Source organism: Canis lupus, chromosome 29 (genome assembly GCF_011100685.1).
Source record: "Canis lupus familiaris isolate Mischka breed German Shepherd chromosome 29, alternate assembly UU_Cfam_GSD_1.0, whole genome shotgun sequence".
Taxonomy (NCBI): domain Eukaryota; kingdom Metazoa; phylum Chordata; class Mammalia; order Carnivora; family Canidae; genus Canis; species Canis lupus.
The window spans coordinates 41,578,541-41,721,987 of record NC_049250.1 but is presented as its reverse complement, the minus strand read 5'-3'; the positions used below and the strand labels follow the sequence as shown (position 1 = coordinate 41,721,987).

Below are 143,447 nucleotides of genomic sequence, written 5' to 3'. Positions count from 1 at the left end.
AAGGTTTAGCGGCAAAGAAAGAGGGACCGAGGCAGGCACCCCTGGGTGTGCGAGAGCGGCCTTCAAACGGGAGCAGCGGATGGGTGACCGCAGTGTCATCCGACCTGAGACGGCCAGAGCGTGGCAGGGGCGCTCCCAATAATGGGGCCAGGACGTCGGGGGCCTGTGCTCCTCGGGGCCCTCAAGGACTTGCCCAGAGCAGACAGGGAAGGCGAGTTCAAGTCCCCGGTTCCGAGATTCAGAACCTCCAAGGTCACATTGTCTCCTTCCAAACACTGACTTGCCTGCAAGCTGTCGTTTATAATTGCCTTTCTCCTGCTTTCCCAAAGAAAAAATCCCGTCGCATACCCCACACCTCTCCAGAACGCATTGCCCTGACGGAGAGATGACCCCGAAGCCAAGCTGAGGGACATTTCGACATTTCCTTTGTGACTCCCACGTATCCCGCGAAGATTCATTTCCGAGATCTTACACTTATGTTCAATAATTATGTATTGAATGCGTAATATATTTATATTTTAGTAAATTAGGTACTCTCGGGATTTAAAATAATTCAATTTGGAGAAAAAAATGATCACACAGGAAATATTTATTTTTTATTTTTTTTATTTTTAATGTTTCTACTCGCATTCCCGCCACCAGCAGGTCAGAGGGCTCCCCTCTCTCCGCGTCCTCGCCAACACCTGTTGATTCTAGCCGTCCTGACAAGCGTGGGGTGGTATCTCGTGGTGGTTTTGATTTGTGTTTCCCGGGAGATCCCTGATGTTGAGCATCTTTTCATGTGTCTGTTGGCCACCTGGACGTCTTCTCTGGAAAAACGTCTGTTCATGGCTTCCGTCCATTTTTAAATTGGATTGTTTGGTTTTGGGGTGTTGAGTTTTATAAGCTCTCTCTCTATATTGGATACTAACCCTTTATCTGATTAGACATTTGCAAATACCTTCTCCCACCTGTAGGTTGCCTTTAGGCCTGTTGACTGTTTCCTTTGCTGTGCAGAAGCTTTTTATCTTATATTGGGATGAAATCCCAATAGTTTATTCTTGCTTTTGTTTCTCCCACCTCAGGAGACAAAGCTAGTAAGAAGTTGCTAAGGCCAGTGTCCAAGGGATTACCGCCTGTGCCCTCCTCAAGGATTTTAATGGTTTCCTGTCTCACATTTAGGTCTTTAATCCATTTTGAGTTTATCTTTGTATGTGGTGTCAGAAAGTGGTCCAGTTTGGCTCTTTTGCATGTTGCTGCCCAGTTTTCCCAACACCATTTGTTGAAGACGTTGTCTTTTTCCCATTGCCTATTCTTTCCTACTTTGTTGAAGATTAATTGATCCTATACTTGTGGGTTCGTGTCTGGGTTTCCCATTCCATTCCACTGATCTGTGTCTATTGTTGTGCCAGTACCATACTGTTTTGAACACTACAGCTTTGTAATATAAGTTGAGGTCCAGGCTGTGACCCCTCCAGCTTTGCTTTGCTTTTTCAAAGCTGCTTTGGCTATTTTGGGTCTTTTGTGGCTCCATACAAATTTTAGGATTGTTTGTTCTAGCTCTATAACAAGCGGAAATTTTTTAAAGTTAAACTTACATGTGTATTTTTTTTTTATTGTGGAGAAAAAGTATGATAGGGCAATCAACAGAACACTTGGAAGCATAAAAACCAGGGGGATAAAATTCTGGATGAGGGTCATTAGGATGGAAAACAACTTTATGAAAGGAAAGGAACAATCCAAAATTTTTGACTATTAAAAAAGAATTTTTCAAGAATTTTTTTTTAACAGGTGATGGTTAGTGCCCAGCCATTATAGAACTTAAATTCCACTGGATATATTTAGAAGAGTGTTATGGGCGCCTGGGTGGCTCAGTCAGTTGGGCGTCCCACTCTTGATTTGTGTCAGGTCATGATCTCGGGGTCATGAGATGGAGCCCACATGGGGCTCTGCACTGCGCAATGAACCTGCTTAAGATTCTCTCTCTCCCTCCCCGTCTGCCCCTTCAACACCCGCCCCCCCAGCCCAAACCATTCATGCTTTCTCTGTATCCCTCGCCTTCCTCTTTGGAAAACAAAAACAGAAGAGTGATATGACAGTTTTATTTTGAAACATCAATATTTATAACATGCTGGAAACTTCTGTCCAACTATTGACCCTACAATGAAAATTATAGAGCCAAATGATTGGTTTTTTTTTTTTTTTTAATGTGCCTAGGAGAATTTTAGCAAATATAGATCATGGGTTTACATGACCTAGAAGTTAAAGTCTACCTCTGCCATTTATTAGCTGTAGCCATGGGCTAGCCATTTAACCTAAGCATTAATTTCCTTACCTATAAAATGAGAACTAATAAGACCCTACGTTGCAAATTAGATTGAATAAACTTTGCAAAAATCCCTAGCAAACCTGACACTCAAGCTTGGTACTCAGTAAATGTTACTTGGTGGTATTCGGTGTTAATAATAGCTAATATTGGGGATCCCTGCATGGCTCAGCAGTTTGGCGCCTGCTTTTGGCCCAGGGTGCGATCCTGGAGTCCCGGGATCGAGTCCCGCGTCGGGCTCCCTGCATGGAGCTGCTTCTCCCTCCTCCTGTGTCTCTGCCTCTCTCTCTCTCCATGTCTATCATAAATAAATAAATAAATCTTAAGAAAATAATAGTAGCTAATATTTCTTGATAACTTACTCTATGATAAGCGCTGTGCTAATGCGGTTTAATTCTCACATGATTCTATGAGGTGTGTTTCTATGAATCATAGACAAGTAATCGAAGATAAGTAAATGGAGACGTGGCTTCATTTTTCACCTACTTTCTGCAACAACTGGTTAGTGGCAGAGCCATCATTCAAAATCGAGTAGTTTGACTCTAGAGCCTTCCCTTGAGACCACGATACCTCCCTCTTCTTCCCTAGCGGCCCCTCTTGCACATCCCAGTAACCTGAGTTTTATTACCAGGACTGAGGAGTAACTCTCCACGTATAAGTGGAACTGTTCCCGTGCCAGGGTCCCTTCTTACCATTCTTTCTCACTCCTGACAGTCATGGCCAGCCAGCCCTTTGCATTATCACTGCACACAAAGAAAATGTTATCTTGAAGGCATCCTGGGGTGTTGGATTTCCTTGCAGGAGGTGGGCAGCTCAAGTAGTTCCTGTTTCCCCAGCCTGGTTTGAGCACCTCGAGGGCTCAGTGGGGTCTGTGCCTACACGTTGCTGCCCTCCATGCCTGCTACTCGGTGTGCCAAGGCACACAGGTTGGGAAGCTCCAGTACGGATGCTACTGACGTCTATACCCTCTTTTTCCTGTGACATGAGCTTGCAGGAATCGCTGATGGGTCTTTATTTTGCCTGCTACCCTGATTAGCTTGGCATTATAGAAAAAAGTTTCTTTGTCAAAGGAGACATCACCAGAATATCACAGTGAAGGAGAGAGTCAGAGGCAGATGCTGTCCTTGAACTAAAGTCAACATTACCTTTGTTAATAAGAAAAGCACAGGCCCAAGAGTCACTCAGCACTAGGCTGTCTCCAAACCAGGCCTTCATAACTGACCTAACGGCACTTTCAACCTCCCCTAGACATGTAGTCTTGACCAGTCAGTAAGGAATTTTCTGGTCAGCACCCATGAGGTCCTCCTTATCTCATCCCTCAAAAGGAAGATGAATTAATCTGCATGGTAAGACTCCCTGCCCTTAAGGAAAGATGGCCAAGCTTGAAATAATCCATCCCTTTTTTTTTTTGCTTAAAAAAAAAAAAATCCATCCTTTTTTTTTTTTTTTTTTTTTTTTTGCTACCCACTCTCCTATAAAAAAATCTTCCATTTGTACAACTCCTCAGGAGCTTCTCTCTACTTGCTAGATGGTCCCACCTGATTCATGGATCACTTAATAAAGCCAATTGGATCTTCACATTTCCTCAGTTGGGTTCTGTTTTTTAGCACCCTGATCCTTCAAAGAATGCAATAGGAAGCATTGCTTATTCTCATCGCTCATTCCTAACTATCCTCCCAGGTATGTGAAAAAAGAAGTCCACCTGAATGAGAATGGCTGAACCTTACCCTGAAACTCGTACCTTGTCTACTAAGTTTGAATCCAACGGGGGAAAACACACACACATCATAATAATTAAAAGCAATATAAGATCAATGGATTTTTATAATATGTCCTTATCCATATGCGACAGTTTTAAGATCACATTAAATAGTATAGTATGGGATCCCTGGGTGGTGCAGCGGTTTGGCACCTGCCTTTGGCCCAGGGCACGATCCTGGAGACCCAGGATTGAATCCCACGTCAGGCTCCCGGTGCATGGAGCCTGCTTCTCCCTCTGCCTGTGTCTCTGCCTCTATCTCTCTGTGTGTGTGACTATCATAAATAAATAAAAATTTAAAAAATAAATAGTATAGTACAGTTAAGGAGAGTGTTATAGTCACTCGCATACACTGTCATTGTCATCCAGCCCACCCTCTCCCTAGACCTGCCCCCAGCTGTCAGCAGCAACAAGGTGCTGGGCTGCTGGCTGGCTCAGTCAGTAGAGCATGTAACTCTTGATTTGGGGTTATGAGTTTGAACCCCACTTTGGGGGCAGAGTTTACTTCTTTAAAAAAAATATTATATAGGTATAAAGATTCTGAAAGTAAGTGAATGCTAAATACCTGTGCATAACTCAATGAATTTTATTTGTGAACACACCTGTAAAATCAGCATACAGATCAAGAAACAATATTACCAATATCACCAAAAGCTCTTCATCCCCTTCCAGCCACCCACCCCATAAGGATATCCCTTAGACTGACTTCTAACACCATAAATTAGATTTAATCATTTTTGCATTTTATATAAATGGAATCATACAGTTCCTGTTATTTTGTGCCTGGCTTCTTTCACTTAAAAATATGTTCAATGGCATAAAGATAGATGTATCGACCAATAAAACATAACAGAGAGCCCAAAAGTAAGCCTTCACATAAATGGCCAAATGATTTTTGACAGAAGGGTCCCAAGACCACTCAGTGAGGAAGGACAGTGGCTTTAATGAAAGATGATGGGAAAGCATCCACAGGCAAAAGAATAAAATTGGACTCTTACCCTATATCACATGCAAAAATTAACTCAAATGAATTGAGAGCCTAAATGTAAGACCTAAAACTATAAAACTCATAGAAGAAAATATAGGGGGAACATTTCACGGCATTAGGTTTGGCAATGATTTCTTGGATCTGCCACCAAAAGCATACAGAACAAAAGCAAAAATAGATAAATTGGACTTCATCAAAATCAAATACTTCTCTACCGCAACAGACATAATCAACAGAGTAAAACTTTCCTCCTATAGAATTGGAGAAAAATATTTGCAAATCATATATCGGGTAAGGGGCTAATATTCAGAATATATAAAGAACTACAACTCAACAACAACAACAACAACAAAAAAAAAAAACTGGATTTAAAAATGGGCAAAAGGCCTGAATAGACATTTTTCCAAAGACAATAAATAAATGGCCAATAAGCATATGCGAAGATGCTCACATGACTAATTATTAGAGAAATACAAATCAAAATCACGATGAGGGATCCCTGGGTGGCGCAGCGGTTTGGCGCCTGCCTTTGGCCCAGGGCGCGATCCTGGAGACCCGGGATCGAATCCCACGTCGGGCTCCCGGTGCATGGAGCCTGCTTCTCCCTCTGCCTGTGTCTCTGCCTCTCTCTCTTTCTCTCTCTATCATAAATAAATAAATAAATAAATAAATAAATAAATAAATAAATAAATAAATAAATAAAATCACGATGAGATACCGCGGCACACCCATTAGGATGGCTACCCTTAAAAAACAAAACAAAACAAAACAAAAAAAACAGGAAGTAAAGAAGCTTGACAAGGATATGAAAAAATTGGAACTTTTGTGTACTGCTGGTGGGAATGAAAAACGTGCAGCCACTCTAGAAACAGTATGGTGGTTCCTCAAAAAAAAAAAAAAAAAAAAATAGGAGCCAGATTTCCCACTTCCGGGTATAGGTCCAAAAGAACTGAGCTGAGAGTCTTGAGAAGGTCATTTGCACACCCGTGTTCACTGAGGCATTATTCACAAAAGCCAAGAGGTGGGAGCAACTCCAGTGTCCCCTCAGTGGAAGAACAAGTAAACAGAATGTAGTGCCTCCTTACCAGGGATATTATTCCGCCTGGAAAAGGAAGAAAATCCTTCCCGTGCTCCACCGTGGATGAACCTTGAGGCCCTGGTGCTAAGCGAGAGGAGTCAGTCACAAAACACAAGTACTGTAGGAGTCCACCATATGCAACACCGAAAGCCGTCAAACTCACGGAAACAGAAAGTAAAACGGTGGTTGCCTGGGGGCCTGGGGAGTTGTGTTGAATGGGTACAGGTTTCCAGTTTTGCAGGATGAAAAGCGTCCGGGGATCTGTTGCCTAACAACGTGAACGTACTTAACACTGATGAACAGTACTTACAGAGCTACACTTAACAAACTTCATGTTGCGTGCTTTTACTACAACTGAACGTCCAAAAATGTTTAAATGTTTGAGATTCATTCATACTAGTGTGCGTAACTCTGATTCACCCATTCTCGTTGCCGTCTATGTTCCACTGTATATTCCACGTCACGTTTGTCCGTTCTACCATCGGTGAGCATTTGGGAAGTGTGTGGTTTGTGGCTATTATACTTGGCGCCCCACATAGCATTTTAAAACCAGGAGAGGTGCCTGGGCGGCTCAGGACGTTAAGTGTCTGCCTTTGGCTCAGTTCATGATCCCAGGGTCTTGGGGTTGAGCCCCCAAGTTGGGAATCCCTGCTCAGCGGGGAGCCTGCTTCTCCCTCTCCTCCGCTCATGCTCTCTGTTGCTATCTCTGTCTCTGTCTCAAATAAATAAATAAAATCTTCAATAAAATAAAATAAAATAAAATGAGGGAAATAAAAATCTGCCCGATTTCTAGAGCTTAGAAGGCACGCACTCATAATGATTTTATTTTATTTTATTTTATTTTATTTTATTTTATTTTATTTTATTATAAAGAGCACTCATAATTTTATTTTATTATAAAGAGCACTCATAATGATTTTATTTTATTTTATTTTATTTTATTTTATTTTTTCACTCATAATGATTTTAAACGTGTTAAGATCTTCTCCACCCTTGCTCTCAGTTTGTAAGGCCGATTGCTAACTTGAGTTCTCCCCTCGGATAGCTGACATTTCACACGTATCATGTCCAGAGCTGCCTCACCTGCAACCTTCTTCACGTCTCTTGGCAATATCTTGACTCCTTTCTCTCACACTCACATCTAAAGCATCAGCCACTAATGATGGCTCTACCTTCAGAATAAATCCAGAATCTGACCGCTTTATAGTCTCTCCCCTGTTATCCTATCACAATGCTATCATCTCTCGCTTGGACTATTGCAAGGCCGTCTCAGTCTATGTTTGACACTTGCCCCTTTCCACCCCCTCCACCCAATCTATTCTCATCACAGCAGCTCATTACAGCAAGGGAATGAGGCAGTTTACATTTTCCAGTGAGAGCCAGAGGAATACCTCCCACCCCAGGTACTCCTCTGCAGTGTGACTTTGCCATCTCCCAGCTACAAGAAGAGTCTAGAACACCTCTTAAAAACCCAGGCTAACCTCGGAGACTTGTTTGAACAAAGGAATGAGGCAAAAGTAACGTTCCTGGACCTCCATGACTGGTTCATAAGGAGCCTCCGTTGGGCGTCTTGGAATGCTTGCCTTCGCAATGCTCCCCCTAGAAACCCCGTCTCCACGTTTGAGAAGCCCAAGCTTTATGAGGGTGCTCCAGTCACTGCCCGAGCCGAGGACCCAATCAATACCCAGCCTCACCTGCCATCTGACCAGAGACCTCAAGCAAGAGCTAACTGAGCCCAGGCAATTCACAGAACCATGAGAAATACTGATAAGTTGTTTTAAGTCACTGAGATTCGAGGTGGTTGTTACACAGCAACAGGTAAGGGGGATGGAACTCTTACAGTGAAAGTCAGACAGTGTAATTCCTCTACTCAAAACCCCCCAGTGGCTCCCCTCTGTGCCCAGAGTAAGAGCCAAAGTGCTTACGATGGCCTGCACGATACTGCATGATGCAGCCTCCATCTCGGCCTCTCTTCTCCGCGGCTGCCCTGATCTAGGTCACTGCTTGCTTTCTTGCTACTGCCTAACACTCCTGCGCGGGGGGCTGTGCCCCGGCTGCTCCTCTTCCCCGGACACCTGGTTGACCAACTCTCCTCACTCGCGTTCTTCAAGTTTTTGCTCAGATCTCATCTTCTCCATGAGGCCAACCCTGACCACCCATTTACTACTACAGCCAGCCCTCCCCACCCCAGAGAGCCCAACTACCCTTATCCTGCTCTACTGATTGTTTTTTTTCCCCCATAGCACTTATTTGCTAACCCCAAACAAGTACTTGTTTATTATGTCGTCGTATACTGTCTGAAAGCTCCTCAAGGACAGGGATTTTTCCTTTACTCCTTTACCTACTATATTCCCAACACCTAGAACAGGATCTGACACATAGTAAGACTTAACAAATATTTGTATTGGATGTCCTAATAATAGCTGAGACTGAGCTGAGCAAGAAAGCCATGAGGGTAGGGTAGAGGTGACTAGCAGAGCCACGTAAGAAGAGAGAAGTAAAAATAAGTACAGCGGAATGGGTAAATAGGTTCCAGAAGCCCATTCCCCGACCTGTAGCGGAGAATAGCACTAGGGTGGAGGCTGTGTTTGGAGGAAAGCACTCAGCTCGTGTAAGAAACCCAAGACGGAACATGAGAGACTCCTAACTCTGGGAAACGAACTAGGGGTGGTAGAAAGGGAGGTGGGTGGGGGGTGGGGGTGACTGGGTGGTGGGCACTGAGGGGGGCACTTGACGGGATGAGCACTGGGTGTTATTCTATATGTTGGCAAATTAAACACCAATAAAAAATAAGTTAAAAAAAAAGAACTATTTACCCCAAGGGAAAAAAAAAAGGAAACCCAAGACGGTAACATGTCATGTAAGTCAAAGCCAGTGTATGACTTGAGCTAAAATCCATTATAATACTGCTCCTAATTACGGTGAATTGCAGCCAAATTACACTCCCCAAAACTAAATAAATACGCAATATACCAGGTGGTGGCCCTGTTTTCCAACACAGAATTTCAAAGGAACTGCTCGGTATTTGTTTTGAATGTACTGTTCTACTATTATCTGATTAACAATTCAGTTTTCCCAGAATTACAGGACCAAATCCAATTTTTTTTTCCTTTGTCTTATTGGTCATAAGATAGTACTATACCTTTAAAATATAGTTATATTTTTGGATCCTCTGAAATATTAGCTCCCCTCCCCCTCCCCCCAAAAAGTAAGCTTGACTCTTCAGGTCAATGGAGTATTAATTTCAAATTGTCTGTAAACATGTAAATTAGAACAATAAAAGTCATGACAGAAGGAAAGATATATTTGACTGCTTTAAAAAAAATTGTACAGCTTCCATATTTGAAAAAAGCACCATGAAATACAAATGACTAATAAACAGCAAAATATTCAACCTCACTGGTGATCAGAAAATGCAAAGTTAATTATGATAAATCTTTTCACGCAAGGTGGCAAATATATTTCTCATGCCAACAATGATGAAATGGGCTTTCTCATACGCTGCAGATGAGACTATGCATGCACAGTACATTTCTAGATACCAGTTTAAAAATAAGTACAAAAAAAAAAAAGAAAATACAAAACTCACAGCAGATGGGAATAGAACTATAGAAAGACCAAGAGAAGCTCCATATACAATTCCTAAAAGACTAAAAAGGTGAAGAACTCTAAGACGTCATTGGGTAAAACAGTTACATACAAACGCATATATAAAAGATTGGAAGGAAAATATAAATAAATAAATAAATAAATAAATAAATAAATAAATAAATAAATAAATAAATAAAATCACCCGATATACAAAGATATTTTAAAATGTATATATATATTTTTTATCAACACTAGCTGCTGAAACACTGACCCAAAATTGTAGTATAACGGCTCAAACAAAATAGAAGTAAATTTCTCATTTGTATGATGTTCCTGAATTATTTCAGGCCTCCTGTGTGTGTGTATGTGAGAGAGAGAGAGAGAGAGAGAGAGATGGAGGAAGAGGGAGACCGAGAGGCTCTACACGGTTCCGCAGTCATTCAGGAATCTGGAAAATAATGGGTCCTTAGGCAGATTCCATGCGACGTCCAGCGGCCACTCTGCAGAAGCAAAGCGAGCACAGAGGGGCGTGCGTGTGGTGCTTTACGGGGACACCTGCGAGGAACGCACACGCCCCTGGACAGAACCCAACGATGTGGGCACGTTTCACCGCAGGGGCGCTGGGAAATGTGGTCCAGCTGCGCGCCCAGGAAGAGGGGACGACGGGTCTGCGGAAAAGCTGGCCGTCGTGGTCACACTCTTTTACCTGGCGATGTGCTTCAAGAGTCTATTCTAAGGACGCCAGAAATACAGCACATTAATTTAGTACAACAGAACACCAACAACGCATCACACGCCTAATAATACCAAATGGCTCATAAGTTTCAGCACATCCGCTTAGGGAATCTGCAGCAATCTAAAATTAGGCTTACAAATGATTTTTCGTAACATGGAAAATATCCGCATGTAATTTTAAATTAAAAGCCTTCATAGAGGCCATATTTATAGCATTTTAATTATACGTGTGTGTATATACATGTATATCAGTCATATGTGATCATAGTTTGACCACAGCACGTGTAGTAGGCAAAGCACGTCGTATCCTCCCCTAAACAAGGATACGATTACGTAGGCAATACATTAATTGCTCCGTAATATTCCTCTTAATATCATATCTACAAGGATCACAATTGGGGAAAATGCTTCTTTTATACTATTAAAGTCTAAAGCAGGAAAACTGCGTTATGTGATCAAAACCATGTAAAAAATAATCATGAGGGATCCCTGGGTGGCGCAGAGTTTGGCGCCTGCCTTTGGCCCAGGGCGTGATCCTGGAGACCCGGGATCGAATCCCATGTCGGGCTCCCGGTGCATGGAGCCTGCTTCTCCCTCTGCCTGTGTCTCTGCCTCTCTCTCTCTCTCTCTGTGACTATCATAAATAAATAAAAATTAAAAAAAAAATAATCATGAGAAACGTGGGATAAAACGTACCGAAACGCAACAGTGGTTGTCTTTGTGCGATGAGATGAATGTGTTTATTCCTTCTTTTTCTGTGTATGAAATTTCCGTCTTTTTCTAGAAACGGCTTTTATTACTTTTACCTTGAAAGATTTACCTTCTCAAACAGACTACTACGTGAGAGTAAATCCTTCGATAAGGTCGAGTCTCTGCTGGAAAGGTGGTGGTGACAGTCCTAGGAATGGAACTCCCAGGGGGTGTTCCTCGTGTCCTCTGCCCCTTAGGAGAGAGGGGACCAAGGGGACAGTCGCTAGCCGTCGCCCCTGCCTCCCTGAGGGGTGGGCCGATACCCGGACTTGGAACGTGGTTTGGGGAAGCCCCCGAGGCGGGTCCCATGGCGGGCGAGCGGGTGTCGGTGTAAGTACCCCCCAGCTCCTGATTCGAGACCCGTCGGTCCTGCGCTTGTGACGAGGGGTGGTGGTGACCGCGAAGCAGAGGGCCCGAGCCCCAGGCTCTGCCCCGACGTGAGCGAGGACTCCAGCCACCGCATCTGGCTTCGCAGAGACACCTGTTGCAGTAGAGCGACACGGACACGGGCTCAGGGGACCTGCGCACCCGGCGGCCGCGTGGCCGTGGCCCCAACCGGTGTCAGGTGCTCGAGCACCCACCCGCCGCGCTGTGGGCCTCCGGGCTGCCGGACAGAAGGACAGGCCGCGTGGGCCTCCTCCCAGGGTTTCCTTCCTTGCAGGTTGTCCTCCTCAGGCAGCACTTCCTTCCCTATTACTTGTAGCGCGAAAAGAGCGTGTGGCGCGCTGGAGGAACAGGGGAGACATCGTGAGCACGCGGGAACCGGGCGCTCGTGTTCAGGCAGGAGACAGTGGCCGCGAGCGACTAACGGACAATCATCGCTCGGTGTGGGAGGCGGGCCAGGGCGGCAGCGCGGACCCAGGCCTGGGTCGCCTACCGGGGGAGCGGAGGAGCGGACGGCCCTTCTACCATTACGGGAAAACCTGAAAGCAAGTAAAATTCTCAGCTCGGGCAGGTCTGCTGTGCAGAGATTAGGACTGTGGGGTGGCCTGCGCTGCACTTTGTATGGGCATAAAGGGCCGTAACCCAAAGCCGACGCAGGACGCAGCCGATACGTACCAGCAGGAATGTCAGAAGATACGGACTGTCCCTAAAGATGCAGGATCAAGAGGGTGGAATGCAGAGATGAATGAGGGAGAGCCTGTCGGATGGTGGCACTCTCCACGGACACAGGATTTAACGCCCCGCAGTGACCCCAGGAGATGATGCTAATACGCAGCCAAGTCAGCCTTTAAGGAATCAGAGGAAAAGGCGAGTCTCTACACTAAAGGGAATGCGAGGAGCAAAGCTGCGAAGGCAGATGGGGAGGGAATGGAGCGAAAGTCCAGAGAGGTTGCCCAATAGATGCCAGGGGTCACCAGACGGACACGCCAGATAAATTACCAAAGGTGAGGAAGCCACAGCCCACGGAGCAACCATGTGCCGCAGCAATGTGGACGCTGATGGAGGGGCACCCTTTCTGTGGGCAGGTGGGAGGTGCTGCTAAGGAACGGAGCTCCTAAAAGGGGTGATAGAGACCCAGGGTAACAGCCGCCAGGCCGCAGCAGTTAACTGTCCGAAGGCGGTGGGTGCAGGCCTCATGATGGAAGGAATCGTGGCACGATGCTCAGAACAAACCACACGGGACACCGTCCTAGAGAATGATCAGAGCTGGTTGGGCAGAGGAGGAAACAGGACATTGTAGGACGAGGGAACAAGTACACAAAGACGTGCAGATGTGAATCAGCCTGACCGCGTGGAGACTCCGCGCAGTGGGCACGTAGAGAAGGGGGTGGCCGTGGACACTCAGGTAAGGCTCGGACCCAAGGCCGTTTAGAGGTCAGCGGGAGGGCGGCCTCTATCATGAAGGCCCCCGGGTGCCATCAAAGATTCATGTAAGCAAAATAACGGTCCCTCTAACCCCGATTCCCGGACCAAGCCATCCTGTTCCCGTGGTGGCTGCAGAGGTGAACTAAGGGATCACCTCGACCAGCTAGCGGTGTCGGACAGACACCTCCGCGTCCCAGCACGATGTTCATCTATTCCTGCTCCAGGTGTGCAGGTGGGCCGGGCCCGCCAAGCTGCAAGCCTGACTCTGCTCCTTCCCGAGGGCGGGCTCCGACCTCCGAGGCCCAGGTTCAAGGGGACGCACAGCTGAAGGGGGCCTCTTGTCACCCTCTGTGCTGCAGGGGACTATCCAGGGCGTCCCCTTCCCACGACGATGGCCGAAGCCCCGAGCCCGGGCAGACAGGTGACGTCTCTCACGACCGGGGCTCCGAACAGGCCCCCAGGGACACCCGCTCACATGCCTTCGGCCAAGGCAGGTCAGAGAGCTGAGTCCACGGCCAAGAGACAGGGAAGTACTTCATGCCTCTGATGACAGGGACTGTAGACTCACTTTTAAAGGACGCAGATACAGGGAGAGGTAAAAAGTGAATTCAGTCGACCACAGAGGCCATTTTTACTCAATACGTGGGAGCTGCGTGGTGCAATAAAGAGTACGCATCACAGTTATCACTCCTGGAGCCAGACGGAGCTCCACGGCTTCCCATGAGTTGTTTAAAATTCTTCAGACATCAGTTTTCTCATCTACAGAATCTAGCTTGCTACCCGCCACCTTATAGGTGACTATGAACGTTGCACGTGACAGTGTCCACAGGTGTGCGCTTCGGGCACCGGCGCTGATCGGCACCTGTCTGGTAGTTATACCTGGAGCACCATGGCTCTATTGGTAACAACCATGGGAAGGGAGACCCACAGTGGGCCTTAGGTGCTGCAAAGTCACCATACTGGAGAGAGGGAAAAAAAAAAAAACAAACCAGCAGAGCCCAGAATGCATGGCCCAAGACGCCGATTAACAGCCCCTCCACTAACAGCTCCAGCCATTTGTCTTCGGGGAAAGATGTATCTCCCAGAGGAGCAGCCAGCCTTTGCTAACACGTGTTCGGTCTGATAGTCCTTTATCACGTATCCACTTCATTCTGGGGCAGCTTGAATTTTTGGTTCATGAATAAGAGGAGTATTTATCCCAGAAGGGTCTAGGACAAAGCTGGGCAGGAAGGACGCAAATGGAAAAAGCACCTCCTGGCCTTGCGTTAGAGCTGTCCTCCCCGGGTCTGCAGCTGCCGTCCTGTCCAGATGGCCTCCCTTGGCCGAAGGATGGTGCCAAACACAATACCCAAAGTGCTCTTATTTATCTTATCAGATTGAGACCAACTGGCCCAACATCACACAGCTCTTTGAACCCAAGCCTCTGGAGTCCCACCGCGATGCTCTTTCTCCGGTTGGTAGAAATTAGGCAAAAGGCTAAGCTGCCATGTCAAAGACGCCACAAAATATAGTGGTTCCAATAATACTGACATTAATTTCTCTTTCATACAATCCAGAGAGGGGCAGGCGGTCTGGAATGGCTTGGAGGCCGTGGTCCATGTGGGCTTCCAAGAATCCTGGTTCCTTTTGGTGTTTTGCTCAACATCCTCAAGCAGCCCTGCCCAATGGCGTTTTTTCACCAAATAATTAAGTTTTAATGTAAGCACCCATTGTGTTAGTGAATTAGCTTTTCTCCTATGTGTCTAGAATAGTATAGCTTTGTACCATCCTTGGAATAACGGAGGCAGGAGTTACTCAAGTCATTGCCGGTAGGGCTTGGTTCTCTCACAGGAGCCCGGTTGAGAGGTGCTGCTGGAGTATGGCTCTTATCCTGCGGTTGAGGCTGGACCCCAGCACCTTACATGCACATTCCAGTAATAGGAAAGGAGACAAAAGAAGTGGGAAAAGGGAGATTCTTTAAAACACACCCCCCGGGAGTTGCCTATACATTTCTGCTCACACCTGATGGCCCAAAATATAATTTCATGGCCAAATCTAGCCACAGGGGGGCTGGGGAAATTAGTTTCTAGTTTGGCAGCTACATGCACAGTTAAAAATTGGGGGTTTCTATTACTAATAGGAAGGAGGATGGAATAGACAGAGATAATTATCAGCCTCTGCCACATTCGACTATTATTCTCTAGACAATAAGCTTCGTGAGAGCGGGAACTGTGTCTCATTCCCTAAGGACAAATAAGTACGTATATTTTTTTAGTATAGTATCTCGTACGCAAAGACCCTTAATGATTTGGATTGAAGTCCATTTACTCGGCACAATAAGGTAATCCAGAGGAGTATCTTAAGGTACAATTTTCAAAAGACTCAGAGACTAAATACTTCAATAAATACTTATTTAACATTTTCTTCTTCTTCTTCTTCTTCTTCTTCTTCTTCTTCTTCTTCTTCTTCTTCTTCTTCTTTCTTCTTTCTTCTTCTTTCTTCTTCTTCTTCTTCTTCTTCTTCTTCTTCTTCTTCTTCTTCTTCTTCTTCTTCTTCTTTTTGTTGTGAGGCATGAGGGTAATCTTGATCTGTTGAGTGAAGTTTCTCTTTGTTAATTTTTTTTTTATTATTTTGACTTTCCAATCTTCAGGATCAACTTGTGGACTTTCATAAGCCTGAAGAGGAAAACCTCTCCTCAACCGGGACACAAAGGGTACTGTTAGGATATGGCAATTATGTGGGGCAAAGGAGCTGACGTTTGTAAAAAGCGCATTAGAATGGTGCCTGGCCAAAAAACAAACAGACAAATAAAAATGGTGCCTGGCACATAATGAGTGCTATATAAGTGTCATAGATGATAGAAGATAGAGGGATACATGGATGGATGGATGGATGGATGGATGGATGGATGGAAGAAGGAGGGAAGGAAGGAAGGAGGGAAGGAAAGAAGGATGGAAGGAAGGAGGGAGGGAAGGAGGGAAGGAAGGAAGGAAGGAAGGAAGGAAGGAAGGAAGGAAGGAAGGAAGGAAGAGAGGAAAGAAATGCACTGAGAAAGAAGCCCACATTTCCTCCATATTTTGGAGTAGATCATAACATTTTCCACTAAAAGCAGAAATAGTCACTAGGCCTCTATGGCAGGAGACATGTCACCAGAGACCTGAAGCTTTATTTCTTTGCCCGGCTGACCGTGACCATGAGTGTCCTTTGCCTACTGCACGTGCTATGGTCAAACTAACTGCTTACCAATCCCTTAGGGGAACACTAAAATCACGAGCCAAAGTGAGCCAGAGTGGACACTGGGTTAACGGGGCCTGGCTCGAGGACGCTGTGCCACAACAAGAAATTCTAGGGTATCTCATAGAGTCCTCAGACCAGGGCACCTGGGTGGCTCAGTCAGTTAGGCGTCCGACTTTTGATCTCAGCTCACGTCATGATCTCAGGGTCGTGAGCTCAAGCTCTACTCTGGGCTTGGCACTGGGCATAGAGCCTACTTGAAGAACAAAAAAAAAGGAGTCCTCAGACCTGTCTTCTAGGGGCATTCCCGTACATATTAGGGATAATCTAGAACTCAGAATGTTCTAGGACGGCAGCTGTCTTGGGCGTGTGAGCTATGTCCACCCCCTGGTTTTGGTATAAGTGTCTGTAATGGATGCATGGCTTTGCCCACCATGCATCCATTCTCCCGTTTTCTCATGATAGTGCATTGCTGCCCTTCTAGGGGTCCTTTCCACAGGATTCCAATACAGTTGTGCCCAGCCCCCACCAGAACCAGGAGAGCCCCATCTTCCTGACCAACTGATTGCTTTGTGAATGGATATATGACTCCAACTACTCTAGAGTTGTCCTGTAAATGTCGTACAGACAACGCAAGAGAGAAAGGAGATTCTTCTGGAGAAGTGAAGGTCAGCGGAAGTTGTCCTATTAGAAAACATTTCTCTGAGCCCTAAAATGGCCATATGTGGTGAAAAAAAATCTAACCAAACCCGAGAGGGAGGCAGAGTTGAGCACACACCAGATGGGAAATAGTGATACCATTTGAACCCCCAGATCCAGTTGTGCCCGTAGTTAGATTTGCCCCTTTTCTGCTACATTCACCAATACATTCCCATTTTTTACATAGATTTTTTTTTTTTTTTTATGATAGTCACAGAGAGAGAGAGAGGCGCAGAGACACAGGCAGAGGGAGAAGCAGGCTCCATGCACCGGGAGCCTGATGTGGGATTCGATCCCGGGTCTCCAGGATCACGCCCTGGGCCAAAGGCAGGCGCCAAACCGCTGCGCCACCCAGGGATCCCACATTCCCATTTTTTAAAATTTAATTTTATTTGAGTTAGAATATCTGTCATGTGCTTCCAAGGGAGTTCTGATTTACAAAGTTCCTGACTTGCTTCAGGTACCCTCACAGGCCCTACAGTTCTAGGATGACTGGAGTCCTGAGGACCTGAAAACAGTTTTGTGCCAGTGCTTCAGAAGATTGTTCCACGTTCTGCTTTGTACTTTCTACCAGAAACCCCCTTATTCTGGTTCCTCGTGTCTATTCCTATCCTGTGTCTGATACGTGGGGCTCTTCGGATCGTTACTCTGTGGTGCATCAAGATGGACCTTCCATTTCAGTCTCACCCTGAATGTAGTTCCCCCTAAGATCCTGGCCTGCCTCCTTCATGTCCCATGGGCCAGTGTTTCCAACCCCTCCATCCAGCCCGGGACCCCTGAGCCAGACATCTCTCCCAGAGCAGGAGCCACTGAGTCATTTTCTTTCCTTCAGTGGGTCTGGTAGCGGTCATGTCCCCTTAGCACATGTTCACTTTCTTTTGATGTTGCTGCCCTTGCCTTTAGTTTGCTATTCAGGAAACCCAAAGATCAGACCCTCCTCTCTAGCCCACCTAAATATTCATGATTTCCCTCTTATTTGTTAATAAGGAATGTTGAGGGGGAAACGATAAGAAAGAATAAACTTTTTGTGAAGAGGTTAGTCATTCAAATAAGGAAGCCCTAAAAATCTACATTGCATAAGACACTCTGACCACACAAAGAAGAATGTAAGACTTTCAGCCTTATGGGACTATGTCCCTATAATAGGCTCAATTGTGTCCCCTCAAAAATTTATGTGTTGAAAGTCCTAACCCCGAGTGCCTCAGAGTGTGACTATATTTGGAGACAAAAATCTTTAAAGAGGTAATTAAGTTAAAATGAGCTCACTAGGGTGGGCCCAAATCCAGTCTGACTGGTGTTCTTATTGGAAGAAGAAAGTAGGACACAGATACACAGAGGGAAGATGACATGAAGACACAAGGAGACGATAGCCACACCTACAGGCCTAAAGAAAGGGGTCTCCAATGAAACCAGCCCTGGGGACACCTTGATCTTGAACTCCTAGCTTCTAGAACTATAAGAAAATAAATTTTTGTTGTTTAAGCTGCTCAGTCTGTGTGCTTCGTTATGGTATCCCTAGCAAACTAATACATGCCCCTACTAGTTTTTAGTAACCTGGCATCTTTCCTCATCAAATCCTTTGGGAAAGAACAAAAGGAATCTCTCCCTGGCCCTTTCTCTCTCAAAAAAAAAATACCCACAGAAAAGAAATCCATGGTCTTTGTGGAAATAACCACTAAACACTTAGGATTTATCAAGTAACTAAGGATTAGATCTGGAGCCTCGGTCACTGGCGAGAGAGGAAGCTAGTGGTAAACTGCCGCCATGCTTTCCCTCCAGAGTCAATTATGCTCCCTCTTCCTCTACTTCTTTCCCTTGCTCTCTTCTTCTTGAGGAATTTGTGCAAAAGCTACTATTAGATGGAGCTGAGCAAGCCATGTGTGTATGTTGGGGCTTAGGGGACTGATAAGCTGTGGCTCAGAGCAGGGTGCTCTGGTGCCTGAGTGGAAGGAGGAGGGTATCCATATAAGACTAAGCCTAGCACAGGCCACCCTGACCGAGAAGAGTGAGAGGAGCATTTATAGGGATGGGCTGCCTGGGCTGAAGAGTTGACACTGGGCTGGGTAAGGTGAGTCTCCACGTGGGAGGGTGGGAGGCATTGTGGCCAAAGCAAGGTAAGGGGGGCGTCCCTTCCCCACAGGGATGTCACCGGTGTAAACAATGAAGTCTGAGCTGAGTGAGGAAGGCATCCATATGGCAGGGTGGCTCAGCGCGGTGTCAGGGGATGAGAAGCATGACGAAGGCATCTACATGAGGTAGGAAGGGGGCACTGGCCTTGTATGCGGGAGCACCGACGGGGTGAGGAGGATGCCCACAAAGAGGAGTAGGGTGGTGGGAGGTGGCAGGGCTCACGCTGAGTAAATGGGGCATCCGTGTGGTAGGTCAGCCCACTGGGGGGTATTGGAGCCCAACTGAGGTAAGGAAGGCAGAAGGAAGGAGGATGGTTACACAGCAGTGGGCTGATTCAATAAATAAATATATGAAGAGCAACGAGAGCTAGGGGTCTCATTGTTGGAGAAGATCACAGATATGGAAAGGGGGAAACGAGAACCCTGTGACATTGGATTAAAATTGGAGATGATGATGCAACACACTAGTTTCAAGATGAGAAATAGATGATAGATGATAGATAGATGATAGATAGATAGATAGATAGATAGATAGATGATAGATAGATAAACAGATGAAAGATAGAGATAGGTAGATAGATGATAGAGATAGATGATAGGTATATATAGACAGATATAGATAAAGATGATACAGATAGATATAGATAGATGATATATATATAGATGCTAAATAGATATAGATAGATAATAGATATAGATGATAGATATGGATAGATAAGGATGATGATAGATACAGATAGATGATAGATAGATTATTTTTTATTTAAGTGTCTACCCACACATCTGCACGTTCCCCCACTTGTGCATGGAGAGGATCTGGGAGCAGTGACACCCCAGTAGTGATAAGCACACTGGGTGTGTAGATTTTGGTTTCTAAACACTATTCTCCACTCACAGGTCTAAGGGATTCTTGGATAAATAGCTGCCAGATAAGCCTGACACCTTTTTTTTTTTTTTTTTTTTGTAACAAAAGCTTTTTTTTTTTTTTTTTTTTTTTTTTTTTGTACCAAAAGCTACAAAAGTGATCAAAGAATAGGGAGACAGGTCACATCCAAAGGACACTTGAAGGGCCTTGAAGCCGCTTGAAGGGCCTCCCACTAGCCACACATGGAACGGTACAGCGTGAAAATAAAGATTGTAGCTCATTATTACCCATTGAATAAAATAGGAACCTATGAGTCCACACCGTTATGAATAAATAGCAAACAATAGCAGGTGTGATGGGGCATCAATCACGTCAGCAGCTTACTCACATACTTCAGAAAGGAAAATCAAATTATGTGCACTGCCAATGTGGAATCTTTTCCAAAGTAAAAGGAAACAATAAAGTTTCTTTATTAAAGTCTTATTTATTTAAAGAATAAATAAAGTTCAAGAATGCAGGACAACTGGCCCGATCTCTTCAACAAATTTGTGTCATGTTAAAAGGGATAGATTAAAAGAGGCTTCTGGGACATAACGAGCAGATGCAAACATGGTCCTGGATGCGATTCAAGTTTGGATAAACATTGATAAAGCACATTTTGGAGACAATCAGGCAACGGGAATACGGTTTATTATTAGATGAGATGAAGTGTGTTGAAATGGAGACGTGGAGATCATTGATCAGAAACGGGGAGGGGGGAATGCGGGCGATAAAATAGGACACTAGTATGTATCACGTGATCTCAGTTTATGGAAAAAAAGAGAAATACAAATAGAGTTCTGGAAAGATAAATACTCGACCGAGCACCGGTACGCACTGAGGGGTGGGAATGCTTTTTTATTTCATGATTTTCCCTTCTCTTTACTCCTAATATATGACAACGTACGTGCCTGGTAGTGATAGAAGATAATTTTTTTTAGAAGATAATTTTTAAAAGTAAAATTTAAGTAACAGAATTAGAGGGAAAGAGTCAATGGGGTCGGCGTTGACAACCTTGAATAACTCACAGTTGTATGAGCTGCAACACGTCGATGTCACGGAAGACATCTGGGCAAAGCCCTGAAGTACTTTCTCTGGAGCATCAGGTCCTGAGCTCTGCTCTGTGCCTAAGGGCTGCGAACGGGGTGCGTACGGCTCTATCCATCCATTTTAATGCCATATAATCCTAATGCCTCCATTACCCCACCTGTAAAATGGGTACTACTATCCTGCCTCAGAGGATCATCAGGAGTGGTACACGAGTCAGTGTACTCGTGAAGTGTTGACTCCATCGTTACCTGATGCCAACAGCACTTCACTTATACACAACTTGTGATCATCTCTGTTTTTGGTTTTAAAAGAAAATAAAGGGGATCCCTGGGGGGCTCAGCGGTTTAGTGCCTGCCTTTGGCCCAGGGCGTGATCCTGGGTCCTGGGATCGAGTCCCACGTCGGGCTCCCTGCATGGAGCCTGCTTCTCCCTCTGCCTGTGTCTCTGCCTCTCTCTCTGTGTCTCTCGTGAATAAGTAAATAAATAAATCTTTTAAAAATAAACAAATAAATAAATCTTTAATAAATAAATCAATAAATCTTAAATAAATAAATAAATAGATAGATAAATAAATAAATAAATGAAAATAAAGATCATCCCTTTTTTCTGTTTGTTTGTTTCATAAAGATCGAGCCTGCCAGGTGGGACCAGCACTCGGCACAGCCTCCCTGTAGTCCCCGAGATACCTCCAAGGCAGCCCACGATGGGTGCCTGACACCGCGCCTGCTACCAACGCCCGCAGGTTGAGTTTTTTCCAGATGCACGTACCTGAGATGAGGTTTGGCCGATGAATCAGGCACGTAAGGAATCCGCAGTAACGACTCGGTGGAACAGAGCAACAGCTATAGGCTCTAACGAATGTACTCGGGGTGGCCTCTCTCAGAATGTCTTACCCAAGGGTCCTCATCCTTCCTGTGACCCCATGAGACGACACAAAGCCCACGTGACAAAATGAAGCAAGGCAAGTGGCGCGGCATCGTGACGTCGCAGTAGGCCTCTGCTGGCCTCCCGACAGTCCACCTGGAGGGCCCCCTGCTTCCAGCCCCGGGGTGGACCATGGGTGAGAGACGTGAGACGTGAGAGCAGGGATGGAGGGCGGCTGCTGTGTCTGTCTCGCGAGCTCTCCCGGTGCTGCCGTGGGCTCGGCGCGCTCCTGAGCGCCTTACAAATATCACATTCGTGACCATCGTAGTAAGCGTAGGAGGAGGGCAATCCTATCACTGTCCCCATTTTGTAGATGGAGGAAATGAGGTCAACGACCTCATTCGAAATGACCCCACAGAGAGGTCAATGAGCCTGTGTAAGGACACACAGCCCGTAAGAGGCCGGGACAGAATCAGAACCCGGCGGTCGTCCCCACCCAGGCTGCCGCCCTTCCCAGCACCCAACCAGGGGCAGCAGCCAACGCCGAGGTCGACTGCGTTCCCAGAGTTCACTTGTGAGCTGCGTGAGCTTCCACGTTCTAATGCATTCCCCTCCCCAAGACAACACTACAAATTGGGTTTGGCTCCTACACCAACCGTGGAAAGGGCCAAGCTCATTTAAGTCCCAACACGGCCGACCCAGAACAAGCACAGCCTCAAGGATCCGCGTCCCTGCAGGCGGAGGATGGCCGGCAGGCCTCATCTCCCGGTGGGCCCACCCAGGGCCCCCGAGGGTCACCACTCGACATCTGCCATGCAGGGGAAGGAGGAGGACACGCCCGGCTTCAGATCCTTCTAAACCCCGACCTACGCGGTGACCCTGGGCCTGGCCCTGGAAGGCCTGGTGACGTCGGTGGCCAGGGCTCCTGCACCGGGTGACAACGGGACCACTGGGTCACCCGCCAGCAGCCCCCCCGCCCGGGGCCCTGGGCAGCGAGCACACGGAGGCCAGGCTGTGGTCGCCTCCAGGCTCTCCAGGAGGGTGTCAGGGCGGCTGAGTGACTCCAGCAGGTCCCCACGAGGCCCTGCCATCTGTCACGAGTGACACAGGAAGGCGGCGTCGGGGCGGTTGGAAAGCAAGGCCTGTGACCCAGCGGCTTCCCTGCAGGACTGTTAAATCCAGGCTGGGGTGGGGGGAGGTGCCCCGACGGCGGAGGCTTCCGGCCGTGGGCCCTGGAGCGGGACGTGGGCTTTGCCCGGGACCTTTGTCTGGAGATCGACTAGAAGGAAAGTGGTGACACGAAGGTCAGGGTGACCCCAAGCTCAGCTGCGTGTGAGAAGAGCCAGCCCAGGGCCCCGGGAGCCACGGCGGCTGGAGGCAGGCAGGGGCCCCGTCGGACCGACGTGCAGGACGTCGACAAAGCCAAATCCAATGGGGCTGTCACCTCCGGGGCAGCAGGTGCCGCCGCCGCAGCCTCCCCTGAGCTGCCGGGCAACTGGCCAATGCAGCCCTGATGACAGGCCCGGGTGCTGGACAGCTGCCTGCGGTCGGGGGTGCCCAGGGGTCCCGGCTCCTCGGGTTGCGGGGCACGGGGCAGCAGGGGTGGGGCTGAGGCTAGGCCGCAGGAAGGCTGGAGCACCTGTGCTCCCGGGCGCAACGTCGGTGTGTCACTGGGGGCAGGTACGTGGGCGGGTGGGGGGGGATGGAGGGAACAGAGAGGGGGAGAGAAGGGGAGAGAGGGGGAGAGGGGGACAGAGAGGGCACAGGGGGACAGAGGGGGGACAGAGGGGGAGGGGGGACAGACAGGGGGAGAGAGGGGGACAGAGGGGGACAGGGGGACAGGGAGGGGGACAGAGAAGGCAGCAGGAGATGACGATAAAATGAACAATGAACTTTGCCCACATTGTGCAGGAGCCGGGGTCGTGGTGACTGAGGGACCTAAAGGAGCCCGGGGAATAGAAAGCCAAGGTGGGGTCCCTGCCGAATGGTCCTCCCAGGGGATGGGAAGCAGGAACGAGGAAGCAGGGACAGGATGTGGCCGCGTAGCCAGGACAGCCCCCCGCCCCCCCATGCAGGAGGAGGGAGGTCAAGGCAGCTCACAGAGCCTCCCAGGCCTCCTCCCTCCGCCCGGCCTCCTCCCTCCGCCTGGTGCAGGAAAGCAGCGGCCGCGGGAGCCGGAGCCTGGGTTCATGAAGGGCAACGGGAGCAGATGTCAGCAATCCAGATGTCATATAAGGATTTTTGTCATTCCATGTTTGCGGCCCAGCCTCCTTCACATAAACGGGCGACAGGGTCATAAAAAGGGCAGGTTTTGACCTCGGGCCAGCACGGACCCAGCCTGGCGATTCTGCGGCGCAAGGATGGCGACGAGGGGACGGGGAGAGCACTAATCCGCGCCCCGTAAAAATGCTACCCATTTACCTGCAAAATCATAAGACGTGTTTGCAGGAAAACCATGAGCGCACCGGGCACCCCGGGAGTTCTAAGTAGGTTCTGGCCCAGGGTCGTAACACGCATCTGTGGTGCCTGCGTCCTGCCGCCGTGTAGACCTTTCACGTGGTATAGACGGTTTCATTTTGTTTGGCTGGAAGTCGCCTGACATGTGAGGTCTTCCTAAATTTTGGAGAAGAACTGAATACAGGGAACCCCGGGGGGGGCTCAACAGTGAGCGGCGCCGTCGGCCCAGGGTGTGACCCCGGGTCCCGGGATCGAGTCCCGCATCGGGCTCCCCACATGGAGCCTGCTTCTCCCTCTGCCTGGGTCTCTGCCTCTCTCTGTGTGTCTCATGGATAAATAAAATGTTTACAAATCCAAAAAGAACTGAGGACAAAGGTGGTCAGAGAGATGTAGGGGGCCTGGGCCCGGGTGCAGGGCCCGGGGGTGGTGCAGAACGGGGTTGGAGCTGACCTGGCTCAGGTCCCCAAGACGCTTGCAGCCGCGGGCAGAGCAGGGGCGCAGCAGGAGGGGGGCAGGTGGAGGCGTGAGCTGCGGGGCCAGGAGGCCGCGGTGTCCAGGGCAGCCCACGGCCCAGCAGGGACGCAGGGAGTCGGGCCGCGACCCTTGTGACCCCCACACCCACGACTCCTGCCACCCGGCCCGTGTGCTAACCCCGGGCTCAGTGTCCCCGTCTTCCCACCCCAGGTACGATCTTGAGAGCTGGGGACCGCGCTCCGCTGGTCCCTGGGTCCCGCCCGCCAGGAACCTTGTCCAGGCCGCGGTGCGCCCGAGTCACTCGGGGACGACTGAAGGAACAATCCCGCCGGAGGTTGTTCCCGAAGCCAGTGCCGAGGTCCCCACGCCCGGGCGCCGCGCGGTATCTGCACCCCACGCTCAGAAACAAGTAACAGGTGCTAAAGCCGGAGAGGACCGACAGGCATGCTCCCAAAGAAAGGGGGTAAGGGCACGATCCCCGGTTCCGGGTGTGACTCGCAGCCAAGTGTGTCCGCATGTCCCGTCCCCTTGGCTGCTTCGCCCTGTGGCTGGCGACCCTGGGGACGAGGCCACCCCGGCCCTTATGGAAGCAGAGCGCAGGGACTAAGGCGGCAAAACTCGTGCCCGGTGAGCCCAGGGCAAGGCCACCCGCGGGGCAAACTGTGGCGTCTGCTGTGAACGCGGGTACCAGAGGCATTTCCAGAATATTCCAGTGACTCTGACTCCTCTGCCCTATTACTTCTTCAGTCCCCAATAGTCCGCGCCGGGGGCTCCTGAGGGCCTGGAAGCCGCAGGCGTTGTCGTGCTTATTGGTCTGCTCACACCCGCGCTGCACGACGGGGATTTCTCCCCCCGTGATGACCGTGTTCCCCGCCGAGCCCCTGGGAAGCTGGGGACCCGAGGGACAGCCGGCCCCGTGGGGCTGGACACCCTGGAGCAGGTACGTCGGCGCTGCAGAGGTGCGTCCTGGTCCCAGGACACCAGGTACGTCCTGGCCACTCGTCCTCTGCCCCGACGTCCCGGAGGCCGGTGGCGAGGAGGCTGGGGGAGCAGCTCGGCGTGGGGCAGCCCTGCGCAGCCCTCCAACCTCCACCCCGAGCCCGGCAGGGAAGCACGGAAGGAGGGCACCACGGGTGGGCGGCGGGAGCAGCGGCCCGCACGTCTGGGCGACTCTTACATTCAGGCTCCGGCCAACTCTGCCCTTGAGAGTCTCAGGGTCCCGACCTCACCCCCGAAGGAGGCCTGTGCGGCCAGCACCCCCGACGGTGCCCTTCTCAGAGCGAGCCCCGGGCTTGGCCAAACACTCCAGCCCGATTCCCTTCCGTCCTCATTCCCTGCTCCGTCCACACCTTGGCCACGGCCTGTTGCTCCTGCCTCCCCAACCACCCCTCCCCGGGCCTTCCTGCCCCGCCGTGAGCCCCAGGGCCCAGCGCTGCTCCCCTAGGTCCCCAGGTGACAGTGACAGCCCCGCCGGGTCTCCTGGTGCACCGTCTGGGGCTCGGGCCCAGGGATGCCGCAGGCAGGTGTGAGGAGCCGGGACTCAGCGCGACAGGAGCCCGAGGGGGTGCCACCCAGTCCTTTATGCTGCAGAGGCCAGCCTCGCCCGGATTTGGGGACCACGCAGGGAGGAGGCCCGCGAGAGGCCACGAGGCTGAGCCTCCGCATCTCAGCCCTCCTGCCACACCCCACGCCCCACTCCAACCCGGCCGCTCACGGCTCCCCCTCCCGGGTCAGGGCTCCCCCTGCTCACGGCCCCTCCATGCCCGGGGTGTCCACTGCCCCGCCTTTGCTCCATCTCCCCTCCAAATGCCGCCAAGACCTCGGTCTGGCTCCCATGCGCCGTGGCTTCCAGAGGTGCTCGGTGGGGCCAGGAGGCGACACCTGCGCACCCTACCTCCGAGGCCCTGCACGTCCCAGCGTCGGGTGCTGAGTGCTACTCTGCCGACGCACCCGGAACGAACGGACTTGTGCTCCCGCAGCAGAAACGCCAGGGCCTAGAGCTTCTCCCCGCCGCTGGCTTCCAACTCGCTCGGCCCACCCACCCCCGCAGCTAATTCACCCGGGACCAAGGGGCTCCACAGCCAGCACGGCTCCTCGGTCAGAAAGCGCCTTGCCAAAAACCATAGGCAACAGATAAAAAGGAATGAAATCTTCGATAAAACTAAGGCTGAAGTTGCCCCAAAACTACGAGGCAGAGTGGGACAAAATTCATTTTTGGTGCTGTTTACCACTAAATGGCAGTTTTTATTCTTTCTGAAATCTCCCAGGCCATTAACGCAGATCTCCCAGAAATAGCCAAATCTCAACTTTCACTATTGTGATAGAGCATCAGCATGGAAAACACCGCTGTGGTGACTCACTTCAGACTCATCCATCGTCCGGCTTGGTTAGTTTTTTTTTTGTTGTTTTTTGTTTTTTTTATGATCGTCACAGAGAGAGAGAGAGAGATGAGGCAGAGACACAGGCAGAGGGAGAAGCAGGCTCCATGCACCGGGAGCCCGACGTGGGATTCGATCCAGGGTCTCCAGGATCGCGCCCTGGGCCAAAGGCAGAAGCCAAACTGCTGCGCCACCCAGGGTTAGTTTTAATTGAAAACTTCGGGTCTCTGTCTCCAAGGGCTTAGAATTTCAGAAATTCAAGTTAGAGATTATGTTGCTTAAAGGCATTGTCTTTTATTTTTTAATTTTTAATTTTTAAAGATTTTATTTATTTATTTATTCATGAGAGACACAGAGAGAGGCAGAGACCCAGGCAGAGGGAGAAGCAGGCTCCATGCAGGGAGCCTGACACGGGACTCGATCTCGGGACCCGGGGTCACGCCGTGAGCCGAAGGCAGACGCTCCATCCCGGAGCCACCCAGGCGCCCGAGGCATTGCCTTTTAAAACCAAATGTGTTAAAAAATATCTTTTTTTTCCTGCCATCCATTATTTGATCATAATAAAGTTGGAAAGATGATCGTGTTCGTAACATTCACCCAGTGTTATGTTTTTGCGCCTCACTTAAATATTTTCCCTAAGTTTTCAGAACGTCTAGGACACTAAGAAGCAAGCTCCTGACCACCGTGAGGTTATTTATTGCCCCTGTTCTGGCGGGAGCCAGACCCCCTTTGCAGGACATTCAAGTTCCTCTGGGAAACCGGAGTCAGGGAATTACGTTCTACCTACTTGGGTTTGTCTCCCAGACCCTATATGGACAGACCGCGTCCTCAGTAAGCAAGGGTCTTCTGCCTACTTTGCAAATATGATTATCAAGATACCCTTGCACTGAACATTCGACCCCAAACTATCAACTTTTACTGTGAATAGATGGCAATGCCTGCTCTCTTGTCCAACCCAAATTCGATTTTATTAACCAGATCCCGATCCTGAAGGTCAGCTACTATGTACCTGCAGCTAAAACTTAAAAAAAAAAAAAACAACCAAACGAAAAAATCCCCCCAAAACCACCACACCGTGAGCTCATCCCGCTTTCCCCGTCCCCTGCAAACGGGGCAGTTTGAATACCGCAAGTGTTTGGAACACAAAACCATATTCACACAAAGGAAATCATTTACATGTGGTTAAGGAAACAGGAAATGTTCACATTGGCTTTAATGTTTATATTTTTTTTCCAAATTTCTCCTAAACTCGGTAATCATTAATGCTCTTCATAGTACTATTTACTGCATCTTAAAAATAAAAACTAAGCAGAAAACATACAGTTGAAGCAAACTGGATGTCAGTCTATACAATGATTTTTTTTTTTTTTAACTTTCAGCATGACAGACTTTATTTTGGCACTTTAACAAATATTTTGCTTTACAGCAGTGACAAAATATTTGCCAGAAACGTTCTTTTCTTGGCATGGATATCCCAAGCAGTTGTTATTCTACGAACTGAATTTCACTATGCTTTGCACAGTTAGAGGTAAACCCCACTACATTCCTAACCTCTGTAATCGAGGGATATTGTGCAACTTTAGAAGGTGCTAGAACTTCCTTTTAATCACCCCAAAGTGGATCGACTCTGTAAGTGATGGGAACAGGAATTCGAGAATTAAGGCCATTAAAAAACTTAAGTAAACACCGCTCCGAGCGCCGCTTAAATTATTATTATTTTTTTTTGGTGAGTTATGTGGCAATTCCAGGGAACGTTCTCTAAATGAAGTATTCACACTTTATTGAAAGTACATTATGCATCGAAAGGGTTGCTGTTTTTTGCGGTCCTCTTCCTCCTTTGGCGGCTCGCACAGGAAAACAAAATTTATGGCTACAACAGACAAGGAAATGTTGTTGGAAGGAAACGCCCAGGCAGGGCACCCTCAGCCTTGCCTCTCCGCTCGGGCGCCCCTGCTTCCCAGCAATTCCCATCCCGGGCCGCGAGGCCCCCCGTATGTGCCCGCGGCCTCATCCCACCTACGGGGCCTTCGGGTAAGCTCCAGAGACCCGGGGCACAGCTTCCAGGCGGAAACCAGTCTTCAGTCTATGGGACGCCACCTTAGACAGCGACACGTCGGGCACGTGGCCTTCGGTTCTTTGGGATTTACACTCGGAAGAGCGTCTGCAAAAGCAGGCATCCGTCCCAATGCTGCCCTGAGCCGCCCCACAGAGGGTGCGACCTTCACACCGCGCGCCCTGGCGTCTTCCCGAACCTACGCCCTAACGCGCCCCGGAGGACGCGCTCAGATCTCCTCTGGCCGATTCAGGGGCGAACCTGGTACTAAACAGCCTCACTGAGCAGACACCGAGGAACGCTCAGAAATCAAACCCACGTCATCCTCGAGAGCAGGTGGTCACTTGCACGGGGCAGGGGGGGGGGATGTACATTTGATGGAGAAATGTACAGAATTTAGAACAGTGACGTTTTCAACATTAGGCCACGTGATTTATTCAGTAGTTTTTATGTTCCCAAATTACAATTTATGTCTATTCGTAAGACTACAAAAGTTACCATTAGAATTGTCTGTGCTTATAAAATACCAACTTTTTTTTTTTAAACCGATATATATTCTCATGAACACCAGTCTGCGACGAGTTACATAGAATCATAGGCACTTCAAAGGCTTAAAAAGACGTTTACAACTTAAATGCATTTTTAAGAACAGAAACTGATTTTTTTTTCCCTTAAACCCCTAACTCGTACCTTCAAATTGCAAGAAATGAACAAATACAGCGGCCAAAGGAATCTGCAGCAACTTCTCAAAATACTGTTAGCGTCTTTGGGTTTGCTGAGGCTCGTCAGTAACTCGCATCAAATCCTCCCGAGAGAAGATCTGATTAGACAGCTACGACTGAACAGTTTTCGTGGTAATAATCCAATTTTACACATTAATTTGCTGTTGCAAATCTGCCTGAAGCTACAGGTAATGAAAAACAAAGCAAGTGTAAAATGGATAGTCTGACACTTAAAAATTTATACAAAGTGGAGGTTAAAGTTTACATATTTGAAAATCACATATACACTAAATTACCATTATCTGAATTATCCAAAGACAAATTGCACCGTAACAGCTACAAAAGGCAGAGCGTCTTGTTGCGTTTTCAAGGGGACAAGGGGGAAGAGCAGAGGAGAGGGGAACAACAGATAAATTAACAAAGACCACGTTGGTCAAGGTCGATCGGAGACATGCGGACGCAAACTAAACAGCTCTCATCTTCGAACCGTAGGATAAAAACAACCATTTTTTGTATTTGCGCGTGAAAGTTCAAACCGATTCCATGAACAGAGAGGATTTTCATAACATAATATTTTGCCACTGCTATTCACAGAACACCGCAGATGTTAAGCTTTAATTTTACGTCGTCCTAAAGAAATACATGGAAAGCTTTAAATACAATTTGGATTTTTTTTTTTTTTAATCATCAAAGTGCCACAATGGCTCTTTAATGAAAAAAAAAAAAAAAACAGAAAAAAACAAAAAACAAAGATCTTCATTGTTCTATGCAAAAGCTTTATTTTTAAAAGTTCAGTGATCTCATAAATAGAGACACTAGGTGGGAGTTTCACGCGTAAAACTCCTTAGTGGGGGCCTTCTGATAAGCAGCACTGGAAGGTTTGCGTTCTCCAAGGTCATAGCTCCCCTCGTCCTTCTTCCTCATGCGATACACCAACAGCAGGATAAGGAAAATCGCAAAGAGAAAGCCGATCACGCCGCCAGCGATGACAGCTGCAACAGGCCAACGGGGAGATCGCTCTTAGGACGGATTCGAGGGCCGCAGGAACCGACTGGGTCAAGCCCAATCTATTTACACTTTCCATAAAAGGCTCCGCTTGGAAACCCTCCCGGCACGTTTAGAAACTGGATTCGAGGAGCCGACCAGGTAATCATGCAAATCTGACATTCCCCGGGGAAGGCCTCGATACTTCCTTTGATTAGTAATAATAATAGTATCAGCCAAAAGCCTCCATAAGGCCTCGCCCAATTCCATACTTTATATATATTTTTTAATTTTATTTATTTATTTATGAGACACGGAGAGAGAGAGGCAGAGACCCAGGCAGAGGGAGAAGCAGGCTCCAGGCAGGGAGCCCGACGTGGGACTCGATCCCGGGTCTCCAGGGTCACGCCCTGGGCTGAAGGCGGCGCTAAACCGCCGAGCCCCCCGGGCTGCCCTAATTCCATACTTAAAAACATTCTTTAGTTTCCTTGCATTTCATAGTCTAATCTACTAATTGCTTTTTCAATGAAGACCCAAGACGGGCTGCAAGTGGCTGCAGTTTTGTAAGGTACATGCGGGGGCGGGGGGGGGGGCGGTTAGGGGGGAGCAAGAACATTTCCTTCCCAGCTTGGCCTTCGGGACTACGTGTTCCTAAATCCCGCAAATCTTCCCCTTTTGGATCACATGGTGGATACGTCCATCAGGTGAGTGACCCGTAGAGACGGCCTCCTTGGTGCCCGGGGCGTCCCCGCGTCCACTGCCCTCCCCGCTAGGGAACTTTTCCAAATTCCGGGGCGATGGTGATATGAGGATGACCCGGAGCAGGACGCATGAGCTTCGCTGCCCAGTGGCTCGGGACCAGCCAGGTCCCAGGTGTCCCCTCCTTGCGCCCAGCGGGGTCGGGGGGTCGGGGGGTCGGGGGCCCGGCCTAGGCCTCCGGAGACCCTGCAGGCCCCGGGCTACTCACCCGCCAGGACTTCCGTTCGCTTAAACAGGTTGTCCGAGTGCTTCTCCGTGTACACGTTTGCGTCCTCGTCGGACGGGTCCACCTTCCTTTCGGAGTCAGAGAGGCGGACTTTGTCCTCACCGATTTCTTCAGGGGACTGAGGTGGGAAAAGGGAAAAGATGATAAAGATCTTTTTTTTGTTTTTTGTTTTTTTTTTTTTAATGCGCTGGAAATTAGAGGAAACAGGTAAGTCTATCTCAAGGTTCATTTTTTTTTCTCCAACAATGCGGGGGTCCTGGATGCACCCACATCCGCCCGGGGGTTTGTGGGGTTCGTGTAGCACCCGTCTTGGGTCCAGGCAACGCGGCGGTGGTGAGTGCACAATGCTCCGAATGACGGTTATTAGGTGGTTTTAGCTGATGTTTCGGGGGCTACGGCTCTCCCCGGCTCTGCCAACCCGAGGGCACGGCCCTCGCTCTCCTCATGCTCCGGGGGAGGCTCCCCTTCCCCAAGGGCTCTTCCCGCAGCCCGGGACTTCCTCGGGGACGCCCCGTCCACCGCTCCGCTCCTATGGCCTGGGCCACCCTGAGCTCGGGCTTCGGGGCCCTGGGTCCCACCAGCAGCCCCGCTGGGGTCCTGGCCACGTCCTACCGCTGTCCCGCACCTCGGAGCCTGGTCCACCGGCTACACAGCGCACGTCCCACGGGTCTACAGCGCACGCATCAGCTCACGGCCCGTCGGCCTGAACCCCAACCACCCGGCAGCCTGTGGGGCACCAACCCCTGGCGATGACCGCGGAGTAACGTCAACCTTCTTTCCCACTTCCGTCAACGGTGCCAGCGACTCCGGGCCCCGAGGTTACTGGAGCACACTTCAAATTCTACATTTTTCCACGCCCCGGTCCTGTCGGCTTGCCTTCCATGGGCCCCAAATGCCTTCCCTGGACGCCCATTTCCACCGCCCCGCTCGGGTGTTCATCACATCATACCCACACTCTTCCTGCAACTCCCAGCTCCCACCCCGACGTTCCTGGGGACCGGCTTCCGTATTCCCGTAGACGACGGTCCCCACCGGCTCTTCCACTCTTCCTACAAACAGCCAAGTCCACCCTCACTGGGGCTCCAGGCTGTGCTCAAGCGGCTCATCTGCTTTCCGAAGGCCAAGGTTCATCCAAAACGGCAGCCTGGTCCTCAAGTCTAGAGGGTCACAGACATAAAATGACCCCTTCCTGGAGCGCCTTACAGTCACCGGTTCGTCCGGGAAGGTCGTACCAGCGAGGCCCGGTGGATCCACCTGAAGCCAGGGTCCCCGCCTCCGCGAACGGAGCAGCAGGCCTCCAAAGACGCGACGTTCATGTAGTCAAGGCTGATGAAGAACGTCCGTCAACACCTCCCCGAGCTGCCCGAGACCCTGTGCCGCCTTCAACCTCGACCTGCCTCGACTTACGGAAAGCAGAGGCCACCGAGGGATTACGTCACTGCTGCACAACGTGCCCCCAACGTGCGCCCGCCCTCTGCGATCTGCGCGATGGAGACGGGAAAGTAGGAAAGGTCGTCCCAGGTCTTCATGCGCCAAAGTGAAGCAGGAATGAGGAGTCCTCTGGCAGCACCTCGCTGCCTTCCTGGAGTCCCGTGGAAGCCCCATGACTAACCGGGGCCGTGGAGGATGCACAGACAGCTCAGCAGCAAGGGGACGGATTCCCCGGGTCCTCAGCCAGCACCCTCTTCCCTGCTCGGGGTGCGGCTGCCACAGGTTAGGGAAGGAGAGAAAACCCATCCAGGTGGATACTCAGGTTTGTGACTACGGCAAAGGTAAGCGAGCTCCAGGGGTGAGCAAGGTGCACATGGCAGCTACCGCGACACGAGGCCCCGAGTTGAACGCATCCGTGTCGTCGTTATGACGATTCACGCGACCTCCCTCCCCCCCAGATCTTTTTGAGTCTCTACGATCGTCTGTGCGGGCTGACCGCTCCCCCCGACTTCGCCTCTGATCCAGTGGCCGGGAGCGAGCCTGCGACTCCGGGGTCTCCGGGGTCTGTGGGCGTTGGGGACGGGCGGTCTCCACGGAGACGGGGCCGCATCCCTTCTGGGGACAGTCCCCCAGCGCACACACTTCCAGGCGCTCTGGGCGGAGCCCTCGTTCCTGACACGGAAACGCCTTCCCGTGCAGAAGCAGGGCTGTTGGTCCACGGTACGGGCTCCCCGGAAACACACGCGCAACGTGAAATGACGACGGCACCAGCCACGATTGCGGGAAGTCAAAGATCTGCGGCTCCCACGTCTGGCTGCTGGGACGCCTTGGAAATGGGTCGGACGTCAAGGGCCTCGAGCCCTGCACACGCGCACTGGCCGGCGGGCCGCGGGCCTCTCTCCGCGGCTCTAACCCAGCTCAGGGGAGGCTCACAGGATGCTCAGGGGGGCCCGGGGCCGTGCCGGCTGCACCCACATCGATTCCTCTCAGGGACCCGTGAGGAATGGCTCAGGGGCGGAGAATGTGGACCAGAGGCAGGATCTGAGGCCCAGGCCTTCTCCGAGAGCGAGAGCTGGCTTGGAAAAGGTGCGTGAGGGAGTGTGAGCAAGTGTGGGGAGGGGCGGGGGGGGCGCAGATCCACGCTGAGGACCGAGCCGACCTGGAGCCCGGCCCGAACCCCCACCCCAGGCCGTGACCTGGAGCCCGGCTCGCCCCCCCCCCTCCCGGGCTGTGACCCGGAGCCTGGCCTGTGCCCCTCCCAGGCTGTGAGCTGGAGCCCAACACAGCCCCCTCCACCCCGAGGCCGTGACCCAGAGGCCTGCCCTCCCCCAGGCTGTGACCTGGAGCCCGGCCTGCGCTCCCCTTCCCCGCCCCGCCAGACTATGACCTGGCCCGCGCTCCCCTCCCCCTCCCCCCCAGGCCGTGACCCGGAGCCCGGCCCTGCACCCCTTCTCTGGACTCCCAGGTGCAGTTTCCACCCTGGCCAGCTCGCCCAGGAGCGGGGGGTCAACCCACTACAATATGAGGATCACGAGGCCCCAACCTCCCGCCTGCGGGTTTTCAGCAGCCGGTGGTGTTGCTGTGCCGTCAGCGCGGGGACCTGATCTCTCTGCCCGTCCGCGGTCACCACGAACATACTGAGACGTAACCACACGCGTGGTGGTCGCTGGAGGAGCCAGCGTCGGGGGCCACTGACGGCAGCCCCAGCCCTGAGGACGCCTGCAGAGGCAGCTCAGTGACGCCAGCCTCTGGGGCGTCCAGGGGGTGGGGACCCGCGTGCACCTCCACAGGGCAGGGGCACAGCCCCTGCACACGGCCAGGACTCCGGCCTCCGGGAGAGGGGTCGCGCAGCCTCCTGGCCATGCAGCCCTAGGCCGGGGCCGAAGCGCGGTGGGGCTGAGCCTGCTCTCCAACGCGAATCGGCTTCACAGGAGGAAGCAGCAGGTGGGCGGCGGCCAGAGTGACCGCGGAGCCCCGGAAGGGCCACGTGCGCCCGCAGCACGGGGAGCGGGGTGGGCGCCCCAGGGAGGGCGAAGGGCAGCGGCGACACCCATGGCACCCGTGCACGCACCTCCGTCTGGGCAGGCTCCTTCCCGCGGGTCTTCAGCGTCGTGGCCTCCGCGGCGGGGACGGCACTCGTGGGCCCTGCGTTGGGGAGCGGCTGGGACGCCGTCGGCTCGGGGCTCTCTCCATCCTCGTCAGCTCCTGGAAGCAAGCAAGCAGAGGTGAGCCGCGGGCCCCACGCAGCAGAGGCTCCGCCGCCCGCCCCCCCGCCGGCTCCCCGCCGCGCCCAAGGGCCCCGTCTGGGGTACCGTCCTCCCCGCCCTGGAGAGCTCTGCCGTCCTGTCCGCGTCCCGGGCCCTCAGCTCCCGGCCCCCTCGCAGGCTCCTCCCTGCTGACCACGCAGGATTTCAGGGTCCCCAGGGTGCCGCCGGCGGCCTCTTACTCTCCATCCCGATAAACCGCAACTCTGACCTCCTCCCCCCGGCCCCCCACCCTGAATCCATCACCGACGTTCTACTGATTTTCCTTCTTTTTTTTTTTAAATAAATATTTTATTTATTTATCAATGAGAGACCCAGAGAGAGAGGCAGAGACCCAGGCAGAGGGAGAAGCAGGCTCCATGCAGGGAGCCCGACGCGGGACTCGATCCCGGGACCCCGGGGTCACGCCCCGGGCCGCCGGGCGCCCTTGATGTTAGTGTCTGCACAGGTCTTTGCTCTGACGGCTTCCCCGGTTCCGGGGCCACCAGCCGGGTCCACGCGCGGCCGTCGCTCCACAGGCCAGCGTCCACCAGCTCGCAGCGGCCCCGTCGCCCCGAACCATCACCACCGCATCCCACTTCTCCTGAGACAAAGATGAAACGTCTCAGCGCGGCCTTGCGTGGTCCAGCCCTTGGCCGGCCTTTCCCGCTCCTTGGGCGTCACCCCCACGTCCTGCCCCGGCCTCGCCTCCCGCCCACAGCGCGTCCTCTGCTGCGTGCTTCCCTGCCCTCACCGCACGCACCGCGCATCTGTCCTCGCGGATCCGGCTCTACGCTGATTGGCATCTCCCCTGCGGACGACCCCGCAGCCCGACCGGCTCCGATCCCGTATCCCCCCAGTGACTGACCAACCAACCAACCAACCACCAGCTGCCACCCGGGCACAAGTTTCTTTCTTTCTTTTTTTTTTTCTTTTTTTTTTTGCACTTTTGTCAGAATAGCATTTGAGGATTTCCGACGTTCGACTACAGCGTTCTCTGCAAGGCGATCATTCGTCCGACGTGGGACGACTCTCACTCGGGACTCTGCAGCTCAAAGCGGCCGCTTCCTCGACAAGAACGAGCAGCAGGTGCCTCCAAACTCCTCACACAATCACGGCCCCGTAACGTCGATGTGCTGGAAACGGCAAGAGCTCTGGCTGCGTGGCTCCTGTTTTTGACTCCTCGTTTTAGGATGTTTTACTCCATCGACTACCTCCTTTCCCGTTAGCATGTAGGCTCGTCACGTACGGAGGACGTGGGAGCACGTATTTGGTTATATAAATATATTTATTTATATAAATAAATACGGGATTTGGCCTTGGAAACGCCTCCAGTCCTGGTTCTGCGTGACCCTGGGCCAGGAAGCCTTGCGTCCTCGTGTCTTCATGCGTAAAACGGGGGGAGTAAGCGGCGCTCAGGGGTCTGAGCAGGACACGTACTGGGAGCGCTGGACGCCTGAAGCCGTGTGTAAACACGCCACCGATAACGACGGCTCCGGAAACACACGCTCTTTTGTATTTTCTGGCAAAATCAGATAATACGCTTGATTTGTTCCTGCAATGAATCATTTCCTTCCAAAAAAAAAAAAAGTGTCTGTCCGTGCCGATGGAAACCCGTTCCATTAAGGGGCCTCACGACCCTCTTTGCTCTCAACAGTCGCTCATACGAGTCATCGAGGTAGGGAATCTGCTGTGAGGCAGGAGGGACTTGATAAAGTCAAAGATCCCCTCCAGCCAGCGCGTCGTCGTCCATCAGAGACGGAGGAGCGACCTGCCCGGGTGCTTCCTCTACTGCAGTGACAACCATCTTTATTAAGATAGACTGTGCCCCCCCCCCCACCCCCGCCCAACCAGGGGCCTGGGAGCCTGTGATCACATCTCGGCAGCCCTGACTTGGAGGAGCTCGCTGTCCCCTCTGGCCTGAGGCATCCCACCTGGGAGTTGGGACCCGCAGCCTGGAACCCAGAGCCCACAGCCCACTGCCTGGAACCGTAGCCCAGAACCCGCAGCCCATAGCCCGCAGCCTGGACCCCACAGTCTAGAACCCAGAGCCCACAGCCCACAGCCCAGAACCTGCACCCCACAGCCTGTAGCCCAGAACCTGCAGCCCATAGCCCAGAACCTGGAGCCTGCAGCCTGCAGCCTGGAACCCGTAGCCTGGAGCCCGGAGCCAGGAGCCTGCAGCCCAGAGCCCATAGCTTGGAGCCCGCAGCCTGGAGCCCGCAGCTCAGAGCTCGCAGCCCGCAGCCCAGAACCTGGAGCCCAGAGCCAGAAACCTGCAGCCTGGAGCCCACAGCTTGGGGCCCACAGCCCAGAGCCCGCAGCCCGGAGCTCACAGCCTGCTGCCTGGAACCGCAGCCCAGAACCCGCAGCCCACAGCCTGGAACCCAGAGCCCACAGCCCACAGCCCGCAGCCCAGAACCTGCAGCCCACAGCCTGGAACCCGGAGCCAGGAGCCTGCAGCCCAGAGCCCACAGCCTGGAACCTGCAGCCCAGAACCCACAGCCTGGAACCAGCAGCCCATAGCCCAGAACCTGGAGCCTGCAGCCTGCAGCCCAGAGCCCGCGGCCTGCAGCCCAGAACCCATAGCCCGGAGCCTGGAGCCTGCAGCCCAGAGCCCGCGGCCTGGAACCTGCAGCCCAGAACCCACAGCCCGGAGCCTGGAGCCTGCAGCCCAGAGCCCGCGGCCTGCAGCCCAGAACCCACAGCCCGGAGCCTGGAGCCTGCAGCCCAGAGCCCGCGGCCTGCAGCCCAGAACCCACAGCCCGGAGCCTGGAGCCTGCAGCCCAGAGCCCGCGGCCCGCAGCCCAGAACCTGAAGCCCACAGCCCACAGCCTGGAGCCTGGAGCCCGCAGCCCGGAGCCCACTTCCACCTGGGAAACTGCCGCTCACGTTCCATCGCCCAGAACCAACGTCCTCGTCTCTTCCCCATGACAAAGCCGCCTGCTCCCCGGCCTTCAAGGCCTCACGGGGTCTGCGTCCTCTACGGTCTCCTGTGTCCTTGTGACTTCAGGACCCAGCCCTGGGTCGACCGTTCAGCGGGCACCGGTGCGTGTTCCATCTGCCACCTTTAACCAGGACTTCCTGTGACTCAGATTTCCGCGGGACAGCACCGCCCGATGTTCTGTCTCTCGGACCCGTGTTACAACGATTATTTCTGATCTCTACGTTTCCCTCAGACTCTTGGTTCCTCGACGACAGAGACCAAGTGCTTCTCATCTCTGTGTCCCCGGAACATACAGCATCAGGTCTGCACCCGGCGAACGCCTGTGAGATATTTCAGCAAACGGCTGGAGCGTTCACGTGCACGGACGCCCATTCCTGAGCCGCACAGAGAGCACGGCCCCGTCTCCTCAGTACCCTCCAGGCCTCTGGCCGTGCTCCTCTGGCCCACGTGCTCTTCCACTAGACAGCTAGGATGCGGTGCGGACGAAGGGAACGCCGGCCAAGGTCCTGGGGCACCTCCGTTTCCAGCTGGGATGGGCATCAGCTAGGAGGCGGGGGTGGGTAATTCTAGAGGAGCCCATCAGGACGTAGGGGGCAGGTCAACGGGGAGAGACAGGGACACCCCTCCAGCCCAGCTCTCCAGCCCCGGCCAGCTGCACTACTCCGAGCTGAAGCAAATCACTGCACCTCTCTGCGCCTTGGGCTCGCCCACGTCAAAACTGGAGATGCGGGCGGCCTGGGGGGCTCAGCGGTGGAGCATCTGCCTTCAGCCAGGGCGTGACCCCGGGGTCCCGGGATCGAGTCCCACGTCGGGCTCCCTGCATGGAGCCTGCTTCTCCCTCTGCCTGGGTCTCTGCCTCTCTCTCTCTGTGTGTTCCTCATGAATAAATAAAATATTTAAAAAAAAGAGCTGGAGACGGTAAGAGCCTGTCCCTACAGAGATGCTGGGAGGCTATGACGGCGCCTGACGCTCCGTGGGGGCTTTACAGGTTCTAGCTACAGCGTCGACCACCTTTAAGCTGCAAATCAATAGACCTTCAAGCAGGGCAAAGGCGTTTCCAAAGTCCAGCACGACGCCCTTTGTAGCAATGATCTGCCCAGGGCCGGAGCCAAGGCAACGGTCCACGTGCATCGACACGAAGCCTTCTTAGCTCCACGTCTGTGATCAGCGGGGTCGGGACTTCTGACGGCCTCCCCGAAGCTCCCGTCACCTGCGCGGCTGCCAGGGAAACAGGACCGTGCACCTGCTCTCTTCCCGTTGAGCTTCCGGGCAATCGTGGCCGGAGGCAGGAACATGACCTGGACACGTCTGCAGACCTAACAGCTCTTGGAATCTAAGATCCGTGAAATGGGGAACAAAGGGCTCCGTGTTTGTTACCTCCCGGGGCATTTCGAAGGTGGTTACAAAGCACTTTTGAGATGCTGAAGGCAAAAAAGAGGTGCCGCGGGTGAGAACAGAATACTGAACAGCGTTGCGGGCGACGGCGGACGAGTCTCACCCGACCTGCGTGGGCGGCGCGCATCGGTCCCCGGGGACACCCAGGGCTGGTGTGAGGCTCCGCGCGCCGTGGGCTCGCCGTGTTCCTCAGCCACCACCTCCCTCGTCGCTCGGACGTGCTGTTTTCCGACTTAAACCGCCCACCCCACGTAGGCAGGCCCCTACCCTACAACTGATGGTAGTTTGCTCCGGGTCCTTCCGAAGCCCCGGCCGGCCTGAGGACTACACTGAGCCCCACCTGCACCACCTGCCGAACCTACGGTGCAAACGCGAAGCAAAGCAGGTCCCGGGTGAAACCCTCTCAGTCTCCTGCCGACCACGAGTTTCTGACTCGGTTGTTAGTACTTCCTCCCCTCCAGCTTCGGGGCCGGGGCGGGGGGGAGCTCCTGCTGCAGATGAAGCAGTCCCCACGTACGGCAGGAGGCCCACGGGCTGGACTCGGCTACTCCCCACGCCCTGGTCCACACCCCCGTGACCCGGACGGGGCCGCGCTCATCCCCTCATTAAGGCGCAGAGTCTGGGCCTCCTGGGTCCGAGGCCCCGTGTGCACAAGGCTGCGCACACCCCTGCTCGCTTTCTTGGGGCGGCTGCCCCCGTGAGCCGACGGCTGGCCCGCTGCAGGAGGAGCCGAGCTCGCCGTCGACGCAGGAGGGCCCTTGGGGGAGCCCGGCCGCCCGCCGGAGCTGCCGTCCTGCAGGACCCCGGGTGAGGGGCGGCGGCGGCCGTCAGGCCCTGCCCCTCGGTGCTGTCTCCTGCGGCGCGGCTGAGCCAACGGAGCCGCCGCCGCCGCCGCCCCACGTGCTGGCCCGTCCTCCCTCCGACTCCTGAGGAACGAGCACGGCCCCCTCGGTCCCGCCCCGCGGCCTCGGCACAGGGCGATGGTCGGGCGACGCGGCGTTTGGGGAGCCCCACGTGCGCCACCCTGAAGCCTTCACGACCGATCGACTCGCCTCGACGGGACGCCGACTGCCTGCCAAGCTACGGACACTCGCCGGGCTGGCGGCCTGCCGACCCCTCGGACCCTCACGACGGCCCCCGTGACGGCGAGACCGTGAGGACCTTCCACTCCACGAAGAAGGAAACGGGGCCTCGGCCTCGTCAAGACGTGGACCCCAGAGCCGAAGAGGCGGCGGGCGGGCGTGCGCACCGGCGGGAGGCCAAGGCTGAGTCCCCGGCTGGGCCCGGCGGCCTTACCCGAGCCTGAAGCGGAGGCGTAGTCATCGTCGTCGATGGGATACACTCCCGAGGCTTCCTCAACGGAGCTGTTGTCCAGGTACATGTCCTTGTCGGAGGTCAGCTCCGCCCTCTGCAAGACACAACGAGAAGGGATTCAGGATGGCGAGAGGCGAGGACACAGGCTCAGCGGCTTCCTGCTCCGGCCGCAGCACGCCGGCCGCCCTCTGCCCTCTGGACCCGCGGCCCCCGCCTCCGCTCGAGAGGGCCCGGCGACGCGGATGAGCCACAGGCCGACCGTGTCACCGCCCCCCACGGAGGCCGTGGCCTAACCTGCAACGAAGCAGCTCGGGGGCCGAGCACCTGCCAGGGCCTGCTCCGTGACATGGACGAGCACGTCCCAGCCCGGGGCCCCCGTCCCGGCTGTAAGGCCGCGTGGGCATTCTCGCCGTCGCTCCGCCTTCGTGAGGCTCCCTCACGGGGGAACCAGCAAACCCCGGGGTGCCCAGGGGGGCCTGGATGCTGAGCGTCTGCCCTCGGCCTAGGGCGTGACCCCGGGGTCCCGAGATCGAGTCCCGCATCGGGCTCCCTGCATGGAGCCTGCTTCTCCCTCTGCCCGTGTCTCTGCCTCTCTCTCGCTCTCTCTCATGAATACATAAATAAAATCTTTAAAAAAAATGAGTTTCAAGCTGCTGGCATGGAAACCGGTGACTTAGAAACCCGAGGTCTTCCTGGAAGGATTCGCCGCCTTATCTCCCAGACAAACGTCCCCCAACGGCCTCACACCAGCGCCAGCGACCCAGCCCCGTGGCCGAGATAACTGAAGCCCAGAGCAGCAGGTGGTAAATCCGCATCACGGGTTCCACGCAGGTTAATAACAACGTCGGAGCGTAGAAAACCTATTTACGGACACGAGACATCCCTGTAACGGACCTCCAGACAATTAGCCTCTGGATGCGAAGATAAAATATTCCCGCGGCCTAACATCCCACCGTGAACACCCGGATGAGGCGCGTAGCTCGAGGGTGAAGCCGCATCGAGGCCTGATCGCGACTCACACGGCTGCTGGCTTTATGGCGATTACGGCGCGCCACGCTGCCTGTACCCTGAGCTGCTCCTTCCAGACATGACTTCGTTTTTTGTTTTTTTTTTAAGATTTTATTTAATTATTGAGAGACCCAGAGAGAGAGGCAGAGACCCAGGCAGAGGGAGAAGCAGGCTCCATGCAGGGAGCCCGACGCGGGACTCGATCCCGGGACCCGGGGGTCACGGCCTGGGCCAAAGGCAGGCGCCCAACCGCCGAGCCCCGGGCGTCCCATCCAGAGGTGACGTCCTAACCCGTGAGTGGCCACCGTCCACCGTCCACGAGTAATAAGCAGCTGCAAGGCCCCTCCGCGCAGTTGCCCGGAGACGCCGTACGTGTCCTTCCCGCGAGCTCGCCGACTCCGGCCCCGGGGGAGCCCACGGGCTTGTTTCCCTCAGAGCCTGACTGGGCCTCACAGGCATCCGGATCACCTAGTGATCTTGAAGGTGAAGAAGCAGAGCCCAGGTGGCTTCCCAGCATCCGGCCAAGCTTGCGCCCGGAGCTCTGGGGCCCGCGTTCTGGGCCGTTCCCGCGGCGCTGCGATGGCCCCAGAACAGGAAGCTACTGGCGCTGCTCGGGCCGGGCTCGAGGATCAGCTGCAGCCGCTGCGGGGTGCTTAGGCGCCCGGCATCCTGTGCCGAGGGCTTCACGAGCACGGGCACCTTCGGCCACCTCCACGGGCTCCCCTGCCGACCACGGAGCTCAGGCTCCTGCCCAAAGACCCGCAGCTCGGGCGTGGGGAGCAGCATTCAGGCATGCGTGGACCCCGATACGTGTGCTGGCCGTGCCACCTCCTCCCTGGCTGGCCTCCCCGGTGCTGCATCCCCCCATCACAATAAAGGTCCCCCATGGAGAAGCACAACAGGGCCACGCGGACACGCTTGATCCCGCACTTGCAAGCGGACAAGCTCCCCGGGATACCTATAACGTCTTCCAGAACCTGCATCCTCGGCACCGAGAGTAGGAGAAACACCCGAAGCTTAAGAGCTGGGGGTCTAGGTTAGCGCTGCCCCCTCTGCCTCACGTGCCCGGAGCCCCCTGCACGAAGGACGCCGGCGGTCACGGCCATCCATTCAGCAACGCCTTAGCCTCTATCCGGGGTCCCATCCCAACCAAAGACGTAACAGGCGGAAAGAACCCACGTTTCTCGGCGGGAAAAGAAACTGTTGTCCTTGAATACGTCGTGACGTTGGCCGGGGACGTGAGCTCGTAGGCAAACAGTGTCGTATTGACGAGCACTTATTCTGAGGGGCTACCGGCTGACCCTAACTACCGCATCCAATCGCGTCCCAGGCCTACTCGGCCATCCCGTACGTAACACACAGACAAAGCCTAGGTCAGCGGTAAGGTCGCACGTGAAAGAAAATGTATAAATCTACAAAAAATAAAAAAATTAATAAAAGCCTTTAGCTTTCTTAAGATTTGCTTATTTTTAGGGCAGCCCGGGTGGCTCAGCGGTTAGCGCCGCCTTCAGCCCAGGGCGTGATCCTGGAGACCCGGGATTGAGTCCCACATCGAGTCCCACATCGGGCTCCCTGCATGGAGCCTGCTTCTCCCTCTGCCTGTGTCTCTGCCTCTCTCTCTCTCTGTGTGACTATCATAAGTAAATAAAAATTTAAAAAAAAATAACAAAACGTTTGAAATACCGCAAAAACTACCAAAGTGGGACAGGGACACCAGGGGAGCAAACGCTGTTGGAAACAATGGTGCCAGCAGACTTGCTCGACGCAGGGTTCCCACGAACCTTCTTCAATTCATAAAAATAAAAAAAAGGGCAGGGACCAGCCTTCAAAGGAAGCATCAGCTCCTTAAGGAGGCCTCGGATGAGCCACAGCGTCCGTCTTCGCCTTCGGGGGACGTTTAATTGGCCAAAGAGCATTTGGAAACTAACACCGAGTTACTCTCCTCTTGGTTTAAGACACACACACGCACACGCACAGAAAAACAACTGAAAGTGGCTCATCCGAATTACAAAATTCAATCACTTTGTCTTTTCTTTTTTTTTTTTTCCCCACTTTGTCTTTTAAAAAGCACTCTTCCTGAAATTGGCTTACTGCTGATGCCAAACGGAAAGCAGTCCTCCTCTCCGGCACCAAGGAAGTGAAGAGACGGGAGGGAGGCCGGGGAGGGGCCGGGGGAGCGGGACACACCGAGAGTTTCTGGGTTTTGTTTGTTTTTATTTAAGTTTTTATTTTAATTCACTTTTTTTAAAGTTTTCATTTTAAGTTTTTAATTCATTTTTTTAAAGTTTTTATTTTAATTCATTTTAAGTTTTTAAGTTTTTATTTTAATTCATTTTTTAAAGTTTTTATTTTAATTCATTTCGTTTAAGTTTTTAAGTTTTTATTTCAATTCGTTTTTTTTTTAAGTTTTTATTTTAATTCATTTTGTTTAAGTTTTTAAGTTTTTATTTTAATTCATTTTTTTAAAGTTCTTATTTTAATTCATTTTGTTTAAGTTTTTAAGTTTTTATTTTAATTCGTTTTTTTAAAGTTTTTATTTTAATTCATTTTAAGTTTTTAAGTTTTTATTTTAATTCATTTTTTGAAGTTCTTATTTTAATTCATTTTGTTTAAGTTTTTAAGTTTTTATTTTAATTCATTTTTTTAAAGTTCTCATTTAAAGTTTTTATTTTAATTCATTTTTTAAAGTTTTTATTAAGTTTTTATTTTAATTCATTTTTTTAAAGTTTTTAAGTTTTTATTTTGATTCATTTTTTTTTAAATTTTAATTCACACACCTACAGATTCCTACTCCTGTTTGTGGCAAAGGGCTCAGATTCCTAATCCGGGGAGGGGGAAGGAGGGAAGAACCTTTGTCCTGAATTGAGTGCTGGCAACAAGGGCTCGGCTCCACGCAGCAGCAGCAGCAGCGTCCGCTAAAGCGATGCCTGGGACGCCGAGTGGGATTACGTTGAATATGCATGACACACAAAAGGAAAATGTTCATTACTTACAGATGTGCTCCAAGTTGTGCTTTCTTCCTTTTTTGGAATATCAAACAGAGGGAAAGCAAGAGGTCTGCAGCCATGTTATTACAGGCGTGGCTGCCTCTCCCCCTCCCAGACCAGAATATTCCAGTATTTATTTTGTTATCCGCAGGGCCGCAGTTTAGACTGGGGTAAAAATAGAAGCCGTGCGGGCCTGACCCGGAGAGTCCCGGGCGCTGGGGAGGGTCAGTATTCATGTTCTAACCGAAATAACGAGATTCTGTTTCCAGGTGGAGGTTGGCAGGAGTGGGGGGGGGGGGGGGAGAACTGGAATTTATTTCTTATTCAGAAGTGTTTTGTGAAAACTACCCTAATGGGACGGGCTCCCAGCCGCACGCAAGAAGCCCACGGGCTCCGGTTCAGAGTCAATTCCTCGCTCTACGGGTTTTCCACGGTCGCGCCTCGAGGCCCCGCGGCACCGACACGGACACGGCGCCCATCGTCCACGGGGGCTGACGGAGGCCACAGGCAGCCTCTGGTCCGGGAGGACGGGGGACCCTACACCCAAAGGGCAGCCCACACCCTCCCAGGCTCCGGCGAGGCCGGCGAACAGGCCTGCGACCCGCGGGCTGAGCTCGGGCCGCCGACGGACGGGCTTTCCAGGCAAGCCTCTACCCCATGGGGCTCGCCCAGCGCCGAGTCTGGCGCTAACACGGACACGGGAGAGGTGCTCCGACCACCCAGGGGCTGCCCCCAGCAGCACTGGGCACGGGCCCTGCGGGGAAGCGCTCGGCTCCAGGTGCGGAGGAGACGGACCGGACCCCACATTGCTCAGGAATCATCCTAAGGAAATGCTAACCAGGAGGGCGTTAGGGGTCCCCTACTACGGGAACGCAGACTCACCGAGACAACTACGGGGCGGGGGAAGGGGGCAGCTCCGTAAATTAGGGTCATCAATCCGCTTTCTCAACGTAGCCACTGGAAACCACGTCCCACGGAGCAGCAAGAAAAATGTTTAGACAACACGTTAGATGTAAAAAGCAGGGACACCCCGGGGGCTCATGGGTGAGCATTTGCCTTCGGCCCAGAGCGTGACCCCAGGGTCCCAGGATCAAGTCCTGTGTCGGGATCCCTGCATGGAGCCTCCTTCTCCCTCTGCCTGGGTCTCTGCCTCTCATGAATAAATAAATAAAATCTTAAAAATAAATAAATAAATGTAAAAAGCATATATTGTTTTAATTTTCCCCAATATTACGACCTTATTAAAATTTCCTATCATCTGGCCAAATAGTGACAGGGGAACGGAAAATGAACAGAGCTCTGGGGAGCCGGGGTGGCCCGGGCAGCTCAGGTCCTGGTCTCAGGGTCGTGAGCTCAGGCCCCGGGTTGGGAACCAAGCCCTGCAGGGAGCCTACTTTAAAAATTAAATAAAAAACAAAGAGGGTGCATTGGTGAGGGTGGTGGCTTAGGAGTGGCTTCTCTCCTAAGCGACACTATCATTGCATTTTTTTATCTTTTTTTTAAAAAAATATTTTATTTATTTATTCATGAGAGACACAGAGAGAGAGAGGCAGAGACCCAGGCAGAGGGAGAAGCAGGCTCCATGCAGGGAGCCCGATGCAGGACTGGATCCCGGGACCCTGGGGTCACGGCCTGAGCCCCGCCGGCGGCCGCTAACATTGCATTTTGATGCACATCCGTGGTGCTAAGCGCACGGAGGACACAAAGCCAGCGAGTCACAGCCACTAATAACCAGGGACCGGCTTCTGCACGTAAGTTTGTTTTCAGAAGTTCAACGGCTCACGCATTCGAACAAGGACCAGAGGGCGCGTACGTGTGCACCCAAAGCAAGAACACGGAGCACGGAGCGTGCCGGCGCAGGCGTGGGAGTGATAAGCAGCAACGGAAGGCCCTTCGCGCTTCAGAGCAGTGTCACGGGACGACGCAACGGTGCCCGAGCCCGTCCCCGTCCCTGTCCTTGGAGGTCACGGCAGCTAAAGGTCCGGCAAAGTGGACATTCGCCGGCAAGACTCCCCGCGACAAGCTTCCCGGGGCTGGATCCTCCTGCGCTGCTCTGCTCCGGGGCGTCTGAGGCCGGGAAGCTGCGTCCGTCAACGCCAGGTCCGGGGTGCGCGGTTTCCCTTCCCGCTCAGTCCCACGGGTGGAGGACCCCCGACCTCGGAGCCCGTGCCCCACGCGCCCGTAGGGCTGACGACCAAGCGAGCCCCCTGAGGTCCTACACGTGGCTCCTGCTTCTCCTACCCTGGTCCTAGGGGAGCCTCTCACTCCGCCCCTCCTGCTGGTTCCAGAAGGCCCCTGGGCCACACAGGGCTCACCTCGTCGTCGAGGACGGGACTTTTTCATTGAAGACGCCATTTGTTGGCAGTTCCAAGACCTCAAAGACTGAAAGGGTGTCTGCACTTACCTCGATAAAAGCAGGCAAGAAAGTGCGGGGATAAAGACGCAGGTGATAAGACCACTGATGTCAGGGAGAGCCAAGCTGTTCTGCACCTGGTGCCAGGCCACGGGGGCAGCTGCCCAGGACGCCCAGGCGCTTATTCACATTCCCGATTATCGGTTGCAAAAAACACCCTGATTCTGCCCAAGACTCAGGGCCCCAGGCTCCATATTCCTTTTTTGTTATATAAAGCAATTCTTCTTCTACATTTATTTTTTAAGATTTTATTTATTTATTCATGAGAGACAGAGAGAGAGAGAGAGGCGGAGACTCAGGCAGAGGGAGAAGCAGGCTCAGTGCAGGGAGCCCGACGTGGGATTCGATCCTGGGATCCCGGGGTCACGCCCTGGGTCAAAGGTTGATGCTCAACCACTGAGTCCCATAAAGGAATGGTTCTCCACCAAACTTTTTAACCAAATGGGGGGAAAGACCAAAAAGAAAAAAAAAAGATTGGCCAAGCAGCTTTTAAAGAAATGGTTTACTTGACCGAGCACCTGGGACAAGATTTAAATCTTGCATCATCAGAGTCTACTGTGAAATGCATCACAGACCCTGCGTGGAGCTTCCCAGGAGACAGGGCCTCCCCAGGCCGCGTCACAGCCCTTGAGGCAGGAGCGTGAGCTCCAGGACAGAGGCACCTGCTTCACGGGAAGGGCACGAGGTGCGTCCTAGGACCCGTGGATCCTCCAGCAAAGACAGTGTGCAAAGTGCCAAGGTGCTGTGTTTGACGGATCTGCGTGAAGGTACCACGGACACCTCGGCCAAATGAAGAGGAAACAAAGACTGATTAACTTTTTTGCACCAACAACAAACACTTTAGTTGTATAGTTGTTCGGTATAGACAGACGTGTGGCCAAAGCCTCCAAAATCCCAGAAGGTGACCTGACGCATGGCAGCGCCGCCTTCTTTGTCACCTTCCTCCGTCAGAAGCGAGACGTGGAGACCTGACGCTCGGCCCAGGGAACCGCGGACTGCTGTGATGCGAGGGTGCGGACGGGGACGGGAAAGGGGGGCCTGCAGGGTGGGCCAGTTACCTGCTCAGTCGAGAAATGAGGCTTACGCAGCGCTTTCGAGCATCTATTTTTTTAAAATAAATTTATTTTTTATTGGTGTTCAATTTTTTAAATAAATTTATGTTTTATTGGTGTTCAATTTTTTTAATAAATTTATGTTTTATTGGTGTTCAATTTTTTAAATGAATTTATTTTTATTGGTGTTCAATTTTTTTAATAAGTTTATTTTTATTGGTGTTCAATTTTTTAAAATAAATTTTTTTATTGGTGTTCAATTTTTTTTAATAAATTCATTTTTTACTGGTGTTCAATTTTTTGAATAAATTTATGTTTTATTGGTGTTTAATTTTTTTAATAAATTGATTTTTTATCGGTGTTCAATTTTTTTAATAAATTTATTTTTATTGGTGTTCAATTTTTTAAAATAAATTTATTTTTTATTGGTGTTCAATTTTTTTAATAAATTCATTTTTTACTGGTGTTCAATTTTTTAAATAAATTTATGTTTTATGGGTGTTTAATTTTTTAATAAATTGATTTTTTATTGGTGTTCAATTTTTTTTAATAAATTTATTTTTTATTGGTGTTCAATCTGCCAACATATAGAATAACACCCAGTGCTCATCCCACCAAGTCGAGCATCTATTTAAAAAGGGCGTATGGTTACTTCTCTGCCCCCACACGAGGCCGCTTCACAGCAATTCACTAGTGATGATTCAAAGCCTCCGTGGGGAGGCACGTTCATAAGCACCATTTCATAAGAGACACAGCACTTCGTTTTCTAAAAATACGGCGGGAGAAAAGCAAATAGTCATGAGTCAAAATATATCAGACCGGCTCAGGGAAATTTGTTTTTTTTTCTCCAAGCGAATCCAGTAATAAAAGCAGCTTAGCAGCTGATTCCACTCGTTCTGAAGCCGCAGGCCTGCGCGGTGGCTGAGCGCCCGGGAGCGCGACGTAGGGGTCGACGATGCTAGACCGAGGGGCGTCCTCTCAACACTCGCGGGTTCCCCAGGTTCCCCAGGGTCTGCGGTGCCCCCCAGGTTGACGGACGCTCCCCCCCCCCCCCCATGCAACTGGCTCCATAAACTCCCGGGGATGCTGCGTCCGTGCAAAGCGGCTCCCACCCCTGCAGGACCAGGCCGGCCGAGCTCACCTGTGACCCTCCCCTCCCCAGGGAGCAGGGTCTCGGGGACGCTTCAGCCTGGGGCCCAGGCCACGCGATCGCCCGCTCCCCGGGCTCCCGGCTTCTGGAAGACGTGGCCGCCCCGGGCACCCTGCCTCCTCACCGGGCCTCTGCCCACCGGGTGTTCATCGTTTTGTTGGTACAAGACCGAAGGTGTAGCCCGAGAGTAACCCTGTCAGGGCACGCGTGGGTCAGGTGCGCCCGAGGACCGGGGCCTCGGGGACCCGGCGGGGAAGAGGGACCCCGAGGGCAGCGGGACACACCCGCCCCGGGCCGATGCTCCGAGGGGGAAGCCGACTCCCTGTTCCACGCTGCGTGCAGGGAAGTTACACGCTTCTTGCCCCTCCTGCTCCAGGGCCGGATGGCAGCTGCCAGGCAACGTCCTCACCTGCGGCCCCCTCTGCTCGCCGCCGGCCCCTTGAGGCATCCCACGGCGGCGCAGCTCCCTGGGAGCCCATCTGCACCTGTGGGAGCTCCAAAGTGACGTGAGGGCACCCGGCTCTCTTTGCACCACTTACAAGAGCAGCTGTGAGCAATCGTGCACGGGAGGGATGGACGGAGGGACAGAGGGACAGATGGAGGGATGGACGGAGGGACGGAGGGGGGCTCAGTACAAAGCTGCCCCTCGGAAAGCCCTAAATACTGATCCCTTCCCCTTCCTCGGCTCCCGGGAGAACCCCACGCTAAGACACCATAATCAATGTCTCTAGACTTCACTCACCATCTAAAGCACAAGAGACTTTTTTTCGATTAAATAAAAACCGTGGCCGGTATAAGAAATCCACCTGTTACCCTGCCTTTCATTCCAGGAAAAACATGTTTGTTTTTGCAAAGGGGAGTCCGTTGAGCAAAGTCGATAATCACTAAATACCGACCAAACCTCGGGAACTAAGGGTTGTTGAGCAGGTGACACGAACCCAGAACCCGAAAGACTTACAGGGAAAACCTGTCTTCGTTCGGGATCCAGCTTTCCTAATTCTTCATTTGCGAGACAATACATGCGATTTTTCCCCTGTGCCTATTCTTAGAGAAAGCTACGGATTCTAAGCCCGGGTTTACAGACGGTCCCGACTCCTGACTCAACCTCCAAATACCCGAATGTCTTAGGCCATTTCCCGGAAACGACCGCCGCCACGCCTGCCTTTGCCCGTCAGCCTCTGAAAAGAGCTGGATGTTTCCAAAGACGGAAAGTCGGTGTTTATCCCTGCAACGTGCATTTTCATTTAAAAGTCATGATAAGGGGATCCCTGGGGGGGCTCAGCAGTTTAGCGCCTGCCTTTGGCCCAGGGCGTGACCCCGGGGTTCCGGGATCGAGTCCCAGGTCGGGCTCCCTGCATGGAGCCTGCTTCTCCCTCTGCCTGTGTCTCTGCCTCTCTCTGTATATATCATAAATAAATTAATAAATAAATCAAATAAATAAATAAATAAATAAATAAATAAATAAATAAATATCATGATAAAAATCCTCGCCAGCCTCCTCCGCGGCCGATTTCCAGATTAGACGTCAGGGAAACGTGTGGTTTAACGTGATATCTGTTATCTGTGCTCCTGTTTGGGGGGGTGGGGCGGGGAATGAACCCGAAGACTTTATTAGAGCGCCTTACGTAAAATGGGGCACCTGGGGGCTCAGCAATCGAGCACCTGCCTGCAGCCCAGGGCGTGACCCTGGGGTCCTGGGATCAAGTCCAGCGTTGGGCTCCCTGCATGGAGCCTGCTTCTCCCTCTGCCTGCGTCTCTGCCTCTCTCTCTCTCTCTCTCTCTCTCTCTCTCTCTCTGTCTCAGGAATAAATAAACAAATCTTTAAAAAAAGAACTTCTTACGTAAGACGAACGCGGACCTGGGACCTAAGCGACGGCCAGGCCCAGCCCCATGTCGGCGTGGCACTTACCACGTGAATGAAAGCAGATCTGGCCTGAGCCAAAGACCTTGCAATAAAGCAAAAAAAAAAAAAAAAAAAAAAAAAAAAAAAAAAACTCAGCTGCCCTTTGCTTCACTCCCAAGTACGGATGATTCCGACTTCGGGGCAGGGAGCTAGGGTGTCGTGGCAGGGTGCGGTCCTCACCCGGGTTTCCTGTTCCCGGCGTCTGAGGGCCACAGCTCCCCGAGGGCCGGGCGCCCCATTCGCAGGGCTGCCAGCGGGGAGGCCACCTGGCTCTCCGCACCCGCCCCAGCCCTCCGGGTGAGAGGACGGCCCTGCTCCTCCCCCACACCAGGCAAGCAAGAGCGGAGGGTCCTGTACAGCTCCCTGACGCTCGCCGGGCAAGGGCCGAGCCTCGGTGACGCCCCCCGGGGCTGCCACACACGGGGCCATCAGGGTCCCGCCGGCCTGTGCATCCGCTGTGGCCCCCCCGCCTGGAGAGCACCTGTCCTCCCCAAGGATCCCCGGCCTCCCTCTCTCCCGCGTGAAACTGTGGCGGCAGCAAGCACCCGAGCGCTACCTGGAATCCAGAACCCGGGTCGGCCTGGTGGAGCCGCGCCAGGCCCCGCCGTCCAGCCAGACACACGCGCGCCCTGGGCCCCCGGGACCGCTCGCCACGTGCGGCGGCGCAGGTCCGGACAGGATTCCTAAACCGCGGCCGGGAGCCGCCGAGGGGCAGGTGCGCTGCGAAGCGACCGCCTAAGAACGTGATCCCCTTTCCGGCGCACCTGTCCCTGGGCACCGTGCACCTGTCGGAAAAACTGAGATGCCATCGGAGTCGGTTGTCCGAGGGGTATTTCTCCAGCCCCTCCTGCGCACCGAACTGGCTGATCATTTGTTTAAAAACCAGACATTGAGGCTGGTGAACGGATGAACACCGAGCACGGAAGGGCTCCTACCAACACGAGGAGACGGGCGGGGACACCCCCGGAGACGCGGGGGAGACGCAAACGCGGGTCACTAAGTGACCGGGCCCGTCTGGAGCGGCTTCCATACCAGGGGGCTCCCACCGTGGGACAGAGCGATGACAGGGCTGCCGGGGGCTGCGGGGGGTGACCAGGTGAAGCACGAGGAGTCTTCGGGCGGCGAGACCGTCCCACGTGGAGCGGCGGGTCACACGGGGCACACGAAGACGCGCACGTGCAGACCCGCAACCTGCACCTCCCGCCCGGACCTCCATGAGAACCGTGCACCCGAACTGCTGACGGCGCCCGACGCGGCCCTAGAACCGCGGGGTCCGCGGCATGAACACGACGGCCACACGGTGCAGAGGGGCCAGGAGGCGGCCAGATGCACCCTGAGCCGCAGTCGGAGGCCTCGCCCGCCCCCGCCGGGTAAGAGCGGTTGCCACGTCCAGGTGCCCGGGAGGGCCCGAGGCTCAGGGTCTCCTGCCGCCGTGAAGACCCCGCGGTGACGGGACGACCGTCTCCCAAAAGGAAAGACGGCCTGTGACCTCGGAAGGCAGACTGCGTCCTGGGGAAGGCGTCCAGGGAGATCACAGGCCCTCAGGGTGGGGGCTCCCCGGAGCAGCAGGTGCCGCAGGGCCCTGGGCCGCCCGCGCGTCCTGCACGAACAGGCGCCCGACACACCGAGGCGGGGGCAGGGCCGCTTCCACGTGCGAGGGTTGAATGGGACCCACTCGAGAAACGGGACCCCGAGGGACCCATACGGCCGGGAGCGGCTCGGGCAGCAGCAGCAGGGACCACGGAGCCGCGGCGGGGCACCCGCGTGGGGGCAGCGGCATTCTGGCCCTGCTCCTCCCCCGACCTCCAGCCCGGGCCACACAAGGCACCGGGCACACCCGGTCTCCACGACCGATGCCTCGTGCTGCGTCAACACTTGTATGTGCTGGACCCGTGATGCCCGTGCTACGGGGCAGCCTGAAGACTCTGGCCGTGCGCTCACGGTGCGTGTGGCCGACGTGCCCAGAGACGCAGACCCCAGACCCCCGCTCTGGCATGGCCTTCTCCCCGATGCGGGAGCCCGGCAGGCGGGTCGCACGCTCTGGTCCTGCCCGACCTCTGGGCGCGGCCACTGGCACCGCAGGAGCACCCTGGGCGGCCTCTGCCTCCCTCGGGAGCGAAGCAAACCCAGTCTCCACGACGCAGGAGGGCTGGGACGTCCGGTCGCCTGGAACACGCACGCGACGTGGCAATCTTCCCGTGGTAAACCCGAGGGCGGCGCAGGGGGATGTCTCTGCCCGGGGCCTGCACGCCTGCCCCAGGAGGCTGCGCGGTGCCTCGGACTGGGGCGCTCCCGTCCCACCGGCCAGGTCCCTGCAGCCCCGGGGGCCCGTGTGGACGACGGGGTGGCTCTGCCCGCGGAGCTACCGGAGACTCCGCACCTGCTGACCCCGCTCTTCGGGGAGGCAGCCGAGGGAAAGGACGGGGCACCACCGAGGCCCGGCTTCCGAGGGGCCAGGGGGCAGCTCCAGGGGGCTCCTGACGGGACGGCCGCTGCTGACGGGGATCTCATCCCTTTCACCCCCGGGCCCCGGGTGCAGCGTCCACGTCCTCCACCCGAGACGACATGTGAGCGAGGGGCTGACAGCCGGGGCTGGGGGCGACGCTGCCCCTTGCCCTGCAGGCGGGGGCCTCTCTGAGCCCACCCCGGAGCCCGGCCACGTGCAGCAGGTGAGGGACTCCGGGGTGTGCCCGGCGCGTGCTGAGCGCCCTGTGTGGGCGGTGGGTCCGACGGCACAGCCCTGGGGGTGCCCGAGCCACGTAGGAGCCGCCCCCGCTCCCAATGCTGGTGTCCCCTGAGCGGTCCATCCAGCCTGAGCTCCTGGGGCCGGGCTCGGCCAGACTGCACACCCCAGGCCCGCGGGAGGCTGAGCCGGGCCCTGCACCCAGAAGGGGAGTTGCCGCCCCCCCCGAGCACCGCCGACGGCGTGCCTCAGCTCTCCATCTGGGGTGCACGGCGGCCCCCGACATGCGGCTCATCCTCTGGGTCTGTCAGCCAGGGGACGGACACCTGAGCCTCCCAGAGCCCCGACACCGTCCTGTGCCACCTCCCATCATGTGGGGGACGTCTGAGCACCTACTGGGTGCAGGTGCTGTGGGCGCACGGCTCCCCCACGCAGGGGAGGGCAGGAGACAAGAGCCACACAGCCGAGGGCGCCTGCCGGCTCCGTGGAGGAAGGGTGGACAGGAGGCGACACTTGCTGCCGTCCCGGCTCCAGCCACATGCAGCTGCTCAGCCTCCCCCCTCATCACACAGGACGTCGCTGACCTCATCAGCCCCGTCCCTGCTGCAGCGACGAGGGCCCCCGGGTCACCCGCTGCCCTGAGCGCAGAGGACGCCTGAGGTCTACACTGACTGGATTCGCCCTCCCCGACGACGGAAGACCCCCCCCCCCACCCCCGTCTCCAGCGTGGTGACTTGGGCGCGGCCCCCGCCCGGCGCCCGCTCACGCCGCACACCTGGCCGCAACCTGCCGGGGCGGGAGCGCGGGGCTCTAACTCCCACCGCATGGTGTTTCCCGCCCGCCTGTGGGGAAGGGACTCCAGGAAGCGCCCACCCCCAGGGTCGGCGAGGCCCGGACGGAACCGCTCTGAGCACGGGGCCACCAGCCGCAGGGCTCCTCACCCAGCGCCCACCCGGCCACTTGAAGCCCCCGGCCAACTGCTTAGGATCTCGGACAGCTTCGGTTTAGAGATCCGTGATGGAAACAGGCTCATCCGAGCTGCTGCACCTCTCGTTCAAAACCCGACTCTGCGGGGACCCCTGAGGGGCTCAGTGGTTCAGCACCACCTTGGGCCCAGGGCGTGACCCCGTGGTCCCGGGATCAAGTCCCACGTCGGGCTCCCTGCATGGAGCCTGCTTCTCCCTCTGCCTTGGTCTCTGCCTCTCTCTCTCATGAATAAATAAATCAAATCTTTAAAAAAAAAAAAAAAAACAACTCTGCGGCTGGCCCGTAATTTCCTCCATTACGGTAGGCGTTTCATGCTCCAGCCCCGCAAGAGGGGTCCCTGCAGCACAAGACGTGCTGCACGTGCGGAGTCTGGCCGAGGCCGGCCCCGGGAGCTCGGGCTGGACGGACCGCTCGGGGGACACCGATGTTCTCAGATCGCCAGGTCAGAATGACTCAAAGGGGGAGGAAGGACAAGCCCACCGACCTCAGGGAAACTGAGGACGACCAGCAGAAGTACCCCTGTGAGGCGGCACGTACGCTTGTTGGCTGCGCTTCACGTGCAACCATTAGGCATAACAGCCACTGCAGGAGCTCCTCTGGACACACAGGCTACGCCCAATTAGAGCCTGTTAGGATTCCCACTTCATTATTTTCCCAGAAACGTAGTGAGTAGAAGGCCTGAGCACCCTTCACCGCCGTCCTCGTCATCCTAGCAGATGCGTGCAGCCTCTGCTTCTAGAGCCGCGACACCATTAAGGGCCTTATGGCCAACTCCACAGCGTCAGGACGAATCACACTCTCATCAATAATCAAGAAATATTTAAAGGCCGTGAGAGAGTTTAAGTGTTTAAGTGCATTCGCCAAAGTACAAGTCCAATGCTCTTCTATGAAACGTGTTCTTGAATTAAAATTCCGTATCTCTCTAGGAGAAGCGTCTAAGCAGCCCACGACAGAGGGGCCGATAAAACAGTCGAAATAATACAACCATGATCATCATCGTGATAAAACAGCAGACATTTCCTCTTGCTGCGTGAGGTCTGTGACACGATGTTATGTCATCTGGTGGGAGTGGATGCTCCCAGCACCCAGGTGAGGATGCTCCTGGCACCCAGGTGAGGTAAGGTAGTGGATGCTCCCTGCAGCCAGGTGAGGTAGTGGATACTCCTGGCATCCAGGTGAGGTAAGGTAAGGTAGTGGATGCTCCCAGCACCCAGGTGAGGATGCTCCCGGCACCCAGGTGAGGTAAGGCAGTGGATGCTCCCTGCAGCCAGGTGAGGTAGTAGAGGTAGTGGATGCTCCTGGCACCCAGGTGAGGATGCTCCCTGCACCCAGGTAAGGTAAGGTAGTGGATGCTCCTAGCACCCAGGTGAGGATGCTCCTGGCACCCAGGTGAGGTGATGTAAGGTAAGGTACTGGATGCTCCAGGCACCCAGGTAAGGATGCTCCCTGCACCCAGGTAAGGCAGTGGATGCTCCCTGCAGCCAGGTGAGGTAGTAGAGGTAGTGGATGCTCCTGGCACCCAGGTGAGGATGCTCCCTGCACCCAGGTAAGGTAAGGTACTGGATGCTCCTAGCACCCAGGTGAGGATGTTCCTGGCACCCAGGTGAGGTGATGTAAGGTAAGGTACTGGATGCTCCAGGCACCCAGGTAAGGATGCTCCCTGCACCCAGGTAAGGTAGTGGATGCTCCCTGCACCTAGGTGAGGATGCTCCCAGCACCCAAGTGAGGTGAGGTAAGGTAGTGGGTGCTCCCTGCAGCCAGGTGAGGTACAGGATGCTCCCGGCACCCAGGTGAGTTAGACCAGGCAGTAGGCAGCAGCGAAGGATGGGAGTCGAGGACCCTGCCCAAGATCACACAGCTAGTAAGCGGCGGAAGGGGCAGAAAAGAGGACCGGAGTCGAGGTCTTGTGGGCGGCTGTCGACTGTATTTTCCACGAACAAGAGGAGTCTTCCATGGGTGACAACAACTCGGGCATTTCAACTGGTTGCAGAACTTCCAGCTCCACGACTTGCAGGTTATCAGCTCCTCAGCGATGCTGCCCTGGGCCCTTCACCTGCCACCTGCAGGGCAACGCCGTTATGTTCCAAGTGTCTACAATCTCTCCATGTGGTTGGCGCCGTGGCCTTTCCAATCAGACTGTCTAGGGCTTACTGAGGCAAATGCAGCCTTCCCCGAGCTACGTGTGACACATGTATGACCAGAGTCCGGGGAAACAGCTACGCGGCCAGCCACGGGGCAACGGGCATCACAGACGTCCCACCCTCCACCCTCCCAGCCCCTTCCCACCATGTCCCTTCCCTCACACACGACGCTGTACATACGTACACCTAAGATTTACGTAGGTTTATAGATGTGTGGATCCACCCAAACCGTATTAAACTAAGACTTAATGTAAGTTCATTTCTTCAGCACAAGAAACGATGAAGATCTGATGACCCCAGAGACCCCAGATCTCCTCTGAATCAAAGGTTAAGTCAGATCCAAGGTGGTTTCGGGGGTTGGTATGATTTATCGGGACCTCGCTGAGTTCACCTACAAAACAGGAAACTGGACGGCAACAGCTCTAATAAAACTTTCACCTCCAGAAAAAAAAAAAAAAGGTGGAGACTTTTTTTCAGAAGTTGATAACTCACAGAATCAAGTATCGACTCACCGAACCAGACTAACACTAAGCGGGCATCTCGTTTCTAAAACAAAGTCCAGAAATAAGAGCTTCCTGTACTCGTGCATGATATCCGTCCACGTGGCATTCGTCCATAATTTATGACCAAAATACATGATGCACTGCACACCTTTAGTGAATTTGCTTAATGTTAAAATTTTCCAAAAAAAAAAAAAAATTCCTAAAAATCAGTGGGGTCACTGTACGACTTAACAAATAAATAGGACTTGTCATAACAGGACATCCTATTGCTGCCTTATCAAGGTTTAGGAAGCGGAGCAGAGCATGCACCATATGGTTAAGTCGGCGTTCCCAAAGACCACAAAAGTTCAACCCTAAAATCGAGGGGCGCGGCGCTTTCCCCAAAGCGCGGGCAGGGCTAATTTCGGCACTTAACTACCAGGGATAATAGAACTTGTAAGACGAACCACAGGAAAAAAAAAAAAAAAAGGTTTTTATCTCCGTTAGCTGTTGCACGTCCAGGTGTGTCGGGGAAACAGGTACGTTCACCACTCAGGGAGAGGACTCCGGCTTGCCCTTCGGAAGCCTCCGGGAGCCGCCCCGGCCGGGCACTGGGCCCCGTGCGATCAACACGCGTCGCTCTACGGCCTGGGGGCTACAGCCCACCCAGCAGACCGCAGCCGCCCTCAGAGCAGAAGTGGAAACTCTTCCAGGACGTAATGATTACTTTCTAAGGAGCCTCCAACGCCCCGCTCAGCTCACTCATGCTTAAACACCCCCTTGCAAAGTGAGAGCCCCCAAGGGCCTCTCCTGGCCCACGGACCTGAGCAGAAGCCATGGGCCTGTGGCCGCGGCGCCTTCCCGGCCCCCTTTCCCGGGCCCCACTGGGGTACAGGTGGCTTCCGTTTCCATTCTGAATGAGACAGGGAAGGGATCCCTACATTCAACAATACAACTAAAATGCAAAACCTCCTTACTAAGGACAACTGGGGACACCTGAGTCTTTCAAAGGGTTGTAATTACCAAGTCATGGAGCTACAACGAGCTACGAGACAATGCCTGGTCACAAGGAGGATGGAGATGTTGGCCCAGGTTGGCTAAACCGCTTTTGGAACACAGGCCTGTAGTTTAGTAACTGGCAGTTGACTGGCCGTACAGCCCATTGGTCTGTAATGACAGAGTGTGGCCATCGGTGGCTCACGGATAAATATGGCAAGTGTCCTCATCCAATATGTACAGGAAACAGAAGTATAACCCTCAATTTAACAGTGCTTGGACAGGCAAAGGGCCTGGCAGCTGGCATAGATTAAGGGCCGAAAGTACATATATTTTTTAAGTTCAAAACACAATTTTAGCACTTTCGTACATAAACTCCAACACACAGATCTGAATAACCGATGGCCCCGTTATGGGCTAAACTGATCTCCTAGCCTAAACGTATTAAAGATGAACTCTACTGCTTCCACACCCAGCTTCTGGAAACTGCTTAGCTGAAGCAGTCCTCAAGATGCAAGGTCGGGTTACCCAAGCGCCAGGATCAGCGTCACCCGGACACTCGTTAGGAAGGTTAAGTTCCCAGACCCCACCCCAGACCTGCCAGCCCAGACTCTGGGGCTGGGGCCCAGCAGCCTGTGCAGTCCCAGGCCTTCCAAGTGGGTCTGATGCACACAAGTTTGAGGACCACGAGCTTAGAAGTCTGAGAGCAGAGATAAGCAGAAGTGCAGAAGACATTCACAGGAGATGGGAGGACGGAGAGACCACTCAGCTGAGTTAAGAAGCCGAGAGTGTGAAAGGGGGGCGGGGTGCACAAGAAGAGACGAGGGTTTAGGTGGAAGCCAGGAGGACCGAGCGCCAGCCCAGGAAGCCCACACTCTCAACTGGAAATTTTGAGCTCTAAAAAATTTGGGTGTAGAGAGGAGATCCTAAGAAGGGTGGGTCAGGAGGACCAGATGGAAGATCGTCAAGAAGGCTCATGTAGAGCAAAGTAATCGAATGTGGACCAGGGAGAGATTTATAAGGTTTCAGAAGCGGAAACTTCAATAAGATTTGGCAACAGGGACATCTCACCGACAGCATTTACAGAAACAGCAAAGGAAAAGATAAGTTTAGAAGACGGGCAGACTTTGCTTTTGGTATTTGAGGTATGCACGGGGCGTCTAAGGGAAAATGTCTACCAGGTGGTTGGAATGGTGCAAGAGAGAACACAGAGCCAGGAAAACAGATTAGGGGGGATGTGTGTGAAAATGATGAACTGAAGCCACAAAGCTAAGTGCTATCACGGCGGGGGGGTGGGAGGGACATAAAGAAAGAAAAGAATGGAAGTCTACCATGAACGTGTCCCCTCTCCCACAGTCACTAATGCGTCACTAAATTAACCTTGGCCTCCACAGAGGAACCATCCAAGTCCCCCGGTGGGAAAGAGGGAATTTAGGTTAGCCTGCAGCTGCAGAGAGAGAAATGGGGTAATTTAAGCATAAAAGCTCTGCTTGAAAACATCCCTAATTTTATTTTAGGTTCTGCTAAAGAAAGAAGAATTGAAGGTGAGGATTACCGATTATATTTGTTTCAGCGGAATCCCTGGTTCCAGTACTTAAGATACTTAGACCAAAATTTTGCCTACCCGTTGGAATGCATCAGGGACGAGGAGCCCGCAGACAAGAGGGCTTTTTGGGGTTTTTTTTGTTTTGTTTTTTTACATAAGAGGGGTTAAGGAGGGTGGACTCACTCTAATTCCCGCAGTGTGGAGCCTTTCACCTGCACTCTGACGACAAGGAACCCTTCCCTCAGATTCCAGAGCTACTGCAACCCACAGGGAGTGCCCTGCATGCCAGGCCCCTGCCAATGACACCCTAGGCTGACCATCCCCTTCAGAACCCTGCCAAGGACAAGCAAAGAGCAGCCCCCTGGGGAGACAGCACCTCTGTCCAGTGATCTCTACATCACTGAAAGGCTACGGTCCAGAGCAGACCTGCGTAACTACAGTCAACCCAAGGGGCGAAGGCAATATAATGGAGAAAAAGTAGTCTTTTTGACAAATGGGCAGAATGCTGAAAGAGCTGGACATTCACGTTTTTAAAAAAAAAAAAAAAAAGTCCAGATAGGCCTTACACCCTGTACAAAAATTAACTCAAAATGGATCATAGACCTCAATGTAAAACTCAAAACAATAAAACTCCTAGAAGAAAACCTACACGACCTTGATTATGACCATGATATTTTCATTTTCGTTTTTTTTATTTGAGCACGGTAGGCACACGATGTTGCATCAGTGTCCGGTGTACAGCGTAGTGGCTGACAAATGTGTAACTGTCCCCATCCTACGCCATCACGACATCCCTGAACACATTCCTGAGGCTGCGCCCTGTATTCCCGGGACTTAGCTATTCTGTAACCAGAAGCCTGTATCTCCCCCTCCCCTTCAGTGATTTTGCTCATCCCTCCACCACCGCCCCTTCCTTCTGGCAGCCATCAGTTTGTTCTCTGTATTTATGGGTCTGATTCTGCTTTTTGTTCCGTTTGCTTTTTATAGATTCCGCATGAATGAGTGAATGCCAACGGTCTAGGACAATGACTTTTCAGATACCACACCAAAAACACGGCTCATAGAAGAGATCATTGATAAGCTGGACCTCATTAAAATTAAACACTTCTGCTCTGCAAACGATGCTAAAAAATAAGAAAACAGGCCACATCCTGGGAGAAAATGCTTGCAAAAGACATACCAGCTAAAGGACCACGACCTAAAGGTTGTATAGCATGGGGTCTCCCTTCTTCTTTGACTGGGGCCATTTGGCCACTCAGAGCTCACCACTATTTGGCTGTCACCCCATCTTTTCTCCCTGTTCCAACCCTCTGAGACGTGTTCTTAGCTGGATCCTTTTACCACTGGTACCCAAATCACCTCCCTCAATAATGCATTTCAAATTGAGGAAAACTAAGGAGGAAACCAGATTTGGTAGGAAGAAACCTGCTTCATAGAGCTTCTCTGCTACCTCGACTGAGGGATGCTCACTGGTGGGCCCCTGACGTCCTAGGAAATGAAGAGCAGAGCTACCCAGTGGCCTGTGGACAGCTGCTATCTGGAGGACAAACTCAACCGAGGCCTAGTACAGTGAGGCTGTGTGAGTTCCCACCTCCCACCAGTCCCTCGGGAACCTGATGCTGGTTTATGCAGGGGTTCTAGACGTGCAGGCCCGGGGGGCAGTGCTTACAACACAAGAGATACTCTGGTGACTTATTCTTTGTCTCATCAGATCCTTCGGGGGAAGTACGCTGCACGTCGTCTCTGTGTGACACGTATGTGCACTCCTGTGCCCAGAAGAAGAGCCGCCTCGCCTGGCCGAGCACGTTGACACGGATATTAAGAACTGGAGGGCAAACACACACGCTTCTGGAGTACGGCTGTGTTTTCCTGCCACCGTGTCGGACCGCTCACCCCAGCTCTGAAGGCCTATCTTATCTCTCTTTTAAAAGACCAAGGGCTCTTGACCTGCTATGCAGGGAGTGGACAGATGGCTTCAAGGGATCCACGAGCCTCCTGGATTTTTAAAAATAAATTCCAGTCGTAAGTCTGTAGCTTTCATCAGATTCTCAAAAAGGCTTCTGATCCCAAAATAGTGTAAACTCTACCACACGAGGTCATACAGGGAAACAAACACGGCTTCTACCCTGAAAGTCAAACCCGAAAGTCACGGGAACAACAACAAAAAAATCCATAGTCTTAAAAACATAAAATTTGTCCTGTCACATCCAAACATTTGTTATGCATTCTATCACGTTCCACCAACTATTTTATAGGATCACCACTTGAGACCCTTTAATAATTCAGTGGAACAATGAACTGTGTAGCAATTAACTCATACAGCATTTTGCAAAACACTTCTACATAAATGCCCTTTAATCTTCACAAATTGGGGAGTAGATATTATCCATGTTTTAAGACCATAGAAGCGGGGCGGGGGGGCACCTGGGTGGCTCAGTCAGTTCAGTGGGAGTCTGCCTAAGGATCCCCCTCCACCTCCTCTGCCCCTGCCCCTCCCCTGCTCACATGGACCCATTCACAGTCTCTCTAAAAATAAATACATCTTTAAAAATATAGAAGCAGACTTCACAAAGTCAAGAAATGTTCTCAAGGTTACAGTGCTAGTGAACAGGGATTGGAACCTAGGTTGCCTGATGCCAAAATCCATGGTAATATTTGGTACAATACTAGTTTAACATTCGGTATGATACTAGTTTTTTTTTTAAAAAAAAGAATCCACTGGACAATAGAAATGAATTATATTAGTGGTTGCCCAGAGGTGGAGGGGTGGGGGAAGAGGAGGTGAGAACTGCAGGGCCAGGTGGGTTACGGGTGGGGGGAGAAGGCAGGGGCAGGGGCTGCTATTGGATACAGGGTTTTTAACTTTGATGGAAAAATTCTAAAATTAGATTGTGGTGATGGCTCACGGCTCTGAATACACTGAAAACCACCGAGTTGTATGCTTTCTGAATGGCTAAGTTGTACGGTATGTGAATTATGTCTTGAGGAGGCTGTTAAATCAACTGAAAATTGAGGGGAGAGTGGCTGCTATTTTGTCATTTTCAACATTAAGACAAGTATCAACTCAAATCCCATATAGTCCCATATGAAGCTGGGGTGTTTTGTTTCCCCCAAATATTTGGTTCATTTCACATTAGAAAGTTTGGTAGTAACTGAAGGAGAAAAGTTGACTGAGTATTCCTGGATTAATGCCAACTCGGTTAAAATTCAGCTGAAGAATTCTTGAGTTTCATCAATCTCCTTTCCGATAAAACGGGGATGATTGCACTCCTTATTTGCACTCTAAAAACAGAGACAAAAACCCCGAGACTCAAAAAGCTTTGATCCGCAGATCGTTACTGTCCAATCTCTTTAGGCTAAAAAGGTAGGGGCCAAACCAACCACAGACAAGACCCGACCTATGGCTCCAGGGACGGCAAATCACGAACACGGCAAACCAAGCTTGTCTTTAAACCAATTTCATTCTTCCACTTCTCTCCTCAGATGCCTTTGGGGGCCTCTTATTATTCAATCTGAAATGTTCTCAGCCCCAGGCCCCACCTCACTTCCCACCGTGTACCAACAACTCCACGAGCTGGTCCCCCCCGTCCTCACCGACCCAACGCAACTCCATCCCCAAGTTCATAGAGTCTCCAGCAGTGCCTTCTTCCTCCCCTCTAGCTGTCAAAATCCTAGATCTCTGAAGCCCCGCCTCAATCTCACCTCCTCCTGGGACATTCAGCCTGGACTCTCCTCTCCTGTCATCATGCCCCATCTGGTCCCTGCTGGCCCTCGTGCGAATACCAAAACCTTGTTTCCTTGGGGAGATCCCACACGGCAGCTCCCAGCCCTTGACTGAGCATAAAGTAGGTAACTTTTGCCTTTAAACTACCATGAGTAGATTTACTCACTAGTTCTAATAAGTCGCGCAAAACACAGTCTAAAAAAATAAACCAGTTCCCCCACTAGCAATTCACAAAGTAATCTGGACGTTTTCTTTATACGAGACTTTTAAGACCATGTATCATTAGGCAGGCGCTTCAGTGGGAAACTCTGAACACCTTAGTCTATTACACAGTGAGTTTCATTTGATTTGGGGAAATGCTCCAAAAACGGGTATTTGACTCATGCGGACTTATCCCATTTACAAATGACATTCAGTCATTCATTCACGGAGTACTGCAGAGTACCTACGGCGTGTCAGGAGCTTAGTCAACAAACCCGAAGCAATCTCGAAGCAATCTCTTTTGTTTCGAAAAGAGCTCTTCTAAACGTGCCCGGGGTGTAAGTGAAGACCGCCACCAACACAAGGGCCGCAACAGGCAACATACCCACCGGCGAAGAGCCGTCCGTTGCTTGCCACCAACCAGCTCGCTCTTTTGTTTGAGCATTGCTCCTCCCTACCCAAATCTTGAGCTGGAATCACAAATTCCCTTTCTCCCTCCCCAAGAGCCAAGGCCAATCTAGTTATTTTCCTCTCAGCCCCATCTCCACCCACCAGAAAAGCAGCATGTCTGAACCCTAGCAAACCATTTCTAAATGACACACAGCTCTACCCTACACTTATAATCTCTTCAACTGCCAAGAACAGAATGGATCCTTCTCTCAGACGGGTTTCATGCAATTAGAACTGCTCTAACTACTCATGCATACCAATTATGGGCTTTATTTACAAGTACACTGAATGCAGACAAGGTTTAGACATGCCCTGACATCTATCCTCAGGATCAGTTTAAGGTACTCCTGTTCCTCCTGCACTCACGTATCTTCTTTAAAAAAAAAAAAAATTCCAGCCTGGCATTCTAGGACCTTCCTACGACACAACACAGCTATCGTGTTCTTGGGCTTGGGGCAAGTATCAAAGAGATTAAAAAAAAAATACCATTCAGCAAGAAACGGCACCATTCTCAAATGAAGACACCAACTGACCAGACATGTGGCAAAAATGATACTAAAATAATCCTAAAATTGGTAAAAAAAAAAAAAGTGTATGTACACGGGGGAAGGCACTGCATAGCCAAACAGGAAGGATTTTTCTTCTAAACATAATAAAACGTCTTACTGAAGCTGATTTATATATAGTTTAACTTCTCAAATTATCAGCCCCAAAGAGGCGAACATAATGGTGAGAAATCAGAAATAACATCACAAAAATAACCCGCATCATAAGCTTGTAGCTCGTTTGACTTTCACACATGTCACTTAATCACATTTGGATATATGTGTGTCATGTTCTAAGAAGTGACTCCAAACAAACCATATTTTAACAGTCGAGCCCAAGAGGAAGTCGAGAGGTCCAGCTCTCAGTAAGTTTGACAATTTATGATAGCTCGAGCTGGAAATACACTATTCTTAGGCCAAGAGAAAATTTATACCATCTCAAGCCTTCTTTGCTGCAAAGAGGTACGTGGATTTGTACGGACGCCTCAACTTGCAGGGTCAATAAAGGGAATTTGAAAGACGAACAAAGGAAGGTGACTGGTGCAGAAAATGCTATTAAATCTGAAGAGTAAGTTTTGCAAGAGTAGCTGAGAAGTGGCCTCATTTTTTGAAGACTTCTAAGACCGTAACGTATTAGATGCCAACGAGAAAATTTTTAAATCCAGTCTACTTTGTTAAATCCCACCAATGACAGACGTTTGTGTTTAAATGTTTATGCAGCTCCCCTAAGTAGAGACTAATTGTTACCTGTGTGCTTTTACCTGGTAACCTCCAGTGACTGAGCTGTCCTCACTGCTCTGCAAATGGGAAGCAACGCTAGGATGGAGAAGCAAGAGCTCCGGGATGTCGTGCCCGGTCCCACACTCAATAAATATCGGTTAATGGATCAGAGTTACGGCTAAACAAAACACAAGAGTCCTAATTTGGTCAAGTCTGACCGAGTGTTCTATCAGCTGCTCTTCATGGCTGTTAACTGGATCGCACAGGCTCCCCATTATTCTAATTGCTTAAGAAAGGAGACAAAACAAAGTCTGTATCATCCATCCATCCATCCATCCATCCATCCATCTGTCCATCTATCCATCCGTCCGTCCGTCCGTCCGTCCATCCATCCGTCTCTCCATCCATTCGTCCATCCATCCATCCATCCATCATCCGTCCATCCATCCATCCATCCATCCATCCATCCGTCCGTCTATCCATCCATCCGTCCTCTGTCCATCCATCAATCCATCCATCCATCCAGATGTGTGAGAACTCCTACATGCCAGGCACCATGCCAGGGTTGAGAATATAACAGGTGTGTATGTAAATTTTTAAAACGCCCTGTTTAACTCGTGCTTCAGCATCCCCACAAATAGACCGTGAAGACGTGACAAGGCAGGTCCCTGCCACAAGTCATCCTCCTTGTCCTCCCCTGTGACCTGGTGACACTCACATCCCCCTCGTGCACTGCATCCTAACCCCAGTGAAGGTCCTTGCCCAGGGGACCTCACTCTGCCCCAGCTCCCCACCCGCCTGTCTGAGCACGCTTCCCAGGCACTCCTGTCCACACGGCCCCCCGCCCGGCAGGCCTTACCTCCTCCTTCTAGGGCCTGTGAGCCTAACAACTCCTTTAATTTCAGATGCTTCTCTGGGTGTAATCTCTGCAGTCAGGCCGGAACGAACCTTTCAAGTTCTCACAAAGGGGATTTACTTTTCCATTTACGACACAGGGTGCAAAACTGGACAAAGTCCCCATCCTTCTCAAGCCTGCTCTCATCAGGGAGACAACCAAGTGCCACAAAAATAACCCACAGAAGTCAGTGCTTCCAAAGAGAGATGAATGGAGTCATGAAGATGTAGAGTGGGGAGAGGGGAGGGGAGGGCTGGTCAAAAACACGTTTGTAGAGGCGTGAAGGACAGCCAGCCTCGAAGAGGGGGAGGCGGGAGGGGGAGGCCACTCCCCACACACAGAGCCACTTCTGCAGAAGCCTCGGAGGGAGGAAGCAGAGCCTGCGGAGAGGCTGAGAAGCTGCCACGCTGCTGAATGGCGGGAGGGCAGGGACGCAGGGTGGGGAGGCAAAGGCCAGACACGCAGACCCCTGTTCACAATGTGTCTTTATCTTAACCCAAAAAAGAGGAAAACCACAGAGCTTTGTATGGTACAGCAGAAGGTGCACTGGATCCCAGATGAGACGAGCCAACCCAAGTCCCGCGTCCCAGTTCAAACACAGGTGAGTGGCATTCAACCTTGGGCCTGGCCCTCGTCTCCCTCGGGGCGCCAGCAACAAATACGAGCACCCATCTCAGAGCACCCCCTGCGAGGAATGAACTAGGTCAAGGTATGTGAAACGGCCTTGGAAAGTGTCTGGGAAAGTAACAGCATCGTAAGGTTAAAGATCATTTTTAGTTAAATACTGGGACGTAAACCACGATCTGCACAAAAATCTACCTTTTCGTTTCCACTATGAAATAGGCGCCCAAAGATGATACCACTCTGAGTAATACTTCCCATACGTCTGCTTCCCAAAGGGAGTAATGTTCACAAAACTCAAGACTTTATTAAAGTTTGGGTTTTACCCCGCATATGACCCTTCACAGGTGGATGACAGGCTGCTCAAATACTCATATATTTCAATACGCCAGAATCTTGCATCTTAAATAATCACCATGTAAAGCTCCTTAGGAAAAAAAAAAATATCCCTGGTATAAATCCAGAATTGCATGTCATCCATCAATTATCTTATTATATAGCGAGCTTGGAGCCCAACCAGACAGATTATGAATCTCTCTATAAAACTAAACACAAGTAAGTTGAAGGCACAAGTGACTCTCGGGATCTGAAGGCAATATTCTAAAGTAGAGCAATAAAGCACAAAGAAAAGAATAGCATTTGTGATTCTCTACGAAGGATACATGGCTCTATCACCTACTCTGTCATCGGTGTGTCGTCCTTGCTGCGGGAAAAAAAAAAAATACCAAAAAAAAAAAAAAAGAGCAAGGTGTTTTAAAACTGATGTTGGTGCGAGTGTGGCTTATCTCTACAACTTCCTATTACCCTTATCTCCTCCGAAGAGGAAGTTACTAAAGCAATCAGACTTAGCAGGAGTAATGACTCAGAAAAACAAATAAAAACAAACAAAAAAACAAACAGAAACAGAAACAACCCCCCCAAAAAACTGTTTAGGCTATTTATGTACCAGAATGTACACCTTCCAGGTCGTTTATAGTTATCATTGCTGCAGGTATCTACAAAAAAAAAAAAAAAAAAAAAAAAAAAAAAAAAAAAAAATTTTCAATATCAAAATAACAGTCTGCAATTTTAGAAAAATTGCATATACAACCTGGATGAGTAAGTGTATTTATAGACTAGTTAATACCAAATGCCAACGCCTGTAGCGTTTTCTGAATGCTGGTTTGTAGGGCTTGAGTCTGTGTCACGAAGCACACGTTTCTTCCAAACGGCCATCAAACGAAAACTTATGTTTTTTTTTTTTTTTTTTTTTGGCAAATTCCTCTTCAACGTAAAAAAAGAGCGTTTCGTAAAGAATCAGGCGGTCAGATGTGCGCGTCATTTTAGAATCTGAGACTTGTATCACACACAACCCCCCGAACCCCCCCGGACGAAAACTCCTCTCCTTTCATCGTCTGATTATAAAAATAACTGAGCCGAATTCCTGAAATACCTACAATTCTTCTTCACTCAAGACCAGAAAGCTCTTATAAGCTTGACCCCTGGAGAAGCCTTACTCCCGAAGGAAGGCAGGATGCTGGAGGGAGACTCCACAGGAGCGTCACCGCCGGGCAGGGCGGGCGGGGACACCACGCTCCACGGAAGGTTCACGCATTACGCCAAATAACGGCAGAGCGTCCCTTCTGAAGAACGGAACCAAGACACAAAATTGAGAGAGTCCGAGACAGTGGAACACTGTTTTTAGTCACATGAGGATTCGGTGACAAAAAGCCTAAAAAGCGCTTTGTCCTTTTCGATCTCGGATGCAGAGGAAGACCGTCTCTAAGTGGAACTAGCAGAAAATCCCGTCCGGGTAGGACTTCCCGGCGCTACGGACCCTGAATGAACCCGGATCCGGCAAACGGCAGGTGGCCCGATGGATCGAGTTTTCAAAAAGGCAAAACTGCGAACCGACTGTGCGTCCGGAGGCTGGCCCGCGAGAGTTCCTTTCTTCGGGCCGTCGGACAGACAGACGTCAAATACCCGGTGACGACACGGCACCACTTACTCCTCTCAATTTTAAGACCCACGTTTGCCGGGATCGATAACATGGGACGCGGCCCAAGAACTTCGATGTATCAAAGCAGAAGAGGGAAAGCACTTCGGCGGGGCCTCCGGATGGAACATTGCCCCACGGCGGGGCTCGGAGTGAGAATGAGAGTCCCGTGTCGGGGACCAGAGCCTGCCCGTCCACCAGACGAGGGCCGCGCAAGCCGGGGCTTCGGCAGCCGACTCGGGGGGGAGGGCATCCACCCGGGAGCGGGCTCCAGATGCACAGCGACGTGTCCCAGCCCCCGGAGATACTCACTGCATGGACTCTGCGACCCGCCCCCCGCCCGGGGACCTCGGAGCCCCCCGGGGAGGCCCCGCGAACCCGCATCTCCCCAGGCAAGCACGTCCTCACCCTCCGCCAGCGGCTCACAGGCCCATCTTGTTCAAGAAAAAGGAAAAAGACCTGAAGGAAGACGAAGGTGTCTGAGCAAACCTATTCCAAAGCAAAAGGAAGTGGGCGCCGGAGGACTTGGCGGCCGCGCACAGGGCGGGAGTGGGCGTCCGGGACCCGGGCACCGCCACTGCGCCATGCCAGCCACAGCCCCTTCCCCGAGCGCTGCTCTGCGCGGGCACGACGTGACCTGGCTGCCCGCGGTCCGACCCGGTCGCCTGGAAGGCCCACAGAAGCCCGGGCTGGGCCCTGAAACTAGCCCACGCGCCGCGCCGTGCAGCGACCTGGTTCCCGGCCCGCCCGGCACGGGTGACGCCGCGCAGGAGGCCGGACCAGCGTGTGGCTCCGGCTAAGTCAGCCCCAGGCGGGGGGGCGGGGGGTCACCACAGAGCCCTGCCTCCCGAGAGGGTCGTGGGGACCCCGGGACCTGCCAGACGCACGCCGCTCAGCAGGGCAGCCGGCGCAGAGGAAGCGCTCCCGGCCAGTCATCAGGCTCCCCCTGAGGAAGCGGCCTTCCCCTCGGTCCCCTGCAGGAGACACGGCTGAGCAGGAAGACGAGAACCACAGCAGGCTCTCGTGCCCCAGGTGGGGGTGACGTGTGAGTTGCTCGGGGCTCGTGGGAGGAAGGGGAGGCACCCCGGAGCACGGGGATGACAGGCACCTCCGCGCACCGCCTGCCTAGGCGACATACGGCCAAGAACCCCCTGCCCCGGGGAGAAGGGGCCTGGGCCCAGTGGAAGCCCCCCCCCCCAGCAGCCCTGCTCCCCGGCAAGACGGGTGAGCACGCTCATCACCGGCTGAGCGGGAGGCAAGTCCCAGGTCTTCCTCAGCGGTGGCTTGGGGGCCATATCCACCTGGGGGCTGTGTCCACCTGGGGGCCGAGTCCACCTGGGGGCCGAGTCCACCTGGGGGCCGTGTCCACCTGGGGGCCAAGTCCACCTGGGGGCTGTGCCCACCTGGGGGGCCGAGTCCACCTGAGGGCTGAGTCCACCTGGGGGCTGAGTCCACCTGGGGGCTGTGCCCACCTGCGGGCCAAGTCCACCTGGGGGCCGTGTCCACCTGGGGGCCAAGTCCACTTGGGGGCTGCGCCCACCTGGGGGGCCGAGTCCACCTGAGGGCTGAGTCCACCTGGGGGCTGAGTCCACCTGGGGGCTGTGCCCACCTGGGGACCATGTCTACCTGGGGGCCGAGTCCACCTGGGTGCCAATCTGGAGAGGACCGTGGAGACGCTAAGTAGGAAGGAACCCAGCGCTGACAAGACAGGGCTGTAAAAGAGATCGGAACAGGCATCGACAGGAGGCGATTTGACTCCGGTCCCCCAGGAGGGAGACCTACGGGCAGGCTCCTGGGCTCCAGAGGAATCCCCACAGACGAGACTCACGACGGGCCAGTTGGAATCGGAGTCGCCGTCGCACCCCGCAGTCGAACCCTTCTTACCATCTCAGGAAAAGGCCCAGAAGATGGAGGTTGGGGGGCTTATGTCCAACTGTTTTGCCACGTCATTTCCCCTGGGTCCTGGGGGTCCGCAGACTGGGGGACAACCAGGCCAAGCTGACGCACGTGTGACACAAACGCGACGGGGGAGACTCACGAAAGCCCCTCATCATGACGCCTTGGGCACAGCGGCTGCGCCAGTAACGACCAAGTGTCACCCATTCCACTGCCCTTTTCGGTGGAATTCCCTGGGAACGCCCGTCAGCAGCCTCCATCAGGTGCTTCCACTGTACCGTCTCCAAAATCCTAGGTGAGGCAGACGGCCATCCAATCTTCCGTCCTATTTTTCACATTTTACAGCCTGCGGGCTGGTGAGTACCCGCCGTCGACAAACCTCTTGGGTTCCCGGTTTCGTACGAACAGAGAGGCCCCCAGACCACGCTGCCTCTGCCTAAAAAGTACGGTACACTACGGGGAAGCCCCAGAAGGCTCAAAAGTAAGATTTCAAACCCAAAGGAGCAAACAGTCTCGGAAGGGGAGCTGGGTTAACACCGATGGGTTAGAGAGGCTGTTCCAACTATGCGTCAGCTGCCCGTCCTTGGCGGAAGGAGCGTACCCGTCACTACCTCACAACCATTTCTCGGCTCCGGTTCAAACTGGTTTCATCGTAAACGACGCTCATCAGATTTCTTAAAATCTTACTTATCGCATCCGTACACAAAGGCACTTCGGGGCCTGCGGACATATACGAGTCACGGCTCCAGCCGTCGGAAGAGAAACGGATGCGAGGACCCGCGAGACTGCATGCTCTCCGACGGGCGGTACGGAGGGCGGCCTGTTGGGCTCCTCCAAACAAGGAGACACGCGAAGGGCCGGTGACAAACATCCCCTGAGTCACTGGTGTCCGTGGCCGACGGGGTCCAGGACGCTGGTTCTACCCACGAGCGGGACGAGTTCGTGCCCGTAAGAGGCTGAATCACACACCGTCCCCTACGTTAAGCCACGTCACCCTTCCCAGGGCTGCTCAGGTGAGGGCTTGGGCCCTCCCACGGCGTCACAGGGCCGCCTCCTCGGAGCCCCGAGCTCCCGCCTCCCAGCCGGGACACAGGAGAGCCTCAGGGGAAAGCTTTGGCTTATGCAGGGCCCCACCACCCTGCCCAGGTCAGGTCCTTGGGCTGGGGAGCAGGAGGGAGTGATGCAAAGGGGGAAAGGGTGGGCAAGGTCACGAAATTCCCTCAAATCATCTTTAAATGACACAATTTCCTGGAGTTTCGGGAAACAGAGTATCTCAGTTCCAGTAGAGGGTGTTCAGGGACACGCTGGGTTCCTAGAGCCCCATGCCTGGCCGCCCAGGAGATGCCTGACAGACAGCCTGCCATACGAGACCTAAAAGGTGGGCTGGCGCATGTGACCCCGGGCACTGGGGAGCAGAGAGGGGACGGTTTGGGGGACGTAAGGCGTTAAGCACGATGCCAGAACCATGCACGCAGCCTTGCAGGTGGTTCCGGGGTCCCCCCAGCGGGGTCAGAGCCCCCCACCGCCAGGGTCAGCACCCCCCCTCCACCGCCGGGGTCAGAGCCCCCCATCGCTGGGGTCCTACTCACCCACCAGCAGGGACGGGTCCCGGCGTCACCCCCGGTGGCCCAAGCACAAGGCTCGGCGAGAACCCCGCTCGCAGCTACTCCGGGGGTCCTCACCCCAGGAACCTCTCTGCTACCTCAAAGAGGGAACAAAGGCAGCCCTCAGGGTCTCAAACAGGGTCAAAAGCCGCTGGCAGCTGGCTCGCCCCAGCCTGGAGACTCCCCAAGGAGGAAAGAACTCCTCCGTCGGGATGCGGCCCACGTGGATCTGCAGCAGGAAGCACTGGGGACCCTGGAACTTTCTTCCCCAGGACCCCGATGTCTGGGGAAACCCACACACTACCCACCTCCACTACCTTTACGATCACCCTTAGGAATAAGCACCTACCAAAGCCGCACTAGCGTCTGCACAGAGTCCAAGCAGGAGCCGCAGCGGGCACCCAGCCCGAAGCCTGGAAAGCACCTCGAGCCCACGGCCCCTGTCTCTGCATGACGGTCACCCCGCCACCCCGATCAGCAGCCGAAAGCCACCCTCTACCAGGCCCACCCCGCTGTGGTCGACGACCACCCGCGACTCCTGGGAGCGGCCCCGGCGGCCTCAGGACCGAACAACGGGGTGAGGCCGATGAACCCAGACCCCGCTGTCGGGGCTGACGCCCAGCAACTGCCAGTGGCTCTTCCATAAATAGCCCAGGGGAGAGCGTCGGCGGGGGAGGTGGTCCCCGAGTTTCTGGGGGAGCCTGAGTCATAATTAAGCCTCCTAGATCCGTATTCACGGCCGGTGACTCACACTGGTTAAGTGGGGCTGTGGACGTCCCCCACAGGGTAAGCTAACGAACCAGCCTGTTGCCCGCCCAACCAACGCGTAAGCTGCCAGGACACCCTCGCGCCACCCCTGAAACATCGTCCAGGCAAACTTTTAAAACACAAGAATAAAGTGAAAATAGCCTACATTTCCCGCCCCCCCCGACCCCCGACCCCCAACTCAGAGAGCAGACCGTTCAATCTGACATAAAAAGGATTTTGCAAATCAAAAGGCCACGGAGAAATGGCCCCTTTTCATCCTGGCACTATGGCTATTAAAAAAATAATAATAAAATAAAAAATAAGGGGGAATCTCTGGGTGGCTCAGTGGTTGAGCACCTGCCTTTGGCGTGATCCTGGGGTCCCGGGATCGAGTTCTGCATCGGGCTCCCTGCATGGAGCCTGCTTCTCCCTCTGCCTGTGTCTGCCTCTCTGTGTCTTTCATGAATAAATAAATAAATACAATCTTTAAAATAAATAAAAATAAATAAAAAATAATAGAAAATAAAGTGCACACCCACAAAAACGGTCACCCCCAACAGAGCAGTCCCCGGCTGGGTGGGAAGTGCCCATTCAGCCCCGGCCTCTGCTCGCCGCGAGGGGATGCACAGCAGGCCGCTGCGCCGGGCCCGTCATCACTACACGGACACTCAAGCAGGAGGCTTGTTTCGCCCTTCTTGCAAAAGCATCCCTCCATCCCACAAAGGAATAGGAAGGAAGAGGAGACTGTGGGGCGGGCAGAGGGCTAACCATGCCGACGGCGCCTCGGTGGCACGCTCGAGAGATCCGTCCCCCCCCAGCTCGGCTTCACACACTAGCACTTTCCTCAGCTCCGCACTCGAGAGAAACAACCAGGCATTCACCTCCTTGCTGCTAAAATAGTCCCTTCGTTGCACGTCAGCGCGGACCACCGACACGGCTCCACGAGGAACGAGACTCATCACGCACTCCACAAAAAGCTCCCTGTTCCCCGTTTCCTCTGATCTCCTATCAGCGATGCCCTGCCCACCCGCTCGGAACAAACCAAAGGGCTCCTGTGACTTAAGTCCGGGGCTCTACAACCACCCCGTCCAGCGGGCTGGAGCCTTCTTTGTTCTTCTGGCTCATTTTTCCCACTACCAGGAACTGGTTTCGGATTTTTTTTTAAGGAGAGAGAAAGTAAGCCAACCAATCAGCTGAGGATTAAATAATCTTCCCCCAAATCCCAGGAAGGGCTCCTCTGAGATTGTGATCAACACTACGCACCCGCTCCCCAGAAAACGTGCATCCACACAGAACCTTAGAGTTCCTGGGAGATGATCTGCAAAGTCCTCGGGGCCATCCGGGGCTCCAGATGCTAAGTCAAACCCCAAGACTGCATGGATCTTTGACCTCGGGCTAGCTGGGTGGCCATCAGGAACTGCTTGGACGGATAAATTAAAGAGGCTAACTAAAAAACTGTGTAAATGGAAAATTTCTCTGCAATCTCTCAGAAGTCCTTTTTTTCAGCTGTTTGTACCTTCTTATGAGGGAGACGTCCTACTCTTCCATTCCTGGTCCTCCCTTCTCCCCAGACCTCTCATGCATGTTGCCCCATGAGCAACCTCGGAGGTGACCTTCCAGCTAGAGCTCTAGTCTCCTCGCCGTAAACCCAAAAACCTCATCCAAAAATGGGAGGGATTGCCAAAACGTGGTCCCCGCCACCCCGTCAGCTTACCCTCCTTCACTCTATAAAGCAGAGGCTCCATCACGTGGGGTGTCCAAGGTCAGTTGGATGTTTGCTAGAAATGCAGATGCCCAGGCCACCCCACATTGACGGAACTTCCGGTTGGGGTGGAACACAGGAATGTGAACATTTAGGAAGCTCACTGGACACTTGATGCACCCACGCTTTGAATACCAGTGCTCTCAAACAGCCCTCCACGGGAGCCTGGGTAGGGTCCTCCGTGCCCACCCTCCCTAACAGGACATGCCCATGCTCAGCCTAGAGTCTGCTCTAGTTCTTACCTCCACCTCCCTAAATCGTTTTTTGTTAAAGATTTATTTATTTATTCATGATAGACATAGAGAGAGAGAGAGGCAGAGACACAGGAGGAGGGAGAATCAGGATCCATGCTGGGAGCCCGACGCAGGACTCGATCCCAGGACTCCAGGATCACACCCCGGGCCTGAAGGCAGGAGCCAAACCGCTGAGCCACCCAGGGATCCCCCACCTCCCCAAATCTTAACGTGTCTTAGAAGGTCTATCTCAAAGTCCCTTATTCCCCAAAACTGATCTGTTCTGGTGTCTCTCAAGGTGAATTCTTCTGACCGCAGATCCGGATTATCTAGTTCTTAAAAATACCGGGTTTTATTAAATCAACCCAAGTTCTGCTGGATTAGCAGTCCCGAGGGGGAAATACATCACAATACAAGCATCCATCCAAAAACTGGAAAGAACTCAAATACAAAAGCTAACCTTACACCTAAAGGAGCTAGAGAAAAAACAGCACATAGATCCTACACCCAGCAGAAGAAGAGAGTTAATAAAGATCCGAGCAGAACTCAATGAAATCGAGACCAGAAGAACCGTGGAACAGATCAACAAAACCAGGAGTTGGTTCTTTGAAACAATTAATAAGATACATAAACCATTAGCCAGCCTCATTAAAAAGAAGAGAGAGAGAAAAAAAAAAAAGAAGAAGAGTGAGAAGACTCAAATTACGAAGACTACGGAATGAAATGCAAATACGTAACCAGCTAAAAAAAAAAGTATACACAAAACAGAAGGACCTCCCAAAACCACCTGAAAGTTGTCCAACGAGTTTTCCAAAAACCCTCTAAAAGTAGTTCCAAATCTGCGACCGGGAAGAGAAGAGTTCAAGTCTTCACACTTGTCCCCTGGGCTAACGCAACGAGTGCAGGCTCCGAGGGAAAAGCTGGTCAGGCGGGGACAGCGGCGCCTGGCTTAGCCTCACGGGACGGGCCCGAGGACGGAGAGCAGCGCCAGGGGCCAGCTCCGCCGCCTCTGGAAGAGCCTCGGCTCCACACCTCCTCTGCCCTCCGCGCGGCATTCTGAGGAACACCCATGCGGTTTAATGAAATAATAGGCCCGTAAAAACTAGGGCAGACGTAAAAAACGTACGGGACAGCCTACTGCATGAAAACACGCAATTACTTTTTAAAATTATGCACAAACTAGGTGATAATTATACCAATAATAAGGCTCCACATAATATCCATGTGTTTTAAATTTCTGCGATCCTCCGGTCTTAGCGGCAGGCACGGCCAGCTCTCAAACGACTCATCGCAAAAAACCTAAGGGCAAGGCTCCTCGGGACGTGGCTCTTAGCTGCCGGGACAGCAAGATCAAGGAGAAACGCTCCCTGCCCTCGAGGGGCTCAGGATAAGGAACTTGAGGGAGGGACAGGATAAGGACGACAGCTCTAGTGTCACGAGAGGAGGTGGAGGTAGCACAGGAGCTGAGGGGAGGGCTGGGGCATTCACACCTGAGCATGTGTCCCGAGGGACGAGGAGTGTGTCCGGGGAGGTCAGAACTGCCAGGTGGGCCGGCGAGCAGGAGGGCGAGCGCCCGAGAACCCAGGTGAACAAAACCCCACGCTCTGAATGCAGGGGGAGCGCGACTGAGGTGGGCCGTCGGGAAGGTATCGAACTGGGGCCCCCGGGGCCTCTCTTGGGTAAAAGCCCACGGGATGGGGATGATTTTGCATTGGCCAAGTGATGGGTAGAGACCACATCCAATAGCCCAAAGGTTCTTTCCCAACAAGGAGCGGGGTGGTGTGGCTACGCCTACATGGAAAGGAAACGGGGGAAAAACAGAAACGAAACCAAACACACACCTTCTTTCTGAAATAAGCTGGGCCAGAAGAGGGAACATCACGGCTGGAGCAACGGGCAAAGTCGGAAGGCGGGGGTCAGGGTGCGGGTCCGCCCCGCCAGCCAGCACACCGTGAGAAGGTCCTCGCTCCCGGTTCCTCCCATGCAAGAGCCAATGAGGATTCCTCCACCAGGAAGAGACTCTGCCGACCCAACGGGATGGATGTGAGGGTCCCTGGCACACGTGGAAAGCTCTTTCAAAGCCGAAGGCGGGATTACCGGGTAACCGCTGAAAGTTTTTTTTTTTAATTTCACGTTCACGCAGCGGTCCTGATTAACCAAAATGCCCACGGCCAGGGGAACGCTAGGCTCGGGCTGAAGCTGAAGCCAAAGGTGCCAGAGCAGAGAAAGGAAATAAGCAGGAGGGTGCCAGGAGGGCTGGGTGCTGGCTGGACGGGGCTGGACGGGCCTGCACGCCCCTTGCGGCCAGGCCTCCCGTGTACCCTCAGCCCAAACCTGTTTGAACCAAAAAATCACAACATAAAAGGTTCCCAAGTGACCCTTGATTGAAAAACCCTCATCTTGAGGGAGCCCGGGTGGTCCCGCAGGTTTAGCCTCTGACTCCAGGTGCTGGTGATCTCAGGGTCCAAGGCCGAACCCTGTGTGGGGTCAGCACAGAGTCTGCTTAAGAGTCTCCCTCTCCAAAAAAATTAAAAATTAAAAATTTAAAAATTAAAAAAAAAAAGAATCTCCCTCTCCCCGTCGTCCCCGTCCACTCCCGTGCACACCCAGTGTTGTCTCTTGGAAACAAATAAATAAGCCTGTGGGGGGAGTGGGGGAAACCCCAAAACACTTTGTTCAGGTCACATGATGTCGCCTCAACAAATACGAAGACACTGATGCGATCCCACTGAACGTCCTTCATCACCGGTTGACCTTTCTTAATAACGAAAGTCAATCACTACTGAACCTCGGCTCTGCAGTCAGGCCAAGTGGGACACACACGCACGCGGCGCGGAATCCCGGCGGGCTGGAGTTCACAGTGACGACGACGGCAGCCACCTCGCACTCGCGGCTGCCCTTGTGCCATTAGCCATAAAAGTACTCGGGGTCCGAAGTAAACGCTCAGGCCGCCCTCCCACACCGCAGGACCCTCCGGCACCACCCGGCACGCGAGGCCTCCTTTGATCCCATGCGGCCCTCGCAACTTCAGACTCCCACGTGTTACACTAGCGCGTGTTCAACTTAAAAGCCAAATAACTTTTTCCATCCAGAGAACATCCATGAACACACCAGACTATGCCGCATTTATTTATTTTTTTTTTTAAAGATTTGTTGAGAGAGAGAACGAGCAAGAACGGGAAGGGGGAAAGGAGAACGAGAATCCCAAGCTGACTCCACACTGAGCACGGAGCCCGACTCAGGGCTCGAGCTGGTGACCTGAGCCGAAACCGGGAGTCGGTGGCGCCCTCGACTGCACGGCCCGGGCGCCCCCACCCTGCTCTTCCTTACATTCCTCACCCCCCCGAGTCTCTAGCAGCCCACGTTTCTCTTCCTTCTCCCCGCCGTCCCCTGACGACTAGGGTTCTCTACGTAGTCCTTCTTGTAGCCACAGCTACAAGATTTATCATCCGAACCAGGGCACTTTCGAGAGTGAGAGGTGTCCATGATTAAAACAGGTGCAAAATGGGCAGCCCAGGGCGCCCAACGGGTTAGTGGTGCCTGCAGCCCAGGGCGTGACCCCGGGGTCCCGGGATCGAGTCCCGCATCGGGTCCCTGCAGGGAGCCTGCTTCTCCCTCTGCCTGGGTCTCTGCCTCTCTCTCATGAATAAATAAATAAAATATTTTTAAAAAATAGAAATAAAACAGGTACAAAACACTGGGACACGGGGTGACCCTACTTACAGCTATTATTCTGGGGGAGGAAGGAAAAACCTATTCTTTCAGGAAAAGAAGGAAAATCCCATATCTCACAGGCTGAACCAGAAGACTCAGTGCCGAGTCCCCACCTTTAAGTCCCGCACCGCAAGCAGAAGCTGTCCCACTGCCCCATCGCCCCCCACCCCTGCCCCGGGATGCGGAGTCCGGGTCAGCACTGCACTGGGGCAAGGCCGCCTGACTGCGAACTCCACGAGCACTGGAAGAAGCCGGAGGGCTCGCCGGCTCTCTGCTGGAAACAGAGCCACCCTCCAGTGCTAAAGACGCATTAATAGCCTCCAACATAAACAGGCACGAGCATCGCCAGCTTCCAACCTCAGGGGCTCCTCCTCATCCAGAACATTCATTAAATACGCGTTCCTGTGCTGGGTGCTGCAAAGGCCAAAGCGCGCAGCCCACGTCCTCTCTGATTTACAGTCCAAGAAAGAAAACGATGTGGGCTGTAAACAGGAGACACACACACATTAAACAGGGAATTCAGAGGGCACAGGCCAATGAGAAAGAGCAGCGCTGGATCTGGGAGCAGAGCAGAAAGCAGGCCGGTTGCAGCAGAAGCCGGTTAAGGGCCCCAAGGCCTCCCCCGCCTCCCCCTCCTCCCCCTTTGCGGGGGCAGCCACGGGGCAGCAGTACGTGTTGTGAAGGGAGCTGCACAGAAAAGGGGAATTACAAACAGAACCATTGCAGGCCCTTTTTCGAGGCTCCGTTCGGGTTCACCTGAGTTTGGGACCAGAGCATCCCTAACCATGACGTGACCTCAGATTCCCCATCTCAGCAGCTCGGTGAGCTCACTGACCGGTGTGAGCCCCCTCACGCCTGGGGGCTTTCGCGGTAGTCCCTGGAGTGTAATCAGGTGCTCAGTAAATATCTTTTCCTAAGATATTTAGGAAAATGGTAAAATATCCATAACGTAACACCTCCCATCTCGGCCATTTTTTTACAAGCACAGTTCAGGGAGGTCAAGTACGTTCACACGGTTCCACAACCATCAACACCATCTATCTCCAGTAAACCTGAAACTCTGCACCCATTAAACACCTTCCCATTCTTCCCTCCCTCGGCCCCGGGCAGCCACCCTTCTACTCTGTCTCTCTGACGGACTAATCTAGGTGCCTCATCGAAGTAGAGTCACGCAGTACTTGTCTTTTTGTGACGGGCCTATTTCACTCAGCATAATGTCCTCGAGCTTCACCCAACGTCGTGGCCTAAGTCAGAATTTCCTTCTTTGTAAAGCCTGCGTAACATTCCAGCGCCTGCATATACCGCGTATGGTTTATCCATAATACCTTTTGAGTCAATGAAATCACTATACCTCGGACACCAGAACACAGTCTCCAAATTTGAGAGAATTTCATTGGTTGAATTACAACCAATTTCACTGAATTACAACCAATTTCATTGGTTGAATTACAACCAATTGTAATTACAACCAATTACAACCCAAGAACTTCTTGGGTTGTAAGAGTTAAAATTTAAGAGAAACGGAGGAATCGGCAATTAAAAAATAAAATAAAAAATAAAAAAAATAAAAAAATAAAAATAAAATAAGAAATAAAATAAAATAAAAAAATAAAATAAAAATAAAATAAAATAAAATAAAATAAAATAAAATAAAATAAAATAAAATAAAATAATATAAAATCAGGGGCGCCTGCCTGGGTGGCTCAGTCAGTCAAGCATCCAACTCTCGATATTTCGGCTCAGGTCACGATCTCAGGGTCGTGAGATGGAGCGCCGTGTCAGGCTCTATGTTCAGCACCACAGTCGGCTTGTCCCTCTCCCTCTCTCAAATAAATAAATAAAAGCTTAAAAAAAAGAATCAGGTAAAGGAAACACTTCCCAAGGCTCTATTGTATTTTCTACTACTCAAGGAGAATGCAGGACTTACTAACTCACTTGGTGAAACTGAGATTTTTCCACTAAAGTCCTTGCTTTTACCAGCGTGTATCCTTAACACTTCAGTTTCAATGGGTAAGTAAAAGCTATCGTCACCAAGGCCAGAAGGATCGCCTCTTTATCTGGAAAGAGAGAATCACCATGGAATGAGCAAACATTGCCAGATCTTTTCAAATCCTGACTTCCAAAGCTACAGAAGCTTAAAAAAGGGGGAGGAGAGGCCACTGGGCAGCAACTGGCACCACGAGGTGACCTCCCAAGATGGGCAGGTAGGCCCAAGGGGCCCCACTGAAAAGCACCGTGTACAATTCTGGGGGTTAAGACATTACTGGTGCACCTGTAGGGCAGGTTTCTACTTTCCTTCCTCCCGCCATCTTGAGATTCCGCACCAACATCAGAATTGCATAATCACACGGGATTCTCATAATAAACACTACGCTCTTTCTTCCTACTCCCTAGAATTTCTTAGGGGCTCGATCTGAAGATCTCAGTAAAGCTAACCCTACTAACTTGTTACAAAAGCCTGTCTTCTCTCAACTCTTCCTGTCAATACGGTTTCCCAATGGTCAGAGCTAGTTGTGTCCATTTCTGTCATATGCTGTCCTGGAGGGTAGGAAAGGGTTAAATTGTACCCGGATCCAGAAAGGACACCTTAGAAAATCAGAGAACATGGGCAGTGACCCTGCAAGACTAAGAATTCCAGAAATGTTCTCTAACAAGAAAACGGAATGCATGAAAAAGAATGTGAGTAGAGCACATTGTAGTCAAAGTCTGATTCACGTCACGCTGCTTTTTAATCACTAATAACTGACCAGGAAATCAGACCAGGCAACTAAAGGGAGCAGGGATCATTCCCCACACTTCCCACTGATCCCTGTGGTATAATAACACCAGGTACATAAATGCCCACTAATACTTATTGATTCGTAGAGTGCTGTTTACCCGACAGTGAGCAATAAGGCCAGATCGTTGTTTCTCTTCCTTAACATAATTCAGTGATTTTTAAAATACAAATTCAATCAGAAAGAGAGTCAACATACCATAAACCCATAAATACGTATATACTTTACCACGTATGCGACCCTACAAAGCAAAAAAATCTAGCTGAGATCAATAACCAAATAGAAGTACCCCAAAATATCTAAAGAAAATGCTTCCCTATCCTCCCAGTCGTGCTTAGATGTGTTTCATCTTTGAAAACGTGTAAGATAAAAGATCTTCCTTTAATGTCATCTCGGCAGGAACTCCAACAGCTCACGCAGACGCAGACACACGCAATTCTACGGTTCGTACTGCGTACGGCCGGATAATGCCAGGCCCTGCTTTGTCCTCTTATTCAAAAGGAAAACCAGAAAACGGGTCTGTTAGCCAAAATTCCTATTTCGCAGACTTTTTAGAGACACAAACACATAAAAGGTTAAAGGAGAACATCCTCATGATGTTTGGGCGGCCAATTCCGAGGGCGGCTCAACCTGAAACTTGCCTACGAGGCACACGGGGATGACCAAGCGGACGGCCATCAGACCACGAAGGACCACGTCCAACGTCAGTGCTTCGGTCCGTGGACCCCGCTGTCTGATCCAACTGTACTCGGGGCAAATGAATTTCTTCAGTGACTGCTCTTTGCATTCTGAGGACTTGATTGAATTCTTTTTTTTTTTTTTTTTGATTGAATTCTTAATATTTCATTCACAGCTCAGCAAAGAAGATCCTTCTGAAATATCAAGAGCCTGGGTGGCCGGAGAAGCTGCCATGGCAACGGTCCCTCCTTCGACTTCCAGCAATTAAGAAACTTAGCTACATTTCTACACTTTCCCTCTGCCTCGGAATTTGAGGCAGACAACCCTATTCTGTGACAAGATTTAAAGATCCTTGAAGCAGTGGAAAAATACCTATATTTGCTTTAGAAGGACTTAACTTTGGACTCTAACCAGCTACGGTCAACTCAGCCTCAAAGGGGAAAAGTTTCCTGAAAGTAATGTTTACATAAAGTCGTGGTTTTTTTTGTTTGTTTTGTTTTTCTTTTCCCCACTATCTTCAGTATCTTTGGTTCTAAACATTTAATAAATATTCGTTAAAAAAAAAGGTGCAACTGTATTTTTCCATATATATTTTTATATCATAAATCAAACTTCCAGGAAAGGAAGCCCGATTTATAACATAAGCTTTATATTTAACACAGCCTACAGGAAATAAGAGTTTGTGTTATGGCCGTGCCTCGAGACTAAACGTTCAGGAATCAATTAGGCCTGAAGTCGGGGGCCACTCTAAATAAAAAGAGTTTAAAGACAAAGCTGACAGATATTTTTAAATGCATTAGCCTTCAAGGAATGAGAGAATGGATTTGTTTTCCCCTAAGTTATCCTTAAAAATCATGGCTGTAGGTTATATCCCCACTACAAAGTACTGAGCTCATTAAAAAAGCATTGAAACCAGAAAATAAATAAATAAATAAATAAATAAATAAATAAATAAATAAATAAATAAATAACCAAAATATCCCAAAGAAAAATCTTTAAGTTAGGGATTTTTTTTGACTTCCCTGAACCTGGAGTCACTGATCCCTAGGCACTTTTATTGACATAACACCGTATAACTGCCTGATTTGCTGTTTCCCTCAACAAAGAACCCTGCTAGCCCTAAACCGTATTCCACGGCATGCATTTGTTCCTTAAGTATATTGTTTCCAGAATTTTCTGAGAGCTCTGTGACAGCTCTGAGATACCCAGACACCGTGACATCCTATAAACTCGAGGCGGGGGATCCCAAGCAACCCATGAAGCTTGGAGAACAGGCAAGATCTTAAATTCCAAGGGGCTTAAAGTCAGGTTTATTTTTTAACTCTTATCTTAAAAAGAGATTAGAACTGCCGGACCAGTAGCCTTCTTTCTTATCTGTACCGTTTGTAAGTTCTTTCAATAGGAAGGAAAAGTCTCACACAATCTTTCCCCTACAATGTATCAAAAGGTCATTAGAATTCATCAAGTTCTTCTGTTTTTCATAGCGAAGCCCACAGAGGTACTAACCGCGAGCCAGCATTTGGGGCCATTCTATCCGACACAAGACGGAGGGCACCTTCACTGTCCCATAAAGCGCTGCACGTCGACGGACAGACGGACGGACTGACCAGCTCCTGCCCTGCACCTGCCCCGCGGCCTGGCCTGGCCACTAGCACGCGACTCCTCGGGGAGGGCCCGGGCCTTGCGGGCTCCCCGGGGACACGGGCACGGCCAGGCTCCCGGCACCCCCCAGCGCCCGCCCCAGGGAGGCCAGGTGCCCTCCTGCCCCAGCAGGTGGCACAGCTACGGGCCCCCGGGTCCCCAAAGCGCTGGAGCGCGAGGCCGCAGCCGCAGCCCTAGCCCTGCCCGTGGGCCCACGCGTGGCGGGGACTTGAGAAAGCTCCCACCTCTGCCCGGGAGCACCCTCGCCCGATGGCCCTGCCATCGCCGTGCCGGGTCCCGTGCCGCCTCTCACGGAGGGAAATGGAATGAAGAGAATGTTGTACGAGCCCTTCCAGTCTCAAAAACGTCTCCCCATAGGTTACGTTCCTTGAGGGGCAAACCCGCTCATCCGGTTACTTCAGTCCTCCCCACGGACATTTCTATAAAGGTTCCCGGGGGACAGACACACGTCCTCCCCAGTGGCATGCTCGTCGTGTTCTGCACCAGGCCCTCAGGCGCGGGGAGAAGCTGCCGGGCCCTAGCTGGCGTCCCTAGCTGGCGTCCCTAGCTCGGGGAGGAGCCTGCATCCCGGCGGCAGCCCGAGAGCGCACGTGAGGCTGCGCCAGGCGACGAAGACCCTGCACCCGGGGACTCCTGCCCTGTCGTGGGCCGGGCAGGGAACCCACCAGGACTGAAGTCCAAACCCAGCCAGGCAACCACGGTCTCCGAAGGCTCCTCACAACCTTCAATAGCTGATGGCTGGGAAGCAGAAGAAGAAATTCCTAAATTTTCGTCTCCTTTTCCAACTTGCTTTCATCTCGAGTTTTAAAAGCAAGGCAAAAAATAAAAAATGACGGGCACTGAGGGGGGCACTTGACGGGATGAGCACAGGTATGATGCTAAATGTTGGTAACCTGAACTCCAATAAAAAAAGATTTTTTTTAAATAAAATAAAAAATAAAAACAAATAAAAATAAAAGCAAGGCAACTCCCAAGCATACTTTATACCCTGAGTACATTCTTGATTTGTGTAAGGGAAATATTTGGTTGTTTTTACACACACGAGGCTGTTTTTAGTTTCATGACCTTAATTCTGTTGCTCTTTAAAAACAGCCTTTTTATTCTTCAGGTTGTGCAAAAGAAATCTGTAATTTACTATTCTTGATCATACACTTGTCTTATGAAACATGACAAAGAGATAAGCCTTCTGGGAAAACACGCCCTATAAGAGGTTTTTCACAGTTCTTAATGGCCTAGAAGACGGGCACGACGAGGCATCCCACGTAGAACAAAGTCCCATCCGACTCCGTTTCTGAGACGCTCAACTTCGACCTCCTAGGACATCGCTAGTTCATCGCGTGGCCTTGAACAGGCCCCCTCGCCTCTCTGCTCTCCGGGGCCCCCCGGATAAACCGGGAGGCTTAGATTCGTTTCCCAGCTGCACCCAGATTCCGACGCCGCTCGGCCCTGGGGCAGCTGGACGGAGCCCACGGCGGAGGGAGGCCCCAGCTCTACGGTCTTCGGCCGAGAGAGGCCACCTGTTTCCCTGCAGCGAGCTCTGCAAACCTTTCCGAGGTGGGAACGTGGCCGGGAAGCACGAGGGGAGACGGCCTCCAGGCTCACGCTAACCCGGACATTTCAGAGGCCTGTAATGGTCCCTCGGAGCCCGAGCGGAGCCAACGACGCGCTTCTACCATCTACACTGCCGAGTGCAGAGCTTTACGGTCAGGAAGCCGTCCGCAAATCTGCCAGTGGCTCAAACTGGCGTCACCGCGCCAAACCATCAACGCTCCTGTACAAATTAAATCGATCACTGCAGCCTGGTTTACCAGCATCCTGGCGATGAGACTTCTACCTACGGAAAATTTCTATCATTCTTAAAATCTTAGTTTATTGTCTATTTTCAGGATACCAAGGCACCCTGGAAGACCCTGAGGTGTTACAGGAAAGAAAGCTGTCGGTATTTAAATTTAACGCAGCTTTAATACACACGATATTACAGCAGAGTCTACGTTTTACGAATAAAAGTCATTCGGCAGCCCCACTGTTAACCATTCTAATAGTTTGCTGCAGAATTATAATGGCGCTTCGAATTCCCCACATGTGCGCTACCTCCATCAGTTAGACAAAACAGAGTTTCCAGAGACTTAAAATGGTCAAAAAAAAAAAAAAAATGTTCAATGAAAAGTGCCCGAGAAGCCAGAACAAAAGAGGGTTTGAACACTTTCAATATGTACAGTGTTTATCCTCAAAGTAAAGCAAAACCAACAAAGGGCAGGGGGGGACAAAAAAAAAAAAAAGAAAAAACAAAAAAGCCTGTTCCCTGGCCCTCCCCGCCATCAAATCGGACAGTTCTAGGCCGACTCATTACCAGAAAGATGTAAATACGCAGGAGGCACCTGGGAGAGGGAAAACACCGAGGGCGAAGGAAGGAGGCCTGGCCTACAAGGGACAAGCGAGAAACAGAACCTCTGTCGCTTGGCTGGGAGGGCACAAGGGACGTCTAACTACACACACACACCAGGGACCAAGAACAGAGAAAGGAGAACTGTTCCCTGATTCCAGGGATCTCTGGGAAGGGGGGAAAGAGGGAAAAGGTAGCATTTTGGGGAGAAAAATGGAAAGAATGCATTTTGGGAGAAAAAATAGGGAGGAAGACGACCTTTGGGACAAGCTACTCTGAGTAAGGAGAAGGCGTCTCACTCACTCTACACTCAGCTCTGCTCAGAGCTTACTGCCGACCTTCAAGTAGCCTTGATTTAAGCCCTGGGCGGGAAACCGTGGACCGGGAGGCCCCGGGCTACTTCCATAGGGAGAGTCACAGTCACGGTGGCCACTCACGGAGTTCTGGAATACGGCGACGAGCCAGGCTTCCCATAACGAGTCTTTTTTTTTTTAATATTTATTTATTTATTTATTTATTTATTTATTTATTTATTTATTTATTTTAGAGAGCGAGAGAGGTAGAGAGAGAAGCAGGCTCCCTGCAGGGAGCCCGACGTGGGACTTGATCCCGGGACTCCAGGATCACGCCCTGGGCTGAAAACAGCGCTAAACCGCTGAGCCCCCCAGGGCCGCCCTCAATAACGAGTCTTCATCTCAAACCTAACCCACCCTAAACCTAGTAAATCGGAGAGATAAAGCATACTATAAATAAGAAAATATGGGATCCCTGGGTGGCGCAGCGGTTTGGCGCCTGCCTTTGGCCCAGGGCGTGATCCTGGAGACCCGGGATCGAATCCCACGTCGGGCTCCCTGCATGGAGCCTGCTTCTCCCTCTGGCTATGTCTCTGCCTCTCTCTCTCTCTGTGTGTGTGTGACTATCATAAATAAATAAATTTAAAAAAAAAAGAAAATAAAAATTGTCTGTAAGATCACCAGAGGTAACCACTGACCGTATTTTGACGTTATTTTCTTCTGTTCATTTTTTTAACATGGCTATGGAATATTGAGGGGGGAGGAGGAATGGTCCATTACATTTGAAATCATCTCCTTTTTTTTAAACCCAGTTTTAAGCAACTCACGGCACACAGGCGTCATGCATTAAGTGTGATCTGTGCTACTATCTGCACAAGTCACCAGGGGAAACAGTGGCCGCTCTTGGCTGGAGGCCACACGTCTGTCTCCACCCCATGCTCCATCCAGCTGCCCCCAGGCTCCATCCAGCTTACCGGGAGGGTCAAGGAGCATCCGAATCCTGGGACAGCGGGACAAGGATCTAACTCAACTCTCCCATTCCACACACCAGGACTCAAGACCCAGAGACGTAGAGTCTTATTCTTGTCTTGTTCGACGCCTTGTTCAAAGTCGCATCGTGTATTATAATTTCAGGATTTCAGAAACGGGAGTCTAACATGGCTTGTCTCGTACACAGGATACGTCGTACAGTCTAGGATGTTAAGGATCATATAAGCCCTCTTCCTTTTTTTTTTTTTTTTTTTTTTTTTTTTTTTTTTTTTTTTTTCAATTTTTATTTATTTATGATAGTCACAGAGAGAGAGAGAGAGAGGCAGAGACACAGGCAGAGGGAGAAGCAGGCTCCATGCACCGGGAGCCCGACGTGGGATTCGATCCCGGGTCTCCAGGATCGCGCCCTGGGCCAAAGGCAGGCGCCAAACCGCTGCGCCACCCAGGGATCCCATAAGCCCTCTTCCTAAGGCATGTTTCCCCCAATGGTTTGTCCCTCCGCCGTGCCATATACAGAGAAATGTGTAATTACGGGTGATAAATCACAGATAGCTCACTTTGGGACAACCCGAAGGCCTAAAGGTTGTTAAAATGGCAACAATCAACTAAGATTAAAAAGCAAGGCTATTAAATAAATAAATAAATAAATAAATAAATAAATAAATAAATGGAATTTAAATAAACAAAATTTAAATAAATTAACTTTTTAAAAAAAAAACAAGGTTATGAAAAACTAAAACTAGAAACATTAAAGTTATTTTAGTTTTTAAATACCAATAGTCCCTGTACATGTAGAACCCAAACCATTTTTATTTTTAGATCCAAACCATTTTTTAAAATTTTTTTTTCCAAACTATTTTTAAATACTTGACTTAAAATTTACTTTAAATGACTCTTCTTTCTAGAAAGGGTATCAAGGTATATGCTAACTTTGTGCATTTTCTAAGTCCTTTCTAATATGATGAAAAAATGAACACTTGTTTTGCATTATTTTGATCCTAGTGATCTTTAGGATTCATTTGTAATTCTTCCGTAAAAGGAACAATTTTACATACTCAAGTTGAGCGATCACTGATCTTTTCTTGCTTCTAGGCTTAAAAAGATATCCTCCTTCAGTGATCAAATATCTTCCAAAATTTTTTTTTTTTTAGTTTAGGGTTTTAAAAATATATATTTAACTCCAATTCACATGACTGATATTTTGGTATATGACCTGAGGCAAGGATCTAAATAAGTCTTTTTTTTTTTTTTTTTTTTGGTATTCAATTTTACAACCCCCTTTACCAGGTAACCTGTACCTTCCTCCCATGACGTATCACCTAATTATTATTCTATATACTAAAGATTTGAGAGGCGCTATTTGATCTGATTGCATGCTTTTTTACACTCGCATCATCTTATTGTCATAGCTTTGTAATAGGTTTTGATCTCTAGTACCAATCCTCACCTCATTCTTTTTCCAAATTAAAACGTACGCTTATGCCTGTATACATGTGTACCTACCCCCACTCTTCCAGATGATCTACGGAATCGGTTGAAAAACAAACGTTTTTTAAAATTGAGTTTTGAAGACTATTTTTTTTATAAATTTATTTTTTATTTTATCCAATTTGCCAACATACAGAATAACACCCAGTGCTCATCCCGTCAAGTGCCCCCCTCAGTGCCCGTCACCCAGTCACCCCCCACCCCCCGCCCTCCTCCCCTTCCACCTCCCCTAGTTCGTTTCCCAGAGTTAGGAGTCTTCATGTTCCATCTCCCTTTCTGATATTTCCCACTCATTTTTCCTCCTTTCCCCTTTATTCCCTTTCACTATTTTTTATACATACAAAGATCTCTTAACATCTCAACTTCCTCCGGTTACTTAACGATTGCGCTCGTGTTGCAAAAACATTCAATGTGGGTCCTACAAGCCGCTGGTTAAACCCCAGAACTCTAACCCCACCTGGATCAGAGCTGCACACAGAGGCTCTGGGGTCTGATCTGCAGGGGACGCAAAGCCAGGTCACAGGGGGCCCCGTGTGCCCCGCTGAGGGGGTATGGCCTTCCCGGGGGGCAGCCGGGAACCCTGCAGGGCATCGACGCGGGAGCGTCCTGAGCAGACTGCTGCTGGGGCAGGACGCCGACGGCAGTGAGAGTGGACATGAGAGGCAGAGCCAAGTCAGGAGTCTCCTGTGGCACCTGTCCTAGACGGCGAGCGGCAAGGACGAGGCGGGATTCCTGTGCCCTCCCTCCCGGGCCTTCTGGACTCCGAGGGCCGGCCCACAGCCGCCTCCTGCTGAAGAATGACAGCAGTGGCCAATTAAACTAATCACCTCCCCGCACGCACACGGGCATCCGGCTTAGGGACGTAAATCTCTCCGAGAATGCGCGGAATGAAGCCCTCGCTCCACGCTCCACGCTCCACGCGGCGGACAGCAAGCGGCCCTCCTGGAAGAGGCCCAGAGGCCCAGGCCACCAGGGCAAGCGGACCCCGCTACCACGTTAACAAGGGACGTTTTCCCACGCGTGATGTCGGTGTAGGGTCCCCGGCTCTCCCCCGGGGGAGTCTAAAGGATCCCCCAGCGCCCCGATCTGCTTGTCCGCTTCCAAAGCCGAATGTTCCCGTGGGCGCACCGGGGCCACGCGTCCCTACAAGGGGCTCCAGAGTGGCGGTGCTGGCCGGACTACGGGGGTTAGCTGCTCAGAAACCTTCTGGATGCGGTTTGGGGGGGGGGGGTTATCAGAAGGGAAAAAGATTTTTAGGAGAGATTTCAAATTTGGAGGCTTATCTGGGTAGCGCGAGGCACAGCCCGTGGAGCAGCTGAATTAAGGGCTCCGCGGAGAAGCCCGTGGCTCGGAGAGGGAGGACGCAGCTCCACCCAGACGGGGGACGGCGGCAGGGGACGGCCGTGAACACGGGGCGCTCGGGGCTGGGCAGGAGGAGCAGGAGGCCGATCCACACGATGTGGGTAAGAGCAATCCAGACACACCTGGCCAGCCTCCCCGAGGGAAAGCCACCCGCGGGGGGCGTCGCTGCAGGCCCGCGGGCCCCGACGGGACACTCTGTGTCCGCAGAGCTCCCGGCTCCCTGCTACTTACTTGCCACCCGCCCCACGACGTGCACAGGATCCCCCAGGGAGATCACGGCCCATTGTGCACAGTGGGAGAGCGGACGGCTCAGCGCCCAGCCCACAGCGCGGTGCTTCTCCGTGGGGCGGGCGCCGCGGCCCTCACCACGGAAGCCGGGGGAGCCTTCGCTTTCCGAGGCATCGGGAGGCTGTGCTTGGCGGAGACCAGCAGAGACGAGGACGCTTTCCCTTCCGCCTTCACTGTTCTCCAGGCGGCGAGGGGCGGGGGCAGCAGGGAACCGCTGGAAAAATGCACTTTCACACAACGGGAACTTCAAAAGGCTCAACCGCGAAGCAAAGAGGTGGCCTGACTAGGCCACTGAACAGAAAGCATCACCCAAAGCACAGGTTTGAAAGAAGACGCAGCAGCTGCCTACTTGAGAGATCGCATCCCACGACGTGCTCCAGCCCGCGTCCCCCCTTCACGTACACCTACGACGTCCCCCAAACCCCAGAAGAATAATAAACGCAAAGAAAGGAATTCACGTATCTCAGAGTATCCTAAACCTAACATTTGCTCTTAAGCCTCGCAAGGATGTGGGACGCAATAAATAAATAAAATCTTTAAAAAAAAAATTTAAAAAGGGGATCCCTGGGTGGCTCAGCGGCTTAGCGCCACCTTTGGCCCAGGGCGTGACTCCGGGGTCCCTGGATCGAGTCCCACATCGGGCTCCCTGCATGGAGCCTGCTTCTCCCCCTGCCTATGTCTCTGCCTCTCTCTGTACCTCTCATGAATAAATAAATAAAATCTTTAAAAAAAAAAAAAAAGAATGTGGGACGCAGACAGGCACTCAGCCCATGCTCACCTTTAAAAACGAGTAAAGCAATTAAAAACCCCACTATTAAAAAAAAAAACCCACTGTTTAAAAGTGTAACAATGGCTTCCAGATCCACTTGGAATTTTAGCAAATAAGACCATCCCGATGTTTCTCTCCTGGTGGGTCGACACCTCGCAGGTCCGCAATGCTAAACGGCGCCATCACATCAAACAACAGCCCAACGGGCGAGAGACGAGAACTCCCCCATCCCATGGTGATTATGCGTGGATTTAATGTAATTTTTTTTTTTTTTTTGCCCTAAGAAATTAGCTTCCCAACCTTTAAAAGGACGAAAACTGGGGGATCCTATGAGAACCACGAAGCAGGGAGGATTCCCGATTGCCAACTCAGATGTGGGACAAACCGCGACACGCCATTCCCCGGGAAGGCCGGGCGGCCGCCTTCCCTGGCGAAGCATCCCTGCGCCTGGACAGCCTAGAGTGCACGGGCCCCACACGCCCTCGACACAGATAACGTGGAGCCCACCCACCTTCCCGGGGCTGGCGGCCGTGGGAGCTCCGAGGCTGCAGCCCTGCTCCAGGGCTGAACAGAAGGCCCATTACATCAGCATCCATCCTGGTTTCCAGAGCAATCTTCCTCCGGAGTCACGTGCTCCCTCCCAGCGCCTTTCCCAGATGCTGCTTCTGCTTTTTTAAGAATCATACACAGAATTTACTGGAACAACGTGCTTGCTGCTCACCTGGAGAGCTACACGCTGACAACACACGGCGGCTCGAAAGGAAACCCTGCATACGCCGGGACAGTCTGCAAAGGTGGCGAAGGAGAATTCCTAACGGCTTGTTAAGGTTCTTCTCTTGGGAAACCTGAAAGGCTCAGCGGTTGAGCCTCTGCCTTTGGCTCAGGCGTGACCCGAGAACGAGGGGTCCTGAAACTCAGCTCTGCTTCTCCTGAGGCTGGGCGCCCAACTTCTCCGAAGCCCCTACTTCATCAGTAAAACTAAAGGTTGTAAGAGGCTCCTGCAGGCCCGAAATTCTGCAGTCTCCTTCCCAGCTGGTTTTCGCACATTCAGTCGTCAAAGGCTCCACCTTCTCGCAACCTCCATTCTGCTCTGGCTCCTGCCACTGAGCATCCAGGGGAGGCACGGGGAAGGGGCTTCTGTGGAGAAGACAGCCAGGCCGCCCCACCAGGCCAGAGGGTCAATGCAGGTGCCCTGGGCCCGAGGGTCAATGCAGGTGCCCCAGGCCTGAGGGTCAGTGCAGGTGCCCCCAGGCCTGAGGGTCAATGCAGGTGCCCCGGGGCCCAAGGGTCAATATAGGTGTCCTGGGGCCTGAGGGTCAATGCAGGTACCCTAGAGCCTGAAGGTCAATGCAGGTGTCCCAGGGCCCGAGGGTCAATGCAGGTGCTGCTGGGCCCAAGCGTCAATGCAGGTGCCCTGGGGCCCGAGGGTCAATGCAGGTGCTGCTGGTCCTGAGGGTCAATGCAGGTGCCCCGGGGCCTGAGGGTCATTGCAGGTGCCCCAGGGCCCGAGGGTCAATGCAGGTGCTGCTGGGCCCGAGCATCAATGCAGGTGCCCCGGGGCCCGAGGGTCAATGCAGGTGCCACTGCCTGAGGGTCAATGTAGGTGCCACTGGGCCCAAGGGTCAATGCAGGTACTCCAGAGCCCAAAGGTCAATGCAGGTGCCCTGGGGCCCAAGGGTCAATGCAGGTGCCACAGAGCCTGAAGGTCAAAGCAGGTGCCGCCAGGCCCGAGGGTCGGTGCAGGTGCCCCGGAGCAGGGCGCGCGCCGTCGGGCTCCGACAGCAGCTGCGGAGCTGGAGAGAATCCTGAAAGGACGGCTGCAGCCTGGCTCTCTCTCGCACGGAGACCGCCTGGCACCAGGCCCGCCCCGGCGGTGTGGACCGTATGTTTTCGGCTCCCTGCGAGCCCGGCTGCCGTGGCTTCGGCTCTCAGGCGCCAATGGTTTCTCTGTGCTGCTGTGTCACGCCGGCTCTCCAGGAGCAAATACTCAGAGCACAAGCAGCGCGGTGTGCACGCGCCGAGCGTCCCTCGCCTGTCTGGGACGGGAGCAGGCCCCGGGCGGGACCGGGACCCGGGACTCCCGGGGGGAACTGTCACTGCCCCTCTGCTCGCTCTGACGAGAGTTCGGGAAACAGGAAACGTGAGGAGGGCAGCAAAAATCACCCATCTGGAAATCGCTGGATTTAGAGATCTCACACTAACTTCCTTTTTTTTTTTCTTTTTTTTCTCATTTTTCTCACACTGACTTCTAATACTCTTCGTGTTTTGATCAAGTCACAGTCTCTCCACTTGAGTTGCAGGGCCCAGAAGGTCTCAGGCTCCCAGGGGCTCCTGGTGGCTCAGCCCAGGACGCGTCGGACTCTGGGTTCCGGCTGCAGGGGAGCTGGGTGCTGGGCTGGAGGCGGCCGGGGGTTCCCCCCGCCCTGCGGGTCCCCCAACCCCCCGCTTTCCCTCCCTAACAAAAATAGTAATTGTCACTATTGTGATTCTCCTACTTTGCCTTCCTGGAAATACAAGGTGACTTAACAGCTTAACCTCGTAAAGTGGGTTCCGTTTACAGACCCGAGAGGGCTCTTTACCAAGCACACTTTTAAAAGCACAAAGGTGGTCACTGCGAAGTCTTCTTGGCAGGATTCTTCTATCAACTGCAGCTGGCAAAATCCAGGAATTCCGGGAAGGAAGGTGAACACGCTGTGTTAGGAGAATCCCTTCGTTCCAGATAATAATCATTTACCCGCAGCCAACTTAGTGGCCGGCGTGAATCACGGAAGTGACCGATTTCATGTAACTAACATCAGACCGCTGCTTCTAAAAATAATGCAAAGTTAATTGGGATTAAAAATCTGACCCATGAAATACAAATTTGGGGGGTGTTTTCCTCCCCAAGTTACCCAAGGTAGTAATTTGGTAATAATCACACGTTCTCGTAAGACAAGTATTTTGTTTTAAAGTTTCTCAGGATACAGCTTCAACCCAGGTCATTCTCCAAGAACACCGATCCTACTTCTCGTAACTATTCTCTAATAAATTTTGATCATTTTGACCATTTTCAAACACGTCTCTATGATGCAACCCCAAGAAGCCACGGAAAGTAAATTCCTCCAAGAAACCACCCGAGCGCACTGGAATCCGAGGATCCCACAGAAAGCGGGGCCGCGAGTGTGCTACTCCGTGGGCGTCCCGACCTCGGGGGCCAGGTCTGGGGACCCGGGAAGGCTGCCTCTCCTCCCCGGGGAGCCGCAGGCGAGCGCCCCCCTGCCCACTCCCGCTGGCCCCGCTGGCCCCACGGCAGCGCCCCGGGCCCTTGATGTCCAGATGAGCCCGGAGCGCGGGCTGCCTCGGCCGCTGGGCCTTGGCGGGACGGCGCTCACCCAGCCGTCAGGCCCCTCGTCGGGGATCAGCGACACCCGGTGCTCTTGCACCCTTCCCGACCAAAATCTAGGACAGACCTCCTGCAAGCGCTCCACCCCAAGGCGCCGCCAGACCCCAGATCAGAAAGCAATTTAGTGAATCAAAACCAACAGCTTAAGAGGTGAACCGTGCTATTCCTAATTATTATCACCGCTCTATGCACGCGCCAGCTGTGAATAATTAAAAGCCTATATTTCTAAATTCCAGGAACCCACGAATAAAATTAAGACATTTCTGAAAGAAGTTTCAGCTCTTGTATCTGTAGCTGATTGCTGCCCAGGTAAGGAGTCTCCACCTGCACCCACGAGCAGAGGCACACGGCGTCCCAGCACAGCCCTAGGCGGGCTCTTTTTTCTCTCTTTTTTTTTTTTTTTTTTTTAAGATTTTCTTTATTTATTCATGACAGACAAAGAGAGAGGCAGAGACCCAGGTAGAGGGAGAAGCAGGCTCCATGCTGGGAGCCCGACGCGGGACTCGATTCCGGGACCCCGGGGTCACGCCCTGGGCCCAAGGCAGGAGCTAAACCTCTAAGCCACCCAAGCTGCCCATCCTCTCTTGATGTCATACATTTCATCTTTAAAAACTAAAATGACCAAAAAAAAAAAAAAAAAAAAAACTAAAATGACCATGAAACCTTAGGAGCACAGGACTAGGTTCTCCACACTATTAAGCCAAATAACTTAAGAAAATTAATCACCTCATGCTCACCCCTTGTTTGCCTCCCAGCCCCTTCTCATCAGAATCAGCAGGAAAACAGGAGTGGAATCAATAGGACGTCTCTATTCTCTTGGATTTAATGCACAGCTCACAATGACAGACGGTATCACTTTTTCAGGGATGGCCACGCACACAAATCACAGGATTTCGACGGGGTGCCTGGGTGACGGCCACGGAGGGGGGCACTTGACGGGGAGAGCACTGGGCGTTATTCTGTATGTCGGCAAATTGAACACCAATAAAAAATAAATTTATAATAAAAAAAAGGAAAAATAAAAATCATTAAAAGAAAAAAAAAAAGATACGATTTCACGCCAATTGGGGTGTGGGAAGCAGTAGGACCTAATCAAGCTCCTTCGTTTTCCAGCTGAAGACCCTTCAGACCCACGAGTCTCTGGGCAGGGTGAAGGGTATTCATTGCTCGGGAAGGCCCCGTACCCAAGCCCTAACCGGCGGCGGGGCGGAGCCAAGATGGGAAATCTAAAGTCCGTTCCCCTCCGAGACATCGCGCCACGTGCTCCACGTCCGGGGGAGGGAGAGCAAGCCAAGCTCTGGACCCAACGAGGCTGGAGGGACCTCATGGCCACGTCTCCCGAGGTAGTAAGTAACCGACATCCCTACTTTTTCATGTGTCCCATTTCCTGACCACCTACATTAAAGCCAAAGGAAAGACACCGATCACGACCAGGCCCGATGCCTTTCTGTGCTTGTGCACGTACACACACGCACACCTCCGTGCATGCACGGTCTAAGCACAGCCGTGTAAGTGGAAGGAGACTGGGGAGTCCAATAACAGATCCTTACATTTATGGTCAACTGGTGTTCAACGAGGGGGCCAAGGTAACACGACGGGGGAAAGAACGGCGTTTTTTTGTTTTTTTTTAAACGGCGTTTTTTTGTTTTGTTTTGTTTTGTTTTATTTATTTATGATAGTCCTACAGAGAGAGAGAGAGAGGCAGAGACAGAGGCAGAGGGAGAAGCAGGCTCCATGCACCGGGAGCCCGACGTGGGATTCGATCCCCGGACTCCAGGATCACGCCCTGGGCCAAAGGCAGGCGCCAAACCGCTGCGCCACCCAGGGATCCCCTAAACGGCGTTTTTAATGAAATGCATTGGGACAACCAAATAACAAATGCCAAAAAAAAAAAAAAAAAAAAAAAGTACTCCTACCGCACAACATATGCAAACGTTGACTCAAAATGAATTATAACCCTAAATGTAAGAGGTAGAAACCATAAAACTCTTAGGGGAACGCCCAGGAATCATCGTTTGCAACCTTCAGGCAGGCAATGCTTTCTCACGTAAGACACTAAAAGCAACAGAAGAAAAAAAATAAACAGGATTCCATGAGAATCTAAAACATGTTGTGCCTCAAAAGACACTAGTAAGGAAAACGCAACCCATATTTTCAGGGGAGAAAATATGTACGGATCGTCGGATATGGGAGTCACATTAAGAGGAGACAAGGAACTCTTTAAAAACCCCGCAAGATAAATAACCTTATTTTGAAACGAGGATCTAGAAGGACATTCCTGCAACGAGGAAACACGAGTGGGAAGCGGGAATCCAGAGGGATGCTCCGCGTCACTGGTCAGTAGGTGGATGCGACACCGCAAGAGCCCCTGCTGCACGCCCCCCGGCAGGACGAGCACGAGGCGGTGGGGACGCTGGACCCCTGCGCTCGCTGCTGGGGCTGCACGAGGGACGGACGCGTAGGGACGCAGCTTGGCGGCGCTTCAAAACGTGGGGCGCTGAGGCTCCGCGCCACCTGGCAACTCTGGCCCTCGACACCTACCCAGGAGGCGTCCACACAAAAACGTGGGCACGACTGATCCAAGCAGCGGGACTCCTCGTGGCCAGAAAGCTGAGCCCCCGCCGCGCCCGCCGCCCGCCCAGCGGGTCTGCAGGGTCCCCGCGTCTCACCCCGAGGTGTCACCCGGGAATGCAGCGCCCATGCGAGCCGGATGTGGGTCAACTTGGTGACTGCCAGGCTCGGTGAGAAGAGCGGGTCACGAGGACGGCCTCCTGGAGGACTGCACTTGCACAGAAAGGTCCAGAATGAGCCGACCTAGAGACGGGGGGTGGGTCTGCAGTCGGCCAGGCCTGCTGGCGCTGGAAGGAGAGGCGGCCGGGCCTCCGTGGGGGCCCTAGAGGCCACCAGACACTACAGGGGGTGCCTTCTGCTGGCACAGGCATCCCATCTGCTCATCCTGCACGGACACATGGACATGTACCGCGTGGGCTGCCTGCCTCCCCGCACGGCCCCACCAGCTACTGGCTTGAGTCAGGGGTGACCCACCCACGCTCGCCGGGAAGCCTGGCCCTGAGGAGCGCCGAACCACGTCTCGTGGGGGACCTGGGGCTGGGACCCAGAGCCCCGGGGCGTGCCTCTGTAGGCCACATCCACCACGGCCCGGGCGCCAAGGTTGCGCACTTTTAACTCGTCTGTCCCGCCACTGCCAGACGCTGCAGCCCGGGCGCCCCGTTCTCACCCGCTCCCCAGAGCACCTGCCACCCATCTCCGAGGCACTGGCGAGCCTTTCCCACGGGAAGCTTGTGGGGCCATCGGGTTGAAGGCCCTGGCCGGGGCGGTCCTGCAGCTCCGGGCCGGATCCTGCGGCGGCCGGCAGCCTGGCCATCTCTCCGGAGCGCATCCCTGGCCCCGTCAGGAGCACGACAGCTAGACCCGGGCCCACAAGCCCCACGCCCAGCGTGTGATCCCCGCGGCCTAGGATGCAGGGGAGCTGGGAGGGTGCTGGGAATTAGCACCAGGCCAGGCCGGCCGCCCCTCACACCCCAGTCGTTTCCACTCTCCAACAGGTGCACAACTTTGCCCCCTCCCGGGAGAAGCTCCCCTCGTACCCCGACTCCTGGCCCCCATATTGCAAAGCCGCCTCCACCCTCGATCCGGGAGGAAGAAACCGGAGCTGCGGCAGCTAGCTGGGGCGGCGTCTCTGAGAGGAGGCGCTCGGTCACGGCAGGGGACGGCATCCCAAATGACACCTGTACCCCGTCGGCTTGGCGGGCAGAGGAGGAGAGAGGAGACCGGAGCACAACGTGGAAGATCCGGCCTGGAGCTTTCGAATCTTCATCCCCCGGCAGTAGGTTTAGAAAGAAGAAAAAATATACGTATTTCCCTTAAAAAGGAAAGAACGCGGCCGCCGTAGACGTCCAGTGTCTCTGGCCACAACGATCAAGGCGTTTTACAGACGGGGACACGGAGGCAAAAGCGGTGGGATGCTTGGCCGGCGTCCGTCGGGCTCCCTGCCCAGCGTCCTCGTATCACCCAGACTAGGAAGGAACCACGGGGCGGCGATTTGGGCAAAGTGAAGAAGCAGAGGAAGGCCTCCCGCAGCCTCGAGTCCTGTGCCCGCCGCGTGTCCCGGGGCCTTCTGCACGTGGCTGCACAAGCCTCCGACGGGAAGCTCCGGGCCACGCGTGACGGCGGCATGACGCGGCTGCCCTAGACCGGTCTAGGAAGAGCCGCTGCGCGTGGCCGGACGGTGGAAGAGGCCAGCGGTGCCTCCCACCCCGACAGGCCCCCTTCCCTCGACACTCATGCTACCGTGGGGACCCGCCACCTGCCTCTCCACCCCGGGAGGCTCACGGCCGCCCCCCGTGGCCCCCGGCACGCTCCTCTCTGGTCCACACCAGCCCAGCGGACGAGGCTACCCGAGTTAGAACCCGCCAGGGCCCCTTGAGCCTTGGGGCCACATCAAGCTTCAATAACTACGCTGCCTCTGGAATTTGGCCGGCAGAGGCCTTGCCAGCAGTTTACCAGAAAGCTCGTCCCAGAACGCCACCCTCCTCCACCCAAGGGCCGTGAGTGACCCCGTTATCGGGAAACGAGACGGATTTTTTTTTGTTGCTCGGCGTTCAGCTTCAAAATACCATAAGGACAACAGCATGCAGGTTAGTAGGAAGCCGGCAAGTCGGCGAATCTCCCGGGGGGGGGCTGAGGTCTTGACGATCCCTCGGCGATCCCTTACCTCCAAGCGTGGGGGCCTCGCTGCTTCCCAAGTGGCCTAGCCCTCCTGCGACCCCTTCTAGAAAGGTCTTCCTTTACATTCAGTCGACATCTGTCCCCCTGGAAGCTTCCACCCCGTTTGCTCCTGACTGTTCCCGAAGAAGACCCGGGAAGACAGGGGGTCAGGTGTACGTCACCACCTTACGTCTTCCTGGGGCTTCACGCAGGACGCTTCCCGGAAAATCCTTGTTATTATTGTTTCTTAAACTTCCAGTAAAATAGGGCAGCCCCGGTGGCTCAGCGGTTTAGCACCACCTTCAGCCCAGGGCATGACCCCGGGGTCCCGGGATCGAGTCCTGCATCGGGCTCCCTGCATGGAGCCTGCTTCTCCCTCTGCCTGGGTCTTGCCTCTCTCTCTCTCTGTGTGTCTCTCATGAATAAATAAAATCTTAAAAAAAAATAACTTCCAGTAAAATAAAAACGGGGCCTGTCGCACACGCAGAGCGCTAAAAGAAAGCAATTTCATATTAAATAGGCGACAAGGCTCTGTTGGACGAGTGCTACGCACACATCTGCAAACAGGTTATGGTACAGAATCTGAGTCTTCCGGGTGCTCTGCCTCCATTTATACCTCGAGGCTCAGGACGACAGAAGCAGCCTGGCGAAGACTCACTAAAGTGGTTAATGCCCGAGGAGAGAAACAGCAAACGCCAGGAGGCAGCTCACAAATGCGCCCTTAATATTTATTAAGCCAACAACAGTGTTTCGGGCGAATCTTATTAACGTGATACACAAAGTTCTGGGCAAATGAGATTTTAATTCATTTACATCAAATGTGCCTGCGATCCACATTTTTATTAAAAGGACAATTAGGCATTCGGTTGAGAAGCCTGGAGATGGGATGTTATTTGGAACACCGCGTATTATTTCTCGCTCCCGTCGAAACTTTTTTTCTGGAAGGACAAACAGCGCCCGGCCTGTGTTCACAAAGCTCTGGCTGCGGGAGCAGAGCTGAGCCGTTTGGAGGGTTTCTCCTAAGGGTCGTGGGCAGGGTCTGCGGTCTTGGAAGCCACCCCCAACCCGCCGTGTGATGAGAAGGACAGAGATGTGCGTAAATACAGAAAGAACCCAAAGCTTGAGAACGGGGTGGGGGGGTGAAGAGCGCCCTCCGTCGCCGGCGTGGCCCTTGTCGCTGCTGGACGTGACCACGCCACCCGCTTCACTGAAAACATTGGGGGAAAAAAAAAAAAAAGCGACTTACGCATCAGCCAAAGACCAGCACACCTGCCTGTTCCCGTGTGCGCACCCTTGGGCCTCCCCGAGCCAGGCCGGGGCTTGATGAGCAGCCGCCCTCCCGTGCCCACCTCCTCCTCCGGGTCGAGGCCGGCCTCCCCGATCGACCCCGGGCAGAAGCCACTGTAAACGGCGCGCTGCCCCGCCGCAGGACTTCTCACCGGGGGGCGTACCGCGGCGCTGCCTTCCACGGAGGGAGCGGGCAGTCTCCGCGTGCCGGCCTTCGGGGCCCTGGGAGCCTTGTGGAAGGGAACGCACGGCACGGCCAGCAGCCTGGGGTCGGGGCGGGGGGGGGGGGGGGGGGGGCAGGCCCGAGTGCTAGCAAGCTCCCAGGCGATGCTCGATGCTCCTGCTGCTCTGGCCTCCGCATGCTGCATAGGGAGGCCCTGAGGCAGCGCGTGCGAGCAGGGCTGCAGGCCAGTCACCCAGGCAGCGGGAAAAGCAAAAACAAAAAGCAAAAAAGGAGACACCCGGGCACACACGACCAGCGGCTCTGGGGCAGTCGTGTCTGTGACAGCACGACGAGGCCCGCTCGGCAGCTCTCGAGCTCTGGCAGGAAACAGAGTCACCTGGGGGGGCGGTTTTAAAAGCCGACTACTGGGCCCGGACTCGGCTGGTCTGGGGTCAGGCCCAGAACCTTCATTCATTCATTCATTCATTCCTTTCTCTTTTCTTTAAAGATTTTATTTATTTATTCATGACAGAGAGAGAGAGAAGCAAGAGATACAGGCAGAGGGAGAAGCAGGCTCCCTGCAAGGAGCCCGACGTAGGACTCGATCCCAGGACCCCGGGGTCCCGTCCCGGGCTGAAGGCTGATGCTCCACCACGGAGCCCCCCAGAACCTACATCTCTAAGAAGTCCCCAAGTGATGCAGATGCCGCTGGACCATTCGCCCCGAGAGAACTGACCTGACGCGGCGTTAACGACTCTTTCAGATTTCGATTTCCACCGAGAACAACCACTTCTACGTGCAAACTGTGCTAGATCAATGCTCTGGAACATCCACGTGCCCGGAGGACGAGGGGAGAACTCACATTCCCACTCCCCTTCATCCCTAACATCAGTCTGCACGTGGGCTTCCCGCTTTGGAGGCACACGCTTAATTAACCCTGTGGCCACCAAAATTTCCAAAAAAAAAAAAAACAAAAATAAAAAAAACAGCGACGTTGGATTTTATTTTTATTTTTTTTGTGATGTTGGATTTTATTCTAGATGTTACAGACTTGTTGGGTTTAAAAGCCTATGAATTATAGCAAACGGTTCGTTTTAACAGCTTGCTCAGGCTAATCCTCCTTCCCACTCCATTGTGGGACAGATACATGTTGAGCAGCGGTTTCTAAAGGGTCAGCACTTCCGTGTTACCCTGCAGAGTGATTTTTTTTTTTTTTCAGAGCGATTTTTAAGAGCTTTGAAACCTCTCGAATTCTCAGACATGGTTTTCTGGGTCCCCCTCCCCACCCCACCCCGCCCACCAGCACCCGCCCCGAGTCAATTAAAGATCGCCCCTTTTATTCAAGGGATGGAAAACTGTGTCTCAGACTTGAGAGAGGGCAAACAGGCTCCCAAATTAGATACCCGAACAAAGTAAACCATGAATAGATTAGATAATGGGCCGCTGCTCTTTCACTTAAGCAAGAACCGAAGACAACCGGGATGGCTTATTCGCGGGATGGCCCGCAGCACCCTTCCCTGCTTCAACCCCGGAAGCAGCGGGGCTCCGTGGAATTAATTCGCCTTCTTGAACAAGGCCCAAGTAGCTGAGCTGAAGTAATAAAGGATAAACGGAAGAAAAGGGCCATGGCTCAGACACGTGTGTGGGGCCCGCGCGCGCCCCGTAACGCCAGACCCGTTCTAGGGCACATTCCCAAGCAGGAAAACACAATCTCTCCGTTCAAAGCATGAACTCAGGCAAACCTAATAAGCTGACCAAACATGCTTCTCTGCAACCAGGCCAAGGGCACAAGCATCCTTTGTTCCACTAAGGAAAGTTGGTGAAAGGGAAGGGAAATGTTGCCTTTTTTTTAAGTCGGCCTCAGACGGGCCTCGTTTGCACACCCACGGCCTCCCGTGGACAGAGCGCGGGGCGTGACCCCCCACCCTGAGCACCGGGAGCGGGTGGGCCCACCCCAGACGTGAAGGGTGGGAACAGTGCTGGAGGCCAGCACGTCCCCGTCTACACGGCCCTGCACTGTGCCAGGGGAACGGGGCTCAGCCACACAGACATCTCACCTGGCAGACGCCCTTCGGCCGGGGGAGCCCAACAGGGCACCCAGGGCAGTGATTCTCAAACCTTCTGGAAGTCAGGATCACGCGGGGAGCCTTTAGAGCCAGCGCCCCCCTGCATCTGATTTAACTGGTCCCGGGTGGGGCCCGACACGGCTTTTCAAAGTCTCCCGGGGGAATTTCCTGTGCGGGTCGGGGTGCGCATCAGCGGTCTAGACCGTGCCAGGTCTCACGGCTGGGGCAGCCCCGACGCTCCTCTTCCCCCCACATGCAGCAGCCCCAGCGAGCAAAGAGCGAGCAGGAAAGAAGCCGGCCTCCCCTTTCTCTCTCATCAGCCCCCGCCCGCCTTTCCCATCCGCTCTCGTCTAACAGTCTCAGGTTCCAAGCCTCCGAGGGGGACCCTCTCCTCTTGGTCAGCACATGCATCCCCCCCCCACCCGGCTGCACCGGCGCCGACCGGGGCCACTGCGGAGTCTCCAGGGCAGGCCGCCTCACTAACCCCCACCGGGTGGCCTCGGCCACTAACCTCACCTCCAGAGGGGAAGACGGAGCCGTGAGGGGGCACCTGAGCCACTGCCCCAGCCCCACGGCCGGACACCAGCAGAGCCGGGCATCCGGGGAGACCCTGCGAACTCCACCCCAGGCTCCCCCATCGCCAGACAAGCCCGCGGAGAGGCTCCCCGACGGCAAGGGACCCGGAGCCCGGGCGGCCACCAGGGCGAAGGAAGGGCCCGGCCCTTCCCCGTGGGGACCTGCACCTGTTCAGACCCCATTAAAACGTGGTCACACATCCACATCCTTCGCGGCTCTCCTGAAAGCTGCCATAGCATCGGGTCAGGGGCTATTTAAAGCCAAGAACAAACAAACCCAACCCAGGGATGTGACTTCTGCTAAGTCGCAGGACCTGCAGTCGTGGCAAGTGACGCCGCCGGGCAGCTGGGAGACAATTACAGACGAGAACGGCAAGCGCCACCACGTTCTAAGTACACAGTAGGACGTCCGTGTAGCAATTTCAGTGTCCTTTAATGTCAGTGTCCTTTAATGAAATTCGTTTCTTAAAAATACCACCCCACAGGCTTATCTTCTGAAAAAAAAAAAAAAAAAAAAAAAAAAAAAAAAACCATGACGCAAATATATTTACGGGATTGTGCTCAGATGTATCAAGAAGAAAAAAACAACAAAAAAAAAGATGATTCAAGAGAAAGACGTTGGAAGGACAGACGACTCTGCCTCCAACACCAGAAAAGGAATTGAGCTTCCACCTGGACCAGAGGTGCCTCCACTCCCTTTTTTCCTGGAAGGCACGGACCTATTTTTAGTATAAACCTTTAAGGAATGCTCTTTTCCCCTCAACCTACCGTAGCAGCTTTTTTTTTGTTTGTTTTTTTTAAATCCCATAAAATGCGGTATTAATTCATGAGGACTCTGCTTCTAGTTTTGATTCTTATCTCCAGGAACCTTTCATCTCCTTTTCTGTCCGCAAGTCCCCACGGTCTTTCTACGATTCACGAATCAACCGGATGGACTTCAGCCCCTGGTCTCTCCCAATCCCAATGCTTTCCGCTGTCCTCCCTGGATTAGCCAGAAGGGTCACGCGGGTAATAACAAAGTCGGCCTGCCGGAGTACGACTTTCTTTTTTTTTTTTTTTTTTTTTTGCTGCAAATTGAAAAATTATCTAAGCGTCACCTTAAATCATTCATCTTGCACAGCACGCGTTAACCACACCGACTCAGAGCGTAGAAAGTCCTAACGTGCGCTCCGCTTGCTGCCTCAGGTACACATCAAACCTGGGCCCGGAGCGAGCGCACCCGGTGCTGATGACTAAGGGGAGGCATGAGGGGAGGAGCAGCCAGGAGGGGAACGTGTAGGGAAAAATGTGTAAGAAAAAACTTGTAGGATAAGAAAAAATCACTCCCACAGCCCCGACGGCTTAAGCCCAACATTACGGCTCTACCACTGACCAGTTACGTGATCCCGGACTAGCCGCCTAATCTCTCCAGGTGAGTTTCCTGTTAAGAGTCAATTCCGGCTCTAAAATCCATTGTCACACTGTCAAAAAAGGAGAATCCAAAAGAATTCGAGGAAAACCCTCCCAAGGCTTTCACAGCTAAGCCGATGACCCGCGGTCCAGTTCTCACCGTCCGGACCCCAAAGTTTATAGGACTGGAGAACCAGACTGGTTCCTTTCTTCCTCATATACGAATGTCAATAAGTCATTCAGGTTCTCAGCAGTTTCTTACTCTTTGTGTCTCTCACTCATGTTAATGCTCAGAAGTCTTTCCTTGGAGACCAGGTGGGGAAAGAGGGGAAAAAAAAATCTGAAAATCGCGTGTCTTCAGGTCATCAGTAGAAATCTGCTTCTTCTCCAGCACACCATGCCGCTTCCGAGAAGGTCTCCTTCTTGCTTCTCTGGGAAAGCAGGGACTTCTCTTCTACAGGGGGTTCTTCTTCTTCTTTTTTTTTTTTAAGATTTTATTTTTTATTTATTCATGAGAGACAGAGAGAGAGGCAGAGACACAGGCAGAGGGAGAAGCAGGCTCCATGCAGGGAGCCCGACGTGGGACTCGATCCCGGGACCCCGGGGTCACGCCCTGGGCTGAAGGCGGCGCTCAACCGCCGAGCCACCCGGGAATCCCCGGGCTCTTATCCTTCTCAACAGCAGACGTGATTCTCTGGCAGTTGGGATGACCAGCTACGTCTAACCAGACTCAGATAAAAACAAGCTGACGCATATTTTACACATGACGCATGTGTGACCTATGGGCCCGACCCATCTTCAACTACCCTGAATAATCAGAAGGCTGATGATAACTGCTTGAAGGCAGGTATCGTGTCACGATTTCCTTTTCTGACCTGCAAGCCCAGCAAAGAGCTTTGCCCTCGGTGGACGCGCCGTGGCAGGGGTCAAGTCTTGACCGACTTACCAAACGCGAGACCTCATTCAATAACCGATCGGCACCATTACAAAACCTAAGCAGATCGAAGGCAGCTTCCCCTGCTATCTGGAAGTAGAGGGCTCCTAAGAAGCCCTTCATACACTGAAATGGCAGAAAGCAAAGAAGCCATTACCGGTAATTTGTACCGAAAAACTTCTGAGCATTCCCAGACCCAAAACAATGCCCTCTTAGGCTTTTCTGATGACACAGGACCCCCTTTGCTAATGGATGCACAAAACAGGTCAAGATAAAGCACGGATGCTCACACAGTTCAAAGCTAAGGCAGCGGGAGGCCGAGATGCTGAGTGTGGTTCCTGGGGAGGGCGCCTGGCGGGGGCGGGGAGGGGGTCCTCTCGCCGCTCAGGGCACGGCGGCCTCCGCGAGCTCACTGCCAAACGAGCGCTGGACGCTGTCTTCACTTCTTGTCTTTTTTTTTTTTCATAAAAGCAAAAATTCTCTTTCAGATTTCTTACGATTAGTGAAAACAGGTACTGGGGCACCCAGGTGGCTCAGCGGGTGAGCATCTGCCCTCGGCCCAGGGCGTGACCCCGGGTCCTAGAATCGAATTCCACATCAGGCTCGCTGCAGGGAGCCTGCTTCTCCCTCTGCCTGTGTCTCTGCCTCTCTCTCTCTCTCTCTGTCTCTCATGAATAAATAAACAAAATCTTTAAAAGAAAACATGTACTAAGGCAGGTCTTCCATAAAAGTGCAGCGGCCTAATGCAAACTTTTCAAAAAGCAGGAGGATACCTGAAAAATGCAATAAAAATACTCCCCGCTCTTCCCTAAGTGAATCCAGAAGTGGGGCAGAAATAAAGTTAAGAGTTTAATTCACTAGCAAACCCAACAGAGAAATCAGCGTCGACAACATAAGACCGCAATGCTGACCTTCTTTAAACATTTTACAAGTCATCATCCCACGTCCTGTGCTAGATTTTCAAGTCTTAACTGAATTTCCAACTTGCGTACAAGTCTTTTTTTTAGTTTTAGCTGAACGTAATTCGGGAAACAGAGGATGGCAGGAAGAAAAAGTGTAATTCAGCATCACACCCTGGCCTGGTAAAAAAAAAAATAGACTGGTCATAAATTTGTGAAAATATGCGTCCCGTGGTGTCAAGGGTGAGAATGCAAATGAGAAACAAACAAAAACGTATGCGTGCATATTTATGCATGTCTAAAATGTCCCAGAATCACAGACTTTAAAGCTAAAAGGAAAGAGAAGCAAATGTGCTTCAGACACCTAATAAGGGTCGGCAGGGGGGGCGGGGGGGGTTGTTGTTGTTGGAAGCTTTTGTGAGTATTGAAGCCGACCTTCAAAATAACCAAAAAGGTAAAATACTATAATCCCCAATGTCAAGCTCAGAAATGGCAAGAAACCTCCCAAGGGTCACAGGGGTTTCGGGCGCTAATAACCGAAAACCAAACCCCGATACGCCCGAGTCCAAAACCCTCAAGATCATCTGCTGCATCATCTTACTTTGAGGGAGCCCAAAACTGAATCCTGCCAATGCCGGACCCGCACGTTCACGTGGATTAGGCTCTACATACGTTAGGGCCCATTCCTCACTGCGCGGTCACACACCTGTCACCCAGGCAACTAGGGACTGTTGCCTGACAACTCAGTAAACAGTGATCTCTCGGTCCCTAAACATGTCAAGCGAACTGAGCCATCGGCACAGATGTGCTGACCCTAATATAGCAAGCCTTCGCGCTCGCCAGGAAGGAAGAGCCCCTCGTCCCGACGTTCTTTGTCATCTTTTATTTTTTTTTTTATTTTTTTTTCTTTGTCATCTTTTATCAGATGCTTTCTGCATCTGTCGAGGAGATCGTATGGTTCTATTGTCCCCTCCCCGCAACCGCTCGCAGCGCTGCCCTTCTGCGGCCGCAGCGCGCCCGGGGAAGCCCTACTCGGACTCATCGGGCCTCTGTCACTACGCCGCTGTTTTCAGTTTGATGACATGACACTTCGACGTCGGCATCACAGGGGAAGCCGGCCTCGAGATCGGTGTGATTTTGACACAGGGTAACGCTAACCCCATAAAATGACAAAGACCGGACTCCATCGTTCTCTAAGCTCCGTGACGACAATTATCCGGTCCCCTGGGGGCGGCAGGCGGTACCCGCGAACCCCTCTGGGTCTGCTGCTGTTGGTTCCATTGAACTTTTTGGCGGACATAATGGTTCACAGGCACTTGTATGAAACAATACAAAGAGGTCCCTTCTACCCTTTATCTAATTTTCCCCAATGGGTAACATTTTACAGAACCATAGTGAATGTCACAAGGGCATTGACATGGATCCCATCCGCTAATCGTATTCGGCTCCTCAGTTTTCCTTGCACTCACTGGTGTCTGTGTGTCTGCACATATTTAGTTCTTTGGAATTTTATCCCATAAAATTTATAAGTTTATTTAATATAACCTTAGTGCGCAACCCTGCCGGGACCCCTCTCACTTTGGAGAGCTTTCTCTGTGTCTCTGCTTAAAAAACTTCTATCACTTTGCTCACAAAAAAACAAAAAACAAAAAACAAAGATGAAATAAATAAGAACGATAATAATAATAATAATATAACGTCAGTTTCATTATATAGTTTTATACTGGACTTTACATTTCCAAGTCGTAAACATTCTTCAAACCCATTTTTAAGGGGCCTTGGGTATTTAATGTCTAATTCAGAATCATTTATTTAACCAATCTTCTCTTACTGGACACTCAGGTTATTTCCATTTTTTTTTTGACTGTTATTAAGTGAATATTCAATAAACGCATTTACCCAGCTATGGCTATTTCCCTTGGATAGACTTGAAGAGGTAAAAATCATCAGGGAAAAAAATAAAATGGGCTTTTCACATCGTAACATTCACGGATTCACGCAGCCCTGGTAAGGAGCCTTGCAGAAACAGCCCATGACATTTCCTCTCACCTCACCCACATTTAGAGAAAAGCTAACTACGAACACATCCCCAACCACTCAACAGGGGGCCAGGCTTCCCCAAATCAGGAAAAAGAGCCCCGGCTATGAAGGCCCAGGCTCAGTCCTGCCATCCCGGGCCTCTCTCTGGGTTGGACCCGACCAGGGAAGCCCGCGTCCCCTTAAGGAGACAGAAAACCACGAATCAGAGTAATAGGAACTGACTCATGACATAAAGCCTGTACCTATCCTGCCTCACATAACCCTAAAACCTTGCTTGGGATATTCCATTCTACAGAGGAGAAAACCGAGCCCGGAGCGATCAAGAAACCTGCCCAAGGTTACACAGTGAAGGGGATGCAAACCGACACAACGGTTTACCTCCGGGGTCCAGGCTCCGAGCCAGTCCGCCCATAGCACCTGCTCACCTGGGTGGGCTCCCCCCCGCTGCTTCCGGCATCCACGGCACCTACATGGGGCTCCAGTGCTCCCGAGACGGGCCCACGGGAAGGTACCAGGTAAGGCCTCACTCTGCAAGTGGATGTCCGGGCCAGAAACCAAGCGAGGGGCCTGACACCCCTCAGTGACTTTGGCCGTAAAAAACCCTCCAAGGGGTGCCTGGGGGGCTCCGCAGGGGAGCGTCTGCCCTGCGCTCAGGGCATGACCCTGGGGTCCCGGGATCGAGTCTGGTCGGGATCCCCACAGGGGGCCTGCTTCTCCCTGGCCTGGGCCGCCTCCGCCTCTCTCTCTCTCGGTCTCGCATGAACAACTAAAATCTTAAAAAAAAAAAAAAAAAAAAAAAAAAAAAAGCCCTCCAAATGACACCAAGTCGTGTTGTTCTGTGTGTAGAACGGAAGTGAACTCCATCACACCAGCTGGTCCTGGAGCTACACGGGCTTAGATCAGAAGATCCAGGAGGAAGCGCTAGACGGCCGGCCGCGAACACGCAGGGCACGGCCGAGCCGCGGCACCGCACGCCGGGAGCGCTCGGGCCAAGGCAACGGCTCACGTCAGCGATCGGAAGGGACTTCCCTCCGGTGACGGGACCAGGTCCCCGGCTTCGGGAATAAAACAGCGAGGACTTGGCAGGCGCTCCGTAATTACTTATCGATTAGGTTAATCCTAACATTTCTCCAGTGTTACCCTGAAGCATTTAGAAAAACTCTTAGAGACAGAAAATTCTTCTAGTTCACTTCCTTAATTTTAGAGATGGGGAAGCTGAGGTCCCACGGGGATTAAGATAATTACACGTGTATGCAAAAACCTCACTTTTGCCCTAAATATTGCCCTTTGATTGTTACTGTCTTTATAGTTGATAACATACCACACGATATAGTACATATTTACTACGTATTTGACTTTTACTCTTTCTTGGTAAGAGCTTGGGAAAAAAAAAAAAAGTCCTTTAATAATTGGATATCTCGTTCCATGTGTCATTCTTATCAACAGATTAAAAACTCTCTTAACTGCACGAACTCCGTAAATATCAGTACTGCTTGTATTTATCTACCTGTATGATCACAAGAGAAAATAAACATCCAAATGCTTTGTAAAGGGCACATTTCCTGCATCTTTGTGACGTGTTTGACAAAACAGATTCAACAGCGGAGGGAAAAAAAAATGTGAAGACGGATCTTGTCTTTAACACCGTTTTCCATACGCTGGCGTCCCAGAGCACGAGCTGGCTCTCACACCGTCGAGTACATACCAGTTGGCCTCTTTCTGCTAATAGGACAAACGGGAAATCTCCACAGACTTCACGGTTTCTCCCTTTCTCCAGTCCGCCCGATCCTTTGAGATACCCCAAGAGAAGCAGACGTTCACAACTCTATTTCGGCCGTGTTCGTTCCCATTCAAAGGCACTCACCCCTCCAGCCTTGTTGCTAAAACTAACACGGCCCCAGAAACAGACTTGTCAAAACGCAGTGAGATTTTTTAATAGCAGGAAGAAAGCTCAAATTGCTAAAAGGAGAAATTTCACATATTTCTATCCTTAAAAAATAAAAAGGCTCTGTCTGCCCCTTGCCCCCCAACATCCCCTCCCCACCCCTGCCACTTCCTTCTAGAAGCCCAACGGCGCTGCAGCTTGCAGTACAGACACCGCTCTCCTTCCGGGGCGCTGCACTCTCAGCGGAAGCGTGTAGGAGGCAGCATGGACGTACGCCGACGACGGCAGGACTTGACCTCAAGGTCTTGTTTGTTCTTTTATTTTTTTTAAGATTTTATTTATTTATTCATGAGAGACAGAGAGAGAGAGGCAGAGACACAGGCAGAGGGAGAAGCAGGCTCCATGCAGGGAGCCCAACGCGGGACTCGATTCCAGGACCCCGGGGTCACACCCCGGGCCAAAGGCAGATGCCCAACCACTGAGCCACCCGGGCACCCCAAGGTCTTGTTTATTCTTCAGGGTTGATGAAACTGGGGTCTCGTGAGTCGACACTGACAAACTAGCCCAGGTATAGCCCCAGGGTGGGGGATCCAGCGGATCGGAGACCATGCTGCTTTCAGTGGTCAGAGCAAAGCTGAGCTTCAGCAGAACCCACAGATCCACACTGCCCTAGCCCTGGGCACCTGCGCTTAAACACAGGTCAGCAACAGGTGAGGTGCAGCAGTCAGGGCCCTCCCCCTATAGGGCACCAATCTCGCTGGAGGAGAAAACAGGGGGCACTGGACGGGATGAGCACTGGGTGTTACACTATATGTTGGCGAATTGAACTCCAATTTAAAAATATATATATACAAAAAAAAAAAAAAAAAAGAACATCAGAGGGAGAGGGAGGGCTTAAGAACGTCTTAGACTAGAAAGTAGAGGCCAAGAAAGGAAGAGAGAAACCACGTAGTGCCCTCTGTGCCTGAAGCACCATGCCTAGGCTCCCCCGTTACAGGGTCAGGACACTCATGCTACAAAGGCGTTCACGTCCAACCTATACACATGCACCATGTATTTTTTCAGGTGACTTGGAGTTTTAGCATGTTGTCCAAGCCCTACCACATTAAGCGGCTAAAGTACCAGCATCTGAACCCAGCTTGTCCACCTGCCAGGCCGAACCCGTCTGCGCTCCACAGTGGCCTCCAAGGGGCCACATACTGCTGGGAGCCCACCAACTAGCGCACAATAGCATAGAAGACGAGGTAAAGTATGTGCCCCAGGCCAGTGGTTCCCAGATGTGACTGATGGATGGGCATCTCCTGAGATGCTTCAGAAACAGCCAGATCACCCTGTTTCCGGCTACTGACCATGCAGGTCTGAGAGGAGGCCCCGAAATCTGGATTTCCACACTGCCAATGATTCGCGTCATTCCTCTGCTGTACCATTTACAGAAAGAGAAAAACAAGGGCTCAAACATGAAAGGCCATCTGGAGCCTGGGTCTGAATCCACAGAATGTTAAAAGAGAAACACTAAAGAGGCGGCTACGTCCCAGGAGTGATCATGACAGTGAGACCAGCGGGCCGTGGCCAGGTGACAGGATGGAGCGTGATCAAGGGGGGGGATAATAGGAAGGGGCGATATTATGAGCATCTTATAAATCTGGCAGAGATATTTAGACTCCACGCCGTGATAACAAGGAACGCGGAGGCCTGTGGACCATGGGAACACCACCAGCACGGTGCATCAAACAGCAGATGAGCATCTGGACCGGGAGGCGCAACTACAAAGCTGCTGCCGATACAAAGGCACGGGTCCCAGGAGAGACGGAACCGAAGGGGAAAGCTACCTGGATCACCAGAATGCGGGCTGCGGGAGCACAGGGGGGCGTCCAAGCCGGGCACTGAGCAGGTGCCGCACGGTATTTGCGGACCGAGCAACACGGAGGGGGACTGAGCAGTCAACAGGACATGGAAGTCAACAGAGTGGCATGAGTCAAGGATGTCTGCAAGAGTCAAATCCGAAAGCCCAGAATTAAGATGACGGTGCTGGTGCAACCGATTAGAGAGGTAAACAGCAGGGGCTCTCCTTCGTGACCTCTTGCTGTTTTCTTTCCTAAAACCTGATTTGGGCTTCCGGTCCGTGAAAGAGTCGGGTGATTCTGAGATACCGGAACGTGCCACCGACGGTGGCACAAATGGCAGGTCTCCTTCCGTGGTAAGAAGGAAACGACAGGCGAGATCATTTTAGTCTGATTTTTGGCAATGTTGTGAGAACCTCAACTCAGATGACATTCTTCACGCCATCAACTGGATCGCTGCCGGCTGACACGCCAATAACATAGTGGCTTGACCAGACTCCCCATAAACCTTAATGACAGAGTGTCTGGTTGTGTGTGGCTGGGTCAGCCTCCGGGCCCTGCCAACCTGAGCAGACTCGGGGCCACCTGTGGCTGGCTGCTCAGGCCTCTGGGGGGCTTCCAGAGAGCTGGGAATCAGTCCTGCCCAGGGAAAAAAACTAGATGAAAATAATAAATAAATAAATAAATAAATAAATAAATAAATAAATAAATATAAAAAAAAAGAAAAAGCTAGACGATCTTCTGAAATCCTTTCCAAACTAATGATCATTCAAGGTGCCCTGTGAGTAATCGTGTTACGCAGGTGCGCCAGGCCCCAGAAGCAGTAATTGGAGGGCATACCCTAACTCCCTTTAGGACATCCGTCTTTTGCAAGCCTGAGCTCACAAGATCTTTCTTTCTAAAATGATGTCTACCTACTGCCAAGAGCCAACAACGAAAAGACAAACAGCCCTTGTTTTTCTAAAATTCCCTAGGAAAACCAATTTGTTTCATTTACCAGCACAGCCAAAACATATTTTTTTGAAGAACTGAAAAAGGTTACACGGCTCCAGTTTTATTTTTCTTTCTAATGCAACTGTCCAAAGCCTGCCTTTCCCAGTGTGCTGAGAGGTAACGTCCGAGTCCAAATGACTTGACAGTTTCTCTTAATTCACACACAGGGAGACGTGTGTACAAAATTCCATTAGTTTCAGAACACTTCCTTTTCTTAAACATATTTCCGGTTCAAATCATGTGTTTATAGCAGCCTGCAATATATTACTTCTAAAGGTAAACAGTCTCGGTAAAAAAAAAAAAAAAAAAAAAATATGAAGACAGAAACAGCAGCGTAGCACTCGGGCCACACCGGGTCAGTCCTTTCCCTCGCTCGGTGTTCCCGCAGCGACAGCCCCGACTGATGGGGACTGACGGCTGGAAAGTACGAACGTGTGGCCAGGAACAGTCCCTGCTGCCTCCAGCACCCAGAACGGAAGCCTCCGGAACGACAGCTTTGAGCCTTCATTCCCAAGAATCTCTGTGCGCCCCCCTCCTTCCCTTGTGCTTAGTCTAAAACTCAAAAATCCACTAAGTGCAGACATTTTTTTTCCCTCTCCTCCTCTGAAACACAGACTTTTCGGCTCGGAGGGACAACCGCTTCTTGTCACTCCCGGGGAAGCGGGGAAGCGGTGTCGTTTTCAACCTTAGAATAAGAGGTTTTGGAGACAACGTGCTCTAATACTGGCTGCTGCAGAGCCGGGTCTTGCAACTTCACACAGGCTGAGGCTGCTCCGCATGGGATGGAGACTAGGAGCGATTGAAAAGGGGGGCTCGGGGCCACCCCAGCTTTGCAGCAGCCTCACAAAGACTCCAAAGTGACATCTTAAAAATACCTCATCAGCCTTTGGATGATCCTCCAGTTGCCTGAGAGAGCATCTCCCGCAGGGAGCGGGGAGCTCGCTGGGAAGCATCTGCTCCTGGTCGGAAGGGAGGAATCTCGGAACCCCAAGGCGGAGAGTCGGGGAGCCCAGGGCAGCCCAGGGGAGCCCAGGAGCCTCCTCTAGGAGCAGCGACAGGTTTCTGCCAAAATGCATAGAAACCGAGACTTTCTTTCTGCAGAAGCCCCGAACCCTGACACTTGCCAGCCGACGCGGCGCAGGATTCAGCCCCAGAAAGGGGCCTCCCTGGCCCCGGCGCCCCAGGCGGCTTCCCCGCGAGCCCGGGGCCGGGCCGGCGGCTCCCCTTTGCCCTGTTTTGCAACAAGATGAGCAAATCATGTTTTTCTGAAATGCGCGGAGAGTGAGACTCTCCCCTTTCGTGTCCGAGGAGCCGGAGTTGCTAAGGGGATGGGTGGGCGCCGGCGGGTCAACCTCCGGCCGCCGCGGGGACCCGCAGCTCAGGTGCACCCTGCGCGCCGCTCCGGCCCACCTGCGGCCGCACCTGGCGCACGCGGGAGCTCCCCTCCCTCCCCCGCGCTCTGCACCCGCGGCCCCCTCCCCTCCCCTCCCCTCCCCTCCCCTCCCGGCCCCGGGCAGGGGGCAGGAGGCAGGAGGCAGGAGGCAGGGCCGCCCAGGTGGCCGGCCCGGGGCGCGCACCGGCGGGGTCGGAACAGCCGCTCCCCTGCACCGCCTGCACCCCCGGGTCAGCCCCCTGCACCCCGAGGGCGCCCTCCCGGCCCCGCAGCCCCAGACGCGCCCCCGCCGCCGCGCCCGGGAGGCAGGCCGGGTGCGGGTGCGGGTGCGGGTGCCGGTGCGGGTGCCGGTGCCGGTGCCGCGGGCCGGGGCGGGCGTGGCGGCTGGAGGCCCCCGTGCGCTCTCGCCCCCGCCCCGCCGCGCGGCCTCAGACAATGGAAGTTTTGCAAACTTCGGGCTCCGGGCGCCGCGTGCGGGTGCGGGGGTCGGGCCGCGGCCCCGGGACAAGCGCGCCTGGGGGCCGGGCCGGGCCGCCGCCGCCCCCTCCGCGCCCTCCGCGCCCTCCGCGCCCCGCCCCGCCCCGCCCCGGCCCCGCACTCACCGCCGCCGCCGCGCAGGCCGCCAGGCCCAGGGCGAGCAGGACCCAGGCGCGCCGCATGTTCCCGGGACCGGCCGCTCCGGACGCGCCTGCAGCGAGCGCCACGCGGGCCGCCGCCAACCAGCGCTCAGCCGCCGGGCCGGGCCGGGCCGGGTCGAGGTCGAGGTCGGGTCGGGTCGGGCCGGGCCGGGTCGGGGCTCGCCGGCCTCTCCCGCGCCCGCTGCGCCGCCCGCTGCGCCCGGAACGCGGCGCCTCCTCACTTGTTGGCTCCCGCGGGCCGCGGCCGCCGCTCCTCGCCGGCTCCTCCGCGGCTCCCGGCGCGGCTCCCGCTGCGGGCGGACCCGGAGGGCGGACCCGGAGGGCGGGCGGACCCGGAGGGCGCTGCGCGGGGACCCGCCGGGCGGGAGGGAGGGCGCAGCGAGGGGCCGGGCGGGCAGGGCGGGCAGGGCGGGCGGGCAGGGCGCAGCGGCGGCTCCGCGGCTCTGGGGCGACGCGCGGACCAGCGCGGACTGGGGCTCCCGGCGCCGCCTCCCGCCTCCCGCCTCCCGCCTCCCGCCTCCCGCCTCCCCGCCCCGCCCGCGCCGCCGCCTCCCGCTCCGCCCCCTCCTCCCCCTCCCCCCTCCCCCCTCCCTCCTCCCTCCTCCCCCCTCCCCTCCCCGGGCGCCCGGGGGAGGGGAGGCGCCGTGGGAGTCCAGCCGGGCCGAGAGGGTCCTGCAGGGCGACCCCAGCGGGCGCTCGGGCTCCGCGGCGCGGCTCCAGCCGGTGCGTGCGCGTGCGCGGGCCTCGGCTCCCCTCCCCCTCCCTCCCCGCCCCTGCCCTCCCTCCCCTCCCTACCCTTCCCTCCCCGTCCTCACCGCCCTCCCCTCCCCTGCCCTCCCTACCCTCCCTGCCCTCTCCCCCTCCCTCCCCTCCCTCCCCTCCCTCCCCGTCCTCAAGTCCTCACTGCCCTCCCCTCCCTACCCCTCCCTACCCTCCCCCTCCCCTCCCCTTCCTCCCCCCTCCTCCCCTCCCTTCCCCTGCCCTCCCCTCCCAGTCTTCACTGTCCTCCCCTGCCCTCCCCTTCCTCCCCTCCCTTCCCCTGCCCTCCCTTCCCCTGCCCTCCCCGCCAGCCCCACCGCGCTCCCCTCCCCGCCTGCCTCCTGCCTCCCTCCGAGGGGTCTCTCCACGCTCACTTCCCCTCACTTCCCGGGGGAGAGGCCGCTGTCACCGCAGAGACCCTGAGCCGGGCCTGAGCCGGGCCTGAGCCGGGCCTGCGGGCATCACACCAGCAGGAGGACACCGCTTGGAGAGTCGGGGAAACACAGGAGCTTCGCAGCCGCCTTCAGGCCTTCGTGAAGACAGACCGTGTCTTAAGAGGATGAATGTAATGAACCCGCGGTGCGAGGGCTTCTCAGCCCTCCTACACCCTCCTTCAAAAAAAATAAAAAAGAAGGAGAAGGAGAAGGAGAAAGAAGAAGAAGAAGAAGAAAGAAGAAGAAGAAGAAGAAGAAGAAGAAGAAGAAGAAGAAGAAGAAGAAGAAGAAGAAGAAGAAGAAAGAAGAAAGAAGAAGAAGAAGAAGAAGAAGAAGAAGAAGAAGAAGAAGAAGAAAAGAAGAAGAAGAAGAAGAAGAAAAATAAAGAGTGACCAAAGACCCCCTATCGACCCAAAATGCAGCACTTGGAAAGCTCTTGATTTCATGAAGGACTTAAATACCGTTTCTGCCTCACACAGTCTCAGCCCCTAAATCATCTTAGAGGCTCCATCTCAGCCTAGGGGTGTTAAAGTTTGGAAGCTACAAATAGGGCAGTTTGATGAGAAATTGGATAGAGACACTGAATAATAACAGATTTAGGAGAACTTCAAAGAAAAGACAGAGAAAGTAATTTCTAGTTTGGAGAAAATAAGAAGCATGTATTTCCTGAATGGAAGTAATTAATCTGAAATATTTTGTGATGGAAACTGTTTTTCAATTCGGTGTCTATGGCACGCATCCTACAGAACACCGCAAATACGTTCTTCCGCCTGTTAGAATCTTTTCCTCTCTGGCTTCCGGAATAAGTCAAATGTGCAACTATTCTGCTCCTAAAATGCCCATTCCAGGAGACCAGGGACCTTTCTGTCTTTTCTACCACTGTATTCTCATTCCTGGTACATAAAGACACACAATAAATATTTATTAGATAAGTTTTGGTCTAAAACTCAGTCTATAGTGCATGAGAGTTGTGAAACTGTGAGAAACATAGATATAGATAGATAGATACTAGGCCATGGTAATTTTTGAACTTAGAATAAAATAGAGCCTACTCTGAGAATCACAGTGTCTCAGTGGCCGTTCACTGCAATAAATCTCAAAGAAAGAAATTTAGAGAACTGGGAAGTTACAGCTCAAAGTCAGAGGCATCAGCTCTTCCATGCTGAGTGCCATCCGCCAAGCTCCCCACGGGCAAGTCGAACGTGCTGATAGTCCAAGAGGAAATGTGGAGAAGCAGAAAAGTGGGCAAAGGAGAAAGAGAGAGAGGAAGTCAGGAGAACTGGAAGTTGTATCATCGGACGCTCCTAATTCCACAGAAACTGGGCTGGCAACTGTGGGTCAGCGTGGGTCTACCTTGGTTTTTGGAAGGATGAACTACAGCCTTATTTTTAAGATGGATTCTTTGTGGCTTAAAGAATTGCATGAGATGGAGGAGAGAGGGACTTCGAAAAGGAGTTTCCAAAGGAAAATGAACAGTGTGAGAGAAATGCAAAGAGCCTCAACTGTTGCCTCTACCGCCAAGAGAGCTAGTCTGCTTTTCAGGCCTGGGGCAAGGCTGCACCTCCTTTCTCCCCAACGGTTAGAAACATCAAATAGATCAGAACCCCAGTGAAAGGGGGAAACGCACTCACCTGCTGGCTCTCCAGGTTACTGCTGTCTGTTGGGGCATCTCCCTAAGGAGGACCATGGTGGCCGCTCCCTGCCTCAGCGTGGGCAGACAGCGATCAAAGGAAATAAGCCCGTGCATCTGTTCAAGGAACATGCACCCCCAAAGCTCTTGGTGCATATGAGCCTCTTGAGGTTTATGCAACATTGAGAGTACGGATAATAAGGGGATGGTGCCATTTTGAGAGTCACATAATATCAGGTATTTGATAACAAAGAAATATTCAAATCTTGTGTCCAAATGCATTTGAGAGTCAGAAGGTGTGACCAGAAGGATAATCTGGACGTATAAAAGACGCAGATGGTAAAAGCACGTACGCAAGACGGGGTTACTAAAGACCTGCCTATGCTGGGGGCGGGGGGTAGAGGAGGGTGGTAAGGGACAAGGATGTCTGCTGCTGTTAGGGACATTTCTAAAGTCGTAAATGAGGAAGGTCTGTGTCTTTGGGTTGCTCTAAGGAAAATATCATAGACTGGCTTCTGAACAAGAAAAATTCATTTCTCACAGTTCCGGAAGCTGAGAAGTCCCAGATCAAGGCACTGGCATATTTGGTGAGAGCGGGCTTCTTGGTTCCTGGAGGGCTCTCTTTGCTGTGTCCTCACAGGGTGAGGGAGGGGGTGACCGCGTCCTCTGGAGCCCCTTTGATAAGAACCCCAGTGCCATCCATGAGGCCTCTACTCTACTGGCCTAACCACCTTCCAAAGGCCCCACTACCCGACACCATCACCTTGGAGATTAGGATTTCAACCTATGTATAGGAGGGAGTCTGGGGAGGGGGATCCAGAGGCACAAACATTCCGTCTACAGCAGCCTGTTGCTGTGTTTTGCTAACTGCAACTTTTTTTGACTGAATAAAACTCTATGGAGTTGTGTGGCGCATGTATATCTCACACACGGAAAGCAGGAAGCGATTAAAGGCAAGGGTTCCCCCCAGTGTGCTTTCAGGTCCTCCGTTCGAGGGCTGTGCTTTAGGGGGCACCACAGGTAAAATGGCAAAATCAATCATTGCCCAACCGCTCACTGATTGCTGAAAGAATAAACAACCTACCTCAGGAATCTCAGAAGAAGATAGAGAAGAGGAACAGAATATAGAGACAGAGATCAGAGAGCAGGCGTGTAAGAAGGGGGGGCGGTGAATTAAAAGGCACAGAACACCCGAGAAAAACAGAGACGACAGGTACTAGAGACATATTTTTAACCTAAGCCGACACCCTGGACCTTGTCACCAGGGTCCTTAGTGACGTCGCATGATCGCCGGGACTAGCAGGTGCTGTGGCCCGAGGTGAGCTGTCAGAGAGGGAACCGCAGGGGGACAAAGATGCCGCCTCGGTGTTTCCGACTGGCCTTCACTTGGCATTCCCTGGAATGGTACCAGCGGTTCAGGCTAGAAATCTATTTAGTCGGATCAGCCCTGACTAAATTCACTTGAAAGATGATAGAACCTGGGAATACGAGGAAATCCAGCCAGCCAACTCTCAATTACCCACGCTCCTCAGGGCCAGTGCGCGGAGCCGTGACCAAAATCTACAGGCAAGCCCAGCCCAACAACAGCTAACACCTAGTTTTAGCCTCCGTCTTTTGACCTTTCTCTCCATTCACCTCCATCGCTCCTTTGTCGGGGAAGTTGGCTAATTGTTAGATGAAGAGCCGCTCGTCCTCAAGTCGCACGTCGGTGATTAAGGTTCCGTGTCAAATGTCATCCTAAAGTCAGAAATGGAGATTTTAAGGAAACCGTTGTTTGCAGGCTACCTCGTTTGGGGGCATCAAACATCGACCTACGAGCCATCCTCGGGTACATGAGCATAGGAAGGGTCCACAAAGGTATCTTCAAGGTGCTGGCACCGCCTTTGTGCAGGTCCCGTGGGACGGGGAGACACAGTCCGGGCCGACGTTAGGGACGACGGTGCTACCGCTGTGACTGCCACCCCGACGCCCTGCCCTTGGTGCCACAGTCCCTCACCTGCTCCGGCAGTTACGCGGACCAGGTCGTGCGGGGGGCGAGGCGATTTATTAGTGCCCACCACTTAGATGCACCCTTCCGATCGTCTCAGCCGAGGAGCTCGGGGTCGAACCCAGCTGCGCGTTTGGATGACTCCCAGTCACCCCAGACTGCCGAGGGTCCTCGTGTGTCCTCGACGATGGATGTACAAGGGCAAGGACAAGCAGGTAAACACACAGGTAGACATAGGGGACACGTGTTGCCCGCATAGTGGAGGGTCCTGACTTTTCTTTTTTCTTTCTATTCTTTTTTCTGGCTCTTGTGAGACCCAAATCAAACTTATTCCTTTAGGATCTTGAGATAGTTTAGTGTCCTTAGGGTAAAATTTTTATTTTTCCTTAGGTGGTATAAGAGGGCTTCTGTTCCTGGTCAACAAACGATCCCAGACAAAGACAGAGATGAAGACGAGGCAGCTTTGACTGTGACTGTCTTCACTCTGAGTACAGTGACATCCTCACCCTCCAGGGCTTTATAAGGCATACGTAGGTAAAGGACGCTCTTAAATCAAGACCAACCACTCTAAAAATTACTTTTAAAAATTATTTAGATTTGTGAGGGAAAAGATCTATTAAAAAATAATGTTTTGATTCTTGAATTACCTTTCCATGCTCAGTAGAGCTGGGTATCTTAAAACCTCTCAAAGAAGAATAGAACATACTGATATTTCTCTGCATAAAATAGCATTAATACTGGCATCACCTACAGGTTAATGCAGGGAATTATTTCATTGAACATTATCCTAAAGCATCTAGAAGGCAAAGTGCACACATGTCCAGGTGTGAACACGTTTCTAGACTCTTTCAGGTAGTGCAATGAGAAACGGGTGAGGTGGTCGTGCGTGGGAGGGCTGTTGAGTTCCCCAAGGGGCGAGGAGACGGACGCACCCTCGCACCTGCTGTGGGGGGAGGCGGTGTCCGTGCTCTGCAGGTGGCCACGCGGCTGGGTCACACACCGGCTGGGCTTTGGGTGCCAGTCCCGCCCGTCGCCGTGTTCTGAGAGGCCTTGCCCCTGAGCGGGCCGCCAAGTCCAAGCCTCCATGTCCTCACTGTGACTGGAGGTGAGTGAGTCAACGGGTGGAGTCCACGCGCAGTGATGCCCGCATGTCACCCAGGCAGGCTCGACGTCTGCACCTGTTGTCTCAGGGAGCACCTTGGCCTTGAGGTGCGTCCTCTGCCTGGAGTGGCCGGCCTGTCCATGCAGCATGAGCTCGGGGTGTCCGGCCCACGACGACCCGCCCCTTCCAGGTGGTCTTCCCGGGTCCCCCAGGCACCGCAACCCCGCTCAGACCATCGGTCCTGGCCTGGTAATCCCAACCCAGGGTGGGCTATGTGGGGTCTGTACGATCCGCTGGTACAAACATGTCATCTTGTGGCTGAAAGTACGAACAGAAAGAACCCGAATAACATTAGGAGGACATAGGAACAAAATCACCCAACATTCTCTCCTAACAACAGGTAGATGGACAGACAATGTGCGCCGTAACCAGCTTAAACCCAAATCAAAGCCTAGAAAAAGAGTCTAAAATTCCAACATGGCAAGTTCTGAAATAAAAATGAAGAGAACTGGATTGTGAAAACAAACAAAAAACCATCCCTTTGAATTCAGATAGAACTAAAATGCTCCTGGGAAGGAAACAACGCCGTCCGCCGGGGCGTCGGGGCTCCGAATGTCCCCGAATGTCGCCGAATGTGCACGTCGGCTCTCCCTGGAGCTGAGAGCAAAGCCCCGACCGACAGAGGGCGGAGGTTCCCTGCAGGGCCTCAGGGCTGCCTCCTGGGGCCCCCACCGGGCCCAGGCGCCCCCCAGCAGCCCAGTGCCCCAAGGTGCAGCTGCCGACTGCCACCCATCCCCTGCCCCCCTCCCGCCACCCTGGCGCCCACACGCACATGCACGACACACACGAGTGTCCTCTGTTCCGTTCTGGCGAGTTCTACCCCGAAACACTGTCCTCGACTCGTGGAAACTCCCCCAGGTCACTTGGCCGGCCTTGTTGGGGGCTCTCGCTGCCCGCTTCCCCCGCGTCCAGCTGTTGCCCCGACAGAGCGTTCTTTCTGCTGCCAGCTGTTCCCCAGACAAGCCTGCGGGAAATGCCTTCGGAGGGCCAGGTTCCCGGGGGCAGGACGGCTCGGCCGGAGCAGAACTGTGTTGAAGTTTATGAGACCTTGTTTGACAGCTTTACAACAACAACAGAAGTCCTCACGCTCCCCCCAGTGATGTTTGCCGAGTGTCTTTTCTTTTTTCCACGCCTCAGCAGCGGTCGGTGGTAGTTTTCTCTCTGGCCACTTGGTAAGTCTGAAGCGACAGCGCGGCGCGATGCCACGTGCGGTTTCCCCGGGCTCCGGGGCGTCTTCTCCTGTGCTTGCTGTGCTCGGGGTGCTCCTCCGTGGCCCGTCTATGCACATCTTCTCGCTTTTCTGCATGATAATACGCTTGTTTCCTGTAAGCGCTCTCAAGTGATTGCCCCTATAGCTCCACGTCCGGCTGCGGTGTGACTCCGGCTTCCGTGTGCTCGGACACGCGGGCCCGGCTAGTCCCCACTCTGCTCCCAGCCGCTGATCTGTGGCTCTCTTCTCGCGTCACCCCAGGTTCACTGGATACCTTGACCGCGTAGGGTCCTCTGATGTCTCCAATCTCCCTATTCTTCTTGACCACAAGCTGTTTTCTTTTTCATGTTTTTCTGGGAGATTTGGGGGTGCCTTCTCATCCATGTGCATTTTAGCATATTTTAGACAAACCATTTTAGAATTCCAGTCAAAATTCAACTAGGCTTATATTTTGGCTTTGGAACAATTTACATTTTTTCATGATATTAAGGCCTCTCAAACCAGAAAATATTTCATTCCACTTTGTTCAGATCTTTAAGTATTAGTTAGTAATGTTTTATAGTTTCTTATAGATCCTGTGAACTTCTTTTCATATAGATTCCTATTATTTTTATATACTTTGTCACTATTAGGAGCAGGATTTCCCCTGGTTTCATTTGGTTAGAGGAAAACTTTTATCTCTCAATATTTATTTAATGTGCTACCATCTTAAAAATTCTTTAATTAATCTAGTACATTTTCTCCTGGAGTCTCTTGGCTTTCCAGGTGTACAATGATATCATTAGCAAAAAGTGTGGTTTTTAATATCTTCTTGAATGCCTACGCCAGTTACTTAACAACAGAAGCGCTATAAACAATAATGGTGATAACAAGGTGTCCTGCGCCAGCTCCTGATTTTAATGAAAACAATCCAGGGCTCTGGGTTCTATCATTTAGAATGACAGTTGCGGTTAGCTTGGGGGTAGTCTTCAGTAGATCAAAAAGTGTTGTTACTTATATGAGTTTTCGTTAGAAATAGTTGTATTTTATCATAGCCTTTCCAAGATTTATTAAGATGATTCTATGGGTTTTATCCTCTAGTTGGTCAATGTACTAAATTGGGTCAATGCTCCCCGAGGGTGATTTCCTAACAGTGAGCCACTTCCACATTCCTTTAATAACACTTGTTTGATCTGAGTGCGTCTATCCTCGAGAAATTGATAATATTTGTAGTATTTTGCTTAGAATTTTGTGCATCTTATTCGAAAGTGATAGTAGCCCTATAATTTTTTCATCCATTTTCTGCTTGATCTGCCGATGGTGTTAAAGTTGGGCTGATGACATAAAGTGAATTGGGAACTCGCTTTAGTTCCTCTCTGGCCTGGAGTAGTTTGAACAGCATTGAAAGAATCCGTTCTTAGAGATTAGATAGCACCACACCGGGAACCCATTTAATCTTGGTACCTGTTGAGGTGGTGGCTCTTTTACCATCATTTCTTTTGCCGTAATTGGTCTGTTTAAGCTTACTATTTCTTCTTGGGTCAATTCATCATTTGTATTTCACCAGGAAGTCATGAGTATCCTCGAGGCTTTAAAATGTGTTGCCACATATTTGCTTCTAGAGAGATGAACATTCTCTTATGATTCTGAAAATTCCTCCTGCATTCTTTTCTCATTCCTTCCCTGGTCCCTGACAATTCTTCTCATCTGGCTCTGGAGATTTCTCTCTATTGTTATTCATCTTCTTTAGATTGAGTTGAACATTTACTTTTCCTTATTCTTTTTGTGTTTGTTTGCTTTCTCTTTTATATTCATTCTCTTATTCCTTTCTTTTGTTATAAAAAATTGATCTCTTTATTTTCTTAAATGGAATTCTAAGTTCTTTTATTTTTGTCTTTTTATATATATATCATAAAAGCACTTGAGGCTATGCATTTTCCCCTCAGGCAATTTGTTCTTTTGGTTTAAGAGCTTTTATGATTTTCCAGTTATCCTTATGAGGGGTTTTACCAGAACATACCTACATCCTTGGATTTCTCATCAATGTCCTTTCAGTTTTCAGACTCGGGTCTTTCTGCTCCAGTAAAAGGTTCCTTGTTTGTTTGCTTGCTTGTTTAATTGTGGGTTTCTTGTTTTGTTTTGTTAGCCTTATTATTTAATTTTCCTCACTCTTTTTCTTCTCTCTGGAACTCCTATTATTTGCCAGTTACTTGCTTTTTAAATGTCCTGAATATATTCCCTAAATCTCTTATCGTTTCTGACATGATTTCCATCTTCTTATGTTTTTGCTTATTCATGGCCATGAATTTCCAGAGCACTAATTCAGATCTTAACAGCAGTGAGCATTTCTCCTTTAACATATCTTCTGAATTTTTTATTGGGAAATCTTATGTTTTATTACCAACTAATATTATTTATTTGCAGATGCACTTGTGTTCTTTAAGGGTATTAAAAAAAACTAATGTTTTCATGCTTCCTCTAGCAGTTTTATTTCCTTGCATATGTGATCTAATAGATCTTCCTCTCTCAGGCTGCTGAATACCTGCTGCTTCTATGCAATGTTATATTTCTTTGTTGGCTGGTTTGGTCTCAAATCTAACTGATCAGAGTATCCTTACGATGGAGATCGACAGGTGGTAGAAGGCAAAGGGGTTTTGCTTATGTGTCCCTGCACAGATAGACAGGCATGCTGTCAGTTTTCTTGCCTCCCTGCCAGGCCATCTGGAGAAGCGTCTCCCTTCCCTGTCCTCAGCCTTAAGGGCAAGGAAGATTTACCCCTCCTTGGCCTTTGCAGAAAGGATCAGAAAGACTTAGCACCCCAACATGGAGCAGACAGTGTCCTCCACCCTTCAGATATTCTGTGGCCCACTTCTCATTTGGATTTTCCTTGGGGATTTGAGGGTACAAATGGGTGTATGTGTTGAGGATTGGTACTTCTGTGGCCCCTCCTAAGCTATTTTTTATATTTTGTAAAAGGAAATAAACTACTGAAACTATGACAGAGTGGTTAGACTGGGCTGTGGCATCAGATCAACAAATCTTGGCTTTGAACCCCATTTAAGTGGGAATAGAAAAGGTTTACAGAGCAAGAGTTATTTGCAAAGTGAACATTTCAGGGAAAACATCATGCAAACCAAGGAAAGTCTGTATGTAACAGACTAGAAATTATGGCTCTAGGAGTTTCCATCATTTGCCCAAATGGATCCAACTTGTGAGTTTTGGAGCTGAGATTCCCAGGCCAGTGTGTCTGGAAGTTTCAAAAGTCTTCTGAAATCTCTTCCATAGATTTGAGGCATTAGTTACCTGTTAGGTTTTTAAAGATTTAAGCAAAATTCATAAATATTTCACTGAGGGAGTTTCCAGTTTTGTTTTTTATGCGTTTCTTAGTTTCCATACATGTAGGATTTTAAATCTATCTTTTAATAATCAAGTGCCAATGACTTGTATTGTCATCAGAGAACATAATTTGCATATTTTTTCTGTCACTGCTATGTGTCTCAAGCCAAAGAGGACCTCAGGCCAACCCCAGAACCTCCTCGCTGGGTGATGTTTATTTTCTTCTTGTACATATCCGTCGTGGATGGTCTCCTGGAATATCAGGTGCAGCTGGAGTTTCTATGCTTCAGGAAGAGGCATAAAGGACATCTGAAGGTTCTATAGAAAAAAACAACAAAAATGGCCACAGATTTAGGAGCTATCCAAAGAGGAGAGACTAAATGAAATAGTAGGGTTCAGACAAAATAAAGCATAGCAGGAAAGTGACCGATGTTCATACAGTAATGAAAGTAATATTGGAGAGAGGTCAGACTTGTTCATCAAATTCTGGATTTGGCACTAAAGGGCATGACTTAGTTCTTAGGAAATAGTTTAAGGACAAGTGAGAGAAAACTAATCGTGAACTTTTAGACATTTTTTTTGTTTTTGCTATATTTTATTACAAAAAAATTCTAAACATGCATAAAAGTAAAAACAATTACATACTGGAGATCTTTTCCCCAAATATGGCTTAGAATGAAAATATAAACAGATTCAAGAAGCATTTTCATAATGCACAAATGATGACTGGACACTGGACTTTTAAAAGCCCTTAAGGATTTCGGGGATTCAAGTTTTGAGATGAATATTTTAGAAGATGTGGATAAGAAACTTTGGGGTGGGGTGCCTCAGTTGACATGAGAACGGAAGCACTGGGAGTGGGGGTGGGAGGAGGGGAACAAATGCCCCAGAGAAATGTTCTGACATGTGAGAGGGAAAAAACTTGTAGCAGTTGGGGATGTGACAGCTTTGCAGAAACATGAGAAATTAGATCTCTGAACTGTGAATGTTAGTCATAATTCAATTTGCTTTCCAGCACCATAAAAAATTCAAAGTTTTTATTAAAACAAAATGAAAGCTTATAAAAATCAAGTAATGTCACTTCTTCTTCTGGCCAGAATGGAGTAATTGCTACTGAATTTGCCCACCTCTCATAAACAACTATAAAATTGGACAAAATATATGAGGTAACTAGCTGTTTTGAAGCATTGCATAACAGGCAGTGCAGGAGGATTATAGTTCTTTGAGAAAGGAAGCAAACAAAGGGACACTCGTGGCTACCCTAGCTTTCTGTGTGGGGGAAATTTCTGGACCATGACTCAGGGAGGGAAAGCCCAAAGAGCAGTCTTGCTTTACTGAGGAGATGAGATAAGAGATGGGGCTGCAGAAGGGTGAAATGTGTGAGCAGATACCAGGGAGGATTTAGCTACACAGAGGGTGACCCCAGAAATCTGTGTGGATCCTTGGAGAGGGCTAGTCACCTAGTAGAAGATGGCTAGTGTGAGGCTAAAAGCACGATAAAGATACTACACATCCGGGATCCCTGGGTGGCGCAGCGGTTTAGCGCCTGCCTTTGGCCCAGGGCGCGATCCGGGATCAAGTCCCATGTCAGGCTCCTGGTGCATGGAGCCTGCTTCTCCCTCTGCCTGTGTCTCTGCCTCTCTCTCTCTCTCTCTCTCACTGTGTGCCTATCATAAATAAATTAAAAAAAAAAATACTACACATCCTTCAGTGCTGTAGATGTTGGAGTCCTGGCCCAGCTAGAGTAGAGACGTCATTGCATTTAGTTAAAATCAGAGAAAGACCACATCTTCAGAGTAAATTCTAGCCATTCCCTAGGACTAAGGATAAAATCAAAATAGAATCATTCTAACAGAACATATAATCAAGCCTGACAGGAAAATGAAGATCTACCAGTATTGTCATTGCCTGCTAGAACAAAACTCTTTCTTTCTCTTTCTTTCTTTCTTCCTTTCTTTCTTTCTTTCTTTCTTTCTTTCTTTCTTTCTTTCTTTCTTTCTTCTCTTTCTTTCTTTCTTTCTTCTCTTTCTCTCTCCTTCTTTCCTTCCTTCCTTCCTTCCTTCCTTCCTTCCTCCTTCCTTCCTTCCTTCCTTCCTTTCTTCTCTCAGTAGACTCTAGTGTGAATCCCAGTGCAGGACCAAACTCATGACCTAGAGATCAAGACCTTAGCTGAGATCAGGAGTTGGATGCTCAATGGGTTGAGCTGCCCAGGTGCTCTAATTCAGCACCTTTTGAAGTAAGGCAAAATAATACAATCTCTATATAACATATCACCTATAATATTCTGCACGCCATCAATAATTACTAGACATGCAAAGAAATAGACAAATGTAACCAATGATTAAGATTAAAAGAAGATAGTCAATAAAAACAGATTCTGAAGTGACCAAGATGTTAGATTTACCCAATAAGAGCTTTAAAATAGCAATTCCACATATTTCAATGACTGGAAGGGAAAGAAGAACATAAAGAATAAACAAATAAGGAACACAAGCACATAAATGGAAATTATAAGAGTCATGAAAATCCTAGAATTGAAAAGTAAAACATCAGGAAAAAAATCAAGTAAAAATAAACAGACCCTCAGTAACTCATGGGACAAATATCAAGTGGTAAAACATGAACATTTTAGTGCCCCAAAGGAGTAGAAAGGAGAAGAGGGAAGACTGGAATGAAGGAGAGAGGAAGTGATGGGGAAAGAGGGAAAGAGAGAAATTGAGAGAGAGAGAGGTGAGGCGAGGGGCATAGAAAAAACATTTGAAGATATTGTATCCCAAATTTGGATACAAGAAGCTCAACGAATAGTGTGTGGATGAACACAAAGAAAACCACACCTAGACACATTATAGTCAAGTTGATGGAAAACAAAGATAAAGAGAAAATCTTTAAAAAGCAAAAAATAAGAGACATGTTAGACACAGAGAAATAATTATAGGAATGTCAGATGACTTCTTTTCTGCAACTTTGGTGGCCAGAAGACAGTGGGAGATTACCCTAAATGTGCTACAGGGAGCAAAAGACAACTGTCAACCCATAATTCAATATCTAGTAAAACTGCCTTTGAAAAATGTGAATGAAATAGACATTTTCAGACAAGCAAAGGCTGAGAGAATTCATTGCCAGCAGTCATGCACTATAGAAAACACTAAAAGATGTTCTACAGATTGAAGGGAAATGATATCTGAAACTGAATCTGTAGGCAAGAATAAAGAACACCAGGAATGGTAAATACATGTATCTTATTTAAAAATTTTTTCCTTTCTTTTAATTTTAATACTTTTAATACTTGATTGCTTAAAGCCAAAGTAATTCTATTTTTAGTTTGGAGTTTATAATGTATGCATAAGTATATTCCTTGAGAGCAATAGCAAAAAAGAATGAAGGAGGCATAGAAAATGGAATTATACTGAAGGTTCTTAGATTTTATGAAGAACTATAATATTAGTTCAAATTAGAAATTGATAAGATAAGGAAGCATATTGTGATCTGAAGGTGGCCAACGCAGGGTATGCCTGAGGCTGATGTGTTTCCTGGGATAGTCATCCTATCTCATATGTGAGGCAGATTAAAAAAAAAACATGGCAAGATGATAGGATTAAATCCAATTATAGCAATACTTACATTAAATTCTAATGGACTACACACACCAATTAAAAGCAGAAGTCAGTCTGGATTAAAAAAGTAAGGCTGAACTATAGGCATTTTATAAGAAATGCACTCTTATATATAAAAGCTCAAATAGGTTGTAAGTAAAAGAATAGAATAAATATACCCCAGCCTAAGAAACTTGGTGTAGGGCCACCTGGGGGGCTCAGCGGTTGAGCAGCTGCCCTCGGCTCAGGGTGTGACCCCAGGGTCCTGGGATCGAGTCCCGAGTCGGGCTTCCCGCAGGGAGCCTGCTTCTCTCTCTGCCTGGGTCTCTGCCTCTCTCTGTGGGTCTCATGAATAAATAAAGTCTTTAAAAAAAAAAAAAGAAAGAAACGTGGTGTAGCTCTATTAATATCAAAGTGGACTTTAGACAAAGTTACGAAAGACTAAAAAAGATGTCGTAATATTAAAGTGTCAATTCCTCAAGAATAAATAAATATATGCAAACTAATAACAGAACTTCAAAAGACACAAAGCAAAAGCTGACAGAACTTACGGGAGACAATCATAGTTGGATATTTTAACACTCCTTTCTTAGTAATTGAGTTAATTCATAGATTTAAAAATCAGGAAGGATATAGAGGACATAAACAGAACTACCGATCAGCTTAATCTTACTGGCATTTCCAGAACACTACACCCACCAACTGCAAGAACATACATTCTTTCCAAGTGCACGTGGGACATGGCCAAGGGACACCACACACCACCAAGACACGCTGTGAACAGGGTCATAAAATAAGTTTCTATAAATTTCAGATTTAGATCTTACAGAATATGTTTTCTGTCTACAGAAGAAACTAACTAAAAACAAATAACAAATTAGAAAGTAATAGTAATAAGATACTTAGAAAAGGCCTAGACATTTGGAAATTAAATAATATACTTTTTGAGGACCCCTGGATCAAAGAAGGAATCATAAGGTATTTAATAAAGATTCTTAATTGAATTAAAATGAAAATAATGTGTGAAGTTTGTGAAATATAACTGAATCAGTATTTGGAGAGAAATGTCTTTAAAGACCATACTGGAAACAAAAGCTTAACACCAACTCCTTAAATCTCCAACTTAAAAAGGTATAAAAGGTAAGCAAAATAAACTCAAATAGATAGAAAGAAGGCAATAGTAAAATCAAGATTAATAATATAGAAAATAGACAAACAGTGAGAAAACTAACAAGGTAAAAAGTCAGTTCTTTGAAAAGATTAATGAAAGTATTAACCCCTTAGCAAGATTGATTAAGAAAAAGAGTAGCCCCATAGGCAAAAATGAAAAACTCAAGAAACTGTGCATGTTGTTGCTGCTGATTAGAGTGAAATATGCACCAGTGTTTGGTTGGATATAAAGATAAAAGCCTAGGAAGTCATTTACTGATTTTTGAGAAAGACATTTAAGTGTTTTCTCATTTGCCCATTTCTCCAAATGGAAGTAAAAATCAAACACTAAAAAGAGACAAAGTTGAGGAAGGTAGATAAAAACACCATTAAGTAGTCTAGGATCTCTGGATTGAAACTCGTAAGATAGTTTGTAATCCTTGAAAAATTATAAATGCACAAATAAAACCAATTATGAAATCACTAGTTGTATATTCACTCTCTTTGGGAGGCTTACGGAGACCTCATATCTACAAAATCTGATTAATCATACTCCTTAGCCCACGAGCATGATCATCCTGGTCTGGGAATAGCTCTCTTTTCATTCTTTCACTTATTTGTTCATTTGTTTCTGTTTAGTTATTTAACAAAAACCTACGATGCTACCATCCAATCTAAGAACACTGGTCCCCAAGATTGACCGTACTGATGCGTTATCAACCTCAACTCCAGAAATATCCAGTATCCTGAATTTTGTTTTTATTAGTTTCATATATGCGTGAACATATATAAATATATAAAATATATATATAAATATATATATCTTGGACATGGTTTTCTCACTTGATGTTATGTTGCTAAAATTCATCCATATTGTGGGTTAATTATAGTTCGCTCAGTCTTTTGAGTTATTATGCACAGAATAACTTATCTATTCTGCTAATGTAAACATTTGGGGGGTTTTGGTACTCTTAAAAAGGAGAAAGTTTGGGTGCTACACAAGTGTATGTCTGGGAATAGAGTCGCCAGGTCATGAGATAGGACCTTACAAGATAATCCCAAATTATTTTCCCAAACAGATGTAGCTTTTACACTCCTACCCGAAATGTACAAGTTGACGCATCTTTTCCAATGTTTGGTATTGTCATACTTCATAATTTTTGTTGATTAAACGGGCGTAGAACTGGCACTTCCTGGTCTTGATTTGCACTTTCCTTCTTACTGCTAAGCTTGAGCGTCTGTCTCTTCAAATGTTTTTTGGCGATGTATGCTCCCTCTTCCATGAAATGCCTCTTCATTTCTCTTGCCTATTATTTTATCGGATTATTTATCTTTTTCTTTTATGGAAAGAGTTCTTTAATGCTCTAAAAACAATATTGTCAGTTATGCGTGTTACAAAAAACTTCTCTACCTGAGGTGGCTTATCTTTTTTAATTTTGAAGGTCTCTTTTGATGAGCAGTTCTTCGTTTTAACGTACTTGAATTTCCCAAGCTTTTATTTTACAGCCCGCTCCTTCTGATGTATTGTTTAAAAGATCCACGGTCGGAAAGATACTCACCTACAGAGCTCTAAAAGTTTTAAAGTTTTGCGTTTGACATATAAACTTTTAATGCATGTAAAATTGATTTTTGTGTTGGTATGAGGTAGGGATCCTATTTCTTTTGTGTCCCCTGCCCCCCATTGTAGATAACTGTGTCTGTCTTTACTATCTTTAGGCAGGAAGAATGACCGAGAAGCCTAGGAAGACAATCTCTGAACATATATTTTTCTCACTGGAGTCCAGGGGAAGAAGGCCACATCCCCGTTTGTGAGAACACAAATCCAACGTACTGCTCCGGGATTTATCATCAGATTGCAGGAATGGGAAGAGCCTTCAGAGTTATATAATCCGTCACTCAGCGTCCAGGGATGTTTCAGCTAAACCACTCAGGACAAATAAATATCTGACTCATTTTAAGATATCTCTGGGAAAAGATTTCTCATTCCAGCCCTCGATTGTTTTTGTTAGAAAGTTTCCCTCTGCCTAGCCAGAGAATCACGCTCATTTCCTTTATATCAGCCCCTCCTAGGAAATCATTCACTGTAATAATAATTTGCACATGGATCACAAATCTCCCCAAAGATCATAAACTCAAATTAGTTTAAATTAGTGTTGCAGATCAAGGTTTTGAACCTGAGTCCATAAACCGTTTTACCAGCCTGTAAAGCATTTGCCTATCTTTTGGACCATATCATAGCCCTGACGGGGTAATGCCAGGGGTCATTAGGAGCAGAGAGAATACTGGCGGTTCTTTTTCTCAGTTGAAAAATTATTGCATTAATTTAATTTAAGTTTAACTCAATCTATTTTTAGCCCTGATGAGCCTAGGGGAGGGAATAAATATATGGATGGAGTTAGGAATCGTGATCGTTTTGAAGGGTAACAACAGCAGCAACAGACAATGAATGGATTACAAATTATGAATTCCATTCTCAGGTTTTTTTTAACTTCTTTAGGTAACAGGGAAGCAAGAAACAAAAATAACTAAATAGGCAGTAATTCTATTTTAGCTCATTACAAGCTGAAGATAGACCACCAAGAAAGCCCTTCCTGTAAGATCATGCTCTTAGATATTTTATCTAGTAATAAAAGTGATAATCGCCTTCATATTTGTAAAGAATTAGGATAAAAAAATTAGCCAGGAAAGCTAACCAAACTCGGGATTTCTGAGAAAGACCATAAATTATTTCATCTCTTCCTACTATATTCTTCTCCTCTGGTGAACTTTTCTCCTTGATACCTCTCAACATGGTTGCTTTTACCATTCTCACCATGGATCCTTGGTCACAGGCTTAAAGGATACTTGTTTTTTAAGGCCAGGGTTTGAGTTCTGTTTCTCCTGTACGGCTTCTGTGCTCTCAGGGTAAGTATCCAAGAGGTGAGTCGTGAAGGTTCACATCGGTGTTAGGTGGACGTTGCTGATGAGGGCTTTCTCGCTTTTATGGACCATAGGAACCAGCAATGTGCATTTAGGGGTGGGGACAGAGAAAAGACCTATAAGCATTTAATGTCTTTTCAGCTAGAACAATCTCTTGTATAATAATGTTGCTAATAACAATCTAAATGAAGGCTTCCTTGAGACCAGTGCTGAAACTATTCAAATGTTGTAATAGACGTTAAAACTCTTAAGCTGGAGGCTGCATTCTCTGAGAATTAGTAAACGCACTGGAAGTTACATTTGTATTCATTTTATGTTCAAAGACGTGTACTCACAACTTTTTCCCCCCATTAAATTGGAAGCTATACAGACTCTTTGGGTTCAGATCAAAGACTTACTGCTTTCTTGCATTGCCTCTGCCATGAATGTGATGAGTTTTTAACAAATCACTCCATTTTTCATCTGTTTTCATTACTATATTAAATGGAGATGACCAGCACATTTTACAAGGCTTTTGTTGGAAATAAAAATAGTTCGGTATGATTAACTACTACATGCTGTATTTACTAGCACAATTCCTCATTTCCCCTTGAAGTAATTTGTAAGGCATCCGGATTCTGGTCTATCTCCATTCTTGGTTTAGAACTAAAAAGGGTAAAACAGAAAATTATAGAAAAGACCATACAAAAATCCCAAAGCACATATTACCGTATATTTTTAAGAAAGAAATGAGAGGAAGGAGTAAAAGTATCTTTCCTGTTCTTTCCTTAAGTTTCAACTTAAACCCTAAGCAAGCAAAAATCAAAGAATTACATTGGAGAGTCTCAATGTGAAAGGGTCAAGACACTTATGCCAGTGTGTTTCTAGCGAGAAGACGACAGAGGGGAAAAGTGAGGAGAACCTTCTCTTTAGCTCTTCCCAGACCTCCTTTCTCTTGTGTAGGCACCTATGGTCCAGGGGGAGGATGTGGAGCCTTTCAGCAGCTATGGGGTGACCAGCCTCTGTAGGCCAGTCACCCAGCAGGGCCAGAGGGGCCCATTCCCTCACTGAGTAAACTTAGAGGGGGTTCCCATGTCTGATTTGGTTCGTTCAGTTTCTGGCAACTGTTCAGCAAAGCTAAGAAGGCCGTGGGTAAGAAAGAAGGAAAGGCAAAGGCAGACGGGTGATAGAGAGTCACTATTACCATTGTTCTTGTCCTATTCAGTAGCAAATGACTGGTCATTGTGGGATGCTCCTTTCATTGAACACTTTCACATCCTGGGAAGACACTGTCTAGATTAATAGGTTTCCCCTGCCATCCAAAGCTAGAACATTCCTATGAAGCCTTTCATAAGCCGAAATGGCATAAAGTGAAGAAGCAATTATCATCAATTTATATGGAAAATTTTTTTGGCATTTCAGGCCCGAAAAATAACCTCTCGTAGGCTCTTCTGATACATTAAGACACATCTCGCTAATGGATGCACAAAATAAATCAAGATAAAGCACAGATGCTCACAAACACAGTTCAAAACCATGTCGGCTTAATGCTGAGTGTAGTTCCTGGGGACGGAGCTTGGTGTGACCCTCTCACCGCTCAGGGCGTGTGCCACCCTTCTAAGGGCTCACTGCGAAACAAGTGCTCAGTGCTATTTTTGCTTTTCACCTTTTTTAATCAAGGCAAAAATCTTCTTTGGATTTCTTTTAGTTAGCAAAAACAAGTACCAAAGTAGGTCTTTAATAAAAGCGCAGTGATCATAACAAGATCGTTGGAAAAGCTGTATCATCTGCACCCCCAGGGAACATATAGTGACTGCCTTTATATATACATATATATAAATACATATATATATACACATATTTTTTTAATTAGAGTTTGATTTGCCAACATATAGTATAACACCCAGTGCTCATCCCGCCAAGTACCTCAAGTGCCTGTCACCCAGTCACCCCATCCCCCCCGCCCACCTCCCCTTCTACTACCTAGAGTTAGGTTCCTCATGGATTGTCTCCCTCTTTAATTTTTCCCACTCATTTTCCCTATAATCCCTTTCACTATTTCTTATCTTCCCTGTATGACTGAAACCATATGATGATTGTCCTTCTCTCATTGACACTTCACTCAGCATAATCCCCTCCAGGTCCATCCATGTCAGAGCACATGGTGGGTATTTGTCATTTCTAATGGCTGAGGAATATTCCATTGTATACATAGACCACATCTGCTTTATCCATTCATCTTTCGATGGACACCGAGGCTCCTTCCACAGTTTGGCTATTGTGGACATTGCTGCTAGAAACATCAGGGGTGCAGGTGTCCCGGCGTTTCATTACATCTGTATCTTTGGGGTAAATCCCCAACAGTGCAACTGCTGGGTCCTAGGGCAGGTCTATTTTTAACACTTTGAGGAACCTCCTACACAGTTTTCCAGAGTGGCTGCACCAGTTCACATTCCCACCAACAGTGCAGGAGGGTTCCCTTTTCTCCGCATCCTCTCCAACATTTGTGGTTTCCTGCCTTGTTAATTTTCCCCATTCTCACTGGTGTGAGGTGGGATCTCATTGTGTCTTTGATATGTATTTCCCTGGTGGCAAGTGATGCGGAGCATTTTCTCATGTGCTTGTTGTTGGTGTGTAGGTTTTCTATGGTGAAATTTCTGTTCATGTCTTCTGCCCATTTCATGATTGGATTGTTTGTTTCTTGGGTGTTGAGTTTGAGAAGTTCTTTATAGATCTTGGATACTAGTCCTTGGTCTGATATTTCATTTGCAAATACCTTCTCCCATTCTGTAGGTTGTCTTCGAGTTTTGTTGACTGTTTTCCTTCATTGTGCAGAAGCTTTTTATCTGGATGAAGTCTCAATAGTTCACTTTTGCTTTTATTTCCCTTGCCTTCATAGATGTATCTTGCAAGAAGTTGCTGTGGCTGAGGTCAAAGAGGTCGCTGTGTCTTTTCCTCTAGGATTTTGATGGAATCTTATCTCACATTTAGATCCTCCATCCATTTTGAGTTTATCTTTGTGTATGGTACAAGAGAGTGGTCTAGTTTCATTCTCCTGCATGTGGATGTCCAATGTTCCCAGCACCATTTATTGAAGAGACTGTCTTTTTTCCAGTGGATTGTCTTTCCTGCTTTGTCGAATATTAGTTGACCATACTGTTGAGGGCCCATTTCTGGATTCTCTATTCTGTTTCATTGATCTATGTGTCTGTTTTTGTGCCAGTACCACACCGTCTTGATGACCACAGCTTTGTAGTACAACTTGAAATCTGGCATTGTGATGCCCCCGGTTCTGGTTTTCTTTTTTCAATATTCCCCTGGCTATTTGGGGGTCTTTCCTGATTCCACACAAATCTTAAGATTATTTGTTTCAACTCTGTGAAAAAACTTCATGGTATTTTGATAGGGATTGCATTGGACGTGTAAATTGCCAAGGGTAACATAGACATTTTCACAATGTTAATTCTTCCAATCCATGAGCATGGAATATTTTTACATCTCATTGTGTCTTCCTCAATTTCTTTCAGAAGTGTTCTGTAGTTTTTAAGATATAGAGTCAATGAAATAGAGACTAGAAGAACTGTAGAACAGGTCAACAAAACCAGGAGTTGGTTCTTTGTAAGAATTAATAAGATAGGTAAACCCCTAGCCAGCCTTATTAAAAAGAAAAGAGAAAAGACTCAAATTGATAAAATCATCAGTGAAAGGGGAGAGATCACAACCTATACCAAGGAAACACAAACTATTTTAAAAACACAAACTATTTTAAAAACTTATTATGAGCAGCGATACGCCAATCTAGAAGAAATGGACGCATTTGTGGAAAACCAAAAACTACCAAAACTGCAACAGGAAGAAATAGAAAATCTGAACAGCCCAATAACCAGGGAGAAAATTGAAGCAGTCATCAAACACCTCCCAAGACACAAAAGTCCAGGGCCAGATGGCTTCCCAGGGGAATTCTATCAAACGTTAAGAGAAGAAATAATACCTATTCTACCAAAGCTGTTCTGCAGGATAGAAAGGGATGGAGTACTTCCAAACTCATTTTATGAGGCCATCATTACCTTGATTCCAAAACCAGACAAAGACCCCACCAAAAAGGAGAATTGCAGACCAATATCCCTGATGAACATGGATGCAAAAGTTCTCAACAAGATACTAGCCAATAGGCTCCAACAGTACATTAAGGAGATTATTCACCGTGACCAAGTGGGATTTATCCCCCGGATGCAAGGCTGGTTCAACACTTGTAAAGCAATCAATGTGATTGATCATATCAACAAGAGAAAAAAAAAGAAGCATATGATCCTCTCAATAGATGCAGAGAAAGCATTTGACAAAATACAGCATCCTCTTCAAATGCTGGGAGCCTTTCCCCTAAGATCAGGAACAAGACAGGGATGTCCACTCTCACCACTGCTATTCAACATAGTAGAGAAGTCCTAGCTTTAGCAATCAGACAACAAAAAGAAGTAAATTGGCAAAGAAGAAGTCAAACTCTCCCTCTTCACAGATGACATGATACTATACATAGAAAACCCAAAAGACTCCACCCCAAGATTGCCAGAACTCATACAGCAATTCGGCAGTGTGGCAGGATACAAATCAATGCCCAGAAATCAGTGGCATTTCTGTATGCTAACAATGAGACTAAAGAAGGAGAAATTAAGGAGTCAATCCCATTTACAGTTGCACCCAAAAGCATAAGATACCTAGGAATAAACCTAACCAAAGAGTGACTGCCTTTTTCAGTAAATCTGTATGATATTCTTACAACTACCAGAAAAGCTTGTCAATGGCCATAGTTTGGTTTTGTTTTGTTTTTTTAAGGTATGTTCAAGAAGCATTTGTATGAATGATGTGGGAGAGAAGGGTTTAAATGGGGGCAGGAGTTATCTTGCCTAGTGAGGAAAGCCAGGAAGGAACATAAACATGTAAACTACAGAAAATGTAATGAAGTAAAATCATAAAGTACTGAGACACTGTGGCAATAAATGCTTATATATTAAGCAGTATATCACCTAAAAGGAAAATAAAACAAAAAGATAATAGTATGAATTGCTGAGATGTCTCAAATTTAATGATTTATTTGGTCTTTTTTCTTTTTCTTTTTTTTAAATCTATTCAGGAGAAACTACAAACATAATTTTACATGTCTTAGACATTTTTTATTTGGTTTCTAGATGCAACAAAAATTTGAGCTCTTAAGTATTACTTTTAACACCTAGGACATAAGGAGGCCTTAAGGGGTAGAAGTGTTACTGTTTTTGAGAGAAAAAAATGGACTTTGTGACAACTAAGGTTGAGTTGAAAATAGCATTATGCATTGTGTGTGCACAATGACATCTGAAGGTGGCTGATAGAACAAAGCTCAGTCTGAAAGTACCTCGGGGGATTAAGTACGTACAAAGCCGGTGTTGGCTCAGGCCCTTCCCAGAGCTCTCCTTCCCCTGCAATCCCATAGCTCTTTGTCACCATCTTCTGGGTCACTGTCATGTGCCGTAAACAGCCCCTACTGAGTTCTTGAGGCCTTAGATCACATGTTAGGTTAAGCTCCCTAGAAACGGAGCCCACAACCGAACTTTGCACTCAAGTGATGTATTGAAGGCCTTCTCTCAGGAGGTATCTGTTCCATAGGAAGGGAAGGGATGGGGAAGGGCAAGAATGTGGCTCCCACCTGATCCTCTCAAACTCTGGAGCATAAATTATCATCCAGAGCTTGAGTCTGTAGAGTCTCCCGTAACTCTGTAGAGTCTGTCAAGGGAGACTTTTATACCCTTCCGCAGGGTTCCTCCTTGAATGAGGACATCTTAACCCTGGCCAAGGTGGTTTCCACTGCCCCAGGGTAATCCTCTGGACAAGGTTGCAGGGTTGAGTCTTCAGCCAAAGCACCAGCAGAAGCTGGGAGGACGAGCACCCCAACCAACAGATAAAAGCAATTCCAAGGGATCTGGGTGAGGCATGAACAACTTCTGTTTCAGACCGGCATGGGAATCAGCATCATGTTTCTAGATTTAGGGAGTATTCTGGAACAGAGTAAACCGAAACAGAAGCAGAGCTGGGCCAGCCTGTGGTTACAGTGAGGGCCTACTTGGCAGAAAACGGCATGGACCAATTAAGGCCTAGAGCCAGAATATAAATAATGAGAGTAACCATGTTAATAGTTAATACTTCATATAGTGTTTACTGCCTACCAGACACTGTTCTAAACTCTTCACTTAAGTGAATATATTCATTCCTCACAATAACCCAGTGACGTACGTATTGATCTTATTCTTAACTTATAGATGAGGACAGTAACTTACAGAGGAGGAAGTAGCCATTCACCGACAGGTTACATAACTTCACTGAGGTTACAGGTAAGCAGACGACTGAGCTGAATTTCAAACCCAGGGGGTGTCTCTGCTCTGTGTCCCTGTGTCACTATTGTCTACCGAACACAGAACTTCAATGCCATTGCCAGCAAAGTGGGGGATGGGGGGTGGCGCGTGTATTCTTTCTTATTGCTTCTGTAACAAATCACCACAAACTTAGTGGTTTAAAGCACAAACTTGTGACTTTAGAGTTCTTGAGGTCGGAAGTCTGAATGGGTTTCTCTGGGCTAACCTTTAGGTGTTAGCTTGGCAGGTTCCTTCTGGAGGCTCCAGGGGATAATCTGTTTCCTTCCTTTTCCAGCTTTTAGAAACCTGCCACATTCTGTGGTTCATGGCCCTTGACCTCTTCGGAGCCATCAGTGTAGGATCTGCAAATCTCTCTCTGACTTTGACTCTCCAGCCTCCCTCTTTCACCTAGAAGGACCTCAGGGGTTGTATGAGGCCACCCAGATAATCCAGGATAATTTCCCCACCTCAAGTTTCTTAATCTAATACCCTTAGCAAAGTCCCTTTGCCATATAAAGTAGCATAGTGCTAGGTTCTGAGGATTAGGATGTGGACATCTTTGAGGGACCATATTCTGCTTACCACAGGTGGAAAGGTGCTGCTATCTCAGATTTTGGCCACCTAACCAGCAGAAGGGAGGTTCAAAATATATCTTAATTATTGAAGAATAAAATCACATTTCTTCCAAAGATGAGTCTATAACCTGAATTCATATTTGGTACTAGAGCGACTATATGTATCTTATAACCCACATTCATTCATTTATTCACTTAATAAACATTTATTTACCACTTGCCATGGACTATTCCAGAGAGAGTAATGATTTTCTATTATATTTTAGCCATTTTACATTTTGCGGTAAACTCGTTGGAGTCTAGGCTACCCCCAACTAAAGCACCTCGGTCTGAGAATGCATCTTCAGGCGTGGGCACGAGAAGGTAGGTTACTCAGAGTCAAGGTCATGCAAAGTCTAGAAGATTCCTTCTTATTTGGGTTATATCATTTGTAATTTTTTGAAACTGTGGTAAGATACACGCAACACGTTTACCATCTTCACCCTCTTTATGTGTACAGTTCAGTAGTGTTGGGTACACTCAAGTGGTTGTGAAACAGATTTCCAGAACTTTCTCATCTTGTGAAACAAATTCTGTACCTATTAAAGAAAAACTCTCCATTTCCTCCTTCCCTCCACCCCCGCCCCTGGCAACCACATTTCTATATTCTGATTCAGTGAATTGTACTCCCCTCGATACCTCATACAGGTAGAATCATACAGCATTTGTCTTTATGTGACTGGCTTGTTTCACTTAACATAATGTCCTTCAGGGTCATCCATGTTGTAGCAGGTGTCAAAATGTCCTTCCCTTTTAAGGCAAAATAATATCCTATTGTACATAGAGACCACATTTCATTCATCTGTTTCTCTGCCGAAGGACATGTGAGTTGCTTATCTGTAATTCCGCAGCTAACATAGTTCAACTCTTATTTCCCCACCTCCTACTGACCCCTCCCTACCAACTGCATCCTAACTCTGAAATTCAACTACTTAGAGAACAGATTAAATAGAATACATACAGTTGCAAAATAAAGTAAGAAAAAAAGCACTTCGAGGATTCACTAGTACATTTCCCCCCATATTTTGGTGTCCCATGCATTAAAAACAAACCTACAAAAAAAAGTCAAAAATATAAGTAATGAAGGGCATTACTCTAAGATGGAAAGCCTGGATTTGACATCAGAACACCCAAAATTATATTTATTACTCTGAAATTTTTTATTTGCCTCATGCTGAAGACCAGAAGAGAATTTTATAGCTCTGTTGTGATTACACATAGCTTTTTGGTCTATTATCTAAAATAGAAGGCCTATAATTTACATGTCCTATCTTCAGAAAAAGATGTTTTTCAGCTTTACATTAAGACAGAAGAAGACTGTTCCAAAAGCCCATTTAGGTCAGAAGTTAGAGTTGTTTTATCAACTCAACAATTAATAAAGCTTGGATTTTTAGTCTAATTTTTTTAAACACTGACTAAACAGTAGAGCTACTGTTGATACCTTTCCTACAGCAACGTTGGCAAATGCTCACGGGGTTGTGCGAACAAATATATTCACCGGCTTATTGTTTGTATAAACACAATAGACCTGTACTAAACATCCCCAAACTAGGAGAATGGTCATATATGGATCCCGGTACATCTTTTTTTTTTTTTTTTTTATTGGTGTTCAATTTACTAACATACAGAATAACACCCAGTGCCCGTCACCCATTCACTCCCACCCCCCGCCCTCCTCCCCTTCTACCACCCCTAGTTCGTTTCCCAGAGTTAGCAGT

General features: G+C 51.0%; 1 protein-coding gene and 1 long non-coding RNA gene across 2 annotated transcripts; one reads left to right on the top strand and one right to left on the bottom strand.

Moving 5' to 3' along the window:
- Positions 1-28,835: 28,835 nt before the first annotated feature.
- Positions 28,836-121,240, bottom strand: SDC2 (syndecan 2). The gene is made up of 6 exons (XM_038579261.1): positions 121,204-121,240; positions 116,560-116,885; positions 41,240-41,351; positions 35,430-35,563; positions 31,910-32,045; positions 28,836-30,950 (listed from the first exon to the last, which is right to left on the bottom strand). The coding sequence occupies exons 1-6, from the start codon at positions 121,238-121,240 to the stop codon at positions 30,787-30,789; spliced, it is 909 nt and encodes a 302-aa protein (XP_038435189.1). The 3' UTR covers positions 28,836-30,786.
- LOC119866753 lies at positions 108,572-111,309 on the top strand. Its single transcript, XR_005381279.1, has 3 exons — positions 108,572-108,952; positions 110,141-110,360; positions 110,692-111,309. It is a non-coding gene; the product is annotated as an uncharacterized LOC119866753 (long non-coding RNA).
- Positions 121,241-143,447: the final 22,207 nt, after the last annotated feature.

Excerpts from the sequence above, each read along its gene's own strand:
- SDC2 (XM_038579261.1), bottom strand. The coding sequence starts at position 121,240 with ATGGCTCGTAGGTCGATGTTTGATGCCCCCAAACGAG. Across the intron at positions 116,886-121,203 it reads GTTTGATGCCCCCAAACGAG|CGGGAGCCGCGCCGGGAGCC; the intron begins GTAGCCTGCAAA and ends GTCCGCCCGCAG. Across the intron at positions 30,951-31,909 it reads GCGAACGGAAGTCCTGGCGG|CTGTCATCGCTGGCGGCGTG; the intron begins GTGAGTAGCCCG and ends GGCCTGTTGCAG.